This window comes from Hoplias malabaricus, chromosome 5 (genome assembly GCF_029633855.1).
Source record: "Hoplias malabaricus isolate fHopMal1 chromosome 5, fHopMal1.hap1, whole genome shotgun sequence".
Taxonomy (NCBI): Eukaryota; Metazoa; Chordata; class Actinopteri; order Characiformes; family Erythrinidae; genus Hoplias; species Hoplias malabaricus.
In genome coordinates this window covers 53,838,672-53,943,374 of record NC_089804.1, presented here as the reverse complement: position 1 = coordinate 53,943,374, position 104,703 = coordinate 53,838,672, and the positions used below count along the sequence as shown (strand labels likewise).

The following is a 104,703-nucleotide window of genomic DNA, read 5'->3' as shown; positions in this document are numbered from 1 at the left end:
TGGGTAACATGTTGAGAGCCCTGCCCCCTCACTCCAAACAGAAATGGCCGCAGATGATTCAAACAATGACTTTTGTCTATAATTGCACCATTCATGAGACCACTGGATTTGCACCATTCTATCTGATGTTTGGGAGGGTTCCCAGACTGCCGGTTGACCTGATGTTCAAGAATGTACTCCATGATGAGACTGTGTGTGACTACAATGCTTATGTTAAATCTCTTTTGGGGGACCTGCACTGGGCAATGACTCTGGCTCAAAAGAACTGCACAGCTGAGCAAAAACATCAACGTGACCAATACAACAAACGGGTCAAAGGTCTGCCTCTGTCACTTGGCGATAAGGTCCTGCTGGCAAACAAAGCTGCCCGAGGGAAACGGAAGCTTTCTGACAAGTGGGAGTCGGTTGTCTACACTGTGGTGGCTTCAAAGCCTGCTTTACACATCTATCGGATCAGGCATCCAGATGGACATGAACGTGTAGTTCACCGCAACCTGCTGCTACAGGTCAGCTTCTTGCCCCTGAGTGGAGTTCCGGACAGTAATGAAGCAGGTGTGCCCTCGCCTGACTGTGATGTGAGCAATGCCCCTCCATCTGACTGGAATGCGACTGAGATGTCTGGACTGAACACTGCTGCATCAACAGCTGAACCTTCCCTTGCTGGTTCTCTCTCTGGGGTTAGTGACTGGAATGGTGACCGAACTGCTGCTTGGGTCAGTGAGCAGTCCTCTTTAGATGAGCCACTTGGTCCAGACAGTCCATCTCCTCCTGCTGCTGTGGCCACCCCAGCTCCAGTTGGTCCTACTGCTACAGACATACCACCTGTTTCCCCTGCTCCTAAGCAGCCACCGTTGCATGTCTACCATATTCCTCCTCGGGGACTTGATGCGGTAGACCGATTAACATCAAGTTTTGGCAGGGTTATTCGGCCAGTTTGCCGCTTAATTGAGTCCATGACACAACTTGAGTCTGTTCTGGGGGTGGAGCCAAGTTCTGCTGCGGTTCTCCATGTGTAACCCTTGAGTTTCATGTCTTTTACTTTATTTTTTATTTTTGTTTGTTTCTGTTTCATGGCATATTACATGATTGTTTTTATGCATTTCATTATTGACATGCTGCTATTTGTACATCTTTGTCATTTGCCCTCTTTTGTCTGGCATGAGAATGTGCGGTGTATGAGGCACCGCACGTTATTTGTGGAGCGCTATGGGTTTTGCTGGGCGCCAAGCAAGCTTTTAGCTCTCCTATCCTTTGAGTAGGAAGCTTTTGATGTTGATTCGCTCTGCCTGAAGATTGTTTTTTTTGCTGGGTGTAGTTTTGTTCTACAACCCAAAATTTTGTGTAATTCTAGGGGGGTGAATGTAACAATGCCAATTCCTTGTTAATAGTGTTCAGTTAAAGTCTGTCTTTATATGTTATTTTCATGTTTATTTATGTATAATTTCACAAAATTTATTTGTTTATGTAATTCACCTGACGTGTCTGTGTAACTCCAGTTAGTGTGTGTGGAACCTTTCTTTTGATTTTTTGGTACCCCTACGTTTGGTTTCTGGGGACAGCCCCTATATAAGGTGTAGTTTCGCGCTCATCCGCCCCCTTTTTCTCTGTGGCATTTGGCGGGAGCGGTGAGTGAAAGTTTGGGAAGTTGAGTAATTTTTAAACCATCTGTAATAAACAATAATATCTTTGTTTGGTTTGTGTAGGGGCTTAGAATGAGTGACCGCTAACCGGAGTGTGATATTTTGATCATTGTTTTGTCAGGTATGTTTTATATAATCAGTTGCAGTATTCAGTACATTACTGTGCGCACTGTATCCGCCCCCTTTTTCTCTGTGGCATTTGGCGGGAGCGGGGCTTAGAATGAGTGACCGCTAACCGGAGTGTGATATTTTGATCATTGTTTTGTCAGTTTTCTCATCCAATAAATGGAGATGCACTTCAAAACACGTCGGTGGTCCGGTCATTATTAACCAACACAACGCAGAGAAAATAAGAAGAAGCCACCGGTTACACAAACACATCCCTCTATTTCTTAACTTGCCATGAGGAATTTGTCTGTTTGGGTTTGAAGGCGAGTTTCATTCTAATCTGATAACCACACACGTGACTAAAAATTTGCCCTAATAAACCGGTTAAGTTGGGTTGATGTTATCATAATCATGTTGTTGCACTGCTGATGTAGGTTTAGAGTAACACCCATGATTAAAAAACTCTCCGTTGAAAAATAAAGTTTACGGACAGTAGAACTGTTTACTTAATACTCAAACTGGAGTAATATTTAGAAATGATATTTAGAGAAAAGTAATATTTAGAAACGGACTGGTCTCCTTTAAACCGAATTAATATAATTACAATGTATGTGAAGACATTAATATCCATGTCTCAGTTTATGGTGTTTTCCTATGAAACACTGCCGTGCTGTGGTCATATGAAGTATTGTTCCTTTTGGCTTTAATTGTAAGTGGAATTCAGTTGTATTAATTTGTACATTAAAACAAGAGAGACAGATTGCAAAATTAATGGACAGTTTCACTAATTATTCAAAATGTCTGCATAATTATGATTTAATAAATAATGTCAGGATGGCACAGTTAGGAAAAAGTAGTATCACTATCTTCACACAGTCACAACACACATGCTGGTAGGTGGATTGGTTATTAAAATATATATAAATAATCAGTTAAATGAGGGTTCACTGCAGCAGTAATATCATATACCCAAGGCTTCATAAGACCACTTTATTGTTAATATTATCTATAAAACAGAACATGTATTATTGGAGGGTAGCATGGTGGCGCAACAGGTAGTGTCGCAGTCACACAGCTCCAGGGGCCTGGAGGTTGTGGGTTCGATTCCTGCTCCGGGTGACTGTCTGTGGGGAGTGTGGTGTGTTCTCCCTGTGTCTGTGTGGGTTTCCTCCGGGTGACTGTCTGTGAGGAGTGTGGTGTGTTCTCCCTGTGTCTGAGTGGGTTTCCTCCGGGTGATTGTCTGTGAGGAGTGTGGTGTGTCCACTGGAAAGCTAGAGGACGTCCAACACACACTATTTGTTCTTCACTACTAACTTCACTATTGTACTTCACTACTTCACTACTACTGTTCTTCACTTTGCATCTACAAGGTGGACCAGATGAAGGTGTGTCTAACAATATCCAGTGAGTGGGAACAATGTTTACAAACTCCATCAACACTGTTGTGACTGATCCAATCACACGAACACAACACAGATTAACGTGCCACCACCTCATCAGTGTCACTGAAGTGCTGAGAATAATCCACCACCCAAACAGTCCTTGGGGGGTCTTGACCATTAAAGAGCAGGGTGCAGAGTAATAGATGGACTACAGTCTGTAATTATAGAACGACCAAATATACAAACCAATGCAGCTGAGAAAATCGACTATGAATTGACAGTGAGTGTAGAAACAAGGAGTTAATTCTAATGTAATGAATGAGCAGTTTAGTTGTCATCATCATCATCTTTCCCGCTTCCATTTCAGGGTGGCAGTGCAGTGTAGTAGTGAATGTCTGAAACATAGTTTTATGATATTTTTGAAATCATGTTTGGCCCTGTCCCCTCCAGGGTGTATTCCCGCCTTGCGCCCGATGATTCCAGGTAGGCTCTGGACCCCCCGCGACCCTAAAATTGGATAAGCGGTTACAGATAATGGATGGATGGATGTTTGGCCCTAAAATGTATTTTGTAGTATTTCAAAATGGAGTTACTCAAGAAACTAGAAAATAAAACACAGTATTTGGGAAAGTTTTAAGTAAAAAAACATATAATAAAGAAATGCCTTTTCTGTTAAGACACAGACTGAGCATAATTTTTAACAAAGAACATGACCTCGGTTTTTTAACCAGCTTAAAAACAGCCAGTGTTTTCACAGTACAGATGAGAAGTTTTTTTTCCTTTGTGCTTTTACAGCTCCTATTGTTGCTTCCTCTTTATACAGATACTATTCAGACACAGTACATCCTTATTAACACTGCCTTTACATATGTCAATATTCTCAAATAACCTTTCTGTTAAATAACAACAGCGTATTTGCTTTGTCTCCATGGTTGAATTTACCTGACCTTACATGCAGTGTCATAAAAAGTATAAAAACGAGTTCAAATCTGTTTCACATTGCTTGAAATATGTTGTATTTGTGTGATATATTAATCAGAGCTGGCTGTTGTGAACGCTTGTGTGCGTCTAAAAATGCTGTGACCACAATGATAAACATTTTTGTGTATGGACTCAGAATATTGGCCTGAAGCTATGATATAAACCAGTGCCTTTGTCTTCACCAGTGCAACCACACAACACTTGGTTAACCAATGACCAGAAGCTCAGTGAGTAATGTTGAATTTATTACAAAACAAACCCAATTCAAACGCCCATAGATGTCAGAGACTCCGAGCTACTGATCTTCTTAAACCTATTGGCTGCTGCTATCGCAATGTAGTTTTTCTGCATAGAGGAAATGGGGGAGGGAGGGAGGGAGAGAGAGAGAGAGAGAGATAAAACACAGTTTTTAATCATCTTAAATAATGCAACATAATTACAATGCATACATTTATTACAGGATTTCCCAAACTTTTGACTAGAACGTAGGCATGCTGCACCTGTTTATTTTAAAAACATCTACTGTAGGTTTTTTACCTTCCACATCCGCCTGGCCATGTACTTCTTGAGCAAGACCTGTGACTTCAGGATGATGTTGTTGCTCTTGGCTTTCTCTGAGATGTTGCTGAGCCATGGATGTTTAAGACACTGAGCAGCACTGAGACGACCACTGTAAACAGAGAGAGAGAACCAGAAAGATTACTCCTCTCTCACCCATTGCCCTTGCAAATTGGATAAATAAAAAAATAAAGCCACCTTAGTTCCTGCACAATATTTAGAGTAATTAAGCATACATTTAACATAACTTTTATTTAGTTAGTTATTTATCAGATTTCTTTTTTTTTCATTCATTGTGTGATACATCATTTGTGCGTTTTCTATTAGAAGCTGAAAACGTCCTCACGTTTTACTAAAGAACTCTTGAAGAAACATGTTTTAATGTGTACACAGGTCATCTTAAAAGCCTGTCTTATTGTCTGGGTTGGGCTGTAGTACTGTGCCATCCCTCACCTCCGTTCTCTAATCAGCAGGTTGGAGACAAAGTCTTTGGCCTCAGCAGAGACATGCTCAAAAGCATCCTCATCAAAATACCTGCAAAAGAAAATGACTTCAATCTCGATTGACTGAAACTAGAGCAAGGCAGATATAGGAGTCCTCAACAAGCAGACTAGTCTGTTAAACATATAGAACATAACAGCAAAATATTCATCATTCATTCATTCATTGTCTGTAACCGCTTTTCCAGTTCAGGGTCACGGTGAACAGTAAAACAATGGCAGCAAATGTGTTTTAAAATAACTAATGTCTATGACTTTTTTTTACTGGATATGTAAGATAAATATGGTAATGAAATGAGGATGAGACTGTCATTTAGACCTCTTAGACTAATAAAACACTTTCACATCAGATCTCATTGTAATTACTGAACAAATTAAAACAGTACAGTAGCTGTACATCATAGTATTTACAAACTACATGGACAGATTCTGCCTTGCTGCTGTTCATAAAGACTCCCCCGGAGGGCTCTCACATTGCTTAATTCAATTTCAGAAGTTGGAATCCCTCTACATGAAAGCGCTTGTTTATGGGAGGGTTATTGGAAGGGCTAATGACATAGCTCAGCTGCTTGTGATGTGAATTGTATGAAAGTTAGTGCCATGGAATAACATGGAGGACACTTGAAACTGTACCAGTTGACCGTTAGCACATTGTTGAGCGTCTGGCTGTCATCATCCCCCAGGAATGGAGAGAGGCCACTGAGTCTGAGAATCAGAGAGAACAGTGTTAGGGCCTGCAACTGTGAAACTAAACCTACCTTCAGGCCACAAGCAAAAAATTCTTCATTAGTCACTGTGCAGTTTGAATGCCTCAGTGGCCTATTATTTTTTCCAGATGTCAAATATTTCTAAAGAACATTATTACAAGAAATTCATTTTATAAACTACTGACTTGGTCATGTGATCTCTGATATCTGTATGTACATCTGTCATCTGTCAGTTGAATAAATTAAGTAAATAAAATTAGGCAAAAAGAATTTGCAATGCTAAACAACATTACATTTTACAACTAAATTTGTTCAATAAGTTTTAAATATAATATAAATAAATAATGGATGTAGTGACAAAACGTTGGAAGTAAGTGCAATCTGCAAGTGCCAGTGTAGGTAGCCAGGAGTTCATTAGAGCTAAGGGACGTGATTGGGATGACAAATACAATGTGGAAGAACAGGCCTTGGGTTATGAGATTCGTGGAAAGTGTTTAGTAAGACCACATCATCAGAGAGAAGGCCTATGTTGTCTAGGTTTATTCATGAACAGAAAGAGGATTCAAAGTGTGCAACAGCAGCATCAAAAGTAAAACAAGGCCAGTGGCTTCATTAGAGAATCTAGAGAAGCAGAAGATCACTTGGCAAGAGCCCCTCTACAGCTCCTAGCTGTAGAGGGGTTGGCACACCATATTCTATGAGAATGTAAGGTTGGTTTGTCACAGGGTTGGTATACATGGAGATATAATGAGGTGCTTCATTAGCGTGCTTAGTCGAGAGCAAATGCCTGGAAGTTAACTTCAAGTGTTGAATGTGTTAATGTTGCTGTTTGTGCATGAGAGGGAAAATTGCAGGCTTTAAATATTTGTAAATAGGGTGAAGCATGAGACTGGAGATTGCTAGCAGATGTAGGTAATAAACTACAGTTCCGAAACAATAATGAAAATCAATAATGTATCGGTATAGAATATTTATCTTATCCTGTGTATATCTACAATGACTTTCACATTTTGCAATTTTCACAATTCCAAAGTTAGCATAATTAAATCATTTTTATTTAAACAGTCGTTCAAAGCGAAATATTGTGAAATGTACAGCTTGAGAGAAACTTGCTGAGTCAGAAAACATAGTAGCAGAATATGGCAGTGGTCAGACTCACAGCATGTATGTGACGACTCCTAGCGTCCACATGTCTGTGGGGAAGGAGACAAAGTCAAAGTTGACCACCTCAGGAGCCAGAAACTCAGGTGTTCCAAACGAGACTCGCAGCTTCTCTCGTGGTTTATATCTGCACCACAGAAGATGCCATGATTATATGTAACAAACAACCTCATCAGTGTGACTGCAGGTTTCAGTACCAGGGGTGCAAACATATATTCAGATATATGAAAATAAACAGGCTGCTTTTTTCAGCTGCTTAGAAATACATTAGTAAATTTGCATTAAATGTATTTGACTGAAATGTGGAAATTAATCCTATTTTTATCGCATTATAATACAAGGAACTATAACTTAACATAATGTATATTTTAATAGATGTACACACTCAGCGTACCTTCTGGCGAGCCCAAAGTCAATGATCTTGATCTGATGGCCTGAACGATTCACACAGAGAATGTTTTCAGGCTGAGAGCAGAGCAGACAGTAAGTGATGCTGTTATAATCCGCACATATTATCAATTTATGACTGAATGTGATATGTATGAATATATATATATATATATATATATATATATATATATTTTTTTTTTGGTTTTGTATTTCCAGCACTTATTGTGTTCCGAGCAAATAAAAAAAAATTGATCTCTCCTAAATTATAATCTACCTTCAGATCCAGGTGAAGAACATACATATGGTGCATGTACTGGACTCCCTCACAGATCTGCTTCACAAACACCATGGCATCCAACTCGGTCAGTGGGGAACTCTCATCCACGATTCTCTCAAACAGCTCCCCTCCTTCCACACTGACAGGAGAAAAAAGAAAGCTCACTGAATTAAATATAACGAGTCTTTCCATCTGTTTTTTTTTCAGTATTGATGTAATTTATATGTTTTTTATATGGATTAACACATTTGGAACACTTAACATGATCATGGTTTCCAGTTTTCCAGGATCAAATCAGCATATATGTGGTTAATTTTTGAACACTCTTGGTCAAATTACATGTTTTGCAGAAGTAAAATGAATAACACAAGGAACTGTAACTCTAAGTTGCTAAGTTTAACATTTTGGGAGGAGAATATGGCATAATATCTGTGACATTTTATCTCTTGTTTTTTAAACTGTGCATTAAATAGTATGTGTACTTATTAAAGGGGACATTTTATTCTCCTTTCCACAAGTGAACACAGTTCTGGGGTCCTAATGAAAACAAATGTGACATGCTGTGGTTGAAATAACACAAGAATCAAACACCACAGTAGCCAGCCCCTGTCTAAACAGCTTTGTTCAGGATGACCTGATTCAGGACCTGTTCCGTTGAATGAAAATGAGCCTCTGTTTTCACTAAACCCAAGGTGTCCCAGAGCAAAAAGTCAAAAGAGGAAGCACTGGTTTTCATCCATTTTCTCTTAGATCTCTTTCTTCTCACCATATTAAATCAGAACATTTTCTTTTACACACATACTCATTTTAAATTAGAATTCAATTTCATTATTTATTTTAATAGTGATGTTATTCATTTAAGAACAAGCAAAAAAAAAAGTCAAACTAGATGACACTCACTACTCCAGTATGAGCACAACTTGGTGTTTAGCCTCGAAGGCATCGTACAGCTGCAGGATGTTGGAGTGACTCAGCTGGTTCATCACCTGGATCTCATTCAATGTCATTTCCTGGAAAAAAAACATGGAAAGTCCCACATTTGGCTTCTATTCATCTCCACACAATCACAGGTTAATGGGCTCTGAAAGGATAAGAGCGGAGGGATAGAGGAACAGCACTCACTCTCTCTTTGGGGCTTCTAGCATTGATGATCTTTGCCGCGAGTCTTAGGCCAGTTTTATTGTCTGTGCATTTGTGCACTTTGCCAAAACGCCCACTGAATAAACAGAGAATTCACTCATTGAATAAAGTGCTTATATTCCGTTATAAATTATACTCACTTCTCTGGACCCCACATCATCCAACATTTCTTTTGAAATCAAGGTAGTTTTTTCCCCTACTGCTGTATTAACAGTTTCTACTCTTCTGGAAAGACTTTAGACTTGGCCGGGACTTGATGAAATTTAGTCACAAGAGAACTAGTGAGGTCAGGTGCTGATGCTGGATGGTTAGTCAATCCTAAAGGTAATGAATGTTGCTCCAACAATTCAGAAAATTCAGTTCTACCTCCCAGTGCAGGTGGCTTTATAAGGCTCTAATCAACTTGGGGACCATTGCCTATATCAGGCAACAAGTTGCTATACCGGTAAGAATCTTTGGACATGATTGTCTTTGCAAGTCGTTGTGGAGCGGATTGTCTGTCAGATACTCTAAAGATAAATGTACTAACAACAACAGCAAGTCCAATGCATGCTGATTAAAAAATAACTATAATATAGTTACCCTCCCAACACCTCTCTGGTGTGGATGCTGAAGGAGTCGCATGGAGGGCTGGACCTCAAAGACACGCACCTGTGTGGAAAAGGGGCTGGCTGAGGAGGAACATCATCTGCAGAAAGCAGAAGACATGCATCGCTTTAAGCATAACCTTAAATATGATTTTCTCAAGACTGATTTATTGATTGACTCAGATAATGTGGGGGTTCGCTGTTGGTTTTGATGGTTAATAAAAAGGTTATGGTGGTGTTGTAGACACTTTACAAAGCCTGGTTCCAATTAGTTTGTAAGTCTCTCTGCAATTTCACCTCAGACCATGCTGAACGACTGTGTTTACAACTGAAATTTTAAATGACAAAGCACTCATTCCCCTTTAAGGGGTTAGAAGTAAGTGATCTGTATGCCAGTGGTGTAATTGGCAGCCATTAACCTTTCAGTTCTTCCTGACTGTGATGAATGAGGCCGAAATGTTTGTGTAGTGGGGTTTTGTATGAAAGAACAAAGCGAGACGACATGTGGGGCATGCTGATACCTGATCTACAATCTCCCTTACTCTCCTGGTTGCGCCAGTGTATGAACAGCTGCAGGTAATGTTCAGGGGAGAGTGATGTGGTCAGGGGGAAAAAGGATTACCCTGTTCTGGATACCACACGTCTGCAAGGTCAATTTCAAAAAGAATATTTTGAATATCAAAATTTGGATGCGCAGCTTTCCACAGCACATTACACTTCAGGGTTTATGGCCAGGGGATGGGACCAAACATTCCACTCACTGTCCATTATATGAGCTCCACTGACCATACAGGAGCATTTTGTAGTTTACAATTACAGACTGTAGTCCATCTGTCGCTCTACATACGTTGTTAGATTCCTTTCACACAGTCTTTAACCTATATTTTCTGTAGAGGTGTGTGTAGATGATTATGTAAACGTCCCATGTAACCCATAAGAGCCCAATATATGGTTCAAAAATGACCAAAAAAACATGGATGACTTTTTTCACCTTTCTTGTGGTATTCTGTAATTATTTCTGGAGTAAAATCCCAATGTAACTCAAACATCACAATAACCATTTCGTACCTTGTGTTTCAACATTGTGTTCTTGAAATTAAATCAGAATGGGTCATTTGTAACATAAGACAGGACACTAAATCATCCTCTATGTACTCACTAACTCTGTAAATGAGGTCAAACGTACACAAATTCACAGTCATGTGACATTCAGTAAATGTCATTTGGGGATCATGATTTAAAGTGAAGGGCGGCACACAGCTCCAGAGACAGGTTGTGGGTTCGATTCCCACTCCGGGTGACTGTCTGTGAGGAGTGTGGTGTGTTCTCCCTGTGTCTGCGTGGGTTTCCTCCGGGTGACTGTCTGTGCGGAGTGTGGTGTGTTCTCCCTGTGTCTGCGTGGGTTTCCTCCGGGTGACTGTCTTTGAGGAGTTTGGTGTGTTCTCCCTGTGTCTGCGTGGGTTTCCTCCGGGTGACTGTCTTTCAGAAGTTTGGTGTGTTCTCCCTGTGTCTGCGTGGGTTTCCTCCCACAGTCCAAAAAAAACACATTGGTAGGTAGATTGGCGACTCAAAAGTGTCCGTAGGTGTGAGTGTGTGAGTGAATGTGTGTGTGTGTGTGCCTGTGTTGCCCTGTGAAGGACTGGCGCCCCCTCCAGGGTGTATTCCTGCCTTGCGCCCAATGATTCCAGGTAGGCTCTGGACCCACCGTGACCCTGAACTGGTTAAGCGGTTACAGATAATGAATGAATGAATGATTTAAAGTGAAGGATAAAGCTGTGTAGGGAACTTTACAGACCTTATAATAGGTTTGTGACACACATGTCACCATGGGCTCTTATGGACTATAATGCAATGTTTACTATTTAAATGCTCTTAATTAACCTAGGGACGTACCTATGACTTTGAGGCAGGTTTTGGGAGGGGTTTTGGCCTGAGTGGTGCTTCTCTCTTCTGATGCTGGACTGATTTTGAACTTTATTCCTCCAGCTGTCATGCGTCCAGTGTTTGTGGTCCCTGCTGATGCAGTCCCAAGTGCTACTGAGCGACTAGAGCCTGCGTTCCCTCCAGAGCCCTGAAATCTGTAACAGATTAATGGCAATGACTGTACAACATTTTTCACAAACTGGAAGAATGGCCACTGTTGTAAACAGTATTTATATCTTCAAAACGAGTTTAGAGCAGAAGGCAACAATGTTCTTACCTTAATTCAGTTTAAAAAAATTAACTAATAATGCAACTCACAGAGTTATGACCACCTCCTTGTATCTACACTCATTGTTCATTTTATCAGCTCCACTGATCATACAGAAGCTCTTTGTAGTTTTACAGTTACAGAATATAGTCCAGTTCTTGCTCTGCATACTTTTAGTCCCCTTTCACCCTGTTCTTCATATGTCAAATCCCCCATATAACCACCACAGGGCAGGTACGAGCTGCAGTGATACCGAAGAGGTGGTGGTGTTAGTGTGTGTTGCTTAGGTGGAAAAACATATTAATGAACAGACCACGCAAACAAACATTCAGCTGGACAATTTCACACAACCCACCCACAAGGAGATCACACCACACTCCTCAGAGACAGTGACCAGAGGTGGAATTCAAAGCCTGCACCCCAAGATCTTGATGTGGTTTGTCAGTAATTTCCTTCTGGATCAATAAAAAAATCTTATGTTATCTTAATCTTATGTGCAGCCACACCATGCCACCCATGTTAATTTACCATATTAACTTCTCGTAATTACATAGGAGGAGCGGCACGGTGGTGCAGCAGGTAGTGTCGCAGTCACACAGCTCTAGGGACCTGGAGGTTGTGGGTTCGATTCCCACTCCGGGTGACACACCACACTCCTCACAGACAGTCACCCGGAGGAAACCCACACAGTCACAGAGGAGTCTGTGAGGAGTGTGGTGTGTTCTCCCCGTGTCTGTGTGGGTTTCCTCCGGGTGACTGTCTGTGAGGAGTGTGGTGTGTTCTCCCTGTGTCTGTGTGAGTTTCCTCCGGGTGACTGTCTGTGAGGAGTGTGGTGTGTTCTCCCTATGTCTGCGTGGGTTTCCTCCGGGTGCTCCAGTTTCCTCCCACAGTCCAAAAACTGTGGTGGATTGGTGACTCAAAAGTGTCCGTAGGTGTGAGTGTGTGTCTGTGTTGCCCTGTGAAGGACTGGTGCCCCCTCCAGGGTGTATTCCTGCCTTGCACCCAATGATTCCAGGTAGGCTCTGGACCCACCGCGAACTGGATAAGCAGTTACAGATAATGAATGAATGAATAAATGAATGAATGAATAAAATAGGAGCTTTGGCAATGGGAGAGTTTATATTTGACTCTTTATTGCTCACCTTTGCAGGGACTCAGGGCAGCTGTGCACATGCTTCATGGAGGACCCTGCTGCAGCTACAATGGGAATCATCAGTCCAGGTGTATTTGCTGGACATAATGTTGGAGCTTTTGCTGTGACCAGTTTTGAAGAAGTGGCTATGGTCGGGATTTTTGGAGATTTATTGCTTTCTGACCCAGTTTCTAATGAGGATGGAGGATTGGGTTTACTGGGGCTGGAGTTGCCTGAAGAAGGATTGTTGGGTGAGGAGCTGGTGAAGGGTGGAGCTGTTGTCTTTAGTGGAGATGTCTGTCCGGATGTTTTAGGCGGAAACACTTTTGATTCTACTGAAGGTGATAATGTATTAGATGAAGACCTCCCCATGTTCTGAGAGGTGGAAGAAGAAAGACCTGAAGCTGTCTTCTGAAGAATATGAGGTAATGATGGTGGTGTTATTATGGTGGTCGTTGGTGGATTACTGGTCATAGAATTGACCAGAGTTGGGGTTGTTGACACAGTTGTTGTCATGGCAACAGCCAAACCAGCTTTTGTGGACATGTCATTTGATATTGGTGCTGTAGACCCTGATGTTGTGTTTTTTGAAGTTGTTGAGGTTAAGGCAATAGGAGAAAAAGTAGTTTTAACGGGTGCAGCTACCTCAGTCATTTTTGGTGTAGATGGACGTTTTGTAACGGCTGTCTTTGGTACTGTTTTTGTTGGAGATGGACTTTTTTGGCTCAGTGATGGTACAGTTCTGTCTGTCTTAGCCACACTTGTAGGCGCGTTGCTGGGCTGTAAAGCTGCCAAACATAATGCTACTGCTGATCTATTTAAATCTTTATTAACTTCTTTATATGGCTGAGGCTTGTGTTGGTTTTTGACCCCTACTGGCTCATCTCTGTTTGGCTGTCCTTCTCCTTTCTGACACTCCCCTTCACTGTCTTCAGTTAGTACATCTGTAAAGAGGAACCAAAATTGTTGCTTTATTTATTGAATTTCCAGTCAAAATGGTCACTAAGTAAAAGTTGCTCATTTAAAGAAAGAGGTCATAAAGCACAGTTGCCCTGATCATTAACATACATTATATAAAGGCTGTTTTGATGAGAGATAAAAAATAAACAAACGACGGTCTCAAGGTTTCATTACAGACGGAATGTTTTCCTAAAGAGTTATTACTGAATTAAATCATTATGGGATGTCAGGTTACATCCATACACTTCATAACATAAAATTACCAGTTCTTAAATGGTTCTTGGTTTGTACATACAGTTCCAGGCACAAGTAATTGGTAGAGAAGCTTTATATCATGTGAAGTTAATATTACAATACCTGTTAGATAATAGCTTCAATTTGCCATTTATACCCCTGAGAGGAGTTATGGCTCTGAAGTGACAGGGGGTGGCCAGAGGTGTCAGAAAATAGTTCTATGGCTGTACATACACGTCAGTCAAAGTTATGTCCATCAACTCTGAGCAGCTTAGGAATCCTCTGGCTCTCTTCCACCTTTCCGCGCTAAACTGGTCAGAACACATAGTGCTAATGGACAGTGGAGGTACCTGTCTGACCTTTCCCACAGGGCGCATTACAGGCCTGCGGCAGTATCTTCTCTCTGGGTAAATCCAGACGCACGTACACTTCATCCTGAGGAAAAGAGGACATTCATTCATTCATTCATTCATTCATTCATTGTCTGTAACCGATTATCCAGTTGAAGGTCGCGGTGGGTCCGGAGCCTACCCACAATCACTGGGTGCAAGGCAGGAACACATGCTGGAGGGGGCGCCAGTACTTCAAGGACATACATAATTCTACATAATTCTGAATTTAATTATTAAATATTACTGGCATATTTACAGATTATTAGATTAGCAAACAGAATTTAAGACCGATTTAGTGCAGCTATAATTTAACAAAATTAAAATTGCTATAAATTTTCCACATGAAATAACAATGTAATAATTCATTCATTCATTCATTATCTGTAACCGCTTATCCAGTTCAGGGTCACGGTGGGTCCAGAGCCTACTTGGAATGCAAGGCACAAATACACCCTGGAGGGGGCGCCAGTCCTTCAGAGGGCAACACACACACTCAAACACTCACACATTCACTCACACACTCACACCTACGGACACTTTTGAGTCGCCAATCCACCTACCAACGTGTGTTTTTGGACTGTGGAAGGAAACCGGAGCACCCGGAGGAAACCCACGCAGACACAGAGAGAACACACCACACTCCTCACAGACAGTCACCCGAGGGAAACCCACGCAGACACAGGGAGAACACACCACACTCCTCACAGACAGTCACCCGGAGGAAACCCACGCAGACACAGAGAGAACACACCACACTCCTCACAGACAGTCACCCGAGGGAAACCCACGCAGACACAGGGAGAACACACCACACTCCTCACAGACAGTCACCCGGAGGAAACCCACGCAGACACAGAGAGAACACACCACACTCCTCACAGACAGTCACCCGAGGGAAACCCACGCAGACACAGGGAGAACACACCACACTCCTCACAGACAGTCACCCAGAGGAAACCCACGCAGACACAGAGAGAACACACCACACTCCTCACAGACAGTCACCCGGCGGAAACCCACGCAGACACAGAGAGAACACACCACACTCCTCACAGACAGTCACCCGGAGGAAACTCACGCAGACACAGGGAGAACACACCACACTCCTCACAGACAGTCACCCGGAGGAAACCCACGCAGACACAGAGAACACACCACACTCCTCACAGACAGTCACCCGGAGGAAACTCACGCAGACACAGAGAACACACCACACTCCTCACAGACAGTCACCCGGAGGAAACCCACGCAGACACAGGGAGAACACACCACACTCCTCACAGACAGTCACCTGGAGGAAACCCACGCAGACACAGGGAGAACACACCACACTCCTCACAGAGAGTCACCCGGAGCGGGAATTGAACCCACAACCTCCAGGTCCATTGAGCTGTGTGACTGCAACACTACCTGCTGCGCCACCATGCCGCCCACAATGTAACAATGAGACACAAAAACATGAATATAGTAACATATATGAAGTTTAATAAAAAGGACTGTGTAAAAGTCTGAGACTATCCTCACTTTACATCATTTCCAATCAAAACAGCCACTAAGTGCATGTTATGCAGTGTCCAATCGATTAATATATCAATAAATATTTTCTGTATTTACTCTGTCCATGTATCTGTCACCCCATCTCCCAATTTCTTCGAAGTGTGTACCATTTAAAATGCATGATGAAATGATGAATACATGATTAAATATATCCTGGAACACAGGAAAGAAATTCATGGCACTTCATGTGTTTACCTCATGTAGCAACATGCGGCACATAATGAGTTGGCCACTGAGTTACAATTTAAAAGTCCTCTGAGAGAAGAAAACAAAAAACACAAATCATGAACGTAATGTCGACTCACCACTGAGGTCCGCACAGGCAGAGATTTCCTCCTTTGCAATGCAACTGTAGGCACAGACATTCTGTCAGAAGACATGTCCTCTAGACCTTCAAAGAAAATACAAAAATAAGATGACTTCACTAGTATAAATGAATATATAACAACAAACATTATGTACAGTAATCAAAGGTGGCAGCCATGACCTAAAGGTAGAGACGTGTGCTTGGGACCCTCGACATTCATTACTAAAGTGCCCCTGGGCACAGCACTAAAACCCCCTACTGGGTGCTTGGATGACTGCCCGTCGCTCCGGGTGTGTGTTTGTATGTGTATGTGTGTGCGTGCCTGCCCCAGTGCACTAGTGTTTGTGTGTTGACTGCTAAGGATGGGGTAAATTTGGAGGCATGATTTCGGTATTACGGCTGTGCAATGACTGTGTGCCGCAGTCACACAGCTCCAGGGGCCTGGAGGTTGTGGGTTCGATTCCCGCTCCAGGTGACTGTCTGTGAGGAGTATGGTGTGTTCTCCCTGTGTCTGCGTGGGTTTCCTCCGGGTGACTGTCTGTGAGGAGTGTGGTGTGTTCTCCCTGTGTCCGTGTGGGTTTCCTCCGGGTGACTGTCTGTGAGGAGTTTGGTGTGTTCTCCCTGTGTCTGCGTGAGTTTCCTCCGGGTGACTGTCTGTGAGGAGTTTGGTGTGTTCTCCCTGTGTCTGCGTGAGTTTCCTCCGGGTGACTGTCTGTGAGGAGTGTGGTGTGTTCTCCCTGTGTCCGCGTGGGTTTCCTCCGGGTGACTGTCTGTGAGGAGTGTGGTGTGTTCTCCCTGTGTCTGCGTGAGTTTCCTCCGGGTGACTGTCTGTGAGGAGTGTGGTGTGTTCTCCCTGTGTCCGCGTGGATTTCCTCCGGGTGACTGTCTGTGAGGAGTGTGGTGTGTTCTCCCTGTGTCCGCGTGGGTTTCCTCTGGGTGACTGTCTGTGAGGAGTGTGGTGTGTTCTCCCCGTGTCTGCGTGGGTTGTCTGGTTTCCTCCCACAGTCCAAAAAAACACACGTTGGTAGGAGGATTGGCGACTCAAAAGTGTCCGTAGGTGTGAGTGTGTGAGTGTCTGTGTGTTGCCCTGTGAAGGACTGGCGCCCCCTCCAGGGTGTATTCCCGCCTTGCGCCCAATGATTCCAGGTAGGCTCTGGACCCACCGCGACCCTGAACTGGATAAGGGTTACAGACAATGAATGAATGAATAATGATGTTAATTATTTAATAAGTACTAGGCACTGCTAAGTAACTTAACATAATTGAATATAAAATAAAATAGTTGTATAACTTTGACAGTGATGAAGTTAGAGGATTAGTCTGGTCCCACTAAATTCACTTTTTAAGAGTAGTAGGCCCTTTGGATGTTCTATATAAAAAGCTTTTATAAGAGGTTATTTAAAGAACGATGTGTGACACCAACACATTTAAGTGTTCTTTTGTGTTGCAGTGGTCTTTACAACTCACCCCTAGCTTCCTGTAAGACTAAGCTTAATTTTAAGTGGTTAAAATGATGCACCTTGTTGTGTTCCACTTTGTAACTGGCTTTGAGGTGTGAAGCTGTAAAGCATCTGACACATATTTTACATTATGATATTCCCTATAAACTCAAGAAAATAAAGATACGTGAAATATAAAAGGAAAATAAACATTTACAGAACAGAAACATACCCACAGAATTAACTGGGGGTTAATATAGGGCACTTTTATGTGGGTTCTACAGTCTACAACTTCTAAAATTGCTAAATATGTCAGTTTTTGTGTCGACATACCGTGTGCCAGTTCCTCCAGGGCAGTCTTCACTTCTGTAACTTTTCTGTCCAGAGTTTCCAGTAGTTTGCCGTGAGCTGAGAGCTGGCTGACCGTGGTCTCTTGTTGTTTGCTGTGGATGCTGCAGACCCCACACATGGGGCAATGTCCTCCTCCAGAGCTGCGGGATAGCAGTAGATCCAATTTCTTGTGCAGCTCATCCATCCTGAGGTCCAGAGCGACCGGGTCAGGGGTAGGACACTTCACTGAGCGCATGCCCAGCAAAAACGGACCATCGGGTCAACAGGGAGCAAACTAGATATGCAATGGAAACAGGTGCTGGGACAAGAAGGGATAGTTTTAGCTTTTATAACATGTAACCTTTAGACCTAAAGAGAGTACAGTCTCTGAGCTGATTGCCCCAGTGAGTGTAACCTTTCCCTGTGCTCCTATATGAAAATTCTCCATTTACGTTTACAGTTGTAAAATTCAGCATTTCTATTAACAGAACGAGGTCAGTACAAGAAAAATGACAAGACCACATTCTGCCGTTTGAGACAATGACCTATAATTAAGCAGCAAAACATCAAAATACCCCAAAGACTATGAATTTTATAGAAACAAAAATAAAGGACTCCCACCTTCAGACAGAATCCAGCCCAGAGGACGGTCCCTAAGCTGCAGCTCAGAGAGAGGGGTCCAACAGACTATTACCAGCAACCCCCACCCCCCCTCGCCCCCCTCCTCCCTGAAGCAGCCAAGGAACAGCCTGTCAGATTCCTCCTTTATCTGAGCCTTGTAGCCACCAAACCAGAAATAGGCCGGACACACAGAGGGACAGAGGGGAGTTTCGAATAGTAACCGATAACAAAGGTATGTATGACCGTTCCAAACTCAAATAGAGGGCACACAATTGTCTCTAAAGCAGGTCCAGTGTCTTTTAATCTCGAAATCTAAAAATGCATATAGAATTTCATAACAAAACCAAAACCATGTATCACCAGTGATGGTAATTATTAGAAGATAAACAGTTAGGCCTATGGATTTTAAGTAATTTTAAACCACTCATTTTGGCTCATTGGCAGTGAAATTCATAAGCTGTCTTTTACAAATTACATAAAGAATTTACAAGGGGTTCATCCTGATAATGACACTGGCTGCTGAGCACCAAAGACCCCAGAATTAACCTCCATTTGAATATTCATTAATTTAATCCCCAAGAACAAGTCTGTTATGAGTGCATGGGAATTTTCAGAGACAGGTTAATGTGGAAAAATGCTTGATTGCCATAATATATAATCAACACAATCAGCAGTAGAAATAATAAAAAAGCTGTGTGCTGATACAGTGCAAATGGTTGGTAATAACACACACACACACACACACACACACAATGTAATATAAGCAGCACCTACTGAGTAGTTTAAAGACCAAGCACCACTTAATGGACCTCCATGAATATTTCACATTATTGTAGTTACTGACAGATATAAGTATGAATTAAAATGAAAATAGCAGCTTAATTTGCTTTAAAACTGACAATTTTATTAAATTGACGGAAAAACCCGAGCTCTCTACGGAAATTCTTGAACGCGACCGTGACGTCACTGGTGGACAACAGCTGAACAACGCCGCGGTAAAACACCGTTATGACTGACTGTTATGACAGTATCTAGCTAAATAACCAACATTATTCATGACGATAGCCTAGCAATAAGCTAAACTCAAATGTAGAGGTACCGTTATTCTTGTAAATGTGATCGAAGTCGAACTCGAATTCATCCGACACTATAAACCTCCGTAATGCAGCTACGTAGCCGAGTATAATCTGAGACACCGAGTTTAGCGAGTCAAGCTAACGTTAACTAACACCAACTAAAACAGGCGAAGTGAGTGTCCTCACCCTGTTTACCTCCATGTTACAGAGGCTCTTGAACACCTTTCGTTGGTGTCCTTACATGCCCATATTGTTGGAAAAGCGCCAGTGAAATGAGCTACAGATAACGGAGTGAGCGGATGGTCCTTTCCAAAGTGTCCGTTTAAAGTTGACAAATTTAGTCCATTTTCTGGATATTTTGGGATCTTTGGGCCATTTGTTCACAGATGTCCCACTGTACATTGAATGATTGCAGCCAAAAACAACACACCTTTTCGTCATTTTGCATTAAATTAAGTGCAGCTTCTAGAGTTGTTGTCCACCGTCTACGTCACAGACAAGACGCCTATTAGAGTTTCCCAACACCGTTGGGGGGGGGGGGGGGGGGGCAACGGTCTTTTAAACTTTATTCCTTGAATTAGTAAGAAATAACATGTTTTCTGACGATCAATAAACACAAGTTAGGAACTCAAACTCCACTGTATTTATTTGACACTTTCATAGAGCTGGTGTTTAGCCTTTAAAGATTTTGAATCTTTGTTATGACTGATGCAACCAAGTAAATATAATACCCATAGCTGGTACATCTAAAACGTGTCAATATTGGTTGTAATATATTTAAGAAAATTCACAATTCTATTGTCTTATATGAAAAGATTTTCCCTCCATTTGTAATTAAGTTTTGCCATGACAGACAGGGAACAGTACACATTACTGAACCTCAAGCTCCAAATTAGATTGATTCAGAGTATGCTATATGTAAATACATAAACGTTTGTAGAAGGTGCTCAACTTCTCACTGAAGCAGATTCATCAACTGCATTCAAATCTCCACATCATAGGATTCATTTTTGTCCAATGTAGTATTTTCCTTAATTATAACAAAAACAAGGACTATACCTTCAAATGTGTTTATTGGGAAAGAGAAAGACAGACAATGACTACATATTAAAAGTGAAAGGAAAGACATGGTACAAGTTTAATGCAACAGATCGAATGTATGCAATTTACAAAAAAATGACCAGTAGAATATATAGCCTCAGAAGAAAGTTAGGCTTCAATGCATGCAATTAAAAAAGCAATTTTACAGCCTTGCAACACTTTAAAAAAAAAACTATAAAAAGCAGAATAAAGATAAGCTATGTACAAATTAACCCCATAGATCTCTACATGCGGAAGCGATCAGAGAAGTTTGGTGATTGCGGCACTGTGAGCGTGGCCTCGCTGTGTTTCAACTCCACAGGTTTGTAGCGTCTGACTGGTTGGGCTTTATGCACCTGCAGACAATTCAAGTTGAGGGAGACAAAGCAATTCAGGACATGCTCAACCAACCCAAGGCCACACATTACAAATAAATATTTTTGTTTGAGTATTCATAGATTTACCTGTTCTTGTCTTAATCTGGCAATTTCCTCTTTCTCATGTTCCTCTTTTTCTCTGGCCAGCTGCTCTTCCATCTGCACCTTCAGGGCCTCCTTCTCCTTCAGCGCACGTTCAAATTCCAGCCGCTCTTTAGCCCGCCGTTCCGTAGACAGCTGAAAACCTTCAGTAACTGCAGAATCGGTAGTATTGGCTTGAGAAAGTGCCAAAAGATTTAAAAGTGGACCAAAATAAAGTGGTCAAGTGAAGGAGGAAATTAACAAAAAGGTGGGAGGAAGCAAAATAAGGTGGAAAGTTAAGTGCAAGAAGATCGACATGGACGAACACAGCTAATGAACCCCAGGGGAGTAAGAATAAGCAAGAGTGTGTGTGAAGTAAACGGTCAAATGCGAACCCTTGTGCACAGACAGATGTATGAAAACATACCTAAAAGGGAGCGATTCTCCTTCTTTGGTACAAAAGGCTCCTTGTTTGCAACTGCGTTGGGCCGTGCCTTGAAGCACGCTGCCTCTGCCTGTTGCTTCAGCTCGTCTTTCACCTAAGAAAAAAGGTTGCTATGTGGTTATATCGCCCACTTCAATATCCCAGCAGGAATAATGCTGTACCAAAAACATCCAACCAGTTTCAGAACTCACCATCTGTTCCCAGCGTTCACTCTTAGCAGCTCCACGCTCATCAACAGCCAGCTTGAAAGGAGCTGGTTTGGTGGGCTCAATTACTTTCTTATCAGGAAGATTCACCTCATGGAAGTCTGGAAGTGGGCGAGCCTTGAACTTGGGTGCCTGGAAAAATAAGGGAAGACTGTTAAGCCTATAATTGAAGGTAAGACGGTTATATGCAGTCTCTAGGGAATGTTACTGCTCTTAAATCAAAACCCAATATGTACCTCCTCATTTCTCAGCTCTTCCAGTCGCTTCTCCTTCTGTGCTTTACGCTGCTGCTCCCGCTGCTCAAACGAGAAAGGACAGACTTCCACATGGTTCTTCACTGCAGGTTTGGGGTGGAATGGCAAGTAGTGGGGCACAGGAAGTGCCTTCAGTGGAGCTGGAGGCTTCTGCTGTGAATAAACATGGAGGAAAAGCTGTCAAATCCAACATTCAAAAAGTCTTTAAAACATACTTGGGTATAAACAGATTTGTCAGTTTATACCTCTTCTGTTTTGTGTTCTATACGAACACGGTTCTTGAGAGCAAATGCGGGAGACTCTGGGACTGTGGGGTTCAACACTTTCTTCTCTGGGACACCCTAAGAAATGCAAAACAACACCACAGTGGATCAGAAACAATCCATATTACTTAAAAAGCTACACGCTTGAGATGGGATTCTCTTACCACCACCTCTTCCAGGATTCGAGTGGGTAGAGGTCTGGGGTGAAAGGTGTAGTCCTCACGCTCCTCTGTCTTTTTGTTAGCATTTCGGTCGTGTAGCCGCTTCTCCACCTCCAGCTGGAAGCCCTCTGTGCGAGTTGCTTCCTTAGGTGCAGGCTTCTTGGGTGCTATAGCCCCTTCCAGAATCTTGCGGTTTAGCTCTAGTGCTTTGAATTTAAACCTGTTGAAAACATTGTGACTGTACAGTAAACAGTTTCAATATAATGTTTAATTCACCTCATGGAGTTTGACAAAACCCATATAAATATAAACAAAGCCTCAAAGCAATGAAGAGCATGTTCTCAAATCTTTACTGCATTGTGTTTAAACACCACTGGCATCAGTACACAATTTTAGGCAAGGAGAAATTACTGGTACATACTGCTGAAGTTTTTCCAATTCTTCAGCCTCAATCTCAGCAGCACTCTTCACCATGACAGGACGGCTCCTCTGACGGGTCAGCAGCTGAGGGGTCTGAGGATGAGTGATCTTAGGCTTTTCAGTCTTTGAGGGTGATGGGCCTACAAGGGAGAATAAAACGATGGATGTTGTTTGGGATACCAAATTATTTATAAAAGGGTACACTGCACATTTAAGTGATTAAGCCTCACCTCTTTCCTGACACCGTCGACTGCGTAGATGATAACGGGTTGGAGTGCGTTTCTGAAACTGTTCAACCTGTTGGGCCATGGGCACATAGGAACTAGTCTCATCCAGCTTTCTTTTGCTGCCTGTGGAGAGATTGAAAGGCTTGGGGATAGTGGTGCCCTTGGGAGCCTTTAACTGAAAGAAAAAAAAAAAAAAGAATTACAGCTTTATTACATGTATTTAATAAAGTCTGAAATTGTCATGACACCAACCCCACTGCAAAACAAAGCCAAGAATCATACTACACTTCATGCAACTATTTAAACTCTTTGCAAAGTATTACTCAACCTTGCTTTAACTGATAATAGGAAAACATTACATTCAAATTGATACTCACAGGTGAGGCAGGGTGTTTACGCAGTTGAGACATGAAGTCAGTCTCTTTGTAAGAAGCCTCCGTAACATCTGCCTGGTTTTTCAGCCTACCATCCGAGCGGAAGTTAAACTCTTTGGGAACGGTAGTGGACAGCACCTGCTTCTTTGGAAGATGACCTAGAAAATTGAGAAATTTGGTTTAGCATTTAATGTTCCATACCTGTTCATAAAGTACATAAAATGAGATGACAGCATTTGAGATCCAAAACATTTGTTACTTTAAGCGACACAACTCAAAAGCCTACACACTAGTAGTACAACTTCAAGCACAGCCAGGAGTTGAGTTTCTACTCACTGCCTGCGAGTGCCGCTTTGTAGCTGGCCTCGTTTCTCTTGCGCTGCTCAGCCACCTCCTTCTGTAGAGCCTCTATACGCTCCATCTCCTGCTGCAGTGTGCTCCTCTGCCTGCAGGACAAATTGCATCTTGAATGACAAACTAACATGAACTACAGAGTCATGTCCACAGTCATTAATGAGTTTTGTTCTTTTTTTTTTAACAAAAAGGACCTCCGGCTAGTAACAAGTTCTACGGTGGAATTAAGCCACCCCCGCACATGTAGAAGTTTAAAAAAACGTTACAATATACTGTACTTCCATCATATTAAAGGCCAAGCACCAGCGATATGAAAGTGTCAAACAAATAAATACAGTGGCATTTGAGTCCCTAACTTTTGTTTATTGATAGTCAGAAAACATGTTGTTATTTCTTACTAATTCAAGGAATAAGGTTTAAAAGACCCTACGCTCACTCCGTTATCTGTAGCTCATTTCACTGGTGCTTTTCCAACCATATGGGCATGTAAGGACACCAACGAAAGGTGTTCAAGAGCCTCTGTAACATGGAGGTAAACAGGGTAAGGACACTCACTTCGCCTGTTTTAGTTGGTGTTAGTTAACGTTAGCTTGACTCGCTAAACTCGGTGTCTCAGATTATACTCGGCTACGTAGCTGCATTACGGAGGTTTATAGTGTCGGATGAATTCGAGTTCGACTTCGATCACATTTACAAGAATAACGGTACCTCTACATTTGAGTTTAGCTTATTGCTAGGCTATTGTCATGAATAATGTTGGTTATTTAGCTAGATACTGTCATAACAGTCAGTTATAACGGTGTTTTACCGCGGCGTTGTTCAGCTGTTGTCCACCAGTGACGTCACACGGTTGCGTTCAAGAATTTCCGTAGCGAGCTCGGGTTTTTCCGTCAATTTAATAAAATTGCCAGTTTTAAAGCAAATTATGCTGCTATTTTCATTTTAATTCATACTTATATATGTCAGTAACTACAATAATGTGAAATATTCATGGAGGTCCATCAAGTGGTGCTTAGCCTTTAAGGCTTACACATGCTACCAGAAGGGGTTCCTTTCCAAACTAACTTTGCAACACTGTCACTCACTGGTTAGCAGTGGAGGTAGATGCAGCTGTAGATACAGAAGGCACAGGTGGTTTGTTCTTTAGTCTAACGCTGCTCCTCGCAGCAGCAGCACTACGGCGTACAGATCGTTGTCCTGTGGAACTCCTGTAGAAAGAAAATCATTTGGAGATTCAGGAATCAATGGGCACATTACAGTGTTGCAAAATGTCAGATTCCAGACAAAAATCATAATTCTCTGAAGTCAAACATTTGTGATGTAATTCTGACTCCACTGCAGCCATCAGTCAGAATGGGTGGTATACAATTACAAAAGCATGCCCTTTTATAAGCTTGAATGAATCAAGGTTATAATTTTTATAGAAATAAGCAATAAGTCCCATAAAGTGAGCATCACCCCAATATCTTCAAACCACACAACCATCAATATTGAAAAGACCATGTCACCAGTGATGCCTAATCATAACATCACCGCCAATGTTGTGCCCCTGTTCTTTGCAGGCTTGTTATATTTTACCTTCGCGGTTGCCGGAAAACTGTCCGTTTTGGAGTTGGAACTACTCTGCAAGCAGCAAAATTGACCATTGACTGAACGATCAAAGTGGGATGGAGGGGTAAAAAACATCAACGAAAGCATCTGAATTTAAAAGAGACTTACTTCCGCTTCTTCTTCACAGGTGGAGTTGTAGGAGCCTGGGGTCGCTCATTTTTAACTGCTGGACGCTTGGACACCCTGGGGAGCAAGTGTTCCAGAAAGAAGAGTGAAATGAAAGAAAAAGAGCAAAGCAGCATCACAAAGAGCCCAGTCCCAAAGCTGGGATATCAGAAAGAACATTCTGATGTCTCTTAAATACTGTCAACACATTTAAAGACAAACTATACTACGGCCAGTCTTGTACACCATACCTGCGTGGCTGTGCCGGAACATTCTTCTGACCCTGACCTGAAGCTGCAGTCGGCCTGCTGTTACCCCACGATGTTACAATATTAGACGGCTGTTCTATGGCGGTATTATCTGGAACATTAGTAGGGGAACCACAAATTTAACAAGAGAATAAGATCAATTGGATGCCTATGCAGGGCAAGATCCTGGTAATGCTTCACCGTACAACACATGAGAAAACACTTAAGTTGAAACCACCCCCACCCCACCCCGTTGAGCTTGTGTGCACTCATTGCCCCTAGTGTGTGGGAGTAAAAACTGCTAGTGCCCATTTGTATGTACATTCCTAACCCTAACACAGTTAAGTCTACATACAAAATTTCAAGTGAACATAAAGAGACACCATTGAGTTACCTGTAGTTGATTCCTCTACTTTTACCATAGGAGATACTATGGCTTTTGGCAGAGCTTCATTAGGTGTACCATCAAAAGGTTTTGGGACCCTCAGGGGAGTTGTGAGCTGATCCACTTCACCATTTGTGGGGGCAGCCATCAGGTCTATAAAAACAAGCCACGACATGATAAATTTAAAATGTATAGGTACTTTATTTAACTTTAGTAATCATTTCATTCTGATTATGTTTGCAATGGGTCCAGATCCTAACCTACCAGCCACAATGAATGAACACACTGTGGAAAGGGTGCCAGCTTTGTCACGCTCACATATGGACAATTTTTTATAGCCTCTCTACCTTTTGACACGCGTTTCTGTATTGTGGGGTGCCAAAAAAACAAGAACCACTGGCGGAAGCCCATGCTAACACACGGAGGCCACGCCAAACCTGTCACAGAACACAAGCCGAAATGAGGGCCCTGGAGCTGTGAAGCAGCGAAATTAAAGTTCCACTGTGCTCTGTATTTAACCCAATCCGTGCAGTGAAACACACGTTCACACAATAGTGAACACTAGGGGGCAGTGAGCACATGCCCAGAGCAGTGGGCCTCACCATGGGCTGCTCAAAGGCACTTCAGTGGCTTGCCAGCTCTGGGGCTTCCAGCTACAAGCCCAATTCCCTAACCACCAGGTCACAGCTGCCCCGTGGGGTAATTATTAAGTATAAAACTTAAAATTAGTGTATTTATATACCCTAACTTTAGACTAACGTAGCAAATTCAAGCTGCCATTTTAGTCTACAGTACATATGCATGTATATATGTTTACAAATCAATGCAGAGACGTCTGTAAACATTACTTGAATCAGATATAGTGTTGATTCCACTTTAGTGTTGTCATTAGGACACCCAGCAGTGGTAAGACACATCAATAAGTGGTCAAGATATCTAAAGGGGATTGATGCCAAATCTTTCACCCCAAAACATAAATGCAAACAAAACCATATTTGTAATAGGGGTAAAGGCAGGGCAGAGTATTTATATTAATAGTATATCCGTTGTAGAAAATGACGGCTGGCTCTGACCAACTTCTCTGCAGCAAGCCACTTCAAACTCCTGGAAACGTCTTTTACACCTTGGGGTTTAATGTGTGTACAACTGCATTAACATGCGCTAATGTGCCCTATAAGAGGCCTAATATGCTCCAAGGGGCCTGTGTGTGAAGGCAAGCTTGGGGCTCTGACTCTAAAATTAATAAAGTCAACGAATAACTCAAAAACCGTCAAGATAAGGTAAAACTGTGAAGCCAAATACCAAACCACTGGTCAGCATTATCTTCGGGATCCAAGTGAAAATCCTCCATAACATGAGACGGGGCGTCAAAGGCGTACGGATCTGCAGAGTCGCTTTGCTGCTGCACTTCCATCTTCTAAAGCCTTGAAGCGCACGCCTAAAGCCTGCAAACATACACAATATTACCTTCTCCAATTCAATACAAGACTGTACTCAAACACAGACAAGAAATTTTGATTATGTTTTTATAATTCTCCTTTCCACCTTAAATACAGTGATAGGCACATTCAAAGGCCTCTGGCGCCAGAACGTTAGTACTGCACCATTTAAGGTGGAACGAGGAATTCCAATAACAATCTGACTAAGAGGAAACGAACATCCGCGCAGTTCAACAACCAAACGGTAGCCACAATAAGCACTGAAAACTGACGTATAACGAAAACCACAGCACTGCGTTATTAATACATACCTTCAAAAGTTGACGTCCGCTCTTCCACAAAGAATACTTTAGCAAATATGACTAAAACGCCAAAGTGCCTCGTCTCCACTCCGAGTCCCAGAGCAGTAAATGGCTGCGGAACGTTTGAATATCAGCGCCGTTGGCATTGAGTTTAAAAAGCAACCAATCACAGAGCTAATAAGGACGGACTCGGTTTCTCATTGGGTGCAGTTGAGGTGACGTAAGAGGCGGCCGGTTTATCACGTGATCTGCCTGGTTTAAACACGGGACATTTAATCTGTACCATTGTTGTTTTGTCTGAACACAGGGGAATGGTGTATGCATTAAATTTTCTCATAGGACTCTGTAACCCTGACTTCTCAACATTATGTTCCTGAAAAATATGTTTTGGAAGTGTTTAAGTGCACAACACTAACCAGAATATCCAATATCTTAACTTTTACTATTTCTCGGCTGAAAACTTACCACAAAATAGAAGACATATATTAATTATCCAACACAAAGCTGAAGTAAAACAAAAGCACTATACACACCACACTCCTCACAGACAGTCACCCGGAGGAAACCCACGCGGACACGGGGAGAACACACCACACTCCTCACAGACAGTCACCCGGAGCGGGAATCGAACCCACAACCTCCAGGGACCGCTGTGTGACTGCGACAACTACCTGCTGAGCCACTGTGCCGCCCCTTGGAATATTTTAAGAATCTTTAAATAAAGACTTGGGATGGAAATAAACTTGATAGATTTTTAATGATAAGTAGTGCAAACATGATGTAGAAGATATAATCCGTGCATAATCAAAGTGTAAAAGCCATAATAAATCAAAGAGTAAAATAAAAAACTACAGTACAAGGTTGGACCCCGACGCGCTATATAATGCATGGAAGTAATTTTCAAGCATCTTAAAAAAAAAAAAAATTTACAAGGCAACATAAAAAAATACAGTAAACACTATGGGAAAATTGTTCTTCTTTAGTGTCCTACATCTTCTGGATCATGACCTGGAATTTACCTGGGAAGGGGAGAATGAGAAAAAAAGACATTTTTAAAAGATTTTTAAAAATGTAAAAGATTAGTTTAAGTAGTTTTTAAGCCAGTGGTCACCGACTCTTTTCCTGGGGAGTTCAGTTTGAAGGCTAAAATCAACCACATTTAATTTTGCTAGGCATCTCAAATTTACAGATCAAGTGATGATGATGATGATGTTAGGGTCACTGCTGGACTGACAATAGTCATCCAACCAAAAATATCATTCATTCATTATCTGTAAGCGCTTATCCAGTTCAGGGTCGCGGTGGGTCCAGAGCCTACCTGGAATCATTGGGCGCAAGGCAGGAATACACCCTGGAGGTGGCGCCAGTCCTTCACAGGGCAACACACACTCATACAAACATTCACTCACACACTCACACCTACGGACACTTTTGAGTCACCAATCCACCTACCAACATGTGTTTTTGGACTGTGGGAGGAACTTGGAGCACCCGGAGGAAACCCATGCAGACACAGAGAAAACACACCACACTCCTCACAGACAGTCACCCAGAGGAAACCCATGCAGACACAGGGAGAACACACCACATACCTCACAGACAGTCACCCGGAGGAAACCCACGCAGACACAGGGAGAACACACCAAACTCCTCACAGACAGTCACCCGGAGGAAACCCATGCAGACACAGGGAGAACACACCACACTCCTCACAGACAGTCACCCGGAGGAAACCCACGCGGACACAGGGAGAACACACCACACTCCTCACAGACAGTCACCCGGAGGAAACCCACGCAGACACAGGGAGAACACACCAAACTCCTCACAGACAGTCACCCGGAGGAAACCCACGCAGACACAGGGAGAACACACCACACTCCTCACAGACAGTCCCCCAGAGGAAACCCATGCAGACACAGGGAGAACACACCACACTCCTCACAGACAGTCACCCGGAGGAAACCCACGCAGACACAGGGAGAACACACCAAACTCCTCACAGTCACCTGGAATGGGATTTGAACCCACAACCTCCAGGTCCCTGGAGCTGTGTGACTGCGACACTACCAAAAATATCCTCTACCTAAATAATACCTGCTCCTGACCATTGAAGAGCAAGGGTGGAGCAACAGAAGGACTACAGACTGTAATGTAAATCTACAAAGTGCGTATATAATGTAAGTGGACAGTGAGTGTATAAGCACAGAGGAGGTATAATATCATGGCTGATCAGCATATAGTAATATAACATGCAAAATGTGTCATATCCATATCACGCAGCCCTAGAAACACACTCAAAATCCAGGAGAAGAGTTCAGCATCACTGCTAAAATGTGTGTGTATTTAAAGCTGATGAAAATCGTTCATACAAGCAGGCATGACGGACACTTCAGCAGTGACAATACTTTTCACACCAAGGTTGTGAAGTCCTCCCCTAACCAGGCCGCAGGTGAACGCCAAATACTGCAGTTAAGAAAAAGATAATTCAGTCATTAAACGCACTTTAAAATCAAAGTAAACTGTCTCTCAAGAACATTTCTCTTCAAACCTCTGTTTAATCTCTAGTGTATATATATGGTATTAAGCTCATGTACCTTTGGGGCATGCTCGAGATACTGTTTCCCAGAGGAGAGTTGAGTCAGCAGCCGAAACTTGTTATCTTGTAGGACGTAAATACCCTGCACAACATTTATACACATTACACAGTATATTTAGTATGAATATTTATATATTTCTAATTTTCACAGTAAACTTACTGTTATTTCCCCACAAATTAATTTTTGTAATTCTCTTTCTGTATTATGTGAATTTATGGGTGCTATGACAACAACCCACCACTTTATTGAATGATAAGCATGTCTCAGATCAATACACATTTTGACATCCTTTCCAAGTCTCGGCAGGGTTTTCATTTAAAGAGTGTGTTCTTGTTTAATCTGATGTTTCACTTGTTTTCAACCTCCATGCTATTTTCTGTGAATCTGAAAAACAACCAACCTGATGGTTTGTTCTTAGGTTATCAATCTGCTTCTTAAACACACACGTCCAGAAATCTTTACAGATGAATTTCATAACATCCAGCTCATCCTTAAAACGTGCCGTGTCTTTGGTGAACCTGTGAAGACGGAAATCATCAAACGAATCAGTCACGCTCGATCAGGTGCCGGTGTGACCCAGGTGAATTTTGCTTATGTGCTATTGTTTTTATAATAAACAAAGTAATTTAGTTTAGGATTATAATATTTGACCCATATCATGTTTAAAGGCCTACAAACAGGATTCCCTTTTAGTGGGTGCTGGTGTGGCACTGTTTTATGATCATTTATGCTCTTAAGTCCAGTGTTATGTCAGTGATAATGTGAGCAGATAATGTGTAACTTTTTAAAACAGTGAGGAGGATACCTGCCTTTCAATGAGTCCTTGTCCTACACGAAATCCCATGTTCTCCAGCTTGGAAACACACCGTCCATTTTCCTGACCATAGAACAATCAGGATAGAACATTTGAACAAAAAGCACTTATATGTTTTGTAAGATATAAATTAGAGCTGGGTGCAAATCAATATCACGATTATGATTAATGGACAATTGTTTTGGTTTTGTATTTTTGACTCTCGTATTTCAGTGATGAGGCTCGTACTGTAAAAATGCTCCAGTATTAAATATGGGATATGTTTTCTAATGTCACTGGGAGCTTGTTCCTCTCTTGTTTTTTGAGCACTGTTTATATTTGTTGTTTGACTGTGCTTTGGTCGCTGAAGCAGTTTTTTCTCTGTGTTTACATTTGACTTGTTTTTGTTTGTTGTCGTCTTTATTATAGTCAACACAGAGCATGCGCAAATCACAGACGCTGTTTTTTCTTTTGTATGAGCTGCTCAAGTCGTTTGGTCGGCCTCTGCATTTAGGTTGCTTCCATGTTGCAGACAGGGGCTGAATCACATGATAACAGCCTGGTAGCATGGTTTTAAAAGGGACAGTGCATGAACACACCGTGGAGACATAAGAGAATAATAAAAAAAAACAACAAGAACAGTTAAAATTGATCTAATCGATATAGACAAATTCATTCATTATCTGTAACCCTTATCCAGTTCAGGGTCGCGGTGGGTCCAGAGCCTACCTGGAATCATTGGGCGCAAGGCGGGAACACACCCTGGAGGGGGCGCCAGTACTTCACAGGGCAACACACACACATTCACTCACACCTACCGACACTTTTGAGTCGCCAATCCACCTACCAACGTGTGTTGTTGGACTGTGGGAGGAAACCGGAGCACCCGGAGGAAACCCACGCAGACACAAAGAGAACACACCACACTCCTCACAGACAGTCACCCGGAGCGGGAATCGAACCCACAACCTACAGGCCCCTGGAGCTGTGTGACTGCGACACTACCAAAAAGCTTTTGTTATTTTGATAATAAAGTCATACATATTACAGAATCTTTGTTTACAGTTGAATCTGAAGTGTTATGAATATGATTTGCAAAATTATGTTTTATATATTACTTTATTATTGGAATACTGACGTTTTCAAAACATTTGTGATTGTATTCTATAAATGTTACTACGACTGCATGTTACATTTATGACTATATTCACAAAATGTTATGCCTCTAACCTTGAAATGTTACAACTGTATTCTCGGAAAGATATTTCTCTATTCTCAAACTGTTACGACTATTTTGTTAAAATGTTACTACGGTATTTTGATGAGAATGTTATTATTGTATTAAAATGTAACGAATATATTCTCAGAATACTGACTTCATTGTCAAAATGTTACGACAGTATTTTAAAACGTTGCAACTCTACTGACATTGCATTCAGTTTGGAAATATCGACTTTAGGGTCTAAAGCTAGTGTTTGTTTAAACTGCGTGAATTCTGACCGTCTCTCCGCTCTCGGCGCTGTTCACATACTGGATCACTTCATTGTGGAGGAACTGAAACAGAGCCTCGTCTGCCATAACCGCGATTAAAACAGTCGAAGACTACTCTTAAATCATCTGCGACAACGTCCACGACGAGTTTACATTAATAACGTTACTGTCAATCTACAAAAGTCAGCATTTTCAGCCTGAAAACGAGGAGAAAGCAATTTAATAGAAACACAACAACACCGCCCTCTACGGCAGAGCAACAACAAGGGGTCCTCCTTCCGCTGCTTAGTCGCCCTTAGCTTTGCCCGTGTTTACCTCACATTTTAATTTTATGTAACGTACAAATGTCATAATAACAGTTAAACCAGGAACGTCAGGAAAATATACAGTGACCAGAAAAAATGATGTCCTATATTTTTAAATTTATTGTATCGAGGTTTTACGTCCTAAGTTGGACGTAAACGTAGTTAGATGTTGACTTAAGTATCTGCTTTCTGTTGATGTACTTTAATTTAAATAATTAAATTATTAAATTTTTTTAAAGGGTTTAGTATTATAAACACCATATTACTGAAAAATGACATAAACATTTAGCCTAAAATGTTGGTTAAAATTTTGAAATTTAATTTGAAATTTAATCTTAGGAGGGCGGGTTCGATTCCCGCTCCGGGTGACTGTCTGTGAGGAGTGTGGTGTGTTCTCCCTGTGTCTGTGTGGGTTTCCTCCGGGAGACTGTCTGTGAGGAGTGTGGTGTGTTCTCCCTGTGTCTGTGTGGGTTTCCTCCGGGAGACTGTCTGTGAGGAGTGTGGTGTGTTCTCCCTGTGTCTGTGTGGGTTTCCTCCGGGTGGCTCCGGTTTCCTCCCACGTTCCTATAGCACACGTTGGTAGGTGGATTGGCGACTCAAAAAAGTGTCCACCAGTGTGAATGTTTGAGTGTGTCACCCTGTGTAGGACTGGCGCCCCCTCCAGTGTGTGTTCCTGCCTTGCGCCCATTGATTGCGGGTAAGCTCCGGACCTACCGTAAAAGACAATGAATGAATGAATAAATTTGAAACAGGTGATTGTAATAATAGTTGCTTCAAAAGCAAAATTTCTCAAAAAAAGATTGAAATGGATCTGGATATTTTACTGTTTATACTGAAGAATGTGATTGAAAATGTCCAAAAATCTGGGGGAATTTTAGTGCCAAGCCCAATCTGAACTGTATCTCGAAGATGCGGAATATATATATATATATATATAATAGATACTATAATGGGGCAATTAATATTGATAATGATAATAATAAAGTAATAATGCCCCTAGAATTCCTAGAATAGGCCTTAACTATCTGATAGTAACAGCGACACCTTCAGGTTTCCTTCAAGTTCAAAACACTAAACACATTGGTCAGACTACAGGAGAAGCATTACAGTCAGATAAGAACAGTAAACCCATGGACCCCTAACAAGCTTAGAACAGAAAGGTAAAGTGGTCAGAGCACAGTGAGTTATACATAAATGTCCTGTACTTCCCACAAATCCCAGCACAAAATTGGAAAAAAAAAAAAAAAATAATGCCCCATTTGGGAAGAAATTATTTTTCAAGAATATTTTTATAAGGGAATTAATCTGCAGAGAAAACTATCTAAATGCTGAAAAGGGTATTTGAATGCACATAATAATCTAGGTTAAATTCACTGGTCCAACAGGCCATGATATTAATAATAAATGATGCCCACCATTAAAACAAGGGGCTCATGTGTGAATGATGAGAGATGGTGTCTAGAAGGGATCCAGGTGAATACAGTCTCTTTGAATCTTTGAACTTCAATGTAAAGTCTCATTTTCACACATCACATCCAACAGATACAGTGCGCAGTCCTAAAACACCCCATACACGGAGAGGGGGTACAGAAAATAACACAAGGTCTAACACTGAAGTCTAGAAGATGCTTTATTTCTCTGTCATCCATGAATCATCATATGATTTCAATCTCTTTTCCCTCAAAGTGTTAGTAAAACAAAAGTGAACAAAAGGCCAACTGAAACATAACAAGCGCCAATGTTGCGCATAATAAAGATGCAATACATCTTACTCCAGTTAGATAGCAACATAAAAACAGAAGTTTCTCTCACTGCGAGGTACAATACTCAAAGCTCTGAGGTAGTTACGTCTGAGTCCAAACACATCACAGTCCGGCCTGCTTCCACCCCTCGTCAAATGTACGAGCTGTGTTTAATGAATCTTCTTGCTGAGGGGAGGGAGTTTGGGATTTAAATGGAAATAGCCCCAACCACGCATCACAGTAACGGCAGAGGCCATTTAAACATCTGGAGCAGTAACGGCAACAGTACTAGAAAAATACTGCACATTTCCAAGTGGATAAAACAGTGTTTAACTGTGAAAATAGCTGTTAAATATGATAACGGACATCACTTAAAGGGAGATTACTTCCAAAACACCCTACAATATTTCTTGTTTTGAGGAAATTTTTCTGGTTTAAAGACCTGTAACCCTCCCTTCTGATGAGTTACATTAAAATTCAGAGGAACTACTAAAAGCCTGTGATATCTGACATATTTAATAGAGTTGTTTTATAGAATGCCAACTTTATTTAATTGTTTAATAGTGAATGCCCCTTTAAGAGTACATGAATCTCAAGTCATCTGCAAACACATTGTTTGAAAGTAGGGATGGACAAATACGTGACTTCTCAGCTGATGTCATTATCCTTCATTTAGAGATCTGCCAAAGCAGACGCTGATACGGGTTCATTATCGTTAATAAAATCCACACAGAGCGACTGAACCCACTTTTTTTCAAATGTAAATTTGTAATCATCAAGAAAATTAATGTTTAGAGGGTTACAAATGAAACTAATAGGAGATGTTTGGAGGTCAGTAGCCCAGTGTCACTTAACGTTCTGTTATTTAGAAACACAACAAATGCAGCATATGATATCAGCATTAATTATCAATCGATATAAAATCTCTCACAATATCAACTTGATTCCAGTTTTACTGAGTTATGAGGATTCCAGGGCTGCTTTTATGAGCACGTCAAAAAGTCTAAATCCAAACACCGGGTTCATGTTACATTGCAGTAGGCCTATCATTCTTAAAATCAGAAAGAGCAAAACTTTGCTTTGCTTTTTTTTTTGGATCTTCATCTTTGTCAGTGAACTCTACGGAATGAACAGAGAGAAATGAAGAGTTACAGGAAACCAGACAAACAAAAGTGTCTTCACTCTCAGTTGTAGTTCCACACACGTAGAAATACAACAGCACCTTTTTTTTTTTTTTAACTTTTACCTAAAAGGCTAAAAAAGAAAAATCAATAGGAATATGATCTAACTTTCGCTAAAGCCTCACGCTAATTTTCTCACAACTTACTTTCATTACTAATGAAAGGCACTCTAAAACAATCCCCACTGGATTATTGTACTCTACACGTACTATTCACATTGGGATTCGTTTTGCTTCTACAGTCAATATCATAGTTCTCCGGAAGAGGAGTCCACTAAAAGAGGTAGGTTATGTACGGTGTGTAAAGGCTGCAAGTTGGGATGTAAATAAGACCACAGTTCAAACTGACTTTTAGTCAAGGAAGTGCTTCTGACTGGAAAAAGTGCTTCATTTTAAAATGGAGAACACTGTGATAATCTTTTTTTTTTTTTCCAAAAAGAAAATAATGAGGTATTTCTTCAAATGCTGAGCTCTCTGTAAATGGATCTAAATGAAATCATCAATCACTACAATCAAATACAAGGAATTTCTACTAAGAAACAGAAAATGTTATCTAATACTGAAAAACTATTCTAAAAACTTCTATTCAAACTAGAGCAAATGCTGCACAAATCATCATCATCATCATCATCTTATCCTACAGAAATTATACTAGCAGTTTCTGCAATGTACAGGTCAAACCAAACAACTCAGGTACATTGTTTTGTGTTCAAGCCATTTGGCAATGTTATAAAGGAGCCTCCAAATCAGTTCGGGATGGTGATGCATCCCCGTGTCACTACTGCTGGAAGGCCTGATGGAATCGAGGTAGAGTAGGAGAGAAACCAGACAGCTGGTTTAAATGCCCTGAGGCCTGAGGCTCATGCAGTGGCTGAGGCTGAAAAGAGGTGAGTGGCCCAGAGAGCTGAGAGGTAGAGGTATGGGAGCCGGCTGTGGTGGTGGTGGAGTATCCCATCACGAGACCTCCAGAACTCAAGGGGGTGCTGTAAGGCGGAAGGCTGAAGGGCAGGAAGCCTAGGAGATGAGAGAGGTCCATGTTGGCAGTGGGAGGCGAAGGCTCGGCTGCGGCGAAGGTGGAGTTCCTGAGGGTGAAGTGGGCAGACTGATTTCCTAGACTGTCTGGAAGGAGGTCTCCGGGTCTGGAGGCGGAGGTGGCGACCGAAGCTTGCGGAGGCATCGGCCCACACTGGAGCTCCGTCAGGAAGTTCTCCATCTCAGCCTTCAGGTATGAGGTAGCAGAGCTGGGCTGGTATCTGTTAGCTTCTTGGTACTGCTGTGGCTGGTGCTTGCTTGGCTCAAGGTAGCAACCCACACCCATTGGGCTGGACAGGGGGCCAGGCACTAAAGAATGATGGTGACTGACCCCTGAGGTAGTGGCACTCTGCAGGCCTTGGGGGTTGAACATTCCCATGGAAAAGGCTTCTGAAGCATCCTTGGGAGATCCAGAAGGGCACATGGTGGGGCTGGGCTCTTCTTTCACTCCGCTGGGAGGCACGGAGGTGAGGGTGTCGAGCTCCTGGGCGTGGCTCTTCTTCAGGTGGCGCGTGAGGTGGTCTCTGCGGCCAAAACGCTGGGCGCATCGAGGGCACAGGAAGTCCCTCCTGCCCGTGTGCACCACTGCGTGACGCCTCACGTCTTTCCGAGTGAAGAAGCGGCGGCCGCACCTTTCGCACTGGTGCTTCCTCTCCCGCACCACACCCCCTGGAGGAGGACGTCCGGTGTGTGTGCTCAGGTGCTCGAGCAGAGTCGGCATGCTCTCAAAAACCTGACGGCAAACTTTACAGGTGAGGTCCCCGCCGACCGAGGTGGCATGAGTGGCCACGTGGCGTCTCAGGCCCAGGCGAGTGTTGTAGTGTTTACCGCACTCTTCGCACTGCAGCTCCTGCTTGTTGGAATCGTGAGTCTGCAGGTGGCTGTTCAGCTGCTCCTTCCCATGAAACATTGTCTCATATCCTGCACATCTAAGAAAAGCCAAAGAAGGTCGGATTTAATTCAGAGCACAACATGGGTCCTCTGGGGTATCTACAATTAGATATAACAGATAAAGTCCGATCAAAGCTATGTTAATATAACAAATTACCAGGGGCATTCATTATTAAACAGCTTCCTACTTTGACTCTCTGTACCAGGAATACAGGAACTGAGCCAAAGCTAAAGCCAACGTAAATGCCTACAATTTCTTATTTAGATATAGACGCATTACATATACACACTGACACTCACAGATTAATGCATTGCTAACTGTATCTTAGATTTAAAGTCATAGAGGTCAGATGGCAGACAAATAAAGGACGTTTGTCATCCAATTAATGCAATTAATGTCACTAAATATCTGTTTGAAATACTGGTCAAACGTTAGCATCTGTCTCTACTGATATTATTTTAAACAACAGAACCTCATATGAGTCTTGTGTTATTGAACAAATGAATGAAAGTAATAAATTCAGATCAATAATATTTAATACAATTTTACCCCTTAAACTACAACTTAATTACAAAAGAATAAACACTGAGTCAATAAGATCATGTGAATAATCATTTCAAACATTGAAAGCCCTGAAATACAAAACCGTTTTAAAAACAACTTGCATCTCTTAATAATCGTAGTGATTTTTATGCCAAACAAGTACAGACCTTTTCTATTGAAAACAACAAAAAGCCACACATACCAGAGATCCAACTCTGATACATATGTTCTGTTCAGACGGCAGGTAGTTTGTGCTCATATTCAGTGTCCTGCACAAAAACACAGACACAAAAAGAGGTTGTTGCGTAAAGAAGACAGTTAAGAGAAAGTTTCCATTCAGCCACATGGTTTGTTACTAAGCCACAACACGCTTTCTGAACCTGAGATATTATATGCTGAAGAGTGCAATTATCCTACGACCATTGTGTAGACGTTTTACTTCATGTAACCTCAATTTAAACGGTTGCCTCGGGCTATTGAGGTGATTACACTGCTTTTATTTTTAATACAGAAGACGTTTTGTGCCAGAATGGTTCACACATGGATCTTACAGGTACACGCATTTACAATCTGTTAAAGTCTACTGTGGTTCACGTGCTTTTACCTCATCTTATTAACATTTCAGGAATGTTAACATTTGCTGATTAACTCAGGTCATTAAAAAATAATTATAAGATTTTAGATTAGATTAGACTCAACTTTAATGTCAAGTACAGGGCCAATTTTAGTTCACATTTCAAGGTTTTTTTTTACATACGTCATATACAAAGTTAACCATCAGTAATTAACATTCATCTGCTTTGACAGTATTTATTTACAATCATTTCAGAAGCTGTTCTAATGTTTAATATTTCACAACTTAAGTTTCAAGATACACCTTAATTAATTAGTTATTAATTAGTTAATATTGAGTATTCACACGAAATGGAAACGACTTTTTTTTTTTTAATTAAACATCATTAAAATGTTGGCTAAATTCAGTGCTATATAAAACTGATATAAAATGTACACATTTATATAAAACTACTGTATGTATTTTTGTAACATTTGGAATAATATATAGCTAACTGACAAAAATCTGTTACATAATCCTCTTTAATTTAAAAAATGTATTTAGCTATAAATTATTACTATCTCCAAACATGCTAATTTTTAATTTATTATTTTAATTTTATTAAAAAATAATTGAATAAAGTGACTGTGAAACGGGAAGGCTGACATTTAACGCCTAATGAGTAGAAAATTAACAGAATTAATCCATAGTAAATGATATTTATGTAGTACTTCAGGGTTAATTTATTATTTTAGAAAGTCTGTGCTCTTAGTCAGCAGAAGACTGAGCTCTGCACCATCAACCGCTTTTCATCACGCAGCGCGAATACACACACAACCAGGGTCCAGTAAAACGGCCGAACCACAGGTTCAGTAAACTACATCCTCCCTGAGAGGATTCCTCGCAATTAAATGCCGTGTAGTCCTGAAAACAACGTATATTTCCCTTTAAAAAACCGTTTATTCGTGCACCCTCAGTCCCAGAGGGAACAGCAACATTTCCACGCCTCTTAACTTTAAAAATTAACCACATTTAGAAGTCTAAAAGTCAAACTAATCCAGCGGGTTTAACTCTTAACCCGCTCTTAACTCTAAACACCCTGCATTAATAAAGCCAGTCTGGCGCTCACCCCCAAAACTTTAAAGCGCCGTCGCTCAAGTCCACATTCTGGCCCTCATTACTCCAGCAAACGCGCCCCAAAGTCGCAATTAACACCGTTCTCGCGCCATCGCGGCCGTAGTCCGTCCGAAACGTGCCACAAAAGCGAGTTTAACGGCGTTTTTCTGTAATTTCTATACTTTTTCCCTAGGCCCCTAACTCTCTCCCCCTCTAAACACAGCAGCAGCTCTCCAGCTCAAGAGCGCGTGCATTGTGGGAACGTGACGTCACACAGAGCCCCGGCCAGAGGGTTAGGGTTGGAGTTGAGAGAGGGGGGGGGGGATTTTTTTCTTGAGGGGGAGGCGGGGAGCTCATATTTTTCTAATTTTGCAAAGTTTTCTCAGGCACAGCTTTTAGTCACGAAAACAAGAATCCTGTGATGTTTTTGCACACCTGAGACCACTCTTGAACAAAATTCACAACGTATTTTGTATTTGTAGTGTGGGTAAATATGAGAAAGGAAAGGGGATGAAAGTTAAAATAAATCGTATCTGCCGTTTTTGTAAGAGTAATTCACTTTTATTAAAGTCCCTCGATAAAATCCCGCAAAAACAGTTCTAACCATATTCAAATGTTTCCCAATTCCATGGCTTTCAAATATATCTCTGCACCTTCGACTTCGTTCTGCACACGTATTCCCAAACTACAACTTCATCTCCAGTAGCTCGAAAGGCCCTGCCCCAAAAGATTAGTCCCTTAGGTTTATGACGTATGAAACGCTGTCTGTCTGAATTTGCCATTTTTAAACTTTCTTTAGAACACTGCAGTTTCAAAGTGAAAATACGGCTAATTTCGTTAAAACAATACCACACGGACATGGTAACAAGAACAAACGCTGTCGTCTTTAATGACTGAATTATAATAACGGGGCTGACATTTTAAATCTTTAAATTTAATAAATTAATCAGTGAACAATAAAAATACACCTTCAGGAAATTCAGATGTTGCAATTAATTCTTTCTCAGATAATTCACAGAGGTATGTACCATAGGATTATTACAGAACATCATGCTGTAGAGGGTTTATTAATGTTTTAATGTATTCAGCTGAAATAAGGATAGTTGGATTAAAATAAAATAATATAAAAAATCTCCCCCATACTCTTTAAATATGAAATTATTATTAAATATGAAGGTAATGTTTATTTCTCATACCTGTACATTGCAGCTTGTTCTAAAAACAATTTTAAGACGTTAAACTATGTGTTAATTAGGCGAATAAACAGACTCATTTTAAAGAATATTTAGAAGGATGGACACTAACAAAAAACTTTAACAATAGATTATGAAAATATTTATTGTTATATAATCATCTAGCTGCATTCTGTGTTTGTGTCTTTTCAGGATGAAATCTGTAATTCCTGGTCTGTGTAAAGGACTGAATTTCCTCTGTCAGCACTGAGTATGGAATTTAAGTTAAATTTTATCCAGTTAGTTTAAATATTGAACAAACAAAATTATTAGCTTGTTTTTGTGTGGCTCTTATAGTGTTTTTTAATACAATTTAACACCAACCATGAATAAATTTTATGAATCAGAAAATGATAAATAAAAATTGTGTTTTAACTTTAGATGACCATAGGTAGTGGATGTGTATATAACATTGTAATGGCAATATTATAAGAGAAATATGTGGTATGCATTTGCTATAAACAACAAATTTCACATATCATACTGACTGTTAACAATGGAAGTAATTTTATATACAGGAAATAACATTCTAATTACTGATAATTAATTTAATATCAAGAATTGTGTAATAATAATAATAATAATAATATTATGATATAGGTTAATTCTGAAAATTGAGGTTTGTATAATATATATAAACATTTTAAATTCAGTTTTAGATTTATATTTGACTTAACCCTTTATTATTCAAGTAGATTATTCATTCATTCATTATCTGTAACCCTTATCCAGTTCAGGGTCGCGGTGGGTCCAGAGCCTACCTGGAATCATTGGGCGCAAGGCGGGAATACACCCTGGAGGGGGCGCCAGTCCTTCACAGGGCAACACACACACACACACACCTACGGACACTTTTGAGTCGCCAATCCACCTACCAACGTGTGTTTTTGGACTGTGGGAGGAAACTGGAGCACCCGGAGGAAACCCACGCGGACACAGGGAGAACACACCACACTCCTCACAGACAGTCACCCGGAGGAAACCCACACGGACACAGGGAGAACACACCACACTCCTCACAGACAGTCACCCGGAGGAAACACACGCGGACACAGGGAGAACACACCAACTCCTCACAGACAGTCACCCGGAGGAAACCCACGCGGACACGGGGAGAACACACCACACTCCTCACAGACAGTCACGCGGAGGACACCCACGCGGACACGGGGAGAACACACCACACTCCTCACAGACAGTCACCCGGAGGACACCCACGCGGACACGGGGAGAACACACCACACTCCTCACAGACAGTCACCCGGAGCGGGAATCGAACCCACAACCTCCAGGTCCCTGGAGCTGTGTGACTGCGACACCTACCTGCTGCACCACCGTGCCGCCAAGTAGATTACCTTTTGTCTAATTTTCTCAGAAATGTATATTTAATGTTTTTTTTCCCTGGAAATCTCATTTCAAACAATGAATACATTACAAAAATAACCTGATACTCATTCTTTAAAAAATGCCCAAAGTAAAAATTTTAGAATAGGTATGTACATGTGTGGATAACACCACAGTTAATCTAAATTCTACAATTATTCCCATAGATAGAGACTCATAGCTTCCTTCAGCAGCTGTGACAAAAATAGAACACGCAGCAGCCAGATTCAAAGCTGCACTCAGAGCAGATAGTGGAACTGGCTTTTGAAACATACATGGATTTGGACAGTGGGAGTGAGGACACAATGGAACAAACTGTAGAGACTAACGACTAGGAAATTACGTCAGTCAAAGAGACAATGACCACAGAGGTAAGAGGATGTTGTACAATAACAAAACACAAGTGTACAACAAATATACACTCATAGTTAACCGAAACAGAACTATCTCATGGACAAAATTCAAAGAGTTCTCTCTCTGTTGATCACAGATAACTGCCCTAACCAGGACAGTCAGTGAGGAAGAAAAGATATCCCATGGACACCTTGTGTAACAGTTTGATAATGAGTGATCAGCAGCTGTACATCCATCTTGTTACGTCATCACAGACCAGGTAAGGACAATAAAACCACATGTGTCCAGAACATGAACAGAAAAACAAAACAGAATCACAAGCTTGTATGGCAGACGAATCCATGTATAAAGAAAACATTCTAATGATTATAAATTTGAAGTCATAGACCTGTGACAAAAGTCAGATAAATTACTTTAAGTCAGGCATTACTTTAAAAACTAGAACCATTAATAATATTCAGCATTTCATGCTCACAATGTCCATGATTGATCCATGATCCATGACAGAAGGGGTATAGGAGCTCTGTAAGAGCATGATTCTGTAGTTATAAGACTTGGTGTTCTCCATTTTAGACGACTATGGCATTAAAATAACCTAAACTACATGATGGATGAAGTTAATGAACGTTGAAAGCACCATTTAAAAATTTTAGACATCGGTCTATTGAGATTTTACGATAAGGTTTTGATAGTAATTACAGTCACTGAATTTGTTGCAGTAACCCACAACATGGAGTGAAGTTTCCTAGGCTACACACGACAATGTTTAGATTTTTTCCACTTGTTTTAAACTTTAACCTTGCTTTTCATTAAGAATTAATTATTCATTAAGTTCTAATGACAACCTGGCAAGCAGCAAGGGCTAAAGAGGGGATAAAAGAGGACATATATATATTCATTTATTTATATATATATATATATATTGAGAAAAAGTATCAGGTAATGTATAAAACATTTGCTACATGATTAGATGTTCTACAGGAGTTAAAAAACTGTCAAAAATGGTGTGTAATTAATGCTGATTTAACTTAGGAAAAAACTGATAATGCCAGTTATTCAAATTTTTTATTCAGCTGCCTCTTATCAAAATATACATTATGGACACAAAACCAAACATTTAAGACACTTCATTGGCTTGTATCTGTTTCGTCTAACGAATTGCAATCAGTACAATGTCAGTCTCCACAGGCATCTCAGTTAAAAAAAAAAAAAAAAGTTGATGCAGAACTGAGTCACCAATTAATTTGCTTTGTATGTCCAGGACTGCAGCATACACCCAAGGAAACTACGCCAGTAGAAAAAGCTTAAATCTTATTCCAAATTAAGATTTATACCCTTATTATATACTACACGGCAGTCATCCTAAACCGGAACTATGAAAAAAACAGTTCCATATTTCACAATTAAAGCCTAGCTTTTTTTAAACCTTATTTTGGTACTTTTTTTTACTGAAGACAACATGATTTCAGCAATTCAGGAATTACAATTCTGCTGGTGGGTGGCACGGTGGTGCAGCAGGTAGGTGTCGCAGTCACACAGCTCCAGGGGCCTGGAGGTTGTGGGTTCGATTCCCGCTCCGGGTGACTGTCTGTGAGGAGTGTGGTGTGCTCTGTCTGTGTCCGCGTAGGTTTCCTCTGGGTGCTCCGGTTTCCTCCCAGAGTCCAAAAACACAGGTTGGTAGGTGGATTAGCGACTCAAAAGTGTCCGTAGGTGTGAGTGAATGTATGAGTGTGTGTGTTGCCCTGTGAAGGACTGGCGCCCCCTCCAGGGTGTATTCCCGCCTTGTGCCCAATGATTCCAGGTAGGCTCTGGACCCACCGCGACCCTGAACTGGATAAGGGTTACAGATAATGAATGAATGAATGAATGAATTCTGCTGGTGGGTTATATACAAATATGTGCAGTTTTGGCATATTGGGTGGTTCATCTATCAATCCTGGACATAATGCAAACATGGAATGAAATACAAGCAAAAAAAAAGCTGTTAACTGTTAGTTATTTTTCAATTCAGCTTTTCCACAAAATCTTCTCTGCTGTACTGCACACAAACTGCACATGTGAAATGAGAAAAGCTTGTCATTTCTAAGCATTTTTATCACTGCAAGTTCATTTTCCCTGGCATAATCAGAGTAAAAATAATCAAGCAAGTGAATTATCAGCTGGTTTTGTCAGTAATACTGAGGAGTGATGGAAGAGTGTGTGAAGAAGGATAGAGGGAATTTCCTTTGGTAGGAATGTTGCATTCTGATCATAAGCCTAGCACTGAGGGGAACACAGCAGTACCTGTCAAAGGCATAAAAAGACAGATTGATATTTCAATTGAGTTAGAAGATGGGCCACTAATTTATACAGATATAGACTTTTATTTATCACAATAAACGGAACAAATTAAGTTATTAAAAACATTTCACAAACCTTTTGGGCTACCCTGACCATCGGCAGAGTCCGCATCAGGCACTTTCCAGTCCAGCTTTCGTCCCTTTTCATACAGTCCCTTCAGAACTTTGCGGAACTCATCCTGTCCCCCACGACTTAACTCCAAGTACTTCCTGTACAGCTGCAAGGCTGTGCGAGCATCCTCTATACTGTCATGCGTCTCACTCTGAATGTTTAATTCTGACCAAAGACACCAAGCAAATTTCAAAATTTAATAACAAAAATGGTCTCAGTAATATGTCTCACAAAAAAATTATATATATATATATATATATATATATATATATATATATATATGGCCAGCTATGCTTCTAAACACCTGTGTCAGTGTGCACTGTCGGGCTGTGCTGAGCAGAACAGCACAGTGACGAAAACCCTTCACTCATTCACACTGCATACCATGTTAATATTTTTAGACAGCATGCTAACATGAAAAATGTGGATACCACTCATCCCTAGTAATGGTTAAGGAAGTTAAAAGAAGCTGACAGACACAGCTGAGGACCTACCAAGGAAATACCAGGCAAGGAAACGCAAAGAGATCATCCTTTTCCTGGGTATGTGGAAGAGGTAGACTGTGTCTATGACCTGATCCTTGAGGACCTAAATACAGAAAACATGTCAGAATGTTATTTTTATAAACTGTACCTTACTGGGGAAATACCTTACAAGATGTATGTATTAAACTCACCAACAAGTTTATGACCCGGAAATCCTTTTGTAAACCATGGCCAACAAAACGAACTCCAGTGTCAATCAGAAAGCGGAGTTTGAGATATGTGGACTTCAGAGTTGTTAAGTGTTTAGACGAAATCTTGGCATCCAGATCTCCAGGTTTAATGCCAGAGTACTGGGTCAAGTAGTCCACCACCTGAAACAAAACGACATGTACAGGTTCAGGGAAAGACAAAAACATGCTATTTTTATGTATTTATTCGATTCCACTGTGTAATGTCTGATCCACAATGACAAATTTTGAGAATTCCTGAAACCTCAATAAATGTATGTGTGCTGTCTTACCTGTTCCTGTGTTGAAATGTAATCGTCAATGAAAGGAACTCCTTCATTTGGCCCCTGTCCTCTGACACATGTAATGCGAGCCACAGACATCTGACTGGGTTTAATGGTGGACTTGGTACCATCACTCCGCAGCTCTGCCTCTTCCTATGAAACGATGAGTGGAAAAATAAAACAAACATGTTTGAAAGGCTATGGAATAATGGTAGTTACATCAAAGCAGGGCATACAAAATAACATACAATACACACAAGCAGCTGTAATCCAACATTAACTATATTTTAATTAATATATTACTTCATTCATTCATTATCTTTAAGTGCTTATGCAGTTCAGGGTCGCAGTGGGTCCAGAGCCTAGCTGGAATCATTGGGCACAAGGCGGGAACACACACTGGAGGGGCCGTCAGTCCTTCACAGGGCAACACAGACACACACACATTCACTCACACCTACGGACACTTTTGAATCGCCAATCCATCTACAAACATGTGTTTTTGGACTGTGGGAAGAAACCGGAGCACCCGGAGGAAACCCACACAGACACAGGGAAAACACACCACATTCCACAGACAGTCACCCGGAGGAAACCCACGCAGACACAGGGAGAACACACCACACTCCTTACAGACAGTCACCTGGAGGAAACCCACGCAGACACAGGGAGAACACACCCCACTCCTCACAGACAGTCACCTGGAGGAAACCCACACAGACACAGGGAGAACACACCACTCTCCTCACAGACAGTCACCCGGAGGAAACCCACACAGACACAGGGAGAACACACCACTCTCCTCACAGACAGTCACCCAGAGGAAACCCACACAGACAGAGGGAAAACACACCACACTCCACAGACAGTCACCCGGAGGAAACCCACGCAGACACAGGGAGAACACACCACACTCCTCACAGACAGTCACCTGGAGGAAACCCACGCAGACACAGGGAGAACACACCACTCTCCTCACAGACAGTCACCCGGAGGAAACCCACACAGACACAGGGAGAACACACCACACTCCTCACAGACAGTCACCCGGAGCGGGAATCGAACCCACAGCCTCCAGGTCCCTGGAGCTGTATGACTTCGACACTACCTGCTGCGCCACCGTGCCGCCCCTAATACATTACTTATCAAATTTAATTAGTTGCTGAACTGATGATCACAATAAATTGCCAAAAGAACTGATTATTAGTCAATATTGACAGCCCAAAGATAAACATGAAAAAACTTCATTCTAACTGTGTGCTATTTGACAATCTAACCTGGTTCAGTGTGACAAACTCTGCATCCAGCCCCACAAGGTCTCCTGCCTGAGGCATCTCGCTAACCATGAGAGGGATGAAGGTGGCATGGCTTTTCCTCTGTTTTCGTGCCAAAGAGGCTTCTGTCAGGAGCACACTGGCTTCAATTGGATTTTTAACTATGGGGAGCAAAGGAAGGTAAATAGAAGATTGATTACAAACATTCTGAAATAAATATGTTCAGACAAAATTCTTGAATTTGACGTGTCTTACTTCGTAGGTCGTATTTGGAGTGGTAGTTCCTCTTGGCGTAGTAAATGATGGCTGGGACCTTCCAGTTGACATCAAACTGAGCTGCCTCAGTCTGGAAGACAAACGATTTGGGACATTTTCTTTACTCACAAGAAACGCTGAAGCAGACAGTTGGATCCAATGTGTATTTATCTATACCTACCTTATCAATAGGCTCAATCAAGAAGTCATTAAAGAGATACCACTGCTGATGTGTTACACCCTGTAGAGGGACAAAGGTGTACAATGTTATTTCCTGCCTGAAAACAACCAATGCCTTCAATTCCTAGTCTATTGATTAATACAATAATACAAGTAATACAGTCGTCAGAGGGTAGCCTTCATTTGTGTTTTCACCTCAAGACAGTAATGTGTCCCAATAACTATTCATTCATTCATTCATTATCTGTAACCCTTATCCAGTTCAGGGTCGCGGTGAGTCCAGAGCCTACCAGGAATCATTGGGCGCAAGGCAGGAATACACCCTGGAGGGGGCGCCAGTCCTTCACAGGGCAACACACACACACTCACACCTACGGACACTTTTGAGTCGCCAATCCACCTACCAACGTGTGTTTTTCTCCCAATAACTAAATTAAGGTAATTAAAATTAAATTGTACTGAATATGTTTAATGGAATATGTAAATAATGGAAATATTAACTGCAAATTATATTTTGACTGAAATATATGACCTCTTTCCTCTGGTGGTACTTCTCCCCGACTTTAATATGGGCCACCAGGTTTCCCCCTGTGCGAGCATCAAGGATGTGGGGCACAGTCACCACCAGGTCATACAAAGCAGCTCCCTCTGCTTCTTCCTCTGTACTTAACTGTAGGATAAAAAACAAGAAGAATGTAATACACATTAACTACTTCCAATATACAAAGTAAATACAGTTAAATTACAGGCTTAATAAGAACTCTACTACTACTACTACAACTCATATCAGATTAACATCTCTGTAACAGAGGTAGACTGCTTTGTCAACAATTTAGAAAATTTTAAGAGATGCTACTGATGCATATCCAGATCATTCATTCATTCATTCATTCATTATCTGTAACCCTTATCCAGTTCAGGGTCACGGTGGGTCCAGAGCCTACCTGGAATCATTGGGCGCAAGGCGGGAATACACCCTGGAGGGGGCGCCAGTCCTTCACAAGGCGACACAGACACACACTCACACCTACGGACACTTTTGAGTCGCCAATCCACCTACCAACGTGTGTTTTTGGACTGTGGAAGGAAACCGGAGCACCCGGAGGAAACCCACGCAGACACAGGGAGAACACACCACACTCCTCACAGACAGTCACCCGGAGGAAACCCACACGGACACAGGGAGAACACACCACACTCCTCACAGACAGTCACCCGGAGGAAACCCACACGGACACAGGAAGAACACACCACACTCCTCAAAGACAGTCACCCGGAGGAAACCCACACAGACACAGGAAGAACACACCACACTCCTCACAGACAGTCACCCGGAGGAAACCCACACGGACACAGGGAGAACACACCACACTCCTCACAGACAGTCACCCGGAGGAAACCCACACAGACACAGGAAGAACACACCACACTCCTCAAAGACAGTCACCCGGAGGAAACCCACACAGACATGGGGAGATATATCCAGATCATCATTTTGTTATCTTAATTTTTTTAGTCCCATGGCAAACAATTTAAAAGTGACTGTTAGGTGAGTTTATATTCAGCTGGTTGTTTTTATTTGGGCTAATGATAAGTGTTTAAATGTAACCACATCATATTACTGCCATTACTCATGTGTTTCTTCAGCATGCAGCTTGTAGCAGTGAGTTAAAGGTAATCTCTCACCTCCTCGCCCTCAGGCCAGCTGCACATCTCTAGGCCGTGAGTTTTGCTGATGCACATCTTTATTGTGAGTGGGATCCACACGTGTCTCAGATCCTCTGCTCGAGTGTCGAAGGTCAGGCCCTCCACATTGCACAGCTCGTCTCTACTCAACGAAAAAAATAAATAAAAATAGAAGAAATCAGAGACATGTTAATAGTCACTAGACCAAATGAAGCCCAGGATACTTTATTGTAATTTTACTTTAGTGAGTTTTACATTTTGACTAATTTGAGGTGTACATATACGTTTACATTTTTCTGCGATGTATTATTGTATTTACAAAATTTAAAAATCCTCTCGCTCTATTGTCTTTTTATAGCATCTGTTGATAACATTAAAAATCACAATTGCTATTTTATTCAACAAAACAAACCTAAAATTAGGTTTGAAAATTAGGCGAGAATAATTGATTTGTCACAGCATTCATTATGAGTTGCGATCCACTGCAACAGCAGATTTTAGTGTTCATGAACATAGTGTAGTAATGCTTCATTTTTTTTTGTTTTCTTTATTTTTAAATTAAAATTTAAAGTCATTTTAATACTATGCAACAGTTCCAAAATCCTACTCCAGATACTAAGTCTGACCACTCCAACCTGACCATTCCCAGCCGTGTTTACCAACCTGACCAGTGTCCAAATAACAATCTGTGTGTCTGGAATTAAGAGGAAAAGTGTGAGGTGTCTGAGTGTGTACGGGTAATTAGGTGTTGTATACAGTAAGAGTCTTACTCTAAACACCACTCTGTAGGCAAAGGATCTTTGGGCTTTGGGGGCTCTGCTGCCTCTTTCTTCAGAGCCTTGTTGAATGCATACTGCAAAAAAAAAAATTATTTAGCATGCATTAAAATAGAGAACACCTCACCTTTTAAATGTAGTAAAAAATAAATAAATAAATAAATAATAATTTAAAAAATGACATTAAAAAAGCCCAATGCCACTGGTGATCTAAAGGATCATTACTTTTACTCACTCCCCTGCTGAGTAATGTTTAAAGATTGTTTTGTTATTAGGTACATATTGGATAATATGGGGTCCTGACCTCTGCTTGTGCTTTCCAGAATTCTGCCTCTTTAACACTGTTCACCTCACAGTTTATCACCAGCACATCTGGCAAACAGCGGATGTTCCGGGTCTGCACCTACACGTACGTTTGCGAGCACACACACACAAACACACTTAGTGTTATACAAAGCTTTAATATTAAATATCAAACACTCATCACTTATACCACTAGAAATAAAAATTAACAATTTTTAAAAAGATGTATTATTTAGTGATTGCTGTCCTGCTATGAAACTTCTAGTTAAGGGTTTAAGAAAGAGTCTCATTGTTACTTATGAGAGAGAGAGAGAGAGAGAGAGAGAGAGAGAGAGAGAGAGAAACAAAGAAAATGAAAACAGGAATAGAGACACAAACAAAACAACTTACTGTAGGTTGATATTTCTCACAGTTTTCACACCAGGCCTGTGTGCTCTGCTCCAGACAAATGCTCTTCTTCAGGATCTCAGCAAAGTCATACTCCTGGACTTTGTCTACCCAAAGAAAAAAAAAACACACTTAAAACCTTAACACAGTCAACAAATCGTCTTATGCACTAGAAATCAACCATGATGATAAGGTCTCTATAAAACTATTTAAAGTGAAACTGAACATAACAATTACTATGGCTGGTTCATATTTCTGTTGCCTTTGTGCTGTTAAAATTGTAATTACGAACATGAATGCCACATGTTATTTACTATTGGGAAACTCTTATTTATGGGCGGCACGGTGGCGCTTCATCGCACAGTCCAAGAACACATGTTGGTAGGTGGATTGGCGACTCAAAAGTGTTTGTAGGTATGAGTGTGTGTCGCCCTGTGAAGGACTGGCGCCCCCTTCAGGGTGTGTTCCTGCCTTGTGCCCAATGATTCCGGGCAGGTTCCGGACCCACCACGACCTTGAACTGAATAAGTGGTTACAGACAATGAATGAAATAACGAAACTCCATTATTTCCAGGAGCACTTGAAGGCAGCATTATTTCCAGCTCCCCAAGATGTAGTGCTCTGTAGTGAGAAAACTGACCGAGAGTGCTCTGTTCAGGGTAGTGCATGGTGAAGAGCAGAGTGAGAGAAGTCCGGACTGTCTCCTTTCCACAGCGACACAGACTGCTGTTCTCCACCTCACACCCAAACAGCCTTCCAATCACAGACTCTCCAGATGAACCCAGAGAACTGCAATACAGACAAGGTTTAGTTGAGAAACCATACATTGACTATTGAATATTAAAACATTTTTCACGATTGCTCAGTGAAAGTGACTGTGACATTATGTAACGGGCCTCTTGATGAAGATCCAGGAATGGGCCATCTCACCTGGTGCTGGTTCCTCTGTAGGCCTGAGGACCCTCCTGCTCCTGGGTCTCCTGGTGCAGCTGCGTAAGGATGAAGCGGTTCCAGCTCTGGATCAGTCGCCCCAGCCTGGCCTTCCCCGTCTGCTCATCAGAATCAGCCAGGATCAGCCCCAGAGCTGAAGCTTCTGGGATCGTCCGAAATGCTCGCAGGAAATTACTGGCCTGGAGACAAGACAAAGTGCCTTTTGTCAGTTTTTTGTATCATCTCCACGTCCGACTGATCAAAGGAAGCTTTCCACAATGAATACCTTTAATATATGGCTGCCCAAACCTGCTCCTGAATACTACCACCCTGAAAAGTTTTGCTACAGCACTAAATTCACAGCAGAAGATAGCTTTCAGTAGTTTGGGAAGTCTAACAATATATTCAAGTTATTAAGGATTTGATTGCCTGTAATTTCTTTAAGCTAAATGATAAGCTGATTTTGGGCCCTCAAAGTATCCCCCAATGACGCTGGTCTTAAAGATAAATACTTAGAAGTTTGGGTGTCATTTTTGACTCAGTGCAAGTACTTTAACATTGCAGGCCTGTTATCTTCAACTGAGAAATGCAGCTAAAATTAGGACAATGCTTTCCTTGCAGGATACTTAGAGAATAATTCAAGTTGACTATTGAACTCTTTATTCACATGTCTTATTCATGGAGCGATGGCATGGCTGCAGTCGGTCTAGAATGGTACCAAACGAAAGGAGAATATTACACCAGCGTTGGCTGCATTATTCCTTAAGGGAATGTTTTAATATCTGGTGTTAATACACCAGATTACGATTATTTATTTATTTTTATTTTTTTTTTCTTCTCCCCCTCCTCTTTGTGTAAAGGGACCTTGGGTATTAGAAAGGCACTATGTAAATCTAGCTTATTATAATAATTATTATATATATATATATATATATGTTAGCAGGCGGTGCATAGTGGTGGACCAAAATATATTTTTGATATCACTCCCATATTCCAACATTAGGGCACTGAAGTCCTGTAGCCAGTGGCATTTAGTAGTCCCTAGACTCACTGGGTTTACGGAGTTGTTTTTAAAAAATGGTTTACAACAAATTTATGTAGTTTTTTAATTAAGGGACTGGGAATATTTTGCAGTGAGTGTAATAGTGGAATATTTCAGGAATTTTACACTTTACATCATTATCAGTTTACCTCATAACCCACTTTGTTGTGACTGACCTGGAACAACAATAGAATACGGCAGGAAAAAAATAAAAATCATAAATGACGTGGGATAATATATTCTGATGAAATACCTGGCAGGGGTCTCCCCGACTGAGATCTAGCATGTGAAATAGGAAGCCAAGCTCACAAGCCAAACAGAACTCCTTCTGGCACAGGTGATTCTGCACCAAGCACCTTATAGGCTCCAGGAAATACAGCACCTTCCCGGTAGAGGGAAAAAATGTTAACCATTAACCACCAAAGCAAAGTGGAAGAGACAATTCCCAGCTAACAATGAATTTCCGATATTTTGGACTAAATTTCCAAGGGATTTTGTGGATTACTTTGGAGATTTTAACAGTTTGTAAAATCAGTGTTTACAAAAGGTTGCAAAGCTGACAAAATCCCAAATTACTATTTAGTTAACTAATGACTTCATGTCTGGTGTTTTACACAATGTCAATTACTTTATTCAAGATCCAAAACATGTCTGACACAACCTTTAGTTGAGTGTGGCGCCCACCTGAATCATGCAGTTACAGTAAGCATTGGGAATATGAGGCTCCAGACCAGCAAACAGAGTCCTGTTGTAGTGCTTAAAGTCAAAGTCTTCCAGGCCCAGTTTGGAGTATTTAATTGTGACCTGATGGAAACAGCAATGTTACATTTTGCTGAAGTAGAAAAAATAGAGTGCACGGTGCAAAGGGGCACCAGTAACAATAAAGAGAATTAAATACCTTTCTATATTTCTTTGGCACCATATAAAGGTGAGGCTCCTCATCTCGACCAATTGGAGATTCAGGGACTTGGCTATAGCTATCATACTCAAGCTCCACCTCTTTTATCTTATAAGGCAGCTGAGAAGCACATTAATTAGAAGTCAATAATGATAATAACAACAACAACAATAGAATATTAATAATAATAACAATGTAGTTTAAATGGAACATCAGGGATTTGATATGTACCTGATTCCGGGGACGAGTGCGAGGGTTTGGTGCATATCCAATAAACCCCACTGTCTTCATTGTTCTCAGAATCTCAGGGTCCACGGGTGGCGCTCGTCTTTCATAAAAAGACAGTTTGACAATGGGCAATATATACAAAACACTTTTTTGTTTGTAATGCAAGAGACTAACAACTTAGAAGGAGTAGAAGTGTTTTCTAAGGCTGTACAATGTTTATATGAAATTGACATGAATATATTAACTGGTAACAGAAATTACTGAGAGTTGTAGCTCTCCTACAACAAACACACCCAAAAAAACAGCTTCAGAGAGAGTGTGCAGGAGTGTGATACCTGGGACTGGGAGTGATGAGGTTGCTTGGCCAGTCTGAGAGCAGAGGCTCTGTGTTAGTCAAAGGCATGGGCAACAGTGAGAGAGGCACCAGCTCGTTGTTCCAGTCCACCTGTGGCAGAGTGTCCACTAGGCAGGGCAGGGCAAGCTCTGTCTCTCTGGAGTAATCATTGAAGGACACCTCTGGAGCATTGGACCACAGATGCACACAGCCACCTGAATCTCCAAAGGCCAAAGCTTGCTTACTGGAGGACACGTCAAAGCTCATGAGCAGCTGACCAACCGTGTTCACATGGAAGATGTCAGCAAGATTGGCCAAACCAGTGGGCTCACAGAACTGACACTGACCTGTAGGGGGAGATGTTGGACAAGTAAAGACATACAGGATACGGTGTCACAATGCAGGTGTCACAATGTTCTTGGTCAGCATTTTGAGGAAAAGATCATTTTAATGAGATAAAGAAATTTTTTTTCTTCTTTGCCCTATATTTATTATTATTTCATGTTAATTTACTCACATCTGAAGGATGGCTGGTTTAGATATTTATAGAATAAGCTGTTTTGTAAAAGTTTTAACTATCTGATGTAACTCAAAATAACATCACCCTCAAAAAGCAGAAGTGGTGCCAGTCTAAAAATCTCAGATCCTAAAAATGTCCTACAACCATGACAACATCATACAAACATGGATGACACCGCATTCAGCTCTGGACAGACACTTGGAAATATTTCACAGCACTCTTTAAGACAAGTGAAAATCTGGAAAATGCTAAGGAAAGTACTAATACTAAGGCTCATCATTCTCGCTGTTTACCTGTCTGGGAGATGATGGCGAGACGGGAGGTATAAGTGGGGATAAAGCGGAGGAAGAGGGGGTCCACATGAACCTGCAGAGGGGTTACAGCCCTCATCATGCGCAGGTCATACACCATGAGGAAGCGGTCACAGGAAAGGCCGTTGAGTCCACGGCTCGAAAAGCCACAAGCCGCCAGCAGGTTGCCATGCACATCAAAATCGGACAGACTTCCAGAGAAGGCGTCAAACTCGTGCTCCATTTTAAATGTACGTAAATCCCGTAAAGATACCTGTCCGATTGCAAGAGAAGGGGAGAATTGTACTATATGCATTTTATTTAATGCTGAAATGTTTGTTTAATTTTACTGTTTGTATAAACACACACACACTTTAGATATGTCCTCTCTTTGCTTCAAAATAGTTTACAGCCATGTGAGTTACTAATAAATAATACACACTCACTATGCAACAATAAACAATATTGATTGCCCTACATCGTAATATGTTTTGTTGTACACTCACCTTTCCAGATGTGTGACCACAAAAGAAAAAACGATTGGACTGCCTCATGATCGCCACACCAGGAACCTCCACTGTGAACTACATCAAACAGAAACTGTAAAAACTCTTCAGTCCTGTCTTCAAAAAATGCATAAAATTTAAAAAAAGTATATGAACTGAATAATCTAATGATTTTGATGCCTATTTCAATATTAATTTCCTTAAATTAGACCCTGCATAACCTCACATAAAGAGACAATAACCAATGAAACAATTGTAATCTACATTTTAAATACTTTTGAAACTTGAACGACATGCAGCTGGACACTACAGGCATTGACTTTGATGGCGGAGCGTATATTCCATAATTTTCTTTTACACAATATGGAATATTGCCATTTAGTACAGGGGGTCCTCGACTTACGACGTTGATCTGTTCCTACGTCGCGTCGTAAACCGATTTTCGGTGTAAGTCGGAACATACGTACATACTGTACGTAAATAACATATTGTAAGCACTTATCCTAACACCTATCCCAACACAGTAATTATCAAAAAACACCTCGGTCCCGAGCCGCGTAACCGTGTATTCTTCCGCCGCGTAACCGCGTGTTCTTCCGCCGCGCACACCAAACACGAAGTTCGCGTTATGACGTTTACGGCTTTATAGAGTAAATGGGATTTGTGTCGTAACCACGAAACATCATAACTCGGGACTGACGTAACCCGAGGACCTCCTGTACTGCAATTAGTTTTAAAACAAATATTTTCAAACCTAATGTTTTATTTGTACAAAACAATCACTTTTAAATTCTCAGGCTTTATTACATTTTCAACTGACATTACATTTTAAATAAATATCTTTTTGTTTTTCTAAGGAGAAAGAGAAAAACGACAAATGTATAACACAAAATATAACACTGTTTTGTTTATTTGTTCAGTTTATTGTCGGTCAGTAGACCCTTGTGCTGCATTCCTCTGTTCTGTTTCTTATATGCAGTCTCAGTCAACAAAGAAAGTAGTGATGTTTTTTTGACAGAAAAATAGAAAATACATGTTCAGATAAAAACATGGCAACTCCTTGATAGGATGTTTATTGATAGGATGAGTGAAGAATTCTTACTTTCTGTGTCTCCTGCACTGTGGTCAGATCCAGCTCAACAACATAGTTCTGCAACCCTCCCATAAGCAGTGTGTTATTGTCAGTGAGCAGCAAACTGTGCATATCAGCTCCCTCTTCCATTCTAAAATGGAAAACACACTTTAGTTATTAATTTCATACACTGTATTACAACATATTTGATATGCAGTAGGTAATGGCATATTTAAGTAGAAAATATGGTATGTTTTTATTTCTATGTAAAAGAACATAAGCTGGAACAGTTTTTATAATCTTATTTCTTCAGTGAACATACTCAAAATCTTCGATATTCTCTCAGTTTATAAAATTAAAAAAAGAGAAACTAACGGGTAGTCGAATATCACGAGGCCTCCGCGTGTATGGCACTTGAGGTTGCTCTTGGTCAGGAACAGTACGCCTGTGTCCATGCTCTGAATGTGGCGGATATCATCGGTAAGATGTACTTGGAAAGATGAGTAACGACCCATGGTGGGACCAAAGAAAGAGCTGGCATGTCCCTGTGGTATAAGCAAGGAAAAAACACACGTGTAGGCATTAAAAGGAAGTAGTGAACTTAATGCCTTTTTGAAAGATAAAAAAAAAAACACACAGTAATACAAAAAGTAATGCTGATAAATGCTGGGCAATTAATCGAAAATGAATTGAAATTGACATTAGATCTTCAAATTGACATAGTCCTGACTATATACATTTTTCAAAACAACATTGCAAACAACAAAATAAGTTATTCGTAATAAGTTATTCGAGGTAAAGTGTTAAATTAATTATGATACTGATTTGCCATCATATCACTGAGCACTGTGGTATGAGCCTCAATCACTTGCAAGTGTCTATTCTTTCTCCATTTTAAGACCATTTAACAACTGAAAAAGTAATTCATATACAGTTAATGCTACAAGCACATTCTTGGTGCACATTCATCAACTGTCCTTTTGATATTTTAATAACATAATAAAAAATAGCAACCTTTTGTATAGTACAGGGGGTCCTCGACTTACGACGTAGATCCGTTTCTACGTAGCATCGTAAACCGATTTTCAGTGTAAGTCGGAACATACGTACATACTGTACGTAAATAACATACTGTAAGCACTTATCCTGTCCTAACACCTATCCTCCTCGGTCCCGAGCCGCGTAACCGTGTATTCTTCCACCGCGCACACCACACACGAAGTTCACGTTACGACGTTTACGACGCAAAACCACTTAAGTCGAAACAAGGCTTTATACAGTAAATGGGAGGTGTGTCGTAACGACGAAACATCGTAACTCGGGACTGACGTATATGTTTGATTTACAACATCACTTATTACATCTGTTTTAGAATTTTTATATCATCGCTCTCCAGTGAAAAACATGTATCTCCCAAAATAACACCTTCACAGAAGAAGGAAAAATCTTCTTAACTTTCAATGGAAGTCAATGTAAAATGATTTTATTCACAGCAATTTTGGAGCATTTCTATTGGTCCATTCATCATGAGATTTTCACACAGTGTAAATGACAGCTTTGTTCAAATGATGTCATAAAGTAAACATCCACAAACATGAAGATTTTTAATTGGACAGTGACAATGTTACTTTGTAGTCTATTTCCTCTATTATTTTTATACTATACAGTTTATGTAGGTTCCCGTTTAGGACTTTTATGAGTTTAGGATGAGCACTGTGTTGTTGTAAATGGATGCTTGGTATATGTTCTTGTAGTGTATCTGAATGCTGTGGCTACAAAGCATTAATCAGAAGTTAGAAAGTCTGTTCTTTTTGAAAGACTCATGATGCGTGCAAATAATTACGTTATGCTTTTCTTCAAATTACAGTAAATGAACAGCACTGGTGCCTCATAAATATGTGACTGGTTAATACTGTCACTACCCAAAAAAAACATGTATTTCTATTTTTGTTGATTGTTAATTTACTACATCATTTGAACACAACAGTTCCTTCATGATGAATGGACCAATAGAAATGCTCAAAATTACTTAGGATAAAATCTTTTTACATTGACTTCCCATAAAATTTATAAAGGTTTTTTCCTTCTCCTGTACAATTACTATTTTGGAGATAATTTTTTTGGACAGCAATGTAATACAATTAAAATGACCTGACCTGTACATTACATTTTGTACATAATTACAAATGAAATAAAAACTGTACTAAACTGAAATTTGCTTATTGTTCCACCACTAATTAAATGTCATTCTCATGGAGCTAATCATAAGGCGGAATTACCAAAGGCTGCAACATCCCTTCTAGAGGATGCCATATTTACTCGGAATGAGATCACTAAAGTGTTACCCTCCATTTCCACTTCAAATGTAACTGAGAGGATTGTAACTTCCAGATGCTGAGTCGCTTTCCCAGTGTGGAACTGAAAACTTTACAAACTGTCAGGCCCAACAGAGATGTGTCAGAACAAACACAATAGACATTGTCCTTTGTGGTGGACTGTGTGAACGTACCCTGTGGTTTCCCATCCAGAGAAGCTCCTCCTGCAGGTCGAAGTGTGTGGCTGTCACAGGGATGCCCACCTCCGCTGCCACACTGTGCAGCTCCGAATACATTCCTTCCAGCAGGTGCACAGACTCTGGCACAGCAACAGCCAGGGCATCATGATTCAGCTCCACTTGTAGCAGAGTTGGGTCTAGGGATGTGTCCAGACCTGGCTCAATGCTGCCATGAAGACCTGGGGCGTAATCGCCCAGAGCCGGGTCCAGACCCTCAAAGTTCATCATGAGGACAGTGCTACTGTAGAGGGAGAGGGAGGAAGTGGAATACATTTACTTAATCAGACATAATCGGAAACAAAGCTGAATTTGGCTCCTGTTTGTTCCAACTTAAAACCTTGCATTCAGAACCTACCCAGAATCATACACACACGCACATCAGTGGGTAGCTTTGCACAGCCAACCCATCAATCAACATGTGCTTTGGGATTGTGGGAGGAAACCACTGAACCAGGAGAAATCCCATGCAAACGTGGGCACAACAAAACTCCTGCTCCGCCACCATGCAGACTATTATTTCAGCAAAGAATCTCAAAATCTCAAGCACGTCATGATTTAGAGAAATAAGCTATTAATTAAAAATCTTAAGGCAATATTTGGTACAGGAAATGTTGCCCCCACACAGCTCCAGAGCCACCAGATCCTCAGTTTAATCCTCGCCTCTGATGTCTGTGAAGAGTTTGACACTGTGTCTGAGTGGGTTTCCTCCCACAGTTCAAAAAGACCTTCGTAGGTGGACATGCTGAGCAAAAAACTCCAGTGTTGTGAGTGAGTGTATATTTGTGATGCCCTGGCATGCCATCCAGGGTGTGTTCCTGCCTTGTGCCCTGTGATTACAGGTAGTCTCCTGGTCCAATGTCACTCTCATCAGTACAAAGCTGTTGGAGAATGTGAAGCAAGGGATGAATGTAGAAATTGGGAGTTATACGAGTGTGTCATTATTGTTTACTTTACAACTTACAAAGCAAATCAGCATTTTAAAGTAACACCATTACTTTGACAGAGCAGACAACAACCTGATTAATACTATTTATTTCTACACAAAATCAATGTTTTAAGAAGAACAGGCTCCAGAAATAAACTGCTATACAATTTAAGGCACGGAAAGCTTTGTGATAAACACCTTGTGATAATTATGTGAAGATTCTTGGTTAAATTACATTTTCGAAAGGTCTGACAAAGCACAAACATAAGGTTAAAACTTTGACACAGTCTAAGACAGTCAGCCAGTCTTTGTCATGTCATTTTCATAAAGTCTATGCTCTAAAACATAACCGTTTCGGGGAGAAGCTAAGCGCAATCGTTAGCGAAGTACACTTAAGAAACCATAGCATTAGCTTAGCATAGCATAGCTAAAGCTGCACAGTTCTAAGTTTCTTTTTCCCCTTTTTCTTTAAAATGAGATCATGTGACCCAGCCATAAAGTCGTAGGATGAATCCGGGTCTGAACAAATTATATAAAAGTGACAGTTAATGGTCATACTTTGAAAATACGATGGAGATTATTTGCTGTTCTTGTGCTCATCCCTCCTGCCATTCAAAAACAACAACACAGTGCAGTACTAAGATCCGATTCTTTTGAACAGACTCGACAATCCAAATGATTCGAGTCAGAATCGGATCATTCTTTAGGTTCATCAGCACGAATCAGCCAAGTAACATTTCAAATCACTCTCACACGTTAATCTCAGAGGTTAGTTATTGTCTCTGTTGTCTTTGGATGTAGACGTCGGCTGCATATCTGGGAATAATATGTAAAATGTAGTTTTCTTGGACAGGAATTATATGTATTCTCTCAGTAGAAGTACATTTTTAAGGTGCTTTGTATAAAAGTATTTGTCAAAAGCCATAACCCCGCCAATACACCAATGAGTGCCCAATGGGGCTGTCCGGCTGGCTACCAGCAATTTTCAACACTGGTTATTTGTTAACCGTATAGGTGCTTTCCTGGGGCAGTGAAAAGTATTGTCATACCCATATAGCCAGATATAAGTACCAAATTTTGTGTGTTCCTTCTGTAGGAATAGATATTCAAGGGTAGTGATAAAGTAATAAGGGGCGGCACGGTGGAGTAGCAGGTGGTGTCGCAGTCACACAGCTCCAGGGGCCTGGAGGTTGTGGGTTCGATTCTCGCTCCGGGTGACTGTCTGTGAGGAGTGTGGTGTGTTCTCTCTGTGTCTGTGTGGGTGTCCTCCGGGTGACTGTCTGTGAGGAGATGGTGTGTTTTCCCCGTGTCTGTGTGGGTTTCCTCCGGGTGCTCCAGTTTCCTCCCACAGTCCAAAAACACACATTGGTAGATGAATGAATGAATAAAGTAATAACTAAGACTAATATTAAAGAGGTGGTAAAACTGGCCAAAGTGATGAACTTCTTCAGTTAAATCATGAATGTCACTGAGAATAATTCAGCCATCCATTATCTGTAAGCGCTTATCCAATTCAGGGTCGCGGGGGTCCAGAGCCTACCTGGAATCATTGGGCGCAAGGCGGGAATACACCCTGGAGGGGGCGCCAGTCCTTCACAGGGCAACACAGAAACACACACACATTCACACCTACGGACACTTTCGAGTCGCCAATCCACCTGCAACGTGTGTTTTTGGACTGTGGGAGGAAACCGGAGCACCCGGAGGAAACCCACGCGGACACGGGGAGAACACACCAACTCCTCAAAGACAGTCACCCGGAGCAGGAATCGAACCCACAACCTCCAGGCCCCTGGAGCTGTGTGACACTACCTGCTGCCACCGTGCCGCCCTATAATTCAGCCACGTTCTTCTTAATAATTTTAAAGGTAAAGAAAAACGTGAATGCAAGATATTCCTGCCATTTTACACATTAAATATTCATGGCTTAAACCCGGTCTCTGAGAATGTAATTGATTCGGTTCACTTTTTGGCAAAATAAATCATTTGAATAAGACGCTCGATTCAAGTCCCCTCACTAAAGAGAATTGAAGAGTCGATTCCATAGATTATTCAGTCACGAATCGAACATCGCCACTGCTTTTTGGGGGAGGAGTCAGGGATTGTGGGTGATTGCTGCTGGATATGGAGGATAAAACGTAGCATTAATAAATAACTAATTGCAAAAAAAAAAAAAAAAAATTGATATAAAAAATGAATAAATAGTTTTATCGTGAAAAATATATATATTGAATATCTTGAGATTTATTTCTACATACTTTAATTGAAGCGATTTTTGTATTTCCACATTTATTTATTCCTGTATTTCTACTATTCTACATATCACATATCACAGAGACTTGTTAACATGGTTAAAATATTTATTTTTTACTTGAGAGTAAACCCCCATCCCAAACCACAATATATATATAGTGCATTTCAAAATGTTTATATTTTCAGTTAAGCCAACTTTATTTAATATTTAACTCAGCTTTTTTAATTCATGAATTTACCCAAGTGTAAAACACTATGCAAATGCATTAAAAAACTTAGTAGTTACTGAAGGCTAACAGCATGTTGCACAGTTTAACATTTTGAATGTAAATGAAATGTTTTACTCTGAGGATCTCCCTGTGTTCGCGTGGGTTTCCTCCGGGTGACTGTCTGTGAGAAGTGTGGTGTGTTTTCTCTGTGTCTGCGTGGGTTTCCTCCGGGTGACTGTCTGTGAGGAGTTTGGTGTGTTCTTTCTGTGTCCGCGTGGGTTTCCTCCGGGTGACTGTCTGTGAGGAGTGTGGTGTGTTCTCCCCGTGTCCGTGTGGGTTTCCTCCGGTTTCTTCCCACAGTCCAAAACACACGTTGGTAGGTGGATTGGCGACTCAAAAATTGTCCGTAGGTGCGAGTGTGTGTGTGTGTGTCTGTGTTGCCCTGTGAAGGACTGGCGCCCCCTCCAGGGTGTACCGCCGCCTTGGGCCCAATGATTTCAGGTAGGCTCTGGACCCACCACAACCCTGAACTGGATAAGCGCTTACAGATAATGAATGAATGAATGAATGATTAAACTCTACTAACTTTGTCACATTAGCAGTGATTTCTTTGGAATTACATTTTATTTTTTCCCCCACATTTTTCCAAAACTATTTTAGACCAAGACTTCTGAATATGAGCATGACTCCAGAGGTCTAGTCCATTTCTACAATGAACCACTGACTTTACTAAAACAACACTTGAGGGTTTTATTACACTTTCCTTGCCACTGATTTCTGCTGTCACTGGATTGTCAGACATGTTGCTGTTTAGGTGTAGATGGTTTTGTTGTACTTGAGATGTATTTACATTTACACTTACAGCATATACCTCTTGTCCAGAGCAGCTTAAAAATGTGCTCAGAATTTGTGTCCTAGCTAGTAAAAACATATTACGATACCCTTAAACTGCCAGAACAAGGTCAGTCCTGAAACCTAGACAAGAAAATAAAACTTACACACAGCCTAAGTTCAACATGTTCAGACGTAGAAAGAATATAAAGAGTTAAGCAGAACGTAAGTGCATTTCAACAACTACTCAGATTAGACACAGGAAAACTGGCTAGCATTGTGCTACAAGAGCTCTCTGAAACAATGCCATGAAAGAACCAGTTTTGGTTCTCTTCAGAACCTTTCAATGGATTTTTCTCAACTATATATTTTACAGAGATACTTAATGAAATCTTATTAAAAGAACAAAATGCCCATTTAATTTGTTATGTAGTGCTAGAGGGGAGTTGTTCCAGGAGAACAAACTGTTTAGAACCAATGAGATTAGACCCTGGGTGTCCAGACAAATGCAGCTGGGTAAAAGAATGCACAATGTAGATTTTACATAAAGTTAATTATTTTGTTTAATATCATACAGCATGACGTAATATACAGAATTGCATCTTGCTGGTATTATTTTTGCTTTTACCTAGAATTATTGCATTGACTCACTAATGACTGATCGCATAATCAGAATTTATTTCCCCCTTCACTGTTAATAAAATGGGAAAGTCATATACTATAACATACGATGATGTAATGGTGTGAGAATACTTATTCACTGGTATTTTTCTGGCACTGTACTTTCTGACAGAGCTATTGATATAGTGGATTCATCCTGAAGGGAATTTGGTGGGGCAGCTCAAGCCAAAGAGTCACGCAGGATTTCGTTAGTTAAGGCAAACAGTGACGTAAAAAGAAACACACTGCGACTGTGGCCATGAATGGCTTACACATGGCTTTGATCTCACTTCCTCCACAAAGAAAGTTCAGCACATGCGAGTCAGACCACAACAAAAGAGCGTGATATTTGAGCAACTTTTCAGACAAGGAAATCAAATTATTACGTACGGCATTCTAGGAATATCAAAGCTGCTGCACAATGAAGGAAATTCTGATAAATCAATTAAAGTCATTAATCAAGATTTCACTGGAAACTGGAACAACAAGTCCACTGACATAATTACACTCCACGTTGTGTGAAGGGATTTTTATAGTGAAAGATAAATTGACAGTAGCATTGTGTTTTATATTCAATTAAAAAATGTCTTTAAAGTGGAACCTTGGATTTGATTACGTTGAATTGTAAAATGTAATTAAATTAAATGGGTGGTGCAGGAGGAAGTGTCGCAGTCACACAGCTCCAGGGACCTGGAGGGGGTGTACTCCTTTTGTTCGCATGGGTTTCCACCAGGTTCTCTGGTTTCCTTCCACGGTCTAAAAAACATGCATGGATTTATGACTCAAAAAGTGTCTATTGGTGTGAGAGTGTGAGTGAATGTGTGAGTGTGTGTCGCCCTGTGAAGGACTGGCGCACCTCCAGAGGGTATTCCTGCTTTGTGCCCAGTGATTCCGGGTAGGCTCCAGACCCACCGCGACCCTGAACTGGATAAGTGGTTACAGACAATGAATGAATGAATTAAATCAAGTTCGCATGTTAAGTTCACACATTCATTCATTCATTCATTCATTCACAGATCAGCACACACTCACACCATGAACCATGGGGGTAAACCAGAGCATCCACAGGAAACCCACGGGACTTGAACACACAACCTCCAGGTCCCTGGACACTACCTGCTGCGCATTTTCTGCAAGCCTTTGGAGTGGTTTCAGGTCTGAAGCAAGACTGGTGCTTTATTATCTCTTAACCATAAGAAGTTTAAATGCTTTTGATCCCACAGGTGCTGTTTTGGTGATCTACTAGGTCTTGCATGATTGTTAGGATCATCATTTTCTCTAAAGGTGCTTTTGTTTTTTTGAGATTAGGAAACTCCTGTTTTATCACTTAATGCCCTTTGACTATCCTTCCTTGTGCAAGGTGGTTATATGACACGTAATTTTTTGAATTATTAGTTATGTCCATAAAGCATCTGGTTTTGCACAGGACTGTAAAGGTTAAATATTCTCATATTTTGGTGTCTGCTGATGTTTAGTAAGAGGCCGGATGGAACTTCAGAAATGCACACCACACCACAATTAAAACATAGGCCCATTCATCAACAGATTACATCAGAACAATTAGTTACTTCTCATTTCATTTTCAGAAATATAGGAACCTGGATCCACAGAGCTATAAATGATGACATCACATGACAAAAAGGAAGCGTTGGTATTTTACCTGAGCTTACAGTGGGAAACAGAAACCAAATAAACCTGTCCGATTTAATTTTTAAAAAAAATGAACACATACACCATGTGTAAAGAGCCTGCAGACAACATACATTTTCTAAAATCCATGTAGTACATTAAAGTTTCCTGAAAATTGTTCTCAATAATTTATTTGTTTATTTTTTTCATAGCCTAATGGTTCGTGGAGCAGACTTGGGAACTGGCGGTTCATTGTTACAGTCTCTTTCATCTGGCAGGGAGTGAGGGGACAGTGCTGTGTCTTCCCTCAACATCCACAGCTGATATGATAGGCACCTAACACCTAAATGCTCACCATATTGTATGTGGGGGCAGCACAGTGGTGCAGCAGGTAGTGTCGCAGTCACACAGCTCCAGGGACCTGGGTGACTGTCTGTGAGGAGTGTGGTGTGTTCTTTCTGTGTCTGCGTGGGTTTCCTCCGGGTGACTGTCTGTGAGGAGTGTGGTGTGTTCTTCCTGTGTCTGCGTGGGTTTCCTCCAGGTGCTCCGGTTTCCTCCCACAGTCCAAAAACACACGTTGGTAGGTGGATTGGCGACTCAAAAGTGTCCGTAGGTGTGAGTGTGTGAGTGTGTGTGTGTGTGTGTGTCTGTGTTGGCCTGTGAAGGACTGGCGCCCCCTCCAGGATGTATTCCCCCCTTGCGCCCAATGATCCAAGTATGTCTCGCTGCAGCCTGTAGGAAGGCGGGGTTGGACATCCAACTCCTCCCACATCCAACTCCGCCCACATCCAGCCACGCCTTCTAATTCTGACGTGTTCAATAAGCACTGTGTGGCACTTGAACGCAGACATGTTTAGCGACACTGAGTAGCACATTAAATACGCATATACGTCTTTTATTAATTATTACACTGTTCAGGTGCTTTTTTGTTTTTCCGCTGAGGGCATCTGTTAAAAAGATTACCTGATTTATACCTGATTTGAATTAACTTTTGTCGTTGTTGTCAGTGGTTGGCAGACTATTATTGTGAATGATAGGGTGAACGGAGGATATCGTTCAGGATTCATTACAATACTGTTCTCCATTCAGTTAATATCTTTTCCCAAAAATCGTTAATTTTATTATTCGTAATGGTTATTCTCGGCCACAACGAGTGGTGATGATATGCCAACTATGACATGATGGATTGTTATGTAGTGTATGTAGTGCCCAGCTGACTGCAAAACAATAATAAAATCCAGTGCTAATAAGTGTACAGTGCCTTGAAAGAATAAGCATCGCTGCCTGGTCATGAACATCTTCTCATTTTAAGAACACACAGATTTCCATAGGTGATGCTGTTTGTCTGCATATAATTTATTAGAAGCTTATACCATTTTCATATGTATTTACACGTCTGTGTTTTAAGGTTCTGACAAATAAGTATTCACAAATATTAGAGGTACCACTTATTTCATAATGATTAATAATTACTGCCTGTGAGTGGTTAGAGATGTCTAAGGGTAGTTAGCCAGGCTGTGAAATAAAAGTAAAGACTAAAGAGAGAATGATGCTAATGACAATATTCCATATGTCCAAGTGAATAAAATGCTGCAATAAAATATATAATACATGTTCAGATGTCCAGTCGTGCAGGATTGGTTTCAATAAGAAGAAAGAGAAACACATTACACAACTTAGCACTCCATTCACAACTCCCTATAGTCGCGGTTGCTTGAAATATAGTCAAATAGAATCTCCTTATTGGCAGTGGCATGTAGAACTCTAAAATGTGGTTAAGTCACAAGTGTGCAGTCTGTATTAAAGACAAGGAAAAACTGGCACAGTAGTTTTATTTTTTTATTTTCAAGTCTTTACAACATTTTTTATATATATCTATATATACACACACACACACACAAATCTTCATAAACTTGTTGGCAGAATGGGCTGCAGAACCCAGGATGCATGTCCTTGCTGTGATACCCCACAAGTTCCCCATGTCTCCCATGCCCAAAGCAGCCTGTGGACAACAAATAATAAACAGAAGCATACTTTTAATATGTTCTCTTATTTTACTTCCTTATCTTGTCTGTCTTTTGATGTTCTTTGTACTCTGTATCGTAACGCATGCACAATGCTTTGAGGCCTTGAAAAATGCTGTATAATTAAAATGTATTTATTTTATTATTATTATTATTATATTATTATTATTATTATTATTATCAAAGCCAGAAACACTGCTTTTGACTGCAAAATTCCAACAAAATCTTCTGATCATAAAACATTTATTTGTCAACTTTTTTGCAACCACTGGCAAAAGAAACAATTCTCAAACTTCATACGCTGTTCACAAACCCAGTAAACAGTCTTTATATGTCCCTCTACAGCACAGGCAGCGCTCCAGTCCATACACTGTGTGAAACTGTTGTTTGTATTCAGTGCTGTAGAGTTTCCAAGTCACAACAGCTGTACGTGTCGAATTTGAGAATTAATAGAGATTACCACCTCTTCTTATAAGGAATACAAACATCTTAAAATAAAGTTTACTGAAACACAATAATGCACTTTATACTCACTGTCAAACTACTGAAAATGTGCTTGGGCCCGGAATGACTGTCTTTCAACAGTGTCCTGGAAGAGGCGACACACCAGTGAGAGCTTTAAAAAAGCTAATAGAATCTGCTCCAGGACCGAGAGGGGCATCTGTTGAAGACATTATAGAAGAATGCAGATATTGTTTTACAGTGTATTTAAATTTAGTAAAACAAAAAAGCTAAATGTAAATTTACCACAGAACCTACATTCCAATTCATTTATTAAAACAAACCCCAGTTTTCTCATTTGTGAAGTCTATTGCACATTAAGCAAAATGAAAGTTGAAATGCCCAGTTCAGCTTCAAGAACAGACACATAATAAACACCTGCTCAATGGAGACGGTAAACATTCTGTCTCCTTTACTGTTAACAGAAAAAAACAAGGTGAAATCCAGACTGAAATTAATATAAATACTATTTAACAATGGACCATGTCTAATTTGAGCTCATCAGATGCTATAAATAACTGCTTTAAGTCACACTAGTTACACACTGACATGTGTCCTTATAAATTCAAATAAACCATCAGACCCTGAAAGCTCCTCAGTCTTTCCCTTCTTCTGTTTACTGGCCTTTCCTTGTACATTAGAGCTCACCGTTCTAAAATACAGTTGGAATATCAATGATGTAAGATAATTGAAAATTAGGTTTATCAGCTACATTTACAAACATTACGTTGTTTGCAATAAACCAATCAAACAAAAACAATTTAAATAACTCAATACAACGACTTTAACAAGTGGTCTCTCCAAAATGTAAAACATCACAGTACAATGTACAATGTGTCTGAGAGAAAGCTGCATGTGTATGTAAATATTTTTGTTTCAGTAACAGGTGTATATACCTTGCAGGTGACAGTAACCGGCACCACCACCTACGGAGCTGTGGGGTGTCACTCTAACAGACAAATGACAAAGTTTAGAATGCAGTTTAAAGCCTTACTGGAAATGTATCCTCAAAAAAGTCCTAATCTGAAGTAATCACCTGACTGAAGTCAAAAGGCCAATCAAGGGCCATGTAGAGTTCATACTGAAACATCCCATAGATACAGCTGAGAACATTGAACATTGAAGGGTCAAAAGTGGCCTGAACGTGGGCTGGATGCTGAAAAAAATAAAACAATAAAACATAAAAGGAGATTACAGTTTATCTGTGATATTCATGTTCATTGTAACTACATTTGTGAGCTTTTCTTTAAGTCAAAAGTCTTGTTAGTCTTGTCTCAAGTTTTTTCTTTGTGTAATTAAATATCAGTAACTCTGTTACTTATTTGGCTAAATCAATCACACAACACTCGTGCCGCAGTTGAATATTCGTGTATTTATCTATGACCCTACTAGTACATACTGAAATAACGTATTTATAACGTGTTCGTGTATCTAGCAAAAACACTGACAACAACGAGCTTTGTAATTATACTTACAAACTAAATGTTTTTACTCACCGACATAACGTGCGCTGTTACTTTTTCCGTAAAAACGTTCTGTTTGAGAGTTTTTAGGGCGCGAGCGTGAGCTGTGTTCGAATTCACGAGGGTAGGGAACAATTTCGGACACTACCTTAAAATAGTGTGGTATATAGTGACTAGAGCACCATTTGGGACATAGAAAATCACTAGGCCACGGGTGTGGCTTCTGACGTGGTGAGAGGGCGGGGTTGGATGTGGGCGGGGTTGGATGTCCAACTCCGCCTTCCTACAGGCTGCAGCGAGAGGCTTCTCCAATGATTCCAGGTAGGCTCTGGACCCACCGCGACCCTGAATTGGATAAGCGCTTACAGATAATGAATGAATGAATGAATATTGTATGTGTGCATGTGTCTGTGTGTGTTTGTGTTTTCACCGACATGCATGGGTTCAGTGCGTAGGCACAATTGAGTTCCATATTGAGCAAATATCAATTAAAAAAAGAAAGTTTACCTCATCTTTCTTTCTTTAACAAGCTTAACGCTTTATAATGAAATAAAAATGGTATTTTTTTGCAGGGAAAAAAATAATTCTGTAACCACCTGAGAATGAAAATTGTTCTTTGCATAATTAGATGGTTCTCTATGACGGAGAGCCTTTTGAAAAAGTTTCCCACTATTGTCAAAAAAACCGGTGCTTGTCAGTGGGTAAAAACCCTCTCCAGTGAAAATCAAACGTTTAACTCTCTGACCATGCTGGTGTGGTGTTTTTACGTTAGAACATGAATCATGTGTGAGAAATGCTTTCAGCACCAGGGCTGAACAGTAGGTGAGGAGATACATCGGAACCCCTTACAAACACTAGGGTTTTTTTTTTTTTACTGGGAAATAACTTCTATATCTGTTATTTTGATGAACAGAAATGAGTTTAGGGGTTAATCAATGACCGGAGGGGGTCTTTAAGTTATAACATACAATCATAAAATATATAGCATTATGAGTGTCCTATTAATTGTAATAATGTAATTCCAGTGTAGAATCGAGACACAGATAACGGAGAAAAGAAGGGGAAATATTAGAGTCCTGGTACTTGTGTGGTTGGTTTTCAGTAGTGTGAAAAGGTAGAAGGAAGCATCACAAAGAAAAGCAGATAAAATCCATCTTTGCTCATGCAGGATGTATTAGTAATGACCAATGATAAGTAGGAAATACCTTTAAACAAATCATTGAATCTCAAAAAATGAGAGATCTGAGCAACAAATATGGAGGACTAAAACAATAAAACGTAAGGAAAATGAGGATTTATTTCCTCACAAGCAGGCTATACTTGCACTGGAGTAAAAATAAAATAGCTTTCTGGTAAAATAAGGTATCTAACGTTTCATTTTTTTTCTCTCTTTGTGACTGAAAACAAATTCAGACTGTAGTTTGGATCAGTGAGGGGTTTTGTTTAATCAAAGTAATGATTATCACAATAGATAAGTTAATTGTTTTCCTGTTTATGTGCTTTTTGTTCACAATGATAGATCCCAGCACACACACACACACACACACACACAAAATGAATATTCATATTTGTTTGATTGTGATTATTACACATCAGGCACATGCACAGCTATTACATATTGAGATATTAACAGAAAAGGAAATTAATTAAATAAAAACTAATTTTGAAAAGAGGCTAAAAATAAAAAATATAAACACCAAAACAAAGTGTCACAAATTTAATAATAAAAATATCATTTTAAATAGTTCATAAAGTGACTGGGCCTGTGACAAGGTCAGTTTCCATGGAATAGTTGTTCTATTCATTCAAACAGAATTAGATTTGTTCCCCAAAAAAACAGTGAATAATTTCAGAAAGTGACCCTTAATAAAATAATTGTGGGTTGTGGGTTCGATTCCCGCTCCGGGTGACTTGCTGTGAGGAGTGTGGTGTGTTCTCCCTGTGTCTGCGTGGGTTTCCTCCGGGTGACTGTCTGTGAAGAGTGTGGTGTGTTCTCCCTGTGTCCGCGTGGGTTTCCTCCGGGTGACTGTCTGTGAGGAGTGTGGTGTGTTCTCCCTGTGTCCGCGTGGGTTTCCTCCGGATGACTGTCTGTGAGGTGTGTGGTGTGTTCTCCCTGTGTCTGTGTGGGTTTCCTCCGGGTGACTGTCTGTGAGGAGTGTGGTGTGTTCTCCCTGTGTCTGCGTGGGTTTCTTCCGGGTGACTGTCTGTGAGGAGTGTGGTGTGTTCTCCCTGTGTCTGCGTGGGTTTCCTCTGAGTGCTCTGGATGCTTCCTCCCACAGTCCAAAAACACACGTTGGTAGGTGGATTGGCGACTCAGCAGTGTCCGTAGGTGTGAGTGTGTGCGTGAATGTGTGTGTGTGTGTGTTGCCCTGTGAAGGACTGGCGCCCCCTCCAGGGTGTATTCCTGCCTTGCGCCCAATGATTCCAGGTAGGCTCTGGACCCACCGCGACCCTGAACTGGATAAGGGTTACAGACAATGAATGAATGAATGAATGAACAAATGACCCTTATTTAAAGCTAGAATTAAATATAACTTCACAAATATAAGGCTGTTGTGTAAGAATGTAATGATTTTACACGTTGTACTGTTGTTTAAATCCTCAATGATAATGTTAAATTTGTCATTTTCCTGTGAATTTACCAACCACTATCTAGTGAACAGTACGTGACCTTCCCACAACGTTGACTAAAGTGATCTGGTTACATTCAAAGAACATTAATTAAATAATAAAATAAATAATAAAATATTAATTAAAATAAAATAATAAGTTAAATAATAAATAAGACCTAATGGTCATCTGTTCTGGGTCATGACGCAGAGAGTGAGATCTTATGAATGAATGAATGAATGAATGAATGGTTTTAACTGCAATATTCCGTAGATGTATTAAAGATTCTATTAGGGCCACAGTTTCTGTTCCATGAGAATAACAGAAGAACAGTTCTCAACACAGCACTGAGATAAAGTTTTATGGCGATTAAGACCTGAGATATTTCACTTTGGAACAAAAACATTCTGGCTGGGAGCCTAGTGATCCATTAAACAGAACACTTAATTAACACGGCTGAAAATAAGGTTTATAGAGTAAAACCTATGAAGTGTGTTACTATATCTTTAAAAATGAATATTTCTGTTCAGCATGTATTTTCACTGTCCAAAGGACAAAAATCAATCTCCACTTTTTCTAATTGCTAGTGTGATACATCATTTGAACCCAGCAGCTGCCCTTCACATTGTGGGAAAACGTCATGATGAATGGACCAATAGAAATGCTCCAAAATGTCTCGGAATAATTTTTTTATATTGACTTCCAATAAACCTTAAGTAAATTTACTACTTTGTGGATACGTGTATTTCTTTTTTCCAGCACAAACAAACACACAAACAATAGATAGATAGATAGATAGATAGATAGATAGATAGATAGATAGATAGATAGATAGATAGATAGATAGATAGATAGATAGATAGATAGATCCCAGTAAACATTTAGCCGTTGATTCAACGTTGAAATAACGTAATGACTGCCGTCTAATCAACGTTCTCTTAAGGTTGAAAATGAAAGTTGAAAAGACGTCCAAACACAGACATTGAAAAGACGACTATTAGACGTATTTTGGACGTCCATTGACGTTATTAATTGGTCCCGAAATAAATTACTTGTATAAAACGCATTTTGGACGTCCACTGACGTTATCGATTGGTCACCACTTAACTAACTTATTAAGGTGGATTTTGGACGTCCGTTGACGTTTAAAATATGTCCTTGACGGACAGACTACTTTTAGACCTATTTTGAACGTCCAGGGACGTTCCTTGTTTACTGGGATAGATAGATAAATAGATAGATAGATAGATAGATAGATAGATAGATAGATAGATAGATAGATAGATAGATATAAAAACATGTATCTGGAGATTGGCCACTTACTTGCAAATATGTGAACCTAAGTCCCTGAACAGACCTAATTTGCATATGACTATTATACTTATTACAGATGGACTTTCTTACCAAAATGTGCTATAACATATTATAACAGTCATCTCCTCCAGGAAACTCCGAGAATAATAAACGTTAGGTCAGTCAAGATTAATAGAGAAATAAGATTAGACAAATCACACAGATGAAACCGATATTTTTTCCTGTGTGTGTTATAACAGTTTATTAACCTGGCTTAATAGAGTTGGGTATCAATGTAATTTTAATGTAAACAACACTGGGGGCTGATGGTGTCAGTAGAATAAATGAATCGCGTTAATTAACCTGCGAGCAGCTGTCCACCTGTGGTCCAGGGTTTTGTCTTTTTTTTTTTATTTATTTTTTTTTTGAATCACCATTAAAGCCCGACCGACTGACGGAGGGAAAATCCGTGTGACTCATGCTCCTCATCCACTATAAAACGAGGAGCGTGGAGCAGCTCGTGCAGAACATAACTAGGACAAACATCGCTCGAGCTCACCTCGCAACAACAACAAACAATTAGCCTGCAAAAAACAACAACAACAGCAGCAGCGGGATGGCCTCGTTCGTGTGCTTGGCGCTCTTCGCCGCGCTCTCTGCGCTCGTGCTCCAGAGCGCGCACGGAGCTCCTGCCGGAGCGGGAGCGCGCGCTCCCAGACAGCTGGATTACGAGACCGGGAGACACCTGAGTAGACAACTCAACACAGGAGCGAGATACCTGTACACACAGGTGAGAATATATACCTTCACAACCGTACACTGTCTATCTGTCTATACCCTGTCTGTCTGCCTGTTTAATAACTGTGTAATTTTGTATAATAAAATAGGTTAATCACATTTGCAGAATTATAATGATAGTACTTGTGCTGTGCTACAAAACAAATCCTGTAATTTTATTAATTAAAATGCTTTTCCTGACACTGCCGGCCCAAGACTCATTATAATATTATAACACTGCTATAAACAAGACAGACACAGCCAATGTTGTAAAGGAATATATGAATGTAACACACAGTCGTTTACTTTTTCCAGGTTGAGATCCCAGAAAAGCTGGCTGCGGTTAGTAACCCTCCACTGATGATCCGACCGGAGGACAAGTGTGATCCCATCAGCCTTCAGAAGAATGCAGAGGTGATTATAGTGGCACAGGCTCTAATGTAACACGATGGTCAAATATTAATGAGTGGTGATGATATGGCAATGCACATACTTCCCACCATCAAAGTGTGAACTGTGAAGTCACAAACTAAGCCAGGCTCACACTGTAAAAACGACTGTAAATTTTAGAAAGCAAGAAACAGTGGGATATTTAATGTTCATCATATACAAGACCCCTAATGCTGAATTTATCTACCGCTTTAATGTGATTACTTTGTAAGCAGCCCTGGATATGATTCTCAGCAAGATGCCATAAATATGAATTGGTACCCACACTGATATTCCAGTTGTGTAACATTATGTTGCAATGGCTCACCGTTGTATGATTTGTATTGATTTAAATAGCACACAGATGTTGAACTGATCAAATGTTGTTTTCTTTGTTCCAGCCTTGTTTATCAAGGGTCGCTCTGGCTTTAAAGAACTACAGCAGGATCTTTGGGGAAGGTGGAATCTTTAAGGCGGAGAAATGCAGTAAATGGAAAGCCAACACTACAGCTGTGGCGGAACTAACTACCAAACTCCTTCATGCACTGAAGGTAATCCTAGATTTTACTTGAAGAAAGCACCTCGAATATCATAATGCAGGGGTGAAATATAAACACATGCAGAAAATGCAGATATATATATAGTTCTTTACAGGTTAAACACTGCGGTGTGAAGTTATTTTGAGGTTCACATGGGGAGCTCAGCTTTGTAGCAGCTAGTTTTATTGATGGATTAAATGTTGACCTCGTGTACGGATGATATCGAGGGTCAGTGGTGGGACCAGGATTGGTCAATTTTATATATAAAACTGATATTGACCCATGTGTGCCCCATGTATAGAAACTTACAGGTTTGTCCACATTTATCCACAAAGAGCCCATGCCCATTTTGAACTCAGGCTCTAAAACTCGCTAAGGTGTGCTTGCTTATCATTATGGTGATGATGTGGGTGTTTCCCCTCAATCATTTTCTTCCAGAATTACATTTCTGTGTGTAATACAGCCTAGTTACGTTCTGCATTGTCCCTCTAACGTAAAACTCTGTCCCAACAGGAGCCTGTAGAAAGCCCCGAGCCTCTGATTGTGGAGAACTGGAGCGCAAGCTTTCTGTGCCGAGACAGCGTGGAGCGCCTCTATTCCTTCTCTATCATAACGGCTCGCATCTTCAACTATTTGTCTCTCCTCACATGAGGATGTGACGGAGCAACTGGATACTTATCACGATCATGTTGATCAAAACGTACTCCACTGCTGTGTTTAAAATACAAAAGAAATGTTCTCATACATTATGATTACACACTGTAAGCTATTGATAGCTGACCATAAAAATGATGTTCACGTAATCATGTTTTACATGATACATGATGTATTTATTCGTTTATTTATTCGGAACATTATTTATTGTTATTTATTAATCCACGTGTGTCATTGGTTGAGTGAACTGCGTTGTTAATTTGTATGTATTGTTGTTTTTTTTTCTTTTTTAATGTACCTTTTCTAAATATGTTCCTACATAGGATCAATAAACTCATGAACAACTCTCTTGCACAAAGTGTATCAGGCATTGTGTTTGTTCTGGATTTCCTTCTCCTGCGAGGGAAAGCAGTAATTTCAGAGGAACTCAGTTCACACGGTGCTACTTCAATGAGGAAATGGCATGGTCAGCATGAGTGAATTTCCCAATCTGAAGTCAAAGCCTGTTTGTGAAAAGGCAAGGGAAGGTGTGTGCTTTCCTTAAACATTCCCATTACTCTGAAGGGCTTCCTGATACATTTAAATAAATAAATAAGCAAACAAACACACAAATCATTCCAATGCTACCAAATTACTTTAAACACACACCTATCTTATGCTAACTTCCCGTTATCTCCCCTTCAGAAGGGACTCTATCAGTTCACTAGAAACAAACATATTCCTGTGTTTGGGAACACTTCGGTAATGATACCTAATTAATAACCAACAGATGTAGATCAAACGGAGATCGACCTGTCCTGGACACTTTATAAAAATTTCACTCACTGAATTCACACAATCACTGAGTGACTCAACAGTTCTTCCTTTTTCCTCTTTGTGGTGAGGAAATGGAAATGCTACTAACCCAAGCCTTGAAAAGCGATAGAGATTGTTTTTAAACATAAACTCATTACAGAAGTCAGCTGAAGTGAATAATGTCCCAGTATTCGAGAACATATAAAAAGAACGCATTACATCGGCAATCCAAGTAACTGAAGCCTAATTTCTGGCAGCGAGTTTGAAGGGGAATTCCATGCATTTTTCAATGTTTTTGCATAAATAAATCATGAAGATGTAAATTAAGTCATTCAGAACATTCAAATGGTAAATGCTTCTTTGTAGAAAATTTTACCAACTCAGATTTCTTTACAGTGCTGGTGATAGACAGCATAAATAACCCCTGCCTTAACCATAACAAACTTTAACAGCCCTAACACTAACCCTAACTGCATATAATATTATAACTTAATACAAGCACCACTTATTCATTTTATTTATTTATTTATTTATTTATTTGCCTGGTGGACAATTTCATAGTGCCAGTCAACTTAACAACAAGTCTTTTTGGTTTCTGAGAGGATATCTTAGCACCAAGTCGAAACCAGTGCAGACACTGGGAGAACACTATATAAATATTAGGAAACATTTACCATATGCTTTAGAACTTGTTGATTTTTAGGTTTAATTGATTTCAGACAGCTAGAATTTAGTTTTCTTTTCTGTTAAATAAAACAGTTCTAGTATGTAATCCAATGTTACTTTAGGAAATGCAGCTTGACTCTGAAACCACTGGTGTACATTTGAAGCTATCCTTTAATGAACAATAATGAAAATTTACAATACACTTTTTTTCTGACAGAGAACCTGTTGTGCCACTGTTTCCTGTATTTTATATGCATTTTTCAAATGTAAATTTAATGCTGTTTGTTATATGACTCATTCTATTCAATCTTGTTTATTTATTTTTTATATTCCACTTTGTAAAACAGTTTGACATTATGTGTGTGTGTGTGTGTGTATATATATATATATATATATATATATACACACACACGAGAAGAAAACATGTCTCAAAACTATCATATAACAGAATCTTTTACATAATACCATTCTGTGCAGGGGTTTTTCTAGGCATAATATTCTTCATGTCTGTTTCCTGTCACCACTACTACGGTAAACAACTATGACTCTGTAACTTTCTCTAGAAGGGACAATTTTCATATCAAATAGCAATGAATGACTGTTTACATCTTAACTCTCTTATTATTCAGGAAATAAATATAATAATTGAATAATGTGGAATTCCCCTTTAAGAGGTCGGATAAGACCATCCCAATAAAAAAGCACAAAAAGGAGGTACAAGTAGGGAACCCTGAGAAGCAAGGCAAATGAGCAATTTCGACCAATCAAAAAGTTGAAGGGCGTGTCCGAGGCGAAGTTGTGATTTCCTGGTTGCGCTGCTGTTGTGGTATATGAGCGCTCTCGGTAGTAAGTCATTTATTTCGTGATTTTACTTGCTTTTAAAATCTCGCTTTGAAATTAAACAACATTTCAAGGTACAGTTTCAGCGTTGATGTATGTGTATGAGTGTAATTAAATTGTGTTACTAGCCTTTTCTTGGGTTTACAGCCTTAGCGTATGTTGCTAAGCTAACTAGTGACGTAGCATACAGTAACAATTCATTACGTGAGGTTATAACATTTACTGCATTTTCAGTGCGCGGAACACGTAGCAAGCTTTAAGTACAGTTTACATAGAAATATACACTTTACACTATACGTGTGTAAATCTATACTGATCTATGACTTCTACGTAAATGTATCTTCTATCTAAAACTAAGCTTTTAAGCTCTGTTTAATATAAATGGCCACAAATCATTTACATCAGACATTGGTAGTTACCTGTGTATTTAAATGGGTTTGTACTTTCTCAGTTTTTTCATAAAGAAAACAACTTGGACTCTGCTAAGATACATTTGTGAGGAAAGTAATTGTTTGTAACTCAGTAACATTTTAATGAAAACATTTTGTTCTTGCATATTCAGGGACTTAATTACATCATATTATGCACGTTTCAGAACTAATATATTATTGGAGAGACACGTGCCTTTAAAGTGCTTTTATTATTTTAGGCAAGTTTGTTCTGATAGAATTAATGAATGAATGAAATAAACAAACAAACAAACAAACATGCTGTTGTGGTAAATATAAATCAGGGGGTTACGAGTACTTTGGAATTCCACTGTCACTGAACACAGCCTGCCTCTGCATTAAGAAAAGCCACCTGAAATTGATATAAAAAGAATTAAGCCATAAATTAATAACGTATTTGAGTTAAGCTAATCTCATATGTCAAAAAAAAAAAAAACAGTGGAAGAGTGTCCTGTGGTCTCAGTGTCAAATATGAAAGGGATTATCCGGACAATTGCAAATGTCAGCATCTCTAATTGTCTGGGGGTGGATCAGTGCCCAAGGCATGGGTGACTTGCATAGCTGTGAGGGCACCATTTAATATGGAAACATTTGTTGGGATTTTAGGAAGACAAGATATAATCGTCCTTCATTAGACCCACAGTTGGGAAATTTAAAGTGTTACATCAGTAAAGCACTCAGTAATTAAAAGAGGTAACAAAGGAAAATCTTAGTAATTACTATTGTCTGTAAGTACTTATCCCGTTCGGGGTCGCGGTGGGTCTGGAATCTACCCGGAGTCACTGGGTGCAAGGTGGGAACGCACTCTGGAGGGGACACCAGTCCTTCACAGTGCGACACACAATCATATATTCACCCACACACTCGCACCAATGTGTGTTTCCCTTCACAGATTTTTTGGTGAAGTCCATTGCCATTTTAGCACAGCGATGCTACTCCATTCTGCACATGCTACAAAACTGTGGCTTCACTGGCCTTCCTGCAGTTCAGATATGTCTTCTATGGCATGGCATGAAGAATCAGAGATGATCAACCATGGACAGTTGAAAAATTTAAGACTTTGTAGAACCACTGAAGAAATGAAGGTGCAGGGAAAATAAAAAGAGCTTTATCAAGTTTGATCTGTCACTATTAGCATTTAGTTGTGTCCACATTTCTTTGAACTCGGAAACGACACCAGAGTTTCTCATGTAAGAGGAACCCAAACAGCTGCATCTGATAAGACCATGGCCGAAAGGGCAGGGACTCCACTCTCTGTGACACAATATTTGAAATGTCATTGCAAACTGAAACGGAGAACTCTAACGTTTTTTTTAATAACTATGACATAAGTATGAAAGATAAGATCTGCTTGAGTTATACACTCAGTCTCTCCCCCCTTTCCTCTTTCAGCTCTTTCAAGATGAATGTGGGCGTTGCTCACAGCGAGGTGAACCCCAACACCCGAGTCATGAATAGCAGAGGAATCTGGCTGACGTACCTGCTGCTCACCATCGTGTTACACATCGTCTTGCTGAGCATCCCTTTCTTCAGCGTGGGACTAGTGTGGACCTTAACAAATGTGATTCACAATCTGGTCAGTGAGTGCACATTTATTTTGAAGGTCACACCTAATAGAGATGGAGTGAAGATTATATTTTAGCTTTCCAGTTTTTCTAGCTGCTACACATTGGCCACTTCATCAGAAACAAATGCTGTTTTCTCAAGTTACAGAATTAGAGAATTAGCTGTCCTCACTTTTTCTGGGTGGGTAGTTTGGCTCTCCCTCTCTTTCATCGCTGAGCACAGTGATAGCCAACGTGGGCGTCTGTTAGCTGATGTAAGTGTTGTACACTTACATGTTGAGTTCCAGTGATGTTATGGTAATGACTGGGGGAATCCTAGCTAATCAGTGAGAAAACAAACAGCAAAGAGAAACTAGGCAACCCTAGTTTAGTCAGACTACCATTAGCCATATAGCCATTGTCACAAAGGTGTTTCTGGCATTTCAAAAAGAGGAAAGCCCAAAACACGTACCCTTGTCATTGGAAGGTCTGGAGAATCTGTGGTGCTTCATATCAACGTCTTTGTTTACATGTGGTTTACATGGAGGGCACGACTAATAACTGCAGAAGTGAAAAAAGCACAAAGTTTTGTTCATAATAAATTACACTGGCTTCTGTGTTTTTCTTGTTCATTTTAATTCAAAATAAATACTAGATGATCTACCACCAAAGAAGATGATGTTGACTTTAAGATTGATTTAATTAATTAAAGTAACTGAATTACAATTACTTATTTACTGGTTAGATTAAAACACGTGAAGTTTAATGTGGGTTGGCGCAGCAGGTAGTGTCGCAGTCACACAGCTCCAGGGACCTGGAGGTTGTGGCTTTGATTCCCACTCCGGGTGACTGTTTGTGAGGAGTGTGGTGTGTTCTCCCTGTGTCTGCGTGGGTTTCCTCCGAGTGACTGTGTGAGGAGTGTGGTGTGTTCTCCCTGTGTCTGCGTGGGTTTCCTCCGGGTGACTGTCTGTGAGGAGTGTGGTGTGTTCTCCCTTTGTCTGCGTGGGTTTCCTCCGGGTGACTGTCTGTGAGGAGTGTGGTGTGTTCTCCCTGTGTCTGCGTGGGTTTCCTCCAGGTGACTGTCTGTGAGGAGTGTGGTGTGTTCTCCGTGTGTCTGCATGAGTTTCCTCCGGGTGCTCCAGTTTCCTTCCACAGTCCAAAAACACACGTTGGTAGGTTGATTGGTGACTCAAAAGTGTCCGTGTGGGTGAATGTGTGTCGCCCTGTGAAGGACTGGCTCCCCCTCCAGGGTGTATTCTCGCCTCGTGCCCAATGATTCCAGGTAGGCTCTGGACACACCGCGATCCTGAACTGGATAAGTGGTTACAGATAATGAATGAATGAAAGTTTAATGTGGCTGTGCGCAGCTATATGGAGTTTTATAAACACACCAACGCCACAAAATGCCTCCCCACCACTAAGACACACACTCGTGAAACAAGACTTATTCAGCAGTCCTCCTCTCTCTGTGAGATATAATACTGTGTAAATGTTGCTGAGTTCTGAGACGTCCTGCTGAGCTTGTGAACTAACCAACGCCAAACCAAGGCTCTGGCTAATGCGCGTGGTGTTGCGCCAAACACAGCCCCTGAAACACACACAAACCGAGAGTGTTTCTGTCTTACTACCTATTATTCACCCACAGCGCTGAAGAACCTACCGTTCTTTGGTTCCAACTGGGAACCCTTTTTTTTCTGTTTCGTGAACCAGTTTGTTGGTGGAAACGTGCCAAACTGACTGTTGACTAGATACTCCCTACAATTTCATTATGAAACCTGCTGCTTGTACAAACTAGCACTGGAGAAGGAATGATGCATGGGATGTTTAATCTGGGGAGATTATAGTCATATATACATATTGGATAATAATGACTTGCAAATTCTTTACCTGCATAGTGCAATGCATAGAACAGGTGTGCCACACCTGGCTTCTTCCAGACCACAGCTCTGCAGAGATGAGTTCATCCCTGTTTAATTTACCGGCCTTGCTAATTAGCTAATAAATAGAAATCAGTTGTGTTTAATGAGGAGTTTAATTTCATGGAATTTTAGATGAAGACCTTGTATACAAAATACGATGAGTATATACATTTGTGACTTTTGCTTCTGCCTATTTATCGTTTTAGGCAATGTATGTGTTCCTTCACACAGTGAAGGGCACTCCGTTTGAGACACCTGACCAGGGTAAAGCTCGGTTGCTTACTCACTGGGAACAAATGGACTATGGTATCCAGTTCACGTCATCAAGAAAATTCCTCACCATTTCACCCATTGTGCTGTGAGTTACATCTTTGCACACCTTTCCTGTTTTTGTTATTATTGTGTTATTATACTTCTAATTATAGTGTTCTTTCAGGGTTATACTGTTTATGAGCTGTAGCTGGGTTAATAATTCTATCACTTTTGTTCTCTTCTAGGTACATTCTTGCCAGCTTTTACACCAAATATGACCCAACTCATTTCCTAATCAACACAGGCTCCCTGCTCACTGTCCTCCTCCCAAAGCTGCCTCAGTTCCATGGAGTGCGTCTGTTTGGGATCAATAAATACTGAGGCAACACTCAAGAGGCTCGAAAAAATGAAGAGGATAAATGAACTCTTTAGCCTGACCTCAGACATTGACCAAACAGTCTGTCAGTCTGAAGCGAACTGATGTTTTACACTGTATCAAAGAGAGTTTGTGGTAACATTCTGGGATTAGATTTCATTTCCAGGAATTTCAGTGGGTATGCATTCCAAACTCTGAATCTACTCCAAATATAGATTAAATTAATGACTGCTAACAAATCTCACTGCAGGCAGTGTTCCTTTTAAGTAGTTTAAGGTAATACAATATATAATCCTGATTCCATCTCTTCTTTGTTGAGTTCTAAAAAGATGCCTGGACCCAGTACCATTCTCTCTCTCTCCAACAAAAGACATGATAGAATCACATTAGCCATTTCAGTTGACTATGGGGTGCATTTATGAATTAGTAATACAATTATCGCAGAAGAGAAATTCGAACAGTTCTTCGAAACATCTACATACGTCAGTGGTTAAGATGAACATCATTCGGACAGGAGTGCACGATCTGAAACCACTGCTATTTTTGATAAATTTTGCAACCCACTTGCACGTCTGCATCATGGAAATTGTGTAGGATTGATTGTCCGTGACGTGCAAAACAATGCCTCATTCGCCAGGCAAAATAATCCCAACCGTTTACTGCAATAACAGGCTGTGGGTGAGATTTTGAGACATAAATCCTTTAGATGCTTGGTTCCTATCACAACTATGAAATATTCTCGAGAAGTTCTTCCAGAACCTGACATTTACCATCAAACTCCTCTGAATGACTAATGACCACTTTATCTTAACAATTTAATTCGGCAGAAATGTTTTAATATCTGTGAAATTCCCCTTTTTTATATCAATCTCGCATTCACTCCTGTAAGACACGTGGATATTCTAGTTTCAGATGCTTTAGCCCCTTTATTTTCTATATTGTTTTAAGTATTATTATAATTATTGCTTTGTCCAAACGTTAGGTGCCTACTTACTTGAACACTTGGTGGATCTGTTCTTCCATTCATAAAACTGTAAAGAGTAGCACTTTGTAACAGGAAAGTGAAGCCGTTAGAGTACACATTGTTTTTATGAGACTGTTTTGTAGATATTGGTTATTTCAGAAAAGATCTGTAAGTTATATCTCCATATTTTCCACAAGTTTACTGCCATATTAGTGCTTTGTTTTAGGTATGAATGATATTTAACCTTATTTCTGTTGGTAAAAGCATTGTCCTCATTCTCTACACCACACCATATTCTACCTTGTTATTATTGCCCCAGTAGATTCTCTTTTGTGTTTATTTCAGTTTTTTTTTGGACTTTACAGGATATATTCCCTATTTTGGATTTGATCCCAGACATGCTTATTTACTCACTATATTTCCATGTATTTTCACTTACTAATAATGAGCTGCTGCAGATGCTGTAATGTTATTATTCAATCATGAAACTCCATTTCTATTCTTTCTTTCTCTTAGGCACATAGCAAGAAAGATTGTATATAGCACTGAAAAAGGTTTCCTTGATTAGTACCAACTGTGGAACCATTTTGGTGTTATTTTTATTTTCAGAGAAGAGATTTAGTTTTTGAATTGCCATGATTACATGTAGAACCACTGCCTTTTCTAGAGAACCTACTTAAGACCCTTTGTGGGGTCTGGGTTAATGGTTTTAGTGTAGGTCAACTGAAATGTACAGATTTTTCATTATGCATTCTTTTGTTATCATTTGTTTCCTTTGCAGGGAAATTGGGCCATTAATTACGCAATAAAAACTTGAAAGACATCTTAACACTGGCTACAATGCGTTAATCTTATTCATAGTCAGTCTGGAATGTATCAGTAAATAGACACAAAATATATTTTATTCTGTAACAGTTTTTTCGGGGTTAGCACATAAAGTATACTTTATTCTATAACGATCCAGAAACTTTACCAAACCCAGGGGTTCTCGTTTCCAGTCTTGGTCCACAATATTATTATTATATTAATATCAACTCATTAACTAACCAGATCTTGTCAGGTGTGTAGAGATGGAAAAAAACATCTTCTACAGTATCATCTACAGAGTATGGGTTACAAAGAGTGACTTGTAATCTCATACCCACAAATACAGCGAGAGATTACATTCATATAGTCCTTTGGTGATTAAAAAAAGGAAAAATACTATAAAATATCATTTGAAACTAACCAATTTTAATCCTTTATTGTTTGGTCTCTTTAGCATTTGGCCTTTGGTTTGGGCATCTTCCATTTTGCTTTGTACATGTTCCACTTGGCAATCAAAAAGTCCTAAAATGAACCTGTTTATTTCAGCCTAGTTCTTTGTGCAGTTCTAGTCCATGAGCAATTTCTACAAACATTTAAAAATGAAACTAAAAACCCAAGACACAATGCCCTCTAATGACAAAATTAAAACAGTTTTAAATATTTTGCAAATTTATTGAAAAGAAAACACTTAAATATTGCATTGACGTGTTTCCAGACCATTTACTTAATACTCGGTGGAAGCGCCTTTGGCACCTTTTGACCTTCTTGATGTTTTGCATACCTGGATTTGGGATTTTCAGCCATTTTTTCTGCCAACCTTCAAGCTCTGTCAGGTTGGGGACCACTGGTTGACTGCTATTTTCAGGACACTTCAGAGCTATTGCATTGGGTTCAAGAGTTGCCCCTTGACTGTACGCTTAGAGTCATTATCTTGTTGAAAGGTGAACCTCTGACCCAGTCTGACGTCCCAAATGCCCTGAATTTAAGTTTTTATTAAGACAATCTTTGTACATTTTGCTCCGTTCAGCTTTCCCCTCAACCTTGCCCAGTCTTCCTGTCCCAGCCACTGAAAAACATATTGATAAACACTTAGAGTCAAAGCCAAAAAGTTCAGTTGTGGTTTCATCAGGCCAGAAAATCTTGTTTCTCACAGTGTGAGAGTCCTTTAGGTGTTTTTCCTGCAACCTCCAGCCAGGCTTTCATGTGTCTTTCACTGAGGAGAGGCTTCTGTCTGGCAACTTTACCACAATGCCCAGACTGTGCTGCAGTGATGGTTGACCTTCTAGAGGTTTCTCCCAGCTGCACAGAGGACCTTTAGAGCACAGCGATTGGGTTCTTAGTGACTTCTCTTACGAAGGCCATATCCCTCTCATATACACAGGTGTGTGCATTTCCAAATCATGTTCACTCAACTGAATTTACCACAGGTAGACTCCAGTTAAACCGGTTAAAACCATAACAAAACTGGATTATTCCAGTTACAGATGCAGAGTGCTTAGTAAAATGGGAATCCTCTCGACTCACAGTGATCCCTAAGGTGAGGGGGCGTTATCAGGAGGAAACCCAACAAACGCCCACCACTTACACAGGACAGCTCTGTAGTAGCTGTGTGGGAGAACACAGATATGCTCCTGGATTACCTGTGTCAGCCCACCTGTGTGTCGCCAGGGGAAAACCAGGCCTTTTACATGCTGCCCACACAGGGGATAGCCCCAAATCGGCCTGAGCGACTAGTTGTAGGGGAATCCCCCCTCTCTCTGTGGACATTGGCTATGGCTTTTGTGTCTACCAAGCACGGCTGGGGGCAGGCGAGTGTGCTTTTCAGGGAAGAACATGACCAGAGGAAAATGAGTCCCCTCCGGCCTACCACATTTGCCTAGCGTGTGCAACAGTATCTGTTCATCAGGGAACTACATGCAAATGGCCCGCCATCTCAGTCCAGTGGACAACTGAAGAACCCTGGCAGTCGGCATTAAAGTGCAAAAGTCAACCTGTTGATTTCTCATTTGCATCCTGCATTGAGCCAGTAATGATGCTCACAAGGAAGTGTGCTTCACCAGATGCCAATACTCCTGAATCTCAGCTGACAGGAAAACAAAAGCAAAAGCTGAGTGACATTCACGGGGCACTCAAGTGGAACATAAAAGAGACCGTGTGCAGCATTTCTATTTTCTGATCGTTCCTGAACAACAGGACATAAAGTAGCAGCAGAAGGTCACCATCGCCACAGCATTTGAATAGAGTGTAGGGTTCGAGGAGGTGGGCCACCAAAGACAGTTTTAAGGGGAACTGAGGTAAAGTCTGCTGACTTTATCTGCTATGGGGAAAAGAAGTTTTTGTAAGTGGTTTGCTTACTGCACAGCTCAGCAGTGTTCTAGCACAGAGGGACTCGCTCGAAGGAAAGAAGTGGAAGTTCGATAAGGCTCCTAGAAGAATTCACAAATATGTGAAAGCACCAAAAGCTAAAATGGGGAAATTAAACAAAAAAGCCCATTATCACCAACTCCAGACAGTTCCTCAAAAGCATACGTACAGATGTCCACACCAGCTATCTTTGACTTGTTCTCCGCTCAGCACTTTTGGGAAATTCAGTTCACATGGCTCTTTAACAACAATTTAAGAAAAAAACAAAACAAAAACAAAACAAAAAAAACATCAATTACCTGCTGATGCACAGGAGCACTGCATATGACCAAAAAGCAGAAAAGTCTCATAGTGATGCGGTTTACGCAAACCAGACCTAATCACAGATTACACTGAAATGTCAGTGGTGATTCACCTCAGAGAAGTTCTTTTAGTTGTTGGTGTCTCAGAGGTGAATCACCCTTTAGTTAATTTGAAGGATTTCAAAACAGAATTTCCTTGATTAGATGAATAGTTTTCTCTTTCTGTTATGATGATGAGTTATTATTGTGACATATGTCCTGATAAATATAAAACTCCCAGTAGGTTACGAGGACTGAATAACTGATGCATCATTTAAATGTCAGGTTTAGACCAATTCTAGCGAGCCGGTAAACAACAGCGTACAGTTACAAAATAACTGTTGAGAAGATTTCTTATAGTCCTTTCTAAATTATACTTTACAGCCTGTTTTTTCAAAGATCCTCTAGTGTTTATTTTTTGGTGCAGTGTGTTCTATGCTAATGCTATGATATATTATTCATGTATGGAAATATTTGCATTTTTAAGCTAAGGATTCAGTTGATGAATGTGGCAATTTTTAACTGTTATATCACAAGAGAAAAAAAGGACTCAGTGCCTTTTGTCACCTGCTTTCCAGCACTTAACAACTTTGGGGGGGCGGGGAGGTCTTGTGAAGCTGTGAAAAACTGCAGCTGCAGTTTGTTTTTCAGCCCTAGAACAGTCCATGATCTGTACAAAACCATCTTAAAATGTCAGAAACAGCAGTGACTGGCAAGATATTGTGGCCCCACGGTTTGTAAATTGTATTGTTTGTTGCTGTAGAAGACAAATTCAAGATGAAGTAACTTAGTATGGGAGCTCAGTATGGAACAGATTTCATAGTTTTCATAGAAGACAAATACTGTTTACACGGTTAGTGTTAATGTGTCACTGTCACACAGCTCCAGGGTCCTTACAGACAATAAATTAATGCTAGAACGAATGAATGTTGTTGTAGTTTTTACCACACTGCCTGCTTTTTCAGGTAACTTGCTGCCACCTAGTGCTCAGCCATGTCAGTCAGAAACTGGAGACTTTGTATTTCAGCCTGCAAATATACTAAGGAAAAAAAATACAAATGCATACAAATATATGTGTATCCATTATATATTTTTTAAATTTTCTTTTATAAAAAAATACATTTATGACTTACTGTTTAGAATTCAACTTGTAAATAAAGGTTCCCCAATTACCAACTTTAAAAAAACTACACAAACAACACACAAAAGTAGGCTATTCCTAAATCGTTGCAAAAATAATATATATTAAATAACACAACACAAACCGTACAATGGAACCAAATACAACAGAATTCCAGGAGCCTCTCTAGGGATGGGGATGATGTTCAGAAGTTTCTGACAATGGAAATGTGTTCACTCGTATTTACAGACCATTACTTTGAAAGGGAAAAACAAACCAGGGGGGGTGGGGTTTTCAACAAGTTTCTAGTCAGAACCACAGTACGTCCAAGTCTCTGGGCTAATCTAGAGTCTGTGACCTTAGCCTAAAGTTGTGTTATAGCAGGTCTATGGCTTCATTTGTTGTTTAGTCATAAACGGTCCTCACATTCATGAGTCGCCTTCACATTCCTGATCACTTATTTGACAGAGCAAATGGTCAGTTTCAACCGCATCTTCTACGCCTCCTCTTCACTCAATTCTTTCTTTTTGTGTTGTTCACTGGTGAACTGATGCTAGGTTTCTCATCTTCCTCTGTCTCCCAGCCTCCCTCCTCCTCCTCATCTTCCTCGTCCGTGGCAAACAGGTCGTCCTCCAAAAATGACCCTCCTAAGCCATACTCCTGAGCATGGACTGATACTTCGTTGGAAATCAGATGAGGCGAGCCCTCAATGAAGTCAGCAAACCTGAGCACATGGTCAAAGGGTATTAAAGGGGAAGGAAATAAAAATGTAAAACAGACTATTCCCATTTAAAAATCTGATTCATATTCTCGCAAGTTGTAAGATTCTCGGTATATGAATGTACAATCATACATGTATTTGTTTATGTCTCATGAGGCTTTAACCATGCACAGTACATGCACACATTACCATTACAAATGCAGGGACTAATACATTGTTCACCAGTTCATTTAAAGATTTTTTTAATGGCAACTTTCACTTTTAATACTATAAAACAGTTACCATAAAATGAGAAATGATATTTGAAATTTACATTTTTTTTGTTCACCTCATACAGGGGTCAGAAACCTTTACCACTCAAAGAGCCATTTGGACCCATTTCACACAGTAAAGAAAACACTGGGAGCCACAAAACACTGCGCATAACAGGGTTTTTTGCCTTTGTGCTGTGTATAAACAAACTGTACTGTGTTACATTTATGAAATCAATGAACTGCAGAGAAAATGAAATAACATTTCTGCATGCAACAAAACATTTTTAACTCCGAAAAAAAAGACGTTGTGTTGACGGTTAAGTAAAATACTCAATGTCTATTTGAGTCCTTGTAGAAATGGAAAAAAACGCTGAACTTAAATTATCCACTGGCAGCAAATAAAAATGCTGTCCTCTCTCTGCGTGCCATCATTGTTTTACTGGCGCCGTGCAGTCAGCGGTCAAAAAGTTCAAGGAACCGCACACTGGCGGGTGCCGCCCATTGGAAGTTGTGAGGTGTGTTAAGAGTGACAAAATATTTTAAATATTAACATATTTTAGATGTTACAAGATCGCCATAATCTTCATAGAATTACATTTTGAAAATGAACGAACCAAAATAAAATACATTTTAATTAAATACTCATTAATTATTTTCAAAAGCTGAGCCGCATCAGAGGGATCAAAGAGCCGTGGGTTGCCGACCCCTGACCTAACAGACCAAATGATAAAATTACAACCACTTTTTAGACTTGTCTTACCTCTTGGGGGACTGCAGTCTAGACACAGTTTTCCATGTGTTAAAATCAGGACTGCTGCAATACTTCCTCAGTTCTTCCAAAGCTTTCTGGGTCTCCACTTCTCCCTGTTTCTGATACTCCTCCTCTGTCAGCATGCACCTTGGCTCTGGCTTCCAGTACAACTTCGACTTCAGCTTCCTTTAAAACATAAGCACATAGCCACACAAAATTACATCAACGAACTGTAATGATCTGTTCAGATTGCTGCCAGTAGCAACAAATCAATAGAAGTAATCAAAAGCCTTTTCCATTCAGAGCGAAAAATGTTTTGGAGATACAGAGGTTGGTTCAAACAGTGACAATTCACGTGTTTGTACTATAGCAGACCCAGAACTGCTTGTAAAAGGAGAAGCCAAACTGTGTATTTCAGTAAGATACTTACTGAAAAAGGGTTAATGCCAAGGTCACAGGGTACTCCAGGTTCTTAGAGCAGAAAGCAGCCACTATGATTGCCAGTGCCACCTGCTGAACCTGAATCCCAGCATATACCAGCAAGAGGCCAAATAACTGCAGTGTCCAAGACAGGATGTTTATACTCCGCTGCTCCACCAGAGGACCGTGACGGTAACAAACGGCAAAACTGATGAAGCCTACAACTGCCACATAGGCTACAGAGAAAAACATTTGTTCTTTATTCAACTGAATTCGAAAGAAATATTCAAACAAAAAACTACAAAATGGAGATGTCTTTGAGACGACTTCCAATTTGTTGTCACTATTTGAGGGAACTAGAAATCTATTACATTAGATGTGCTGGGTTTACCTAGTGCTAGATGCCAGTGCTCTTTGAGGATGAGCTGCAGATTTTTGATTACAAGTTGGATTATGTACAAAGAGAACGACCAGCCTCCCATCAGCAGCACATAGAATGAGCTTTTCTGGAAAGAAAGGGAAATAAAAACATGTAATTGGAAAAAGAATTTTGGATGAATTTGAAAATGAACGCACATTTAGACTCTCACCTTGGGCAAGAATCGTCCCAAGATGAAGATCAGGATGATGAGGGAGGCTACCATCCCTGTGCTCATTCCTGCTGAGTAATAGAAGACCTGACTCCTTAAAATAATAAACAAAAATCAGGAACAACCAATATATTAGAAAATGGAAAGCGAATCATTCATCAATTATAATTCAAATGTGGAAATTAGATTTTCTAGGATACACAAAAATAAATTATTACCTACTGAGCGTATCAGCAAAAAAGTACAGCAGGACTCCAGACAGAAACACGAAGAACATGTAGATGTCAAATTCTACATGAGATTAAAAAAAATATTGAATGATCACCATACGATGGTAAATTGTGTGTAAGCAATAAATTGGGCTAAAGGTAGAATGGTGCAAGTCCAAAACTTCCAACCACCACTCAGACTTTACTGCACTGCATTTGGATTTACAGCAAAGAGAGCAACTGAGTGCTCCATGAATACTGCCGTTAATTATTTACTTTGTACAACTTTGTTCTCTACAAGATGCCAAAGACACACTGTGCTTGTCACTCAGACATAACTCTATGCAGAAATGATAACAACAACATCTTATGTACCTTACAATTAAACTGGCCTATCAATTAGTGGAAAACGCAATCATATAAACTTTAGCTAATATCAAACACAGGTAACAAGTTATATGTCTTCTTTTAAAAGTTAACCTTACTATAATGAGATATTCTGAGAGCAGTAAACATTTCAGACTCACTCCGACTTGGCTTCACTGTGTAGAGCGTCCTTGAATCTGAAGGGTCCACACGGAAGCATGTCTTTTCGCTGAAGAGGCTGACACTCACACTGGTTTCATTGGTCCTCTCACGGATAAAGTGCTGCACCAGGGACCAGATGCTAAAGTGTTCGAGCTCCTGGAGCTCCTCCTCATCCTTTACAACGGTAACCTTTAGCTCCTTGGAACTCCACACTTGCACCTGCACATTACACAAGAGAGTCATCTTGCCATGTCACAGCTGACACAACCAGCAGTGTATTTTGCAGAGCTGGATTACTAAATTTGCTGAATGAAGAAATTTTCATGATAAAAGAGCTGTTCATCCTCAAACTCAGTGGCTTTATTGAAACAAAGTATAGATAAATCCATAGGAAGTCTATACTTATAAGACTGTCATTCACAGCTGCTGAGTTACAGGTAGTCACAGGTGGTCTTACCTGGATTCTCACCCAGGTCTCTTTCCATCCAGGAAAAGGGACTGGATTGATGTAGCAGAAATGCTGTGCTTCACGAATTTTGACTTCTTGTCCATCTTTAACATCGATTGTGTTACGTGTGGCACCTACATGCAGTACAAAGTGTGCTTACAAATCAACATCAGGTGTAACAATACATCATGACATTGAGGCATCTCCGTACAAAACATTGTGATGATTAATGAAGAAAAGCCCACTCCGTAAGTGTCAGAATTCAGAAACAGTAGCTCATCTATTGCTGCACATGAGCGATCACTGGATGCTGTCCACAGGATGCTGCTGTGTGGATTTTTGTTTGGTCAACTATTTCCAGTCCAGTAGAGGCACTGAAGGTTTTAAAACTCCAGCAGCACTGCTGTATCTGATCCACTTGTACCAGCAAAACACACACCACCAGCAGATCAGTGTCACTGCTGTGCAGAACAATCCACCACCCAAATAATAGGCTACCTGCCCTGTAGGGGTCCTGACCATTGAAGAACATGGTGAAAGGGGGCTAAGGAAATATGCAGGCAACGGATAGGTTACAGTCTCCAATAATAGCAATATAAAATGTTCCTGTATGGTCAGTGGAGCTGATAAAATGGACAGTGAGTGTAGATTTAAGGAGGCGGTCCTTGTAATCAGTGTAAAAGCGAATATATGTCTGTAATTATATATTTTACCATTGTAGGGGCACTACTGGTTCATTACTGGGTGTTTTATATATGCTAAGTAATGGGAACCTTTTAAACATGTATACCGCGATATTATTCCGTATCGTCTAAAGGTATCGAATATCATGTTGTTATGTTATGGTCATACCGTCCACCTGTAAAGTAAGTTCGTAAACCAACTGCTGGGTCTAAACGACACTCATTTACAGAGTACTAATCCTTGTAGTATATGCCATTCTTTCAGAGTTATTATTCAGCTTGTTTACCCGTTGTATTTACACGGCTAAATGAACTCATCTCTAACATATTTAAGCTCAAACCCCTACGGTCAGAGAAACAAAGCGCAGCTCCACCTCCCCTCAGCTCTAAAAACCAACCGCCACTCAACTGACAAAACCAGAGGTATCAGTACAATGTTTTACCTGACGTGTGCTGGCAAAGCTGAAGGAGAAACAGAAGAGAAACCGCATTAAATCCTGTCCTAACGCTTAGAAAATTAAACTTCGCTTTTGATTTCATGAATCCCGCCATGATACTGTGCTTCTCTTGTTGTGAAACATTGAAACACCGTCCGGAGCCACAGCGCCATCTTCAGCACCGTAGCTCCGAACAGTCTTTCTAATTTTTATTCAAATTTAAAATGGCCTCCTTGTTTCTACGTCCGCTACCCATTTTATCAGCTCTGCTGAACATATATGTATAATTTGTAGCTTAATTACAGCCTGTGTCTGTGTTTCTGGATATTGTGATTAACTTTACCTTGTTCTCCAGTATGCAGGGCCCCTCACAGAGAAGTTATGATTTGGGTGGGGCAGACACTGTAGTAATGGTGTGTTATTAGTAACGGTTATTAAAACTTGCACAGATCTGAACAAGGAGTAATGATGTCTGTTATTTCTGGGCTTCTCTTGGACTACGGTGTTCAGTGAGGCATTTTTAGCTAAATCACAGTATTTGAAGTTTGAATATTTGAATTATGTTATGTTAATATTCTTTATTTTAATGATATTTATCTGAAATGTTATATTTGTATGTCATTTGATAAAGTTGTGAGGTAATGTAATATTAGTAGTTTAAACATTTAGATTAAATAATGATAATAAATCTGAATTAAAAAATTCAGCCCCATAATCCCAAATCTTAAAAATACAGATCTCAAAAACACAATTCCTGCCAAAGGTCAGTCCTCTGGGTTTCAAAAAAATCAAGTGATTGTGATGTTTGATTTTGATTAAGTTTTCATTTGTGAAATCCTCGCTCTAAGTTTAACTCTAAATATGAGCTAACGTGACATTCTGGCGGTGTGTGTTGCACTGATACAAGTGGATCAGATACAGCAGTGCGCCTGAAGTTTTAAACACCTCATTGTCATTGCTGCAGTGATGTCAATAAATCACAGGGCACATTCTCTCAGGTTCAAAAATATATTTATTAACCACAGAGGTGGAAAATTTCAGATGCAAAAAAAAAATAAAAAAAAATTAACAAACATTCAGCAGCCAACTGGTTACTGGTTACATAGCAAACATGTGAAAACACAACCTTGCATTTGTCAGTCTCTATTTTTACAAAGCTACTTAAAAGGAAAATATAAAATATACCCACTTACAGTGAATTAATATTCAAGTCAGCAGTGTCTTTGGTAGAAAATATACAGGTGACACTGTAGTGCCGCATGCCTTATTTTACATTGGACACCACTTAATTCCTTTTATGGCATTTGACACTCAGTTCACCCATATTACGAAGAGAGGCTGGTGTAGTGTTATGACTGTTATCCAAGGACTCATTAGGACTCAGTTCTTTGCTTCAGCTGGGATTTGAACCCCAGTCTGCCCTGTGGAGGGCAGCAATGGTACACCACCCACCAATTGACTGTAGATTGAATTATCACAGTACTAAGTGCATATCACAGTATGTAGCCCTACTAGTGCCACATTTATTTACAAATTGACAAAAATAAAAAAATCATGAATACAATTATTTCTTTCCAGTTTACCAGGACAAACAGTATAGTTTTCCAACAACAATGCAGGTAATTATTGGTTTTTAAATATAGTTAAATACATACTCAGAAATCAATACTGAAACATAATTGATCATAGTAATCATAAACATTTATATCTTTCAGGCAGTTTGAGCAGTAAAAGTGTTCCTTGCATAATGTAATAGGGATTCAGTCCAGAACTATAGCCCTGACCATCAAAGCTGACCCAGACGTTCTACCCTGCGCCGCACTTCCTGTTTTCTTCTTTTCCTGTCCAGAGCCTTCCTGTCTTTAATGCAGCAGCTCCAGATCAGATTAGAAACAAATGTAGGCTATATTCTAAATCTCAGCTGGACAAACATACAACACACCTTCATTCACTTTACACAAGCCCTTTGTCTCTAAACAACATTAATCCATGTTTAAAGGGGTATTCCACTTAATTTTCAATGCTTTGTTCAGAATGGTGATGATAGGAGCCATCTGATAGGTTTAATGAAAGATTTAAGTTTTTTTTTTTAAATGACATTTAAACATAGTTGTTACACACTATGATAATGAGTGTATTATCTATTGAGCGAGGGTTTGTTTTGTTTAAGGAAGTGTTATTAAAATACATGTACATATTAATTGTATTGTATATTGTATAAAAACACTCGGATAACTAGTAGATTCACTGTTCCCTTTGGATTATTAATAAAATTACAATTTTTCCTATCACCACCTTATTCAATCCACTCGGGTTTACATTTCAAACATTGAATTACACACAAAAACAGATGGAATTCCCCCTCAAACCCACAGGACTGGGGGAAAGCTACATTCATTAAAGAGTGAGGAATGTTATTTTCTGTTTATTCGACCCAAATACACTGGTAAGACATTGCAAAATATATATTGCATCAGTACAATTTTGTCTTCATTTACGTAACTTGTGTGATCAAATATTTTACATGAAAAATATATACATGAATCAAGCCTAAAATGATTTTGTTCCTTTTTTTAAATATAATTTTAAAAATAAGAATATCCTAGCAACCTAGGTAGCAGATTGTTCATTCATTCATTCATTCATGATCTGTAAGCGCTTATCCAATTCAGGGTCGCGGGGGTCCAGAGCCTACCTGGAATTATTGGGCGCAAGGCGGGAATACACCCTGGAGGGGGCGCCAGTCCTTCACAGGGCAACACAGACACACACACACATTCACTCACACACTCACACCTACGGACACTTTTGAGTCACCAATCCACCTACCAACGTGTTTGGTAGCAGATTGTGTTTAAGAAAAATGAGCAGAATTATGTGCCATATCAAATATCATCTGCCTGATTTTGATATGGCACATAAACAAAGAAGTTACAGAAGAATGTGATGTTGTCAACTGTGGTCCATCACAAGGCTGTACAAAGGCACAGTCTGAAACACAGTAAGAGAAGATTAAAAGTCTTATCAGAGCACTGACAGAAGTGATACCTTAGTGAAATCATCTTAAATATAGTCAGTATATCAAACATTTCTCATTAAGACATTTTTGGAATATACTAATATTATTCTTAATATATTAATCATTCTAAACATGTTTACTATTTTGCTCATTTTATTTCGTGGGTGTGTCTTAATCCACTGGCAGATGAATACGCAGAGATGTGTGGACATTTGTGCTTTTTCCAATAAATATTGCTTAAAACGAACCAAATTATCTGCCATTGTAATAAGACATATTCTACAGGTAAAATCAAACAAACAGAATGTTCTAGAAAAACACTGAATAACCTTAAAATATTAGTAATGTCATTATAAGAAAATTGTTAGATACACTGACTAAAGTTCAGATGTTTTGACTTAATAAGAGATGTTTTGCCGTGAACCCTCCACAGTCCTCTGTGATAGTGAAAGCATGTCGTCTCCTCAGCTCTTGGAGCGTTTGACTCTGATCTCTGGGACAAAAGTAGCAGCTGCTGTATGAGGGCTGGAGTAACCAACTGTGAAGTTCTGAAGACCAAACATCAGACACTTCCAGCTGTAGCGCAGAGCCTTCCCCACATTCTACAGACAGAAGGAGAAACACTGATAATTAGTAAAACTGATTACCATCAATGACACCCTTCATTGTTATGCACACTGGACTGAATAAGTAAATAAATAAAGAAAAATATGATTGGTATAATGTCACAGATGGCACTAAACCTTGTATGTCTATGTTTTCAAGCTTTACTTTTAACAGAATTTATATTATCAGTTGAGTAAATATAAAGATCAGTGTGAAGAATCACCCAATCAAAATGCTTCAATATTAAATAACACTTGCAATGAAATGTCTTTATATTATCATCCATTCATGTTAAGTTTTGGAGATACAAGGTTTTGTCCCAATAACATGCATAATTTACACCGTGTACTATGCATTATGATTATGATCCTTATTTACAGAATCTCATGGAAGCACACAGTCATACACTGGAATAAACTTTATAAAACATGCAAGAAATCATTCACACACACTTTTCATTTTCTGTAAATGCTTTATCCTCTTCAGGGATGTGGTGGAAGGCAGGAACACACACCTGACAGGGCACTGGTTCACAGGGCACCAGTGTGTGTTATTGGACTGTGGGAGTAAATTGCAGCACCCAGAGGAAACCCACACAGACATGGGGACAACACAGTTAACTCCTCACAAACAGTGACCTAAGTCAGGGTTTGAACTCACAAGCCCAGGACCCGGGAGCTGTGGGACAACAACAGTACATGTTGTGCCATTGTGCTCCCCTCACATATAGGAATTTCATGCTAAATTTGTGGATTCATGCATTTCCCAAAAAGAAAACTTGATTGTAGTTGTGAGCTTAATATATGTAACTGCTATTTATATAGTGAAAGAAAAAAAAAAAGGTTTATCCAAAGCCTCAGAAATGCTGTTAAAAATTAATCTCAGGACTATTTCCAAACACAACATTTATACAGTTAATGTACAAGCCTTCACCAGTACACCTTTGTCCCCCCTCGTCTAACAAAACAATAAACAGGACGCAGAAAAACATTCTGGACAGACATTTCCGCATATTCACAATGGTCAATCTGCAGGGGGTTTACAGACAGCCCTTCCTACTCTGAGGATCCAAAATAAACCTTCCCTGCTGCACACAGTCAGCGGCCATCTTGTATTACATCAAATCCAATCAATTTTACTCGTATAGCGCTTTTTACGACTGATGATGTCACAAAGCAGCGCCACAGAATTCTGGAAAAACAGAGATGTCATACAACAACTGTCTAAAATCCACAGTAACGTTTCAAAAACATATCTGAAATAACTAGTAAAATCTGACAAATACTGCATGAAGATTTTGCACTGTTTATCTAAGAACAGCAGACAAAAGACAACAAAACAAACAAACAAAGCAAAACAAGAAATATAAATAAACAAACATAAGCATCAACCCTCAATGACCTTTTAATACAATCCTCCCCTTTATGATAATTAAAGTCTAAAGTATTTATGGGTTGTCTGACTTGCTAACACTAACATTAATTATCAGGTTTTATGCTGTATTTTGCTTGAAGTATCCACCTCAAAGCCCTTTTTTCATAGTTTTCAAGATACACAACTAAAAGTGGGTTTTGTACGTTTTTAATCTAGTAAATTTCAGTCTTCATTCACTGTGGCACCGCTGTATACTGTTACTGTTACTGATACATAGCTGTTCACTAAATTACAGGCAGTATAAACTTCCCCTCAGGGGTAAAGCAGGTCTTAAAGTTCAATTTTGTACCTTCAAAGTGTGATACATGGTCTCCTCCAGACGATAATTTGAATATATATATGTTCTACTAATAGAATGGTTTTGATAATAATTTAATTCAACTAATATACATAGAAATATGGTACAATTATTTTCCTGAATAAACTATAATAATATGTAATGAAGCAGTTTGTGATTTTTAACTGAGTATTACTGAGTAAAGCAGTGAGTAAACAGTGAGTCCTCAGAACAAAAACAAGACTGCACACTCCCACTATCTGTATCACAATTTACAGCCTGATTATTTATTTGCTTAAAAAGCACAAAAACATCATAAAAATGCCATAAACCCAATGTAACCTGGGCCTGAATGTGTGTAGTTAGCCAAACAGAGAGCACTAAGCCTGATTACACCGTGAGGCTAGGTCACTTCCTTGTCTTCGTTATCTACCACAGTGGAATGGAACTGACACAAATACACGAGTAAAGCCCAGGAAACAGCATTTACATTCACAAAGCCATGGGAGTGTACAATTCCAGGAATAGATTCACCTCATCTTTCAAGTCCTTATCAAAGCTCATCATACTTCAGTACTTTAGAATAAAACATAAAAGACATTAAAATATAATACAGACCTCTGTGGAACAGTCTTTAATAAATATTTATGATTCTGAAGAAATGTAAAGTTGAAAAGTCAAATAGAGATTAAATATATGACTCTTCAGTGTAGAGTTCTAAGAAAAATCCTTCTATACTGAAGTGCATTGTGGGAAATGTGTTATAGAATTCGACTTTTACGCAATATGGAGGTTTACTGAACTTTACGAATGATATTTAATTTATTACAGAACTTTCTACTGAAAGAACCTTTAGGGCACAAAAAAGTGGTTCCATGTCATTGTACCAAAGGACCTTTTAGACACTTTTGTACGAATTAAAATTTGTGAATGGTAACAAACAGAGTGTGATTGATTTCGGTTTCCATCTCATTCAGCCTTGGCTGGTTTAGTAAATGAGTAAAGCAGCAGTAGGCCAGAATGCCTGATGAATGATGTGTAATCTGAACTAGGCATAGATAGATACCAGTGTCCTGGTCAGTGTCAAAGAGGAGACAGGGCACTATACCTAGTCTACAGCGCTGGGTGATTCAGTTTAGCGCTGTGTGACTGCTTTGGGATTAGAGAGCTGTCCCATTGAGTGGCTCTCTCACTGTGAACACTGTATTAGCTCCAGACAAAGTCTCTGTGCTTTAATGGGCTTAGTCTGCATCTTTCAGCTCAGACAGATGATCCAGACATGGCCCAGGATGAAGAAAACTCTGTGCTGTGAAAAGAAAGTGCCATCTGATGCACTGGAAACAACACTGTCTGACACTTTAGAATTAAAATTAAATATAAATTAAGTTTAAATTATTCAAATAATGATAATAATAAAAAATACAAAAAAAACCAAACAAACATTAACTTGGTCCAATGCTAAGATGACATGTCCCTAGATATGGCAAGAAGGTGAATCTGTTTTTCTTTCAGTGGATGATTTACAACACAGTCTCACATGCCATAAACGTGTGCAGACTGTTGCACAGACTGTTTTACAAGAAGTGGACAAAATAATAGAAAAACCCAACAATATATGAATGTCTCTCCATTTTGCTACATTCGGCAGTGACCATTTTGATGCAGTTAACTCGTGTAAATTTTAAATCAATTAATATTTATATAAATATTTGAATACTAACTGTACCACTACTTTAATTAAACACTAAAAGTCAAGCAATGGTTCATCCCTGATTATATTTCCTTTTTTCTGAATACATTTTTACAGTCTGCTACCTGTTCAACTAATTAGAAACACCTTTCTTGTACTTCCACTCTCTGGCCACTTTACAGAAAAAATGTACCATAAAAGGCCAATATACAATTCCTGTCCAGCAGTGACACTGACATGGTACTTTGTGTGTGCATTCAACACTGTTATGTTGAGAGTGGTCCACTGCCATAAACCTCATGCAAGCAATGCTAATAAAAAAATGGAAATATGTGGCTGATATATGGCTTTTCAGTCATAAACACTTAAATAAACAGGCTACAGTTTGGAGCAAAACAGAGCGATAAGTCACTTCTAATAAAGCTGCAGCTTGATCAGACATTTATCAGTGGTTATGTTACATTTGTAATTGATTTAAAAGCAGGAATCATAAGAAATTGACAATGAATCAGAGCTGTATTTGTATCAAAGCCTACTTACCCCCTGCCTGAGTGCAGGCATTAATTAAAATGCTACAAATGCAGAACCTGAAATAGAGCAGTGACTTGGCTTAGTTAATTTGTAACAGATAGTGGGTTTTAGGACAATGCCTACTGTTAAACAGTCACGGTACTGAATTAAAATGGGCTATTTTAACCCCTAAGAAGTTTGCATACACTGTCATAACATCATTTTATTTACATTAAGAAACACTTGCCTTTTTGTATTTCTTGTACTTCTCTTTCCTCTTTGCCTTTTTCTCTTCCTTTGCTTTTTGTCTGCCTTCATTCTCCTCCAGAGGAACATAGTTCTTTTGTAAGAAGGCGAAGTGCACTTCTTTTGCTTGCTTCCTTTTGGCCACGTACTCATTGTCTGCAGTTGACGCTCCTGAGTCAACTTGTCTTTCGTATCCTCCACCACTGCCACTCCAGCCTTCGTTTATCGTCTCCAGACCCACAAAAAGGCCAACCTGTGGCAGCTGAACATCGAGAAAAGATGTAGGCTTCATTGCTGCTCTGCAGTCGCTCCTGTTCTGGAGCTTCTTGCCTGACACTGGTCAACTTTTGTTCCCAGGGGTTGGACTTCTGAAATGGGAAGGGCTTATTGGATCAGATCCACACAAATAGCCTTTACGCCAATGGATTCCAAAGTAGTTTGTGCTTGTGTAGGCTGTTGTCAAAAAGGTTAATGGGTCACTGTCTCTATAGTGACAGACTGTAGCTTTTGTTAATCAACATATGTGACTCCACTGTGGTGATGCCCTCTTTAAGTTACTTACTACCTCTTACATTCACAACTGTATTATATTAAAATACATCTCTGTGCAATAATACACTTGAGGTTGAGCTTTTCCATGACATACAACGTAACCTCAGGTGTATAGGGCACTGTAGCAGTCCAATAATTAAATTAGTTTCTAAATGATAATAACCAGAACTAATCAGTGGGATAATACAGTGGGATATGGTCATGCGTATCGTATTATTACTATCATTGTTAATGGGATGATGTCCTAATGCCTTTATTCAATCATGTGTAATGCAGTATGTAGAAGGATAATATTAGAATGTGGCTGATGAAACATAAGATGGAATTTTTCCAAGTGGAACTAGATTTAATCATCATCGACACTGAGAGGTTTGTAGCATCTTTCAAAGGAAAGTAAACCACAGATTTATTTTCACTCTGGGCTTATTTTCCACTGCCTCATATGATCCATCACGGATTTCCTTATTATGTAAGAACTCACAGGCATATGAAATTGGCAAAAACATATTAATAACAATAGAACAGCAATATGTTTATGAATATGCAGGCAATTTTAAATTTGGTGATCTGAATACAAACATAGGGCGGCACGGTAGTGTCGCAGTCACACAGCTCCAGGGGCCTGGAGGTTGTGGGTTCGATTCCCGCTCCGGGTGACTGTCTGTGAGGAGTGTGGTGTGTTCTCCCTGTGTCTGCGTGGGTTTCCTCCGGGAGACTGTCTGTGAGGAGTGTGGTGTGTTCTCCCTGTGTCTGCGTGGGTTTCCTCTGGGTGACTGTCTGTGAGAAGTGTAGTGTGTTCTCCCTGTGTCTGTGTGGGTTTCCTCCGGGTGACTGTCTGTGAGGAGTGTGGTGTGTTCTTCCTGTGTCTGCGTGGGTTTCCTCCGGGTGACTGTCTGTGAGGAGTGTGGTGTGTTCTCCCTGTGTCTGCGTGGGTTTCCTCCGGGTGACTGTCTGTGAGGAGTGTGGTGTGTTCTCCCTATGTCTTCGTGGGTTTCCTCCGGGTGACTGTCTGTGAGGAGTGTGGTGTGTTCTCCCTTTGTTTGCATGGGTTTCCTCCGGGTGACTGTCTGTGAGGAGTGTGGTGTGTTCTACCTTTGTTTGCATGGGTTTCCTCCGGGTGCTCCGGTTTCCTCCCACAATCCAAAAAAACACGTTGGTAGGTGGACTGGCAACTCAAAAGTGTCCGTAGGTGTGAATGTGTGTGTGTCTGTGTTGCCCTGTGAGGGACTGGTGCCCCCTCCAGGGTGTATTCCCGAATTGCGCCCAATGATTCCAGGTAGGCTCTGGACCCACCGCAACCCTGAATTGGATAAGGGTTACAGATAATGAATGAAAGAATGAATGATGAATACCAGCATACTAATATTATGCAACAGTTCTGACCAAGCAATGTTTTAATCACTGTGACTATTATAATATCACTAATAATTCTACACATATCATGCTACTTTATGGGTGGGTGTTAAAAACTGTTAAACAAACACTATTACACGAGACGGGGCTTTAAAGGGGGGATCTACAGCGTTGGGTGGGTTTAAATCTTTATACAGGTAAATATATATAGTACAAAGCAGGTGGACTGTGCTAACGTAAATTAACACAAAGCAACAAGCTAATGTGCAGGAAAATTTTTATGTGTTGCTTGGCGACAGGGAAGTTCCAGTCCAGCTGGGAAATGATTTGCTTGAGCAGAGCCAAATCAATTATAACAAACAAACAAACAAATCAGCATCTGTTGTGGATTATTACTGTTTACTAATAAACAACTCGTGTAGAACCTTTGTATAAAAGCAAAATCGCACTAAAGCTTGTGTTGATGATCCAAATGATTGAGATTATGCTTACTTTGACCAAAATGCTAAGACTGATTTTCAGTTACAGCAACACCTCTAGTGCGTTACTGCTTAAATAACAAATAGGCTCCATTTACAGGTCTGTCCTATAGAAACAGTCCTCTCATTAACATATTTAAAACTCTGGACTGTGTTTTGTTCTAGCTTCCCTTATGTAAATATATATAAAGAAAAATGTGAATTCTTTCTGTATTTTCCTTTGAGATCAATAAAGTGCTTAAATCTTATTTACGGAAAAACTTTTTACTAAAAATAATCAGTCTATATGCAATCAAAATATACCATCCAACAGGAGGTCTTTAAGCAACAATGACTTGAGAAATTTGAATATGAAAGATGTA

At 40.1% G+C, this 104,703-nt stretch overlaps 7 protein-coding genes across 11 annotated transcripts; 1 reads left to right on the top strand and 6 right to left on the bottom strand.

The window, feature by feature from the left end:
• Positions 1 to 4,332: 4,332 nt before the first annotated feature.
• On the bottom strand, positions 4,333 to 18,253 carry mylk2 (myosin light chain kinase 2; the record flags this gene model as incomplete). Its single annotated transcript, XM_066672373.1, has 15 exons — positions 4,333 to 4,456; positions 4,649 to 4,781; positions 5,123 to 5,203; positions 5,803 to 5,874; positions 7,036 to 7,164; positions 7,432 to 7,502; positions 7,702 to 7,843; positions 8,605 to 8,714; positions 8,827 to 8,920; positions 9,427 to 9,532; positions 11,325 to 11,509; positions 12,765 to 13,698; positions 14,299 to 14,383; positions 16,203 to 16,288; positions 17,977 to 18,253. Coding segments are annotated over 15 exons (2,586 nt in total), but the record flags the coding sequence as incomplete, so codon positions are not given.
• Positions 18,254 to 20,733: 2,480 nt separating this feature from the next.
• Positions 20,734 to 28,163, bottom strand: tpx2 (TPX2 microtubule nucleation factor). 3 transcript variants are annotated; one of them, XM_066671701.1, is made up of 17 exons: positions 28,012 to 28,163; positions 27,564 to 27,706; positions 26,271 to 26,414; positions 25,880 to 25,988; positions 25,632 to 25,706; positions 24,998 to 25,120; positions 23,895 to 24,004; positions 23,562 to 23,716; positions 23,188 to 23,359; positions 22,959 to 23,097; positions 22,541 to 22,757; positions 22,359 to 22,454; positions 22,096 to 22,266; positions 21,845 to 21,991; positions 21,636 to 21,747; positions 21,215 to 21,402; positions 20,734 to 21,106 (listed from the first exon to the last, which is right to left on the bottom strand). In XM_066671701.1, the coding sequence occupies exons 2-17, from the start codon at positions 27,673 to 27,675 to the stop codon at positions 20,996 to 20,998; spliced, it is 2,181 nt and encodes a 726-aa protein (XP_066527798.1). In that variant the 5' UTR covers positions 27,676 to 27,706; positions 28,012 to 28,163; the 3' UTR covers positions 20,734 to 20,995. The 3 variants fall into 3 exon arrangements, with proteins under 3 accessions (XP_066527798.1, XP_066527800.1, XP_066527799.1); XM_066671703.1 differs by having other exon boundaries at positions 21,215 to 21,381; XM_066671702.1 differs by having other exon boundaries at positions 22,096 to 22,263.
• Positions 28,164 to 28,728: 565 nt separating this feature from the next.
• trappc6b (trafficking protein particle complex subunit 6B) lies at positions 28,729 to 33,164 on the bottom strand. Its single transcript, XM_066671464.1, has 6 exons — positions 32,896 to 33,164; positions 31,412 to 31,479; positions 31,003 to 31,120; positions 30,600 to 30,683; positions 30,375 to 30,468; positions 28,729 to 29,021 (listed from the first exon to the last, which is right to left on the bottom strand). Exons 1-6 carry the CDS (start codon positions 32,971 to 32,973, stop codon positions 28,990 to 28,992), a joined length of 474 nt encoding a protein of 157 aa, XP_066527561.1. The 5' UTR covers positions 32,974 to 33,164; the 3' UTR covers positions 28,729 to 28,989.
• Positions 33,165 to 34,847: 1,683 nt separating this feature from the next.
• On the bottom strand, positions 34,848 to 40,483 carry plagx (pleiomorphic adenoma gene X). Of its 2 annotated transcripts, none has more exons than XM_066670160.1 (3): positions 40,263 to 40,483; positions 38,748 to 38,849; positions 34,848 to 38,074 (listed from the first exon to the last, which is right to left on the bottom strand). In XM_066670160.1, the coding sequence occupies exon 3, from the start codon at positions 38,053 to 38,055 to the stop codon at positions 36,892 to 36,894; it is 1,164 nt and encodes a 387-aa protein (XP_066526257.1). In that variant the 5' UTR covers positions 38,056 to 38,074; positions 38,748 to 38,849; positions 40,263 to 40,483; the 3' UTR covers positions 34,848 to 36,891. The 2 variants fall into 2 exon arrangements, with proteins under 2 accessions (XP_066526257.1, XP_066526256.1); XM_066670159.1 differs by having other exon boundaries at positions 38,783 to 38,849.
• A 3,793-nt stretch (positions 40,484 to 44,276) lies between these two features.
• On the bottom strand, positions 44,277 to 61,470 carry pan2 (poly(A) specific ribonuclease subunit PAN2). The gene is made up of 26 exons (XM_066672431.1): positions 61,384 to 61,470; positions 59,856 to 60,141; positions 57,722 to 57,891; positions 57,377 to 57,497; positions 56,275 to 56,352; positions 55,772 to 56,042; positions 54,960 to 55,305; positions 54,628 to 54,724; positions 54,397 to 54,516; positions 54,183 to 54,302; positions 53,752 to 53,880; positions 52,457 to 52,656; positions 52,167 to 52,315; positions 51,530 to 51,633; positions 51,141 to 51,239; positions 50,831 to 50,913; positions 50,061 to 50,202; positions 48,907 to 49,044; positions 48,376 to 48,435; positions 48,195 to 48,285; positions 47,943 to 48,100; positions 46,675 to 46,818; positions 46,346 to 46,525; positions 46,164 to 46,257; positions 45,634 to 45,834; positions 44,277 to 45,501 (listed from the first exon to the last, which is right to left on the bottom strand). Exons 2-26 carry the CDS (start codon positions 60,126 to 60,128, stop codon positions 45,467 to 45,469), a joined length of 3,603 nt encoding a protein of 1,200 aa, XP_066528528.1. The 5' UTR covers positions 60,129 to 60,141; positions 61,384 to 61,470; the 3' UTR covers positions 44,277 to 45,466.
• Positions 61,471 to 78,911: 17,441 nt separating this feature from the next.
• ormdl2 (ORMDL sphingolipid biosynthesis regulator 2) lies at positions 78,912 to 85,321 on the top strand. 2 transcript variants are annotated; one of them, XM_066673208.1, is made up of 4 exons: positions 78,912 to 79,004; positions 80,840 to 81,023; positions 83,117 to 83,268; positions 83,408 to 85,321. In XM_066673208.1, exons 2-4 carry the CDS (start codon positions 80,850 to 80,852, stop codon positions 83,541 to 83,543), a joined length of 462 nt encoding a protein of 153 aa, XP_066529305.1. In that variant the 5' UTR covers positions 78,912 to 79,004; positions 80,840 to 80,849; the 3' UTR covers positions 83,544 to 85,321. The 2 variants fall into 2 exon arrangements, with proteins under 2 accessions (XP_066529305.1, XP_066529306.1); XM_066673209.1 differs by having other exon boundaries at positions 78,988 to 79,072.
• Positions 85,322 to 89,145: 3,824 nt separating this feature from the next.
• On the bottom strand, positions 89,146 to 94,364 carry nemp1 (nuclear envelope integral membrane protein 1). Its single transcript, XM_066672060.1, has 9 exons — positions 94,182 to 94,364; positions 93,065 to 93,189; positions 92,607 to 92,826; positions 92,089 to 92,161; positions 91,871 to 91,964; positions 91,672 to 91,786; positions 91,291 to 91,516; positions 90,870 to 91,046; positions 89,146 to 89,858 (listed from the first exon to the last, which is right to left on the bottom strand). Exons 1-9 carry the CDS (start codon positions 94,288 to 94,290, stop codon positions 89,648 to 89,650), a joined length of 1,350 nt encoding a protein of 449 aa, XP_066528157.1. The 5' UTR covers positions 94,291 to 94,364; the 3' UTR covers positions 89,146 to 89,647.
• Positions 94,365 to 104,703: the final 10,339 nt, after the last annotated feature.

Bases quoted from the DNA above. Each gene is read 5' to 3' on its own strand.
- tpx2 (XM_066671701.1), bottom strand. From the start codon at position 27,675: ATGGAAGTGCAGCAGCAAAGCGACTCTGCAGATCCGTACGCCTTTGAC. The intron at 23,717-23,894 runs GTGAGTAGAAAC...TCAATTTTCTAG, and splicing joins CAAAGCGGCACTCGCAGGCA to GTCATCTTCCAAAGAAGCAG. The intron at 21,992-22,095 runs GTACATATTGGG...TTATTTTTCCAG, and splicing joins AAGAGCTGAGAAATGAGGAG to GCACCCAAGTTCAAGGCTCG.
- trappc6b (XM_066671464.1), bottom strand. From the start codon at position 32,973: ATGGCAGACGAGGCTCTGTTTCAGTTCCTCCACAATGAAGTGATCCAG. The intron at 31,121-31,411 runs GCAGGTATCCTC...CCGTCTTCACAG, and splicing joins GGACAAGGACTCATTGAAAG to GTTCACCAAAGACACGGCAC. The intron at 30,469-30,599 runs GTACATGAGCTT...TCTTAACTGCAG, and splicing joins ATCTCGAGCATGCCCCAAAG to TATTTGGCGTTCACCTGCGG.
- plagx (XM_066670160.1), bottom strand. From the start codon at position 38,055: ATGTTTCATGGGAAGGAGCAGCTGAACAGCCACCTGCAGACTCACGAT.
- pan2 (XM_066672431.1), bottom strand. From the start codon at position 60,128: ATGATGAACTTTGAGGGTCTGGACCCGGCTCTGGGCGATTACGCCCCA. The intron at 56,353-57,376 runs GTAAGAATTCTT...TGTTTGATGTAG, and splicing joins CAGTGCAGGAGACACAGAAA to TTCACAGTGGAGGTTCCTGG. The intron at 48,436-48,906 runs GTCATATATTTC...GTCCCTCTACAG, and splicing joins AGTACCACCAGAGGAAAGAG to GGTGTAACACATCAGCAGTG.
- ormdl2 (XM_066673208.1), top strand. From the start codon at position 80,850: ATGAATGTGGGCGTTGCTCACAGCGAGGTGAACCCCAACACCCGAGTC. The intron at 81,024-83,116 runs GTCAGTGAGTGC...TTATCGTTTTAG, and splicing joins CAAATGTGATTCACAATCTG to GCAATGTATGTGTTCCTTCA. The intron at 83,269-83,407 runs GTGAGTTACATC...GTTCTCTTCTAG, and splicing joins ACCATTTCACCCATTGTGCT to GTACATTCTTGCCAGCTTTT.
- nemp1 (XM_066672060.1), bottom strand. From the start codon at position 94,290: ATGGCGGGATTCATGAAATCAAAAGCGAAGTTTAATTTTCTAAGCGTT. The intron at 92,827-93,064 runs GTAAGACCACCT...TGTAATGTGCAG, and splicing joins AGACCTGGGTGAGAATCCAG to GTGCAAGTGTGGAGTTCCAA. The intron at 91,517-91,671 runs GTAAACCCAGCA...TTTTCTCTGTAG, and splicing joins GCACTGGCATCTAGCACTAG to CCTATGTGGCAGTTGTAGGC.